The following is a 144,179-nucleotide window of genomic DNA, read 5'->3' as shown; positions in this document are numbered from 1 at the left end:
CTCCTGAGTAGCTGGGACTACAGGCGCCCGCCACCATGCCCGGCTAGTTTTTTGTATTTTTTTTTTTTTAGTAGAGACGGGGTTTCACTATATTAGCCAGGATGGTCTCGATCTCCTGATCTCGTGATCCGCCCATCTCGGCCTCCCAAAGTGCTGGGATTACAGGCTTGAGCCACCGCGCCCGGCCAATAAAAGGTTTTTAAAACAATAATCTTTCTAATATACTTGACAAAAGCTTTTTTCCTTGTGAGGTTAGGTTAAATTTTTTTTTAAATAATAAGTTAATTTTTAAAAACTTCTGGTCTACAGTTTGATCTTCACGCATTAAGAGAAAAACAGCAACAATAAAGAGAACAATAATAATAGAAAATAAGAACCTGTGAAAAGGGAAATAAGAGAAAAAGTGGATATGGATATGCATTAACATTGCACCTAAAAAAGTAAATCCAGAGGAAAGAAAATTTAAGAAAGTAGATTTAAGAAAGAAGGATAAAGAAAACTTTCTAATAATCTTTTTTATGATGGAACTAAATATTTTAACAGTGCTACAAAAACTACCCATCTGTCTTAGACAAGGAGGGTTCACCTGATTAAAAGAAAGAGCCATATATGACAAATCTGCACCTAATATCATACTGAATGGGCAAAAGCTGGATGCATTCCACTTTGGGAGGTCAAGGCAGGCAGATAACCTGAGGTCAGGAGTTCAAGACCAGCCTGGTCAACATGATGAAACCCCGTCTCCACTAAAAATACAAAAAAGTAGCCAGCCATGGTGGCATGGTAATCCCAGCTACTCGGGAAGCTGAAGCACAAGAATTGCTTGAATCTGGGAGGCGGAGGTTGCAGTGAGCCAAGATCATGCCACTGCACTCCAGCCTGGGCAACAGAGGGAGACTCCATCTCAAAAAAAAAAAAAAAAAAAAAAGAAGCTGGAAGAATTTCCCTTGAAAACCAGCACAAGACAAGGGTGCCCTCTCTCATCACTCCTATTCAACATAGTATTCGAAGTTCTGGCCAGGTCAATCAGGCAAAAGAAAGAAATAAAGGTATTCAAATAGGAAGTCAAATTGTCTGTTTGCAGATGACATGATCCTATATCTAGAAAACCCCATCTTCTCAGCCCAAAAGCTTCTTAAGCTGAAAAGCACCTTCAGCAGTCTCAGGATACAAAATCAATGTGCAAAAATCACCAGCATTCTTATACACTAACAGCAGGCAAGCAGAGAGCCAAATCATGAATGAACTCCTATTTGTAACTGCTACCAAAAGAATAAAACACCTAGGCATACAGCTAACAAGGGAAATGAAGGACCTCTTCATGGAGAATTACAAACCACTGCTCAGGAAAATCAAAAATGACAAAAACAAATGGAAAAGCATTCCATGCTCATGGACAGGAAGAATCGATATCATGAAAACGGCCATACTGTCCAAAGTAATGTATACATTCAATGCTATACCCATCAAACTACCATTGACATTCTTCACAGAACTAGAAAAAATAAATAAATTCATATGGAACCAAAAAAGAGCCCAAATAGCCAACACAATCCTAAGCAAAAAGAACAAAGCTGGGGGCACTATGGTACCCAACTGAAAACTATACTACAAGGCTACAGTAACCAAAACAGCATCTGGTACAAGAACAGACATTTAGACCAATGTAACAAAATAGAGAACTCAGAAATAAGACCACACACCTACAACCATCTTATCTTCAACAAACCTGACAAAAACAAGCAATGGGGGAAAGATTACCTATTTAATAAAAGGTGCTGGCAGAATGGCTAGCCACATACAGAAAATTTAAATCTTACACCTTATACAAAGGTAAACATAAGATGAATTAAAGACTTACAGGTAAAACCCAAAACTATAAAAACCCTAGAAGAAAATCTAAGGAATACCATTCGGGACATAGGCATGGGCAAAGATTTTACGACAAAAAAGCCAAACGCAATTGCAAAAAAAGCAACAATTGACAAATACGATCTGATTAAACTAAAGAGCTTCTGCAGAGCAAAAGCAACTATCAACAGAGTAAACAGACAACCTACAGAATGGGAGAAAATTTTTACAATCTATCCATCTGACAAAGATCTAATATCCAGAATCTACAAGGAACTTAAACAAATTTACAAAAAATAAAATGAAAAAGCAGGCAAAGGATATGAACAGACACTTCTCAAAAGAAGACATTCATGAGGCCAACAAACATATGAAAAAAAAGCTCACCATCACTGATCATTACAGAAACACAAATCAAAACCACAACCAGATGCTATTTCACATCAGTCAGAATAGCTATTAATAAAAAGTCAAAAGTCAATAGATGCTGGCGAGATTGTGGAGAAAAAAGGAATGCTTTTGCACTATTGGTGGAAGTGTAAATTAGTTTGACCATTGTGGAAGACAGTGTGGTGATTCCTCAAAGGCCTAGTGACAGAAATACCATTTGACCCAGCAATCCCATTACTGGGTATATACCCAAAGGAATATAAATCATTTTATTACAAAGACACCTACATGCATATGTTCATTGCAGCACTATTCACAATAGCAAAGACATGGAATCAACCTAAATGTTCATCAGTGATAGACTAGATGAAGAAAATGTGGTACACACACACCATGGAATACTATGTAGCCATAAAAAGGAACAACATCAGGTCTTTTGCAGGGACATTGATAGTGTTAGAATCCATCATTCTCAGCAAACTAATACAGGAACAGGAAACCAAACACTGCATGTTCAGTGTTAGCTGAATGATGAGATCACATGGACACATGGGGGGAACAATACATACTGGGGCATGTCAGAGGGTGGGAGCAGGGAGGAGGGAGAGCAATAGCTAATGGATACTGGGCTTAATAATACCTAGGTGATGGGATGATCTGTGCAGCCAACTATTATGGCGCATGTTTACCTATGTAACAAACCTGCACATCATGCACATGTACCTCTGAACTTAAAATAAAAATTGAAAATAATAATAATAATTAATAAATAAAGAGATTGCATTCCATCATGGCAGATGGGAAGCAAGACAAGATTGCAGCTCTGATGAAAAGAGCAGCTTGAGGAGTCCCACACGGAATTTTAACTCCAAAACGACCACAGGAATAAATCAAGAAACCCGAGAGGACCCACAGACTCTCTGAAGGAAGTGGATTGCTCATGCAGGGCCCAGGAGGCACCCCAAATACTGTGCCCAAACTGTGGACATGGGAAAGGGAAATCCTCCTTAACAAAACACACATCCCTACTGGAGAAACTTAAGGCCTAGTTTGCAGAAGATTCCAACCTTAACTGGAGCTGAGTGAATTTAGAGAGCCAAGTGAAATACAGGGGTAGAGGAGGCAGCAGCAAAGTCCCTGTGATCTCCCCAAGCAGGTCATTCCTGCCTGACACCACAGGGATCCTTCAGGAGGGCAGCCAGAGGCACAGGGAAAATGCCACAGGGAGAAGAAAATCTCCAGCTAAACTTAGTATCAATTTGAACTGGTTGAGAAGCCTCCTGGCCAGAACTAGAGAAGGGTGGGAATCCAGCATGCAGACTCCACAGGCAGGGGAGGACCTAAAGCCCTACTTTCTTTTGCAGCTGGGAGGTGGGTGGCCTAGGACAGATTCTCAGCCCTGCTTGCCTGCAGCTGGGAAACAGACTCATTGCTGTTAGGAGGGCACTGTGGGAGTGAGACCAGCCCTTTGGATTGCATGGGAGCTGGGTGAGGCCTGTGACTGCCAGCTTTCCCCCACTTCCTTGACAACCTGCATGACTTAGCAGAGGCAGCCATAATCCTCCCAGGTAAATAATTCCATTGACCTGGGGAACTCACACCATCCCCCACAGCAGCCACAGCAAGACCTCCCCAAGGAAAGTCTGAGCTCAGACAGCCTAGCCCTGCGACCACCTGATGGTCCTTCCGTATCCACCCTGGTAGCTGAAGACAAAGGGCATATACTCTTGGAGGTCCTAGGGCCCCGTCTACCACCGGTTTCTCTCCATACTACCACAGCTGATGCTCCCTGTAAAGCGCCACCTCCTGGCACGAGGCCAAACAGCACAAAAATAAAGCATTAAACCACCAAATCTAAGAACCCTCACAGAGTCCACTTCACCCCCCTGCCACTGGAACAAGTGCTGGTATCCACGGCTAAGAGACCCATAGATGGCTCACATCACCGGACTGTGTGCAGAAAACCCCCAGTACCAGCCCAGAGCCTGGGAGACATGCTGTGTGGCTAGACCCAGCAGAGAGATAATAATCACTACAACTCAGTTCCCAGGAAGGAACATCCACAGGAAAAGGGAGAAAGTACTACCTCAAGGAAACACTCCATGGGACACAAGAATCTGAACAACAGCCTTCAGCCTAAACCTTCCCTCTGACAGAGCCTACCCAAATGAGAAGGAACCAGAAAACCAACTCTGGTAATATGACAAAACAAGCTCTTTTACAACCCAAAAAAATCACACTAGCTCACCAGCAGTGAATCCCAACCAAGAAAAATTCCCTGTTGCCTGAAAAAGAATTCAGGAGGTTACGTATTAAGCTAATCAGGGGGGCACTAGAAAAAGGCAAAGCCCAATGCAAGGAAATCCAAAACATGATACAAGAAGTGAAGGGACAAAATTCAAGGAAATAGATAGCATAAAGAAAAAACAATCAAAACTTCAGGAAACATGAGACACACTTACAGAAATCCAAAATGCTCTGAAAAGTCTCAGCAATAAAATTGAACAAGTAGAAGAAATTCAGAGCTCAAAGACAGGTCCTCGAATAACCCAATCCAACAAAGACAAAGAAAAAAGAAAGAGAAAATATGAACAAAGCCTCCAAGAAGTATTGGATTATGTTATTAAACAACCAAACCTAAGAATAATCGGGGTTCTTGAGGAACAGAAACCTAAAAGTTTGAAAAATGTATTTGGGGGAAAAATTGAGGAAAACTTCCCTGGCCTTGCTAGAGACCTAGACATTCACATACAAGAAGCACACAGGAAGCTGGGAAATTCATCACAAAAAGATCATCACCTAGGCACGTTGTCACCAGGTTGTTTAAAGTTAAGATGAAGGGAAGAATCTTGAGAGCTGTGAGATATAAGCACCAGGTAACCTAGAAAGGGAAACCTATCAGATTAATAGCAGATTTCTCAGCAGAAACTCTAGAAGCTAGAAGGGATTAGGGCCCAATCTTCAGCCTCCTCAGACAAAACAATTATCAGCCAAGAATTTTGTAACCAGCAAAACTAAGCATCATATATGAAGGAAAGATATAGGCTTATACATATACTTTAAGTTCTACAGTACATGTGCACAATGTGCAGATTTGTTACATAGGTATACATGTGCCATGTTGGTTTGCTGCACCCATCAACTCATCATTTACATTAGGTATTTCTCCTAACGCTATCCCTCCCCCAACCCCCCACCCCAGAAGAGGGCCCCAGTGTGTGATGTTCCCCTCCCTGTGTCCATGTGTTCATGTGTTCTCATTGTTCAACTCCCACTTATGAGTGAGAGCATGTGATTTTTGGTTTTCTGTCCTTGTGATATTTTGCTGAGAATGATGGTTTCCAGCTTCATTCATGCCCCTGCAAAAGACATGAACTCATCTTTTTTATGGCTGCATAGTATTCCATGGTGTATATGTGCCACATATGGAAAGACACAGTCTTTTTCAGACAGACAAAAACTGAGAGAATTTGCCACTACCAAGCCACCACTACAATAACTGCTAAAAGGAGCTATAAATCTTGAAACAAATCCTGGAAATACATCAAGACAGAACCTCTCTAAAGTATAAATCCCACAGGACCTACAAACCAGAAATACAATTTAAAAAACGAAAACATAAAACAAAAGTACACAGGCAACAAATAGCACGATTAATGGAATGGTACCTCACATCTCAATACTAACATTGAATGCAAATGGCCTAAATGCTTCACTTAAAAGATACAGAACTGCAAAATGCATAAGAATTCACCAACCACCCATCTGCTGCCTTCAAGAGACTCACCTAACACATAAGGACTCACATAAACTTAAAGTAAAGGGTTGGAAAAAGGCATTCCATGTAAATGGACACCAAAAGTAAGCAGAAGTAGCTATTCTTATACCAAACAAAACAAATTTTAAAGCAACAGCAGTTAAAAGAGACAATGAGGGATATTATAGAATGGTAAAAGGCCTTGTCCAACAGGAAAATATCACAATCCTAAACATATATTGTACCTAACACTGGAGTACCTAAATTAATAAAACAGTTACTAATAGACGTAACAAATGAGATAGACAACCACACAATAACAGTGGTTGACATCAATACTCCACTGACAGCACTAGACAGGTAATCAAGACAGAAAGGCAACAAAAAAATGGATTTAAATTATACCTTGGAACAAATGGACTTAACAGATATATACAGAACATTCCATCCAACAACAGCAGAATTCACATTCTATTCAACATCACATGGAACTTTCTCCAATTAGACCATGTGATAGGCCACAAAATGATCCTCAATAAATTTAAGAAAATTGAAATTAAATCAAACACTCTCTCAGACCACAGTGGAATAAACTGGAAATCAACTCCAAAAGGAACCTTCCAACCCCTGCAAACACATGGAAATTAAATAACCTGCTCCTGAATGATCCAATGATCAGGAGCAAAAACAAAATCAAAATGGAAATTAAAAAGTATTCAAACTGAACAACAATAGTGACACAACCTATCAAAACCTGTGGGATACAGCAAAAACAGTGCTAAGAGAAAAGTTCACAGCCCTAAATGCCTACATCAAAAAGACTGAAAGAGCACAAACTGACAATCTAAGGTCACACCTCAAGGAACTAGAGAAATAAGAACAAAACAAACTCAAATCCAGCAGAAGAAAGGAAATACCCAAGATCAGAGCAGAACTAAATGAAATTGAAACAAAAAAAATAGAAAAGATAAATGAAACAAAAAGCTGGTTCTTTAACAAGATAAATAAAATTGATAGACCTTTAGCAAGACTAACCAAGAAAAGAAGAGAGAAAACCCAAATAAGCTCAGTAAGAAATGAAATGGGAGATATTACAACTGACACCACAGAAATACGAAAGGATCATTCAAGGCTACTATGAGCACATTTATTCGCATAAAGTAGAAACCTGGAAGAGATGGATTCATTCCTGGAAAAACCCTCCTAGCTTAAATCAGAAAGAATTAGATACCCTGAAACAACAAATAAAAAGCAGTGGAATTGAAACAGTAATTTTAAACTACCAACATAAAAAAGTTCAGGACCAGATGAATTCACAGCAGAATTCTGCCAGACATTCAAAGAAGAATTGGTACCAATCATATTGACACTATTCCAAGACAGAGAAAGAGGGACCCCTCCCTAATTCATTCTATGGAGCCAGCATCACCCTAATACCAAAACCAGAAAAGAACATAATCAAAAAAGAAAACTACAGACCAATATCCCTGATGAACATAGATGCTAAAATCCTTTAAAAAATACTAGCTAACTGCATCCAACAACATATCAGAAAGATAATCCACCATGATCAAGTGGGTTTAACACCAGGGATGCAGGGGTGGTTTAATATATGCAAGTCAATAAATGTGATACACCACATAAACAGAATTAAAAACAAAAATCACATGATCATCTCAATAGATATAGGAAAAGCATTTGACAAAATCCAGCATCCCTTTATGATTAAAACTCTCAGCAAAATTGACACACCAGGGACATACCTCAATGTAATAAAAGCCATCTGTGACAAACCTACAGCCAACACAATACTGAATGGGGAAAAATTGAAAGCATTCCCTCTGAGAACTAGAACAAGACAAGGATCCTCACTCTCACCACTCCTCTTCAATACAGTGCTGGAAGTCCTAGCAATCAGATAAGGGAAAGAAAGGGAATCCAAATCGGTAAAGAGGAAGTCAAGAATTCAACCCCTTTTACAATAGCTGCAAAAAAATAAAAATAAAATACTTAGAAATATACCTAATCAAGGAGGTGAAAGACCTCTACAAGGAAAACTATGAAACACTGCTGAAAGAAATCATAGATGACACAAACAAATGGAAACACAACCCATGCTCATGGATGGGTAGAATCAATATTGTAAAAATGACCATAGTGCTAAATGCAATCTATAAATTCAACGCAATTCTCATCAAAATATCACCATCATTCTTCACAGAATTAGAAAAAATTCTAAAATTCATAAAAAGAGCCCGCATAGCCAAAGCAAGACTAAGCAAAAAGAACAAATCTGGAGGCATCACATTACCTGATTTCATAGGCCATAGTCACCAAAACAGCATTGTGCCAGTATAAAAACAATCACATAGACCAATGAAACAGAATAGAGAACTCAGAAATAAACCCAAATACTTACAGCCAACTGATCTTTGACAAAGCAAACAAAGACAAAATGGGGAAAGGACACCCTTTTCAACAAATGGTGCTGGGATAAATGGCTAGCCACATGTAGGAGAATGAAGCTAGATCCTCATCTCTCACCTTATACAAAAATCTACTCAAAGTAGATTAAGCACTGAAATCTAAGACCTGAAACTATAACAATTCTATATATATAACATTGGCTTCAGCAAGGATTTTATGACCAAGAACCCAAAAGCAAATGCAAAAAAAAAAAAAAAAAAGGCTAAATAGCTGGGACCTAATTAACGAGCTTTTGCACAGCAAAAGGAACAGTCAGCAGAGTAAACAGACAACCCACAGAGTGGAAGAAAATCTTCACAATCTATACACTGGCAAAGGACTAATATCCAGAATCTACAATGAACTCAAACAAATCAGTAAGAAAAAAACAAACAATCCCATCAAAAAGTGGGCTAAGGACATGAATAGACAATTCTCAAAAGAAGATATACAAATGGCCAACAAACATGTGGGAAAAAAAATGCTCAGCATCACTAATGATCAGGGAAATGCAAATCAAAACCACAACGTGATGCCACCTGACTCCTGTAAGAATGGCCATGATAAAAAAAAAAAAAAAGTAGATGTTGGTATGAATGTGATGAATAGGGAGAACAGGGAACACTTCTACGCTGCTTGTGAGAATGTAAACTAGCACAGCCACTGTGGAAAACAGTGCAGAGGTTCCTTAAAGAACTAAAAGTAGAACTACCATTTGATCTAGCAATTCCACTACTGGGTATCTACACAGAGGAAAAGAAGTCATTATACAAAAAAGATACTTGCACACTTGCACTTGTATGTTTATAGTGGCACAATTCACAATTGCAAAATCATGGAACCAACCCAAATGCCCATCAAGCAACAATTGGATAAAGAAACTGTGAGATATATACATTCCACATATATATATTTATAGAAGACTATTCAGCCATAAAAAGGAATGAATTAATGGCATTTGAGTGACCTGGATGAGATTGGAGACTATTATTCTAAGTGAAGTAACTCAAGAATGGAAAACCACATGTCATACGTTCTCACTGATATGTGGGAGCCAAGCTATGAGGACCCAAAGGCATAGGAATGATACAATGGACTCTGGGGAATTGGGGGGAAGCTATGAGGACCCAAAGGCATAAGAATGATACAATGGACTTTGGGGACTTGGGGGGGAAGGGTAGGACGGGGGCAAGGGATAAAAGACTGCAAATAGAGTGCAGTGTATACTGCTCAGGTGATGGGTGCAGCAAAATCTCACAAAGCACCACTAAAAAACTTATGTAACCGAACACCACCTGTACCTCAATAACCTATGGAAATTTTTAAGAAAAAATAAAGAATTAAAAATAAATAAATAAATAAATAAAAGAGGTATTTTCAGCAGGTGGCCTCTTTTGGTTCCTCTGCTGTTCCACAAGGTGAACAGAGTCATGTAGGAAAAGAAAAGCATACTTGAATGCTATCATTTTTTGGTGATGGAACTTTAGCAAATCAAGTAATCTCCCTGAGCTTGTCTTTGTTTTCTCATTTGCCTCATTGGTTTGTCTCAGTGACAAAGGAATCCTGCTTTTTGAAAACTGCAAAATGCTAGAGAAATACTAGTTATTATTACTATCTGCTAGTTTAAAGTATTCAAAGAGACATACATGATTTCTATGAACAAACCAGAGATAACTTTAAGAACAGGAACAATGGGTTAATCATCTAAATGATGTAGTGGGATATGAGGGGGCTAGAACGCAACTCTCCCAAAAAAGAAATAAGCCCTTCCCTTACCCCTTGTATACCAAAATACTTGATATTAGATCATTGAAAATTCAATTTTCTCTAACAATTCAATTTCTCTAATAGTGTCAACACCTCAGGGCAAGCTTAGCGCCTATCACTGCATACCCATATTTCATAATGCCTAACACAGAGTAGGTGATCAAAAAGTACTGGATGACCATGGAAAAAGGGTTGTCTCTAGAAATTCCAAGTTTAAATTCCAAGAGGATTGCAAGGTATGTTGAGGTTTTGTGAATCATTGACTCTTTAAATGGTTACCTACTGTAGTGGATGCTACAATGCAATGCTCAGACCCCCACACTGGAGAATGGAAGCACGCATTCCCATGACTACAGGAGTGTTGAGTACTGGTGGTCCAGAGCTTTCAGCTAACTCCCTTCTTAGACTTGCCATCAGCTAAAAAGAACCACCTCACCCAAAATCATACCTTCCCCCTGACCCCACACAGGGGTAGAAAGGCCCAGCGTTCATGTCTTAATTTGGGCCCATTCTAAAGGGCAGTCCTACTCCAGAGCTCTCTGTGGGATCAGCTGAAGTTTCTGTTACAACTTCATCAACTTCTCCCTGTACCCAATCCTGTCTCCTTCACTCTCCAATAGGTGTTGATCCCTAGATCATTCCCAGTAAACTTTCAGCATATAAAATGTCCATCTCAGGGTCAGTTTCCTGGGAAAACTCACCTGTGTTACCTACTCCTCCCGTAAATACAGTTAACTCTAATACTTCAGTTTTCAAAGAGCTTGAGATGGTGCAAAGGACACATATCCATTTTGATGAGTGAGCTCAGGTAGGAAACCATATTGGGAAACCAGGCCTGCCTTTTGTGCCATTAGAAACCTAAGAACTATACCAGGAAGATGGTAATTATGGTCATGCTTTTACGAGAAAGCTTAGCTTTCATCAAACCTCTCAATATTTTCCTCTTATGCCATGTTAAGAAGACATCCAAGTTCTGAATTTTCTTGCTGTGTTTTATCAAGACAGCATGAAAATGTAATTGCTGATCAATAAGAACTAGGTTTGTGGTATCTTTTCACACTGTCTCTTTGAGTCACTGCAATGTAACTGTGAAGCTGCTGGTATATTTTCCAAGCTGAGTTATTTGGCGTATGTAACTTTACACATCGAGTAGGTGTTAAAATTGATGGGAGCAGAATCATTTTTATTGCGCTCTGAGAAAAACTATTAATTTAAAGGAATAGTTTACTAAATGTCATTTATTGCATTGATTTTCATCTATAGAAAGTTTATACATAAATTATACTTATTTAATTACACTAAAGAAGCATCAACACATACAACCTGTAAAATACTTGATGTCAAGGGCTACCGAACAGAGAACTTCACTGTTTGTGTCATTTAAAGGCAGCATGCCTGGCATTCACTAAATTTAGTTCATTCATTTAACAAACATTATTCAAGCCTACTTTGTGTATTAAAACTCCGTACCCTTCCAAGAATATGAACAAAGTGGAAATCATTTTTACTTTTACTTTGAAAACATTTTGCCTGACAGAGTTTGCTATTCCTGTCAATCTGCTCAACATCTTCAATCACGAAGTAATTCCAAACCAGAAGGAAAGATGAACACATTAAGCTTGGTGGGCTGTCCTTCTTTCATGACTTTTAAAAATTCTTAATGAGAACCAAATCATCACTGGCTCTGGAACTATATTCTCTCTCTAAAATCTTAAAGGTTGGTCACTTAGACCCTCCTTCAATCTCCTTAGAAGATTTTAAAAATCAGGTAGGAAAATACATTTTTAACTTCACAGTCCTGACTGAATATTTTTTAGCAGACTCAAGTCTGGGTTCCAGCAAGGTAATTTAATGGTCTCCATGGTAAAAGAAATGTAGAGTTCTTTTTTAACAGCATGGTACATTAAAAAATAAAAATCTTTCCTATGCTTGATGTAGTAGAAGATACAAACACTTTGATTACACTCAGTCATTACCTTTTTCATCTCTCTGCACAAATAAAATGTCAAGGAAATAAATATTTTATATATATACCATCATGAACAAAATGAAGATTTTATTTCCATAAACTATGAATAAACTTCAATTTAACTGGACAGTGTTGCTGAAACTTAGCCCAACATTTAAAACAGAAATATGATTAGATGAGTTAATATGGATGAAAATGCTTGGTAAACCCAAAGAATTAGCAAAAATGTATGATCGTTACTAATCAGCTATGTGACTAATTTGTCATACCAAATAAGAGACTAAATTTTGGCTAGCACTACAAAACCCATCCTGTAAAATCCTGCATACTTGAGTCTGAAAATGATTGATGCTGACAAATTATACGTTCTTTCTGAATATTCTTCCAAGAGTGACATATTTTCAAAACAAGTAGGAACCAGCCAGCTTGGAAGATGACAAAAACACATAATATGTGCTGTTAATTGCTGACATTTACATAGAGTTGACACCAGATATCGCTTATGATAGCAATTACTAATAGCAATTTGCATATCCAGAGCCCATAATGAAATTTTGCTAAATTCAATTTTTAAAAATTTATTTTCAACCTTCATGCTAATGTTCTTTTTATTAATATGAAATATAGAATAAGGCTTCCCAGCATTTTTTCTTATACACACAAAAGCTGATAATGTTTGTACCAGTTCCCTCCCGACCACCCTGAGGAATGAGAGAACTGACATTTAGGTACACCTAAAACCAAAGTGAGGTACTATCTTAACATGGTCAGTTTTGCAGAGATCATCTGTTCTATAGTTCTGTAATGCAGCAAACCATGCCAAGCAAAGAATTAAGGTAAAATCTTATTATAAAAATTATCTTACAACTTTCACATTTTTATTGAGTTAATTACAGTGAATTATATATAACACATGATTCATGGCCATGTCAGTTCTCCTTGTCTATAACACAATACTTCTATTTTGTTGTTTTGTTAGGAAACATAGGTGGCATCCTTGCCAGAAGAATCTGGAAGGCAGGAGTAAGTAACAAGTTGATTAACCACTTTGGCTATTGCAAATATGAAGATCTGTTACTTAATCTAAAAAGAAGCCACCCTTTTTCCCACAGTGGGTCCAAGAGCATGAGAGGATTTCCTGCAGATCAAATATGGACCATTCTGAAAAACAGTCTGAAGTTGTTTGAAATGTTACCCAAGAAAATCCTACCCTGAAAGGAAGAGCAAGAAAACACCAACAGAGGTCTTGAAGAAAGGGACCACGTGAGAAGTAGAGGCTGAAGGGATGGTCCCTTCCAGCATCCCAGGGCTAGAAGAGCCCCCAGTGGGAGGCTCAAATAGCCCACAAAAGTGTCCAGAAGGTAAGGGCAGCTATAAATGCCTGTCAGGCCCAAAGAGCACAACACCACCCTACGTCACTGCTGAATCAAATTAGAACATCTGGGACCTTCCCCTCCCCACCAACTCTACAGCTAGCACACGTAAGAGGCTGGGAGGTGGAAACAAAGCTTCTTACTCCCAGTCCTCAACAGCAGCCTTAGGTTCTTGATGGGGTGAAGGGGGATTCGAGATTAAGTCACATTAAGAATTGTGATCATTGTTGAACAGACATTCTGTTTTCTGAGTTGAGATTATCTGTAGCTTAAAGTGGTGTTAGGACTATTACCTAAAAATCACCAAAAAAAATCCTGAGACCTGCCTAGGTTTCATCCTGGAGAGGGAATTATAGTCACCCCCAGTGAGTATACATTAAAAGACCATGAGGGATAAAAAATTAACTCGTGCTTACTCATGTTATAGATTATACAGAAATTTGCTTAAAACAGGACATCTGTAAATGTACGGGCTTTTCATGTTTATCTTAAACTTTATGAACCTGCTCTGAGCTGCATACCAAAAATCTGGCCTTTTCAGGACATTTTATAAGAGGAATCCAAGTTTCAAAGTTGTCTGAGCATGTAATTGACCATCTGGAAGAACCAAAAATGAAATCAAAGTCTACATTAGATAAGAAAATCTTCAGGCAAACTCAGGACCTAAAGTCAATTTAAAAAAAAAGAAAGTATGGAATTTAAGTTGTCAAAGAACATGTAAACTAGAAAGCAAAGCTACATATGTCACGAAAAATCAGAAAATTACTTCAAGCTATCAAAATTATGACCTAAAAATATTGCAAATAGAAAAAGAGGTTGTTGGAGCAATGATACATCTAATTTTTTTTAACCTGCAAAATTTCTTTCTTTTGAAATTTCTTAAGTTCCCTGCTGTCAAGTAAAGACTAATTTAGTAATGATGCTAAAAGAATATGAAGCTTTCTATTCAGGTTTTCAAAAAGCTTTTTTATTTTGACTTTACATAAAATGAATTTTTGGAGAGAAATCTGGGATTTTATCGGAGTGACTGCTTCTTTGTACACAACAGTATTGACTGACCAATTGGCTTAAGAAAACATGGATGATAAGTTAGTATGGAAGAAAAAGAAAATCAAGGAGAGACAGATAATGTAGACTATTTTCAAAGCAACCTTGTTGCTTTTTTTAAAAATCACTTTTTAAAAAAAATCACTTATTTTTAATTATGATAAAATATAAATAACATAAATTTCACTATTTTAATCTTTTGTAAAAAATTTTTAGAGACACCATCTCTCTCTGTCACCCAGGCTGGAGTGCAGTGGCAGGATCATAGCTCACTGCAGCCTTGACTCCTGGGCTCAAGCAATCCTCCTGCATCAGCTTCCAAGTAGCTAGCACTACAGACAGAGGCCACCATACCCAGCTAATTTTTCCTAGTTTTTGTAGAGACTGAGCCCCTTTCTGTTGCCCAGATTGGTCTCAAACCCCTGGGCTTAAGTGACCCTCTCATCTCAGTCCCAAAGTGTTGGGATTACAGATCACAGGCGTGAGCCACTGCACCTGCCTTCTATTTTAACAGTTGTTTGTTTGTTGTTTGTTTGTTTGTTTGTTTTAAACGGAGTCTCACTATGTTGCCAGGCTAGAGTGCTGTGGTGCGATCTTGGCTCACTGCAACTTCTGCCTCAGGGGTTCAAGCCATTTTCCTACCTCCGCCTCCTGAATTGGTGGAACTACAGGGGCGCGCTACCATGCCCAGATAATTTTTGTATTTTTAGTAGAGACGGGGTTTCACCGTGTTGGCCAGGATGGTCTCAATCTCTTGACCTCGTGATCCGCCCACCTCAGCCTCCCAAAGTGTTGGGTTTACAGGTGTGAGCCACCGTGCCCAGCCTATTTTAACCATTTTAAGTGTACGTTTCAGTGGTATTAAGTACATTCACATTGTTGTACAACCAATATCATCATCCATCCACAAAACAATTTTCATCTTGCAAATCTCAAACTTTATACCCGTTATTAAACAATATCTCCCCCATTGCTCCCTCCACTTAACTCCTGACACCCACCATTCTACTCTCCATCTTTATGAATTTGACTACTCTAAGTACCTCATATGTGTGGAATCATACAGTATTTGTCCTTTTCTGTCTGACTTATTTTGTTTAGCATAATGTCCTCATGGTTTATTCATGTTATAGAATGTGTCAGAATTTTCATCCTTTTTAAGGCTGAATAATATTTCACTATATTTGTATACTACATTTCATTTATTCATTTCCATCACGTCATATCCATCACGGACACTTAAGTTGCTTCCACTTTTTGGACTACTGTGAATAATGCTACTAAGAACATGAGTTTACATATATCTATTCACAATCTGCTTTCAATTATTTGGGGTATATACCCAGAAGTGGAATTGCTAGATCATATGGTAATTCTATTTTTTATTTTTGAGGAACAGCCATATTGTTTTCCACAGCAGCTACACTACTTTACATGCCCACCAGCAGTGCACAAGGGTTGCAATTTCTCTACATCCTCAACAATACCTGTTTTCTGTTTCTTTTTCTTTAATAATAGCTATCCTGATGGGTGTGAAGTGATACTACATTATGGCTTTGATTCATACTTCCCTAATGATTTCCTAGTGATGTTAAGTATCCTTTCATGTGCCCATTGGCACTCGTACATCTTCTTTGGAGAAATGTCCATTCAAGTCCATAAAGCAACCTTGCACTTTATTCTTTGTTAACTCTGCAAATGATACCATATTGATGTTTTTTAAAACTGATGTTTTCAGCAATCACCACATCTAACTAGCAGCATAAAACAGTTCAAATTTCAGATCCTTTTTTTAATTTTTCATTTTTTACAGTACTAGTATGCAAGCCTCTTTACAAAGAAAAAAATACCAATCTAGCTACTTTGGGATCCTGTTTAGCTCTGTGCTTGTAGATCAACACAACCACACAGACAATTTAGTGCAGAAGGCACTCTATCATGTGAGATGATATAGAGCTACACTGTCCAATATAATAGCTATAAACCTCATACAATTACTGAGCCCTTAGACTATGGCTAATCCCAATTGAGATGTTTTATAAGTGTAAAATTTACATCAGATTTCAAAGATCTAGTGATATGGTTTGGCTATGTTCGCACCCAAATCTCATCTTGAACTATAATCCCCATAATCCCCACACGTTGTGGGAGGGACCTGATGGGAGGTAATTGAATCATGGGGTCAGTTTCCCCCATGCTGTTCTCATGATAGCACGTGAGTTCTCATGAGATCTAATAATTTTATAAGCATCTAGCATTTCCCCCTGGCACTCATCTTTCTCCTGCCACCCTAGGAAGAGATGCCTTCCACCATGATTGTAAGTTTCCTGAGGCCTTCCCAGCCATGTGGAACTGTGAGTCAATTAAACCTCTTTTCTTTATAAATTACCCAGTCTGGGATATTTCTTCATAACAGCATGAAAATGAACTAATACACTTAGTATTTTATAAGTAATATGAAATTCTCAATAGTTTATAAATTGATGTGTTAAAATAATATTTTAGATGTACTGAGTTCAATAAAACATATAATTAGATTTAATCTCACCTGTTTCTTTTTACCACTTTAATGTGGCTATTGGAAAATTTTAAATGACATATGTGATTCTGGTTTATGGCTCACATTCTATTTCTACTGGACTGTAGATATAAATAATCGTGACTAAGTAGACCACTTCTATGATAGTGGATATACAAGTAAACTCAGAACTAGAAAATTTTTCATGTAATTCAAATTGTTTTTCAAAAACAAATTCTTTTCATTAGTATATTATATTGTCCAGAATTATCTAGGTGAATGCCATTATTACATATTCACATTTTTTAGTATAAACACTGCCTGTTGCATTTAAGTTTACTCATGGGAATTTCTATGCCTTGTCAGAAATAAATTGTTGGAAACTCTTTTTAGTATAGTGGCAGAAGGGCAAAAAAGAGAAAAACTCTCTCCACCAAGCCCCTTTTTAAAATATCATTTCAACTTTTATTTTAGATTCAGGGAATACATGTGTAGGTTTGTTACATGGGTATATTGTGTGAGGTATGGGATACCAATGATCCCACCATCCAGGTAGTAAGCATAATACCCAACAGGTAATTTTTCAACCCTCGCCCTCCTCCCTTTCTCCCTTCTAGTAGTACCCACTGTCTACTGTTCTCATCTTTATGTCCATAAGTACCCAATGCTTAGCTCCCACCTATAAGTGAGGACATGCAGTATTTGATTTTTTGTTCCTGAATTAACTCACTTAGGACGATGGCCTCCAGTTGCATCTATGTTGCTGAAAATGTCATGATTTCTTTATTTTATGGCTGCATAGTATTCCGAGACATATATGTACTACATTTTCTTTATCCAGTCTACCACAGATGGGCATCTGGGTTGATTCCATGTCTTCACTATTGGTAGTGCTGCAATGAACATACTAGTACATGTGTCTTTTTGGTAGAAAAATCTATTTTCCTTTGGGTACATACCCAATAATGGAATCACTGGATCGAAAAGGAGTTCTGTTCTAAGTTCTTCGCAAAATCTTCAAATTGTTTTCCATAGTGGCTGAAATAATTTGTATTCCCACCAACAGTGTATAATCATTCCTCTTTCTCTGGAGCCTAACCAGCATCTTTTTTTTTTTTTAACTTTTTAGTAATAGCCACTCTGACTAGTATGAGATGGCATCTCATTGTGGTTTTGATTTGTATTTCTCTGATTAGCGATGGTGAGCAATTTTTCCTGTATTTGTTGTCTGCTTATCAAGCCCTTTTATAATGGCCTTAATTCTTTCATAAGGGTAGAGTCCTCATTACCAAAAGGCCTCCCAAAAAGCCCCACCTCCCAACACTATTGCACTGCAGATAAAGCTTCCAACACATGGGTTTTGGAGGACATATTCAGATTATACCAGTGAAGGACACAAAGGAGGGCTACGATTATTAATTTATTTAAAGATAATTTTTTAAAACTGAGGCAAATCAGTCATGGTGTTACATTTATGTGACAAAAAATATTTTGTCAGTATTGTTTGAAATATTTTCTAATTTTATTGATATAAAATCAAACTTATACTGGTAAATTCTCTTTCCCTTCTAACTTGTAAGAGCAAGTTATTGGTAAGAAATAGAAATAATTGGCCGGGCGCAGTGGCTCACGCCTGTAATCCCAGCACTCTGGGAGGCCAAGGTGGGCAGATCACGAGGTCAGGAGATCGAGACCATCCTGTCTTAACACAGTGAAACCCCATCTCTACTAAAAAAAATATAAAAAATTAGCCAGGCGAGGTGGCGGGCGCCTGTAGTCCTAGCTACTCGGGAGACTGAGGCAGGAGAAATGGCGTGAACCCGGGAGGCGGAGCTTGCAGTGAGCCGAGATAGTGCCACCGCACTCCAGCCTGGGCAACAGAGCGAGACTCCGTCTCAGGAAAAAAAAGAAATAGAAATAATTACAAGCTACACTTTTTCAGGCAGACTGGTAATACATTTTCTTTCAGCCTGTTATCTGAGAAATGTTATGAAATCTCCATACCCGGTATTAACTAAATTTGCCTTTAAGATATATTTTGCAAACAACGATCCATTTTTGATTCGGGGAAGTTTCTCTAAACTTTCTTCTTATTCAAAATATCTGCTTCTGTCACAGCCTTCTTTCTTTCACTGCTTTCTGCAATAATAAGATCATCCTATAAGCTCCGTGAGCTGAAAATAAATGTATTTCTGAGGTAATCCTCTCTGGTCCCAGGTTTCTAATTAAAACATGGTACTCTGGTGTGCCTCTGTTTATAATCAGAGAACTGAGAATATATTGACAAAGGCTCTCCATTCCCCTATGGCCCCAGCCCTCCACACACAATTAAAATAAATAAATAAATGAATGGTTTTAAAGCTACGGGAGGCAGGGTGTTTTGAAAGTGTTCAAAATAACTGTAAATATTCATACATGCCTGTACCAACACACTTTACACCACTTTGCTTCTTATTGCAACAGCACCTTTCACCAGGGAATCTGAAATTCTTTAGATATTTACACTTCACCTCACCAATGCACACCGATTTTGCTAGATCTCACATTTCCTACTCAATTGCTGCTCAACCTGTCTCTCCATTTCTCTCCCTTCACTTTCCCTTCCTCTTACCTACTTCAAATTCAGTGTGCCTGAGCCTGAGTCATAGCATAACAGAGAAGCATCTCTCCTCAGTTTGAACATCCTGAATCCAAGACAATGTTTATAAGTTCAGAATTGATTGAATTATGAATGTTTTCCATTATCTGCATTTTAAAAATCTATCCTATGTCAATTAAGTAAATAGATCAGTAAATAGTAACTAAATCAGCTGCTGATTTAATTATTTTGTTAGTTGTTAATTTGCATTGTGAAGCTCTTTCAAATCTTTCTGTAGTGGTTCCACCAAATCCTAATATCAAGTACCTATTTGAATTTACAAACAATTCTAAAAGAAAACTCATCACGAAATCCTTGTTGTTCCATACATTAAAAAAGAATAAACACATAGCCCTTTGTACACAAGGTTGACTTCCTAACCAACACTTACGGCAAGTAGGTGAATTACTTTAATTATCCAGAAAATTCCTTTTTAAAATGTGATTGCTATATTTGAAGGGAAAAAAAAATAACAATTTACACAGACCTTAATACTCTAAATACAATGTTTTGTGTAAACAGATAATTTTTCTGTTTGTGGATTCACCAGGCTGGTGTTTAAATTGTAGTCTACAGATCAGAAGCGATCAGTGAGAACCTCTCTTTCTGCATGTAGTGCTGCCGCTGGGAAGAAATCGGTCATCATGAATATTCATTGGACACCACCAAGTGCTACACCAGACTGAGATGGAGAAGGAGAAATGGTCCATCAAATTAGAAGAAAAACTCTTTTAATGATTTATGAAAAAGAGAACTATGAAACCTTATGCACTACAAGATTTTATGTTTTTATGTCAACTTATGAATAACTTTTCATCTGCAATATTCCAATTTTATTTTCCCTTTAATAATACAACTTTTAAGTACTAAGGATACATAAGATATTTTGTATTAATGATACTTAATCAGTCATGGATGCCTGACTTGTAAAGGAATATTTAAAATATTCAAATATTTATGGTAGTAAATCTACTTTAGACTACGAGGAAGAGTTGCTATCTGACTGCTTGTACAATGCTGTTCTGTCCACTACCTTCCTGTCTTTTTTTAAATTAGGTTGTATTGCCCAACTTGCCTGTTTTAAACATTTAGCCAATGTCCTTGAAAAGTTTTCATCATTATCAAGTGAAAATCTGAAAATGAGAAAAGTATTAGTATCTACAGCTCTCTATTTTTGTCTTTAACTTATCATGCACCTATTTTGTGCTATTATATGTATTCAGTATCTTACATATATCCTTATTTAAAGAGCATGGCATCATTGTAAAGCAGATACATTAAGGTCTCTGTTTTACAGATGAAAAAATCAAGGTTCAGCAAGGACTTGCTCAAAGTCACACAACTGGCATGTGACAGAGACTGGATATGAACTGAGTCAGACTCCAAATTTGGACTCGCAAAAGACACTATCTTTGTGCTCTATAAAGTGCATTCATTAGGGCCTTTATCATGCCAGTCTGTCAGCAATTGTGCTCCCCCTGGCTCAGAGCCTTTCCTCCACACTTCAATCAAATAGAAATCCCTCATTGCAGTTTAGACCGAAGTGGAGTTACTAGCCCAAAGTATTCAGGTTAGCTCTATGGATAGTTCCCAACTTGACAAAATCGTAACTGACCTGTTGAGAGACGCAGATGATTCAGCAGATAATTTTTTTCATACTGTACTGAGAGGTGAGTGGTAAAAAATACCATAGGATGAGGGAAACAAGGGGAAAATGAACATAAACTATATCCATTATAACAATATAAAAAGATAAACTGGCACACCAAACATCATTGTTATTATGAAGAACTATTTACTATCTGAATCTGACCACAGTTAGAAAACCTGCCACATCACAAGTGCCTTGGATAATAAAAACATCTATTTCAAATGTTTTCTTAAAAAGCATTTTAAGAACAAGAAATGAAGAATAAATAAGATCTCAAAACAGAAAAAAATCTAGCTGCATAAACTGAACAGAATGCTGAATGCTATCCTCACCCAAACTGTCTTTCCTCTATCTTACTTACCTATCACCTTCAATACACAATAAAAGTTCAGTCACAAAATCAGCTTAGAAAGGAGAATTACCTGGCCTAACTGCATACATTGATTTAATAGCAAGATACTTTCCTGCAAAGACATTTATGTGTTATCTGGAAGAACTTTTAGCGCTTCATTTTATATTTTACCAGCGATTGATTTATTATAGGAAAAAGATTCAATCTTTCCTCTTATTCTCAGCAAGAAGTGTCAGCAATGTGATGTTTTTAAGAAACAACAAACCGAGCATGAGGGTTCATGTCTGTAATCCCAGCACTTTGGGAGGCTGAAGTAGGTGAACCACTTGAGTCCAGGAGTTCGAGATCAACCTGGGCAATATGGTGAAACCCCATCTCTACAAAACAATTAGCTAGGGGTGGTGGCACATGCCTGTCATCCCAGCTACTTGGGAGGCTGAGGTGGGAGGATCACTTGAGCCCAGAAGATCAAGGCTGCAGTGAGCCATGATTGTGCCACTGCACTCCAGCCTGGGTGACAGAGTAAGAGCCTATCTAAAAAAAAAAAAAGAAAAGACAGGTTCAGTTGATCAAACAGGAAATCAGCGTCTGTGGTTTCAGCTGGATCTCCCAAGTTACAGTGTTCATCTTCTGAATATGCTGCTATTCTTCCTCTTTTTGACCTGTTTCTGCACTTCCTAAGGTCTCTAGCCCATAATCTTGCTCTGGAGACTACCATCTTTGAAATCTAACTCTCTCTTATACTCTTAGATACATTTTTGGTTTAGATGCTCATTACCTAACTCTCAAACTAGAACACCCATTCTTTTCAAGCAAGAAATCTTTTCTTTCCTATTTATTTTTGTTTTTCCAAAGGCTAGCACAAAATTAGCACTTAAAAATAACTTTTGGCTAGCTGACTATTTCAAGAGTTCCAAATGACTTGGATGGAGACATGATTTTAAGTCATCAAAGGTCCATGACAACATATAAACATTCGACTGTTTCAAGATGGAGGTTTGACTGGTGGTTTTTCTTCCCTTTTTTGGTGCAATAGAATTTATATATTTAAACGTTAGGTCAGTTACCTAGAATAAGTTAAACATGAGACCAGTTACTTAGAAAGAAAACTTGTTTTGAGGTTGCTAGTAATTTGGGTTCCAAGTTTAATGAGCCAACAAATCAAATATTAAAGAACAAGATAATTGAATTTGAGAAGACAGTAGAAATAAGGATGCACCCCTTGGAGAAACAAGGAGTTCCCCTAGATAAACAGAAGAAATGGACAAGGAGCAATAGCAATGGGGCAGTGAGTACAAGGCAACCTCCAAAGTCTGGAAGTAGTCCTTGAGGAGTCGTTCAAGGAAGGTAAAGGGTCACCGCCTCATAGGAGTCGAAAGAGTAACTGACAAAAGACCATTAAGCCCAGAATTGACTAGAACGTGAGTTGCTCAGGCAGAATACCCAGCCCTACTCAGCAAGAATGTCCCATTTCATGTGGCCAGCAATGACAACCAATTGTTCTTATTGACCTATATGCTCAGAACTTCACTTTGTTGTCATTCAGCACCTCAACCACTGATTACCCTGTGTGGACTATTTTCCTTAAACCCCATCAACTTGTGCTAACGTACCCCAAGAAAGGGAGGTGGGGCTGTGGACGTCTGGTGGGTAAGGAGAATTACCAGCATATCTGGCAGGTAGGGAGAATTATTGGTACATCTGTACTGTGTGGGATGAAATGAGCAAAGGGTGGTAAGATCCCTACTCTACTGGCATCAAAACAGTTGAACCATCTATTCTCAAGTGTGGAATCCTTGAGGCTTTCAATGTAACAATTTCTTTGCAACTTACTAGTGAGGCTACTCATAGTAGTTTAAATATACCTGCTTTACTCTATTTCATCCTGAAATATCACCAGAATAATAACAGAATAGTGGAGGGGATAGCAACAGATAAGAGATACTATAATTTCAGAAGACAGAAAGTAGATGGACCAGTGTTAACTAGCAAAGCAGAGGAAATGAAACCTAAGTGCGTGGAACTGGGAAGCCAATAACAGGTAAGCTAGTTGGTGCTCCAGAATCCCAGGAAGCATGAGGAATTTGAGAAATTGCTTACTACAGAGGATGAAGGGTGAAGAGTGGGACTAAAAACAAGAGTGTGGCTGAAAACCTATATAGAGGGCAGTTATTTCCCAGTCTTTCACCCACCCCATCTAGCCAGAAAACTTCCCATACACTATTTCATCAGGAAGGGAGAGGTTTATTCTAGATAATTAAACCATCAATCCCCTTCTCCCTATCAACTTGTAAAATACTGGAAGTCAGAAAATTGGGGAATTCTTTTCTGGAGAACTTGATCAGCTCAAGGAAAGAGAACTGATATTGAGAGCTGGGTGTCTTCTCCCACATAAACTACTAGATCTTTGCCCAATCAATAAGCCCAGCCAGATTTTAGTGTCTCAGTCAGATTCTTAGTGCCTCGTTCTTTAAATACAAACAGTAAGCCAAGCATGTTAGTCTTTTCAGGAAAGCTTCAACATGAAAGAGACCTAAACAAATAAGCAAATATTTTAACAAAAACAAAACTCAGAAAAGAAAAGCAATATGGAGAGAAGCAGCAGCCATTTGTAATAAATAACCTCACAGGAATTAAGAGAGCATTACAGTCATAAAACAAGGCCAGGATGCGATGTTTCAAAAAGAAAAGTCAGTGAACAATAAAGCACTCTTCAAATTTAAAAATAAAATAAAATTTTACATTTTAACAAAAGAACTGGAAGACAAAATTTTTTGTTTATTTCTTTTTTTTTTTTTTACTTTTTAATCTTTCATTTTTATTCAATCATTCTCATAACTATATTATTAAATCTCTTTTCAAATCAGTCCAATCATTTAATTCTCCTTGTATTCTACTGCTACTATTGATTTATTGAGCACTCACTTGGTATTTAGTACTTAATGTATATACTCCCATTTAACCTTCACACCCACACTTTAAAGTAGAAAGTATCATTGCCATTATATAGGTGAGAAATCCTACATTTTAAAATGTTGAACTTGTTCAAGTCACATAGCTAAGAAGCAATAAAGTCAAGGTTGAAACATAAAGTTGGCTAAGTTATAGTCTTTATACATATAGTTATTAGCAATGATAAACTATATCATGTAAAATCTCATCTATTTTTACTGAATTAATTCAAGGTTGTCTGGTTATGCCTCTGTGAAGCTATCTTACCCAGAACTTCTGGATAAAATTAATATTAATTTCTTTTTCTAGATCTGAGTAATGGCGGATTCTCATAAAAATATGAGTAAAAATGTCTTTTTTTTTCTTTTATTATTATTACACTTTAAGTTCTAGGGTACATGTGCATAACGTGCAGATTTGTTACATATGCATACTTGTGCTATGTTGGTGTGCTGCACCCATCAACTCATCAGCACCCATCAACTAGTCAGCACCCATCAACTCGTCATTTACATCAGGTATAACTCCCAGTGCAATCCCTCCCCCCTCCCCCCTCCCCATGATAGGCCCCCGATGTGTGATGTTCCCCTTCCCGAATCCAAGTGATCTCATTGTTCAGTTCCCACCTATGAGTGGGACATGCGGTGTTTGGTTTTCTGTTCCTGCGATAGTTTGCTGAGAATGATGGTTTCCAGCTGCATCCATGTCCCTACAAAGGACGCAAACTCATCCTTTTTTATGGCTGCATAGTATTCCATGGTGTATATGTGCCACATTTTCTTAATCCAGTCTGTCACTGATGGACATTTGGGTTGATTTCAAGTCTTTGCTATTGTGAATAGCGCCGCAATAAACATACATGTGCATGTGTCTTTATAGCAGCATGATTTATAATCCTTTGGGTATATACCCAGTAATGGGATGGCTGGGTCATACGGTACATCTAGTTCTAGATCCTTGAGGAATCGCCATACTGTTTTCCATAATGGTTGAACTAGTTTACAATCCCACCAACAGTGTTAAAGTGTTCCTATTTCTCCACATTCATTTGAGTATTTCTTATAATGTTTGAAAAATAAAGACATGAACAGTAGGAATACCACTAGGAATTACAGACAGAGAGAACAGGGGGAAAAAATGTATCAAAGAAATAAGGTAATTCCCAGAATTGAAGAATATGAGTTTTCAAACTAAAAGGTTACACTGGGGGCCAAGGAGTGTCCCTTTGTAGTAGCTTTCAGATTCCAACAGCTTTCAGATTAAAAAAATCATACACAAAAGTTCAGCATAATAATAGCATCAGACTTCTCAACAGCAATACTATACTAGAAGCTAGAAGACAATGGAGCAATGCTTTCAAATATGACAGGCAATTTAGAATTCTATACCCAGACAAACTATCAAGTGTGACAATGAATAAGACATTTTCAAATATGTAAGTTTTCAAAAAATAAATTACTTTCCATGCATCATTCTCAGAAAGCTATAGGAAATTGTAATCTGCTAAAACAAAGTGTTTATTAACTCTTGATATCCTTTTGACACATGAACTACCTAGAGTGATATCCCCTCTTTTATTCTTTTTTTTTTTTTTTTTTTTGAGACAAGAGTCTCACTCTGTCACCCAGGTTGGAGTGCAGTGGCGCAATCTCGGCTTACTGGAAGCTCCGACTCCCGGGTTCACGCCATTCTCCTGCCTCAGCCTCCCCAGTAGCTGGGACTACAGGCACCCACCACCACACCCAGCTAATTTTTTGTATTTTTAGTAGAGACGGGGTTTCATGGTGTTGGCCCAGATGGTCTCGATCTCCTGAGCTGGTGATCCACCCGCCTTGGCCTCCCAAAGTGCTGGGATTACAGGCGTGAGCCACCGCGCTCAGCCCCTCTTTTATTCTTAATATTAATTTCTGTTTTCTCTCTCCTTTGATTTTCTATTAATATTTCATAATTGTATATATTATATTTATATTACTTGATATGGTTGTCTAGCATATTAATCTTTCAAAGAATCCAATTCAACTTCATTAATTTTCTTTTTATTATTATTTTCTTTGTCTTACTTTAGGTTTCACTCTCCTTTTTCTGGCTGCATAAGGTAGAAACTTGCACCATTTATTTTAAACTGTTCTTTTTCTAATATGAGCATTTTAAGCTATAAATTTCCCTCTAGGTACTTTTTTAGCTGCTTCCCACAAGATTAGATATATTTTCATATTAACTTATTAAGAAATATTTTCTAACTCTCCTTATGACTTCCTCATAATAATTTATTGAAAAATATTTTCTAATTCTCCCCATGATTTCTTTTTTGACCTATGGGTTAATTAGTATTATTTAATTTCCAAATAATGGAGGATTTGTCAGATATATTACTGTCACTGATTTATAATTTAATTGGCTGTGGTCAGAGAATATACTGTATACAATTTCAATGTTTTGAAAATTCACTGAAATTAATTTTATGGTCTGGCATATGGTTTATCTTAGTGAATGCTCCATGTGCCTTTGAAAAAAATTGCATATTCTACCTTGTCAATTAGATCATGTTGATTAATAGTGTTTTCCAGATCTCTATTCTTATTTTTTTGTCTAGTTCGTCTATCAGTTTTTGGAAGAGAATTGTTAAAAAAATATTCAGCTATGATTTTCCTATGTTTCTGCCTGTATTTAGTTGCTCCCCTATGTCTTCAAATAGTTGTTTTTCATGTTTTGTTTAGAGTTTATTATTGTTAACTGCAGGATTAATCTGATACAAGCTGCTCTATCATTACCAGAGGCAGAAACCTAAGATTCCATTTTGAGAAAAATATTTGTATTCTAATGCTTGACTCAAATTTCTAAACATATTGTTGTATTTCCCATATCTGCTCCCCACCCTCAATCCTGCCATGATATCATGAAAGGTTCTGATACCAAAATATATAATTCCCTTAGTAGACTTTAGAATTACTTTCTTTCCATTTTGTTTCTGTGAACGAGCATTATATTGCCCTTTATTGAAATGCCTTTAAAGGTTTATTGAAAACAGATAAATATAAGACAAGAGGAAAATCTCATTCCACTAGCCTGCCCAATTTCCACCTCTTCTCTCGAAAGGGGAAAAGGAACAATTATGAGAAGACACAAAAGATACAGGAGACCCTGTCTATCTATGGAAAATATTTTCTAGAAATTTGAGAAAAGAGAAAATTCATAACCATGAGAGGGATTGGTCCTGACCAAACTACAAGGTAACAGAAGAGATTGATATCTGGCAATCAGAAGAATTGAAAAGGCCGTGCTGAGATTTAAAGGGGCAGTTTTGGAGAGAAATGAGAACTGCCTGCTGCTATTAAATACACGTATTCCTTCTGCACAGTACGAAAATCCAAAACCATGAATCTCAAAATCCCATATCATAAGTTATATCACCATTATAAAAAGCAATTTTGCCAAAGCATCTATTTTATGTGGCAGTATCCTAAAAGCTCATAAATATTTGAGCTGCAGACAGACATTTTTTTGAAAATTGAAACTAACTTCATAACTCTGAGTTACCTTTTGGAAGGTGTAGAAGTAAAACTTATCCAGCCTATAAGACAAAGTCATCTGTCCTATTCTTATCCCTGTGAAAGGTTTTTTTTTCTAGCTGAGCTTTTTTTCATGGGAGCACATGAGTCCTCTCAAGTTTTGGCACATTTAATTGCCCCACGTCCACTCTGCAATAGTCCAGATAGTAGATCAAAGAAGAGAAGAGAAGAACTAGTCTATCTTGAAAAAAATCACTCTAACTTCTTCAATTACCTTAATGAACAAGAGAAAAATAAAGAGGAAAAGAGAACATGTGGTTCAGTAAAGAACACAAGTAAATTCAGAATCCCAAAGTTCCAGTATTAACTCTGTTATTACCACAGTATGTGATCAAGCCATCAGTAATGTTTATATTGTTCATCTGTTAAGTAAGGGCACGTACAGAGAAGGAATGAAACATAGGTCATGAAAATGAATGCAAGTATTTTTTATCTTAAATGCCTAACATGTCCTGATACAACCATTCCTTTCTTTCCATAGGACTACTGAAAACCTTGAAAAAGCTGGTCTTTTATACTTTTCTCCACATCTAAGACTGGCAGACAGTCTCTTCAAAAAGACCTTCCTTAGCTACAACCACCGCTAACCTCTCATTCTCTGTTCCTTATTCTATATTGCTTTTCCTCACAGCATTTATCACTGTCTGAATATATATATACGTGTATGTGTGTGTATATATATATCTGAATATATATACAGATATATATATATAGATATATATTCCTCTCTTTTATTATTCAGACTATGATCTCTACTAGGAAAGAAAGGCACTTTGGTTCCCTGCTATATCCCCTACACTTGGAAGCCATACCTAGCCTAGCCATCGTAGAGACTAAACAAATGTTGATTGAATAAATGAATAAATATAATGCTGGCAGCCAAAAATAATACATAATGAAGCAGATTGAACTAATTCAGTATTTCTCATACTGAGATCTTGAATTATCTGGAAGTCAGCTACAAGTACAATCACACTGGCCGGGCACGGTGGCTCATGTTTGTAATCCCAGCACTTTGGGAGGCTGAGGCGGGCAGATCATGAGGTCAGGAGTTTGAGACCAGCCTGGCCAACACAGTGAAACCCTGTTTCTACTAAAAATACAAAAATTATCTGGGCATGGTGGCGGGCACCTGTAGGCCCAGCTACTCAGGAGGCTGAAGCAGGAGAATCGCTTGAACCCAGGAGGCAGAGGTTGCAGTAAACCAAGATCGTGCCACTGCACTCCAGCCTGGGTGATAGGTGAGGCTCTAAAAACATTTCATCCTAGGCTGTGACAATTCCATAATAGTTCGCTGCGTTCCTGGTACCTTATACTGCTGAATGACTTCTATGGGCTAAATTCAGTATTTTTGCAACTATTTCAGTTCTCTATAGTCTACTCACATAGCTTAACTTAACTAAGGATTTTCACACTGGGTACTTAAAATAAAAGCAGAAGGATATCCATATATTGGGCATGTGGACAAAGGAAGAAATAGAAACACAATGAATCGACCCATCCGACACATTGCACTCTGGGTCTCATAATAGGAGATCCTTATGACTGTAGACACATTTTCCTTCCTAGATTTTGGATTGGCTTCTTGGCTTTCCATCTTTTCCATTATCACTTAGAGACATAGGCTATCATACTAATGAATAGATATAATAGCAACAACAGCAATCTCATGCTACACACACACACACACACACACACACACATATACTCTGCTCCTTTAGAACAAAACTAGCTTCTCTCTACCTCAGAGTCCGTTTATCCCAAGGCCCAACAAAGAGCATAGGGTTTTTACTACCTTCAACTGATTCAACTGCTCTATCTGGCTGAAGGAAGTTCAATAAATCAGATTATTTCTGTGTGCAGCTCCTGTTTTTTTTTTTTTTTTTTTTTTTTTTTTTGAGACGGAGTCTTGCTCTGCCACCCAGGCTGGAGTGCAGTGGCCGGATCTCAGCTCACTGCAAGCTCTGCCTCCCGGGTTTACGCCATTCTCCTGCCTCAGCCTCCCGAGTAGCTGGGACTACAGGCGCCCGCCTCGTCGCCCGGCTAGTTTTTTGTATTTTTAAGTAGAGACAGGGTTTCACCGTATTAGCCAGGATGGTCTCGATCTCCTGATCTCGTGATCCGCCCGTCTCGGCCTCCCAAAGTGCTGGGATTACAGGCTTGAGCCACCGCGCCCGGCTGCAGCTCCTGTTGAACTACCATTTGATTCATCATTTTGAGCCGAAGTACCTTCACTGTCTAAACTCACAATATTATTATTGACTTTATTCCCTTATACTTTTTTCTTAAACAGGGAGGAAAAGTCTACCTATAAAGAAAAATGTTCACATGAAATAAGCCAGTCATAGAAAGACAAACATCATATATTCTCACTTTTTTGTGGAATCTAAAAATCAAAACAATTGAACTCATGGACATAGAGAATAGAAGGATGGTTACTAGAGGTTGGGAAGGGTAGTAGGGAGCTGGGGAGGATGGGGGATGGTTAATGGGTACAAAAAAAAAAAGAATAAATAAGACCTTCTACTGATAGCACAATAGGCTGACTATAGTCAATAACAACTTAATTGTATATTTTTAAATAACTTAAAGAATATCATTGGAATGCTTGTAATTCAAAGGAAAAGTGCTTGAGGGCATGGATATCCCATTGTTCATGATGTGCTTATTTCATATTGCAGGCCTGTATCAAAACATCTCATGTACCCCATAAATATATACACCTAGTGTGTACCCAAAAAAAAGTTTTAAATAATTTTTAAAAATTCTTTTAAATGTTTATTCATACACTGAAATCCATTACATCTTTTCTTAAACCCAACACCTAAGAATAGATTACCACACGACATGGTTTGGCTGTGTCCCCACCCAAATTTCTTCTTGAATTGTAACTCCCACAATTCCCATGTGTCATGGGAGGAACCCAGTGGGAGGTGATTGAATCATGGGGGCAGGTCTTTCCTGCACTGTTCTTGTGATAGTGAATGAATCTCATGAGATCTGATGGTTTTAAAAATGGGAGTTTCCCTGCACAGACTCTCTCTTCTCTTGTCTGCCACCATGTGAGACATGCCTTTCACCTTCTACCATGGTTGTGAGGCCTCCCCAGCCATGTGGAACTGTAAGTCCATTAAATCTCTTTCCTTTGTAAATAGCCCATTCTTGGGTATGTCCTTATCAGCAGCATGAAAATGGACTAATACAGTAAATTGGTGCCAGTAGAGTCAGGTGCTGCTGAAAAGATACGTGGAAATGTGGAAGTGACTTTGGAACTGGGTAACAGGCAGAGATTGGAATGGTTTGGAGGGCTCAGAAGAAAACAGGAAAATGTGGGAAAGTTTGGAACTTCCTACAGACTTGTTGAATGGCTTTACCCAAAATGCTGATAATGATATGGACAATGGAATCTAGGCTGAGGTGGACTCAGATGGAGATGAGAAACTTGTTGGGAACTGGGGCAAAAGTAAATATTATGTTTTAGCAAAGAGATTGGTGGCATTTTTCCCCTGCCCTAGAGATTTGCGGAACTTCGAACTTGAGAGAGATAATTTAAGATATCTGGTGGAATAAATTTCTAAGCAGCAAAGCATTCAAGAGGTGACTTGGGTGATGTTAAAGATGTTCAGTTTTAAAAGGGAAACAGAGCATAAAAGCTTGGAAAATTTGCTGCCTGAGAATGCGATAGAAAAGAGAGTCCCACTTTCTGAGGAGAAATTCAAGTTGGCTGCAGAAATTTGCATAAGCAATGAGAAGCCAAATGTTAATCATCAATACAATGGGGCAAAAGTTTCCAGGGCATGTCAGAGAACTTTGCAGCAGTGGGGAAAATATCTCCAGGGCATGTAATACACCTTTGCAGCAGCCCCTCCCATCACAGGCCTCAAAGTTTAGAAGGAAAAAATGGTTTCTCGGACCAGGCCTAGGGTTCCTCGGCTGTATGCACTCCAGGGACTTGGTGTCTGCATCTCAGCCACTTCAGCCATGACTAAAAAGGCCCAAGGTATAACTCTGGCTGTTGCTTCAGAGGATGGAAGTCCTAAGCCTTGGCAGCTTCCACATGGTGTTGAGCCTGTAGGTTCATAAAAGTCAAGAATTGAGAGTTGGGAACCTCCACCTAGATTTCACAGGATGTATGAAAACGTCTGGATACCCAGGCAGAAGTTTGCTGCAGGGGTGGGCCCCTCATGGAGAATCTCTGCTAAGGCAGTGCAGAAGGGAAATGTGGGATTGGAGCTCCCACCCAGAGTCCCTACTGGGTCACCACCTAGTGGAGTTGTGAGAAGAGAGCTACCATCCTCCAGACCCCAAAATGGTAGATCCAGCAACAGCTTGCACCATGGGCCTGGAAAAGCCACAGACACACAACACTAGCCTGTGAAAGCAGCCAGGAGGGAGGCTATATCCTCCAAAACCACAGGGGCGGAGCTGCCCAAGACCGTGGGAACCCATCTCTTGCATCAGCCTGACCTGCATGTGATACCTGGAATCAAGGAGATCATTTTGGGGTTTTAAGATTTTACCATCATGCTAGATTTTTGACTTGCATGGAGCCTGAAGCCCCTTTGTTTTGGCAAGTTTCTCCCATTTGGAATAACTGTATCTACCCAATGCATATACCCCCATTGTATGTAGGAAGTAAATAACTTCCTTTAGATTTTACAGGCTCATAGGCCAAAGGGAATGGCCTTGACTTAGATGAGACATTGGACTGTGGACTTTTTTAGTTAATGCTGAAATGAGTTAAGACATTGGGGGACTGTTGGGAAGGCATGATTGGTTTTGAAATGTGAAGACATAAGATTTGGGAGGGGCCAGGGGCAGAATGATATGATTTGGCTGTGTTTCCACCCAAATGTCATTTTGAATTGTAACTCCCACAATTCCTACGTGTGTGGGAGGAACCCAGTGGGGGGTGATTGAATTATGGGGGCAAGTCTTTCCTGCGCTGTTCTTGTGATAATGAATGCATCTCATGAGATCTGATGGTTTTAAAAACAGGAGTTTCCCTGCACAAGCTCCCTCTTCTCTTGTCTGCTGCCAGGTGAGACATCGCTTTCACCTTCCACCATGATTCTCTCCAGCCATGTGGAACTGTAAGTCCGATAAACCTCTTTCTTGTGTAACTTGCCCAGTCTCGAGTATGCTTTTATCAGCATTGTAAAAACGGACTAATACACCATAATAAAACGTTTCAAAAATATTGTCTATTGTCATTGTATAGTAAGCAGCAATGCATATATGCTGACATCAATAGAATATGTGCCTTAGAAGTCAATACTTATTTATTTTATGAGCAACAATTTAGTTTCAACAAAAGAACATCTTCTGTGGGTGCCGAGGGCTGTCAGGGACGTGGGCAGGGAGCATGGGGGTCCCGTGAAGAGGGCACCCTTTTCCCACCCCTGGCCCCAGCATCCTGGTAGGGCCGGGGCCCATCTGTGCTCTGCAGTGGGAGGTCCTCGTCACCCCTCATTTCCAGCAAGAGAATGGTAGCCCTTGGCCTCCCGGTGCAGAGTGTCAGTCCTGCGCTGGGAGCATGGAGAGTTGTGTGGGAAGCAAGCCATTCTTGAAGTGGCGCCAACAAAAGAGAAGTCAGCAGTTCCTCAGCCCTCACGCTTCCAAGGAACAGAGAAGATGCAGAAACCTGCAGGCAGAAAAAAGAAGATGCCCACCCCGAGGGAGAAAGCCAATGCGCAGAAGAGCATGCTCAGAGAGAAGGCGTAAGGGGACAGAAAGCCACCTGAGAGGCCCACTGTGCCCAAGAAGCCCCGCACTGAGCCCCGCCTGAGTCCTGAAGAATAAGAGCACATCTTTGATGCCTTCCACGCTTCATTTAAAAACGCCTTTGAGGGGGTTCCTGTGCTCATTCCTCTTCAGAGGAAGAAGCCCTAGGAGTGCCGTGAATGCCGGCAGATCTTTAAGCACAAGAAAGACCACATTTGCCACCAGAGGGTCCACACCAGAAAGAAACCCTTCAAGTGTGAGCAGTGTGGGAAGGCCTTTCGGCACAGCTCCAGCGTCACCAAACACCAGAGGACTCACACTGTTGGCCTTCATCAGACGTGTTGCCTGGAGGGTGTTCTGCTCTTGGGACCTCACTGGAGGGCCACCCCAGGTGCAAGTGGGCAGGCGAACCACCAGAGGGGAGCCGGGGCACTTATGGCCTCCTGACGGGCCTGCCACCACAGTCACTGCTGGAAGCATGGCCTTTGTGGCTTCTCAGTGGACCTTGGTCCCCATGAGGGGTACGTGGCATGTCCGTGGTGTCATATACCTGCCTCTGTGACGACTGCATCTCGCACTGCTGGGCGTGTGCTGGGGAGGCCAGTCTCCCTGTGGGGCTCCCCAGGGCTATGGTCAGCTCACTGCTGTCAGCATGAGGGTGAGGGAGCAAGCGGGAGTGGCCTCGGCCTCACCTGGATAGACTGTCCCTGGATGCCGCCGGCGGACAACGGCCAGCGATGCCCCCACAGGGCAGAACATCCTGGTGGGCCCCTCGCCCCGGATCTCCTCATGCATCCGTTCCCAGTGTGATCTGAGGCTGGACGGCCTCAGTCAGCTGTCACCAGGAGAGGAAGGCTCACACTCCCAAAAATGGACATCTCAGGAGGTGAAATTGTTCACAAGCAGGCATCAAAGCACATGTGATATGTGATCCTGGATCAGAAGAGTTGTGTGAAGGACCTTGCTGGGACGTTTGGCAGACCCAGAGTGTAGACCAGGCACGGTCGGCACCAGCTCAGCAGTGACAGGGCAGTCCTCACTGGCGTCCTCCTACTACAGATGCACACTGAGGCTCTCCGCAGCGGAGCATGACATCTGCAGTTCGCGCCAACAGTGTGTGCCTGTCACTGGAGAGTGACAGAGGAGACTGGCTAAATGTCAGTCACTGGGGAATCTAGAACACAAATGTCCATCTGATAGGATGGACCACCAGATGCAGAAAGATATCTCACCAAATGCCAGCCCTAGGTCATGCCCACAGAGACACCAGCAGCAGCGCATGACTGGCAGGACCATCTCGGTCTCTCAAGCAGCAGGCAGACTGGTAGAGCAGATCACCCCCAAAGAAGGAAGTTCCAGATGAAATATGAATAGCCCATTTTTCACTTCATGAAACATTGTTCCCTTTGTACCTGAAAGAAAATTGAAATACTGCTTCTCCCCATTATCTACACCTCCCTCAGAAAGCATCCTATAAGCCAAACAGCAAAACAGGCAGCTGACTCCTAGACAAAAGCACTGATTTTTAAGGCAGCAGAATGTTACTGAACTATCCACATACTCCTAACCCCACCCCACCTCCACCCTCAGACACCATATTCCTACATGCAGGGAGTTTGAACTCCCAGAAAACACCCAGACATAAAAAATGACTCACTGCTCTAAAGAAATTATGTTTCCATTAAAAAAAAAAGAAGAGAAAAAAATAACTTCTGCAAGCGAATGAGGCAGGAAGTGCCCTGCTAACTGTGCAAGGGAAAGGCTGCAGTCTTTGAATAACCTGTTTCCTCGAAGTGTCAGAGAAATACACACAGAGATAGGAAACGATCACAGTTATACACAACAGAGCTGCCCTAGATAAGCACCTGATAGACAGTGAGAACTGAGCTACGTACATCAACTTACCTTCATGCTATAAATATGAGGAAAGGCTTTGACTGACATCTAGATCCAAGGAGCACATCCAGTGGTAGAAACTAAAAGAAAAACAACATGCAATCTATTATTTTTAACTTCACACACACACACACACACACACACACACACAAAGTTATCTTAAAGATGAAAGGGAAGAACAGTCTTCTGAAAACAATTTGCTACAGAAACCAAAATAACATTCTAGAAAACTTTTGACAATAAGATACAGGACCTGAAAGTCACAAGGTCAGAATATGCTGAGACGAAGTGGAAAGCAAATGACATTAAAGAAAAAAAATGAAAAAACTAAAATGAAAATGGACATATAAGATAAGAAAGCTAACAAGGCAATAAGGGTTTACTGTACATCAGAGTAGAATTTACACTGGAGAAAAATGCATTCATAATTTGAAATACAAAGTTGAAAAATTATTTCATAAGTCAAAGGACAGGAATAAATAGTTGGAAACAATGCAGGCACACTAGATATAGAGGAGGAGGAATAAAATTCCAAACTAAGAACTATAGATAGACTTGAAAAGGAAATCAAAACAGCTGGCACAGGTGCAATAAATCAAGGAAAAATCTATTTAGCTGAAATGTATACATATCTAAAGATCTCATCATGCTCCAAATAAAGTTAATAAATAGACACATCCAGACAAATTTTTAACTTATAATAAAGAAAATGTCCAACAAGCATTTAGGCCATGACACTAGTTAACTACAAATAAATATACCATAATATATACAAATAAATAAATATGCACTGTTAGGTAATAGAGAAGTTGCCACAGCATGTTAAGAGAGGAAAAACCATTTTCTACTACTCAGTCAAGTTGTCATTCATGTGTGAGGAAAATAGAAAGACATTCTCAGAAATGCCAAGTCTCATATAATATAACACTTAGGGATCTAAAATTACTTAAAGGCACAGTCCAGTCTGAAAAAAGGTGGATTAAAATTAAAAGCACAAGAATGTAAACAGGGGGTTAAAAGAACTAGTACATGGTCTAATAAACTTCACATCTATAAGGGAAGTTAGTTCTTTCATGCAGCTTCTGGTATGACAAGCTCCCAGTAGATGGACCCTTTATTCCCAAACATAGATTTCATCTTAGACATTCATTGACATAATAATCTCCTGATAATAATGGTTCATGGTCTCTTATCCACAATACCAAAATCCAAGAAACTTTGAGAACAGAGAACTCTGAGATCAGAGAACTGACATGAGGCTAGTTATAGTTCTTTTTAATCTTCTGAATGCTAATATTTATCATTTTGCTGCATAAATATTAGCAAATTGGATTGCAGCTTATTGCCACATACTCTTCTGTGGCTATCATATAACATGCAATATTTTCCTTTCAAAAAAAAAAAAAAAAAGCTTGTAATTCTGGAGCACATTCAGGAGTTCCAAATAAGAGATCGTGGAACTCCAGTAGATGAACTCACCCAAATGGTCACTTTCTATATTATAGCAACCCTAGCCAGTTTATGCATCAATTATGTACACCACCTCTCACACCTCTCTGGACACTCAAAACAACTGATTTCTTTCTACGATGTGCAAGGGACTCTCAATTTTAGAAGACATGGAGGGAGGGGGACTCATCCCTGACTCTCTCCTGAATACCTATACTATCTGCCATGCTGAAAGCTGGAGGAATACTTCTTGGGCTCCTTGAAAAATGATGAAACATTCCATTCCCATGGCTCATCTCAAACTGTCTCCCTTCATGCACATGTATCCCATATTTAATCAATTTCTATTCAATCCAACCCACTGGAAGCCTGTCTTTGACCTTGGGCCTTAGCCATCTGATCCTAGCAAAACGTCAGGTCTAATATAAGAGGTTGTACATTCCTGACACAGCTGTGGGACACTCCAAGTATCTGAACAATCAGAGTGACATTTACTGGAGGATGACACCAAAATTTTGAACACTCTGCAGTACATTAATGCTTTCCTAAGCTTTGCTTCAAGGATGGGAAGGATCAGATTATGCTTCCCTCTGTTTCTCCAGCTCATTTACAGATGAGCCATTAAACATTCCCTACTTGCCCTCTTGGAGATCCTTTTAGTCTCTAACTCCAGATCTGTTGGCTCTGATTCACTTATTCTCTATCATGACTGTTCACTTCAGATTCCCCTTTGGTTATTTATCCAATCTTTTTTCTATATGCTTTGGATGTTTTAAAACTTCTCTTCACTCAGAATACAAAATTTTGTTTGCCTGTGCTCAGTGCTTTGCAGCCATAGCTGAGCCCTATTGTATTTGCTAGAATTAAAACATATAATCAAAAATAAAACAAAATAAAATTATGATTAAATAAAGTAACCATTGATCTGTTTCACCTAATGGAAGTCCAAAGATATCCCATCCAAGACTGAATGGCTCACCTGTGGTGAAGAGGAAACCAAGCATCTTTGATCTTTATGTTCTACTATCAGAACATATGGCTTCCGTGCTTAAACTCATCTCACAGACAAAGATGGCTGCTAGAACAATAGATTTCATTTACATCTCCCACGCAGCAGGAAAGAAAAGGAGCAGAAAGGCAAAGAAGACACACTCCTCAGCTGAAACTGCTTCTAAAGACCTTCCGAAAGTGTCACTCAAAGTTTAATGCTTAATGTCATTGTCCCAACTCAGGAATCTGTATTGACCTAGCCATAAGGAAGGTTAGCTTGAATTTGGCCAGCTGCCAAATACATACATACACAAATACACAGGGTTTTGTTTGTTGAAAAAAGCAGAAATTAGGCTAGGCAACTAGCAATCCACCAGCAGTTTCTGCCGTGGTCACCTACTGTGATGCCTTAGTCCCAGCATTAGATCAGATGTTAATCAGCAATAATAAAACATGCACTCTCAATTCATTGCTCATCCAGATTCATACAAAGTAGTGAGAATGTCAAGATTACTGAAGTCGCAATTTTCTATTAATAAATAAAAGGCAAGAGATGTGTTTCAATGGGTTGGAAAAAGCAGGCATTATCCTTTTTAAAATTTTAATGTGGAGTTTGTAGGTGAAAGCTCTATTGACAATGTCCAGGAAAGCTGAAAATGGTACTGGCCATACTCACTTCCAGTTTTCTCTCCATCTTCTCCATTATAGAAATTCTAGCCATGTCAGTGATACCACAGACTTATCCCTTCCTTTCAACTTGGCAGCATAGGCCAGGGTTACTGACATGTTTGCCTTTTTCAACACGGCTGGCATCCTTGTGTTTTCTACAGTGGGGCTCTCTGTGATGTCAGATGAGTTTTCCAGTCATGGTACCTCTTAAGTTTTAAGACATTTATAAACAAATAAAAAACACTCAAGAAACCTCACAGAACATAATCTCAGAATCCTCAAAATATTTTGTGGCAACTAGAAAAGAGGAGGATGAGGTCTGGGAAATCTCTTCACCCAATTCATGTGATCAGGTTTTCTAATTATCCAGAAGAACCAATACATATAGGCAAGCAACTTAAAAACATGTTATTCTGAAATGCTATGTCTATTTTTTAAGTGTTTTATTCCATCATGTTTTATTCCAAAACCATAAAGTAATTATACGCAGACAAAGAGGCAGACACAAAATCCACTATTAAAAATATTTCATTTATGTTATAAAAATAATTTAATCTATTTTCTGTCTCTACAGATTTGCCTACTCTGAACATTTCATATAAATGAAATCACATGCTAGATGGTCTTCTGTGACTGGATTCTTTATTTAGCATAATGTTTTCAATAATTGTATAGTATGTCAATTATATCTCAAAATGTTATTTCTAAAAATCAATGTTAAAAAGTAAAATAAAAATATAATGTAAATTGATTTAAAACACTCAAATATAACAAATTTAAGATGACTAGAAGTAAAATTTGAATAAAACTTTAGGGGAGGCCAGGCGCAGTGGCTCCCACCTGTAATCCCAGCACTTTGGGAGGCCAAGGCAGGCAGATCACTTGAGGTCAGGAGTTCCAGACCAGCCTGACCAACATGGCAAAACCCCCTCTCTACTAAAAATACAAAAATTAGCCAGGCATGGTGGCACACGTCTGTAATCCCAGCTACTCAGGAGTCTGAGGCAGGAGAATCACTTAAATCCAGGAGGCAGAGGTTACAGTGAGCAGAGATCATGCCACTGCACTCCAGCCTGGGTGACAGAGCAAGACTTTAGATGAAAACTAGCAAGAAATACAATAAAAATAATTATTAATTTCAGATAATATAAACTTATGCAAAAAGTATCAAATGTAATAAGAAAGATTTTATTAAAGGGACAACTATCAGGTTGGTGCAAAAGTAATTGTGGTTTTGCTATTACTTTTAATGGTAACTGCCATGATTACTTTTGCACAAGTCCAATACAATAATCACCACTCGCCATCAGAGAAATGCAAATCAAAACCACAATGAGATACCATCTCACACCAGTTAGAATGGCAATCATTAAAAAGTCAGGGAACAACAGGTGCTGGAGAGGATGCGGAGAAATAGGAACACTTTTACACTGTTGGTGGGACTGTAAACTAGTTCAACCATTGTGGAAAACAGTGCGGTGATTCCTCAAGAACCTAGAACTAGAAATACCATTTGACCCAGCCATCCCATTACTGGGTATATACCCAGAGGATTATAAGTCATGCTGCTATAAAGACACATGCACACGTATGTTTATTGCAGCACTATTCACAATAGCAAAGACTTGGAATCAACCCCAATGTCCATCAGTGACAGACTGGATTAAGAAAATGTGGCACATATACACCATGGAATACTATGCAGCCATAAAAAAGGATGAGTTTATGTCCTTTGTAGGGACACGGATGCAGCTGGAAACCATCATTCTCAGCAAAGTATCACAAGAACAGAAAACCAAACACCGCATGTTCTCACTCATAGGTGGGAATTGAACAATGAGATCGCTTGGACACAGGAAGGGGAACATCACACACCGGGGCCTATTGTGGGATGCGGGGAGGATAGCATTAGAAGATATACCTAATGTAAATGACGAGTTAATGGGTGCAGCACACCAACATGGTACATGTATACATATGTAACAAATCTGCACGTTGTGCACATGTACCCTAGAACTTAAAGTATAATAAGAAAAAAAAATAAAAAAATAAAAAAATTTAGAAAAAGAAATAAAAGACATAAATTGTTATAAGCACTAGAACTCAAAATAAACACAATGGTGAGAGATAATTATATAACTCTCCCAACCTCTAACAGAACAAGTTACAAAAAGATGTATTAAAATGCAATGAATAAGACTGATTTCATAGATAAATATCAAATTTTCAGTCCTTTTTAGAGGATATATTTGCTTTAAAAAGTGAAACAATTACAAAAATGATATTTTAAGTCAAAAAGACAAATTCAACAAATTCCAAAAAACAGAAACTGAACTAAATTCTCTGAACATAAAACAACAAGGCTATAAATTAATAGTAAAGTTTTAAACAACAATCATTTAGGAAAAAAATTTAACTTCTTCTGGATAAACATTGTAGTGAAAAGAATTCCAAACCACAATATTAGATTATTGAGAAAACAAAGACAATGAGAACACTATTTTATCAAACCTAAGGTATGTGACAAAACTTATACTAAGAAGCAAATGTAACCTTAAATGTTTTGATTTAATTATTAAAAAGGAAGGATAAAAATAAATAAATTAAGCATAAATAGAACTCAAAATAAATAAGAAAAGCAGAGAAAATGAAATAATAAAATAAACATAGAAATTTAAAAGAGAGCGAAATAAATTGGAAAACAGAAAATAGTGTTGATATACAAATATAAGATTTTGTATTTCAATATGGCTTCATAAAGTATATTTATCACTGGTAAATCCATTCAAGAAAAAAAAACAAATAAAACAAGTTATGAGACTAGAGAGCTAACCAATACAGAAAAAAAAAAAGACTAAAAAACCTAAGAGAATAGTATATAATACCATAAGATGTTTGGAATATATGATGAATTAATAAAAAAGAATATGAATTTCTCAACATAATATCTACCAAAAAAATCAACAATATGGTTAATGGTGTGAAATGCTAGAAGCAGTGCCATCACAATAATGAATAAAATAAGAAAGTATGCGTTCTCCTTTACTATCAAACACTGTTCTAAAATACAGGCCAGTGAAATAAAGCATGAAATAGAAATGAAGTAAAATTATTAAAAAGCAAGAAACTAAATTATCATTACTTGCAACTGATATTATCATATAGCTAAGGGGAAACGCAAGAGAATCAACTATAAATTTTATAAAATTAATGGAAGAGTTCAATAATGGCCAAATAAGTATTAATGGCCAGATAAAATACATATGCAAATATTAACAGCATTTCTACATAAACAGCTAGAATTAATAATGAGAAAAAAGTTTCCACTCAAAATAGCCAAAAAAATTTTTAATACCTGGAAATGACAATAATAGAGTCAGCCACTACAGATAACATTTACCAAACTTCAAAACAGACAGAGAAGTAATGGCCAAAGAAACAGAATTTGGGAAGGTTTGTTTTAGGAATTTTTTTTTTTCAAAAATCATGGGCAGGCACATACGCCAATGAAGAGGATCTCCTTGAAAATGAAATGTTAAGTACTTGGGAGAGAAAGGCAAGTTGTTCAAATTCATCTAATTAAACAAGTTTAATTTATGAATGCACCAGCTCAGTTCCCCATCCACATTAGATATTTTACTAACAATTGTTCCCAGTGTGCTATGGTAAACTGTGGTCATGGAATACTATTACTCTCTGTTTGTATGGTTGTGGGCAAATCAGAATAAAAGAAATAAATTTATTTGACCTAATCTCCATCAATAGAGTAATCAAGATAATTGGAACAAGTATCCAGATAATCATGATAATTTGTGTTTTTAAAGATAAAAGTAATCTACTGCACTGATTATGCAAATAATCTATTGCACTTATTATACAAATAATTACCTTTAATTACCTCAATTCTTCAATATATGCTGCTAGTTTAGATTTGGTAAAAAATAAAACTTATGTTATTATCATTTTATTTGCAAAATTATGCAGGGAGGAGAATGGATGGGAAGTTTTGTTTTGATATCTTTCCCTTTTCCACCTCTCTGGCATTGTTTCCACATAAGTGTTTTCTCTTGAATATCAAAGATAGTCATGGTGGATTGTGATTTATCCAGTTAACCCCACCAGACAACATCAGCTATGCAAACGTGAATATGGATCACATCAAATCACTTCTGTCTTGGCCTGGTACATATGTGTGGAATCAAGATTTTGTGGAGATAAAAAAAAATTATCAGCTCCTTTTCTCCCTTTTGTTCTTCTGTTTACTCTTTTAAGTAGTAACCTTTTTTATAATTTCTTGATGAGAAGGTCACACTTCAAGGTACCACACTACAAAACAAACAAACAAACAAAAAAAGTCTAAAGGTGGTATCTTTCTATAATGTATTAAATTAACAAGTATGAACTTCACATTATTTTAGAAGATGATGCTAATTTAGGCTCAGATCAAGCCCCATTTGGGAAATGTATTTGTTTCTTCCCATACATACCATGAAACTATTCAAACGTAGAAGATACCACAGGTCAAGTCCCCAGGAAGAACACTCCGAGGAGGAAGCTTGTGTGCAGGAGGTTTATTAAGATGTGCTCTTAGGATCAATGCTTGCAGGGGAATGAAGAAAGAAGGACTGAGCACAGGAGCGAAATGAATGAACATTGTATCAATATCAAGAAAGCACTCAGCTAATCCCATAAAATGCTGCTTCAGTGTTGTCCTGTGCTGGAGAGAAACAGGGACTCAGTCGAGTGCTGTCAGCTGCCAACATTCCCAGCAATTGGGGAAATGAGTACTTTAGTTCTAAAGTACTCATTTAGTCCTAAAGTACCAAACAGTATACTGCAGCATCTACTAATCCATTACATAAAGGTGTTAGAAAACAAAAGTAAATTTTAATCCAAATCTAACTAAGAGACATGTCATAGACCTAACTGGGTTGAGAATCAAAGGAACTATATACCATCTCGTCTCATTCACTAAAAAAAAAAAGAAAGAAAAAATGTGGCTTTTAGAAAGCACTTTTCTTCACTGTCTTCATCTATAATACTTTTCCTCTCTGTCTGTCTGTCTTCATCTATAATATCAGTCTTAAGAGAATCACCTATTGTCTCTTCTACTTTGACAATTCTAATTTTGGTGCCTTCATTTTTGACAAAACCAAGAGAAGGAAAAGATTGTAAATGTAGTCATGACTCTTAAAAAGTTTCATTTCACTAAGATTTAAAAGTCTTGGATCCTCTTATTTCCCAGTTAAATTAAATCCCAAAACTCCAAAGTTATTTTCACATCCCTTTGATAACATTAGTATGTGAAACTTTTAGCAAAATCTAAGAGTAATATTTAAACCCCAGAAGAGGAAGAATAAAGATGATTGATCATAGGCTCTACTGCTTAGACTAGAATCCCAGGATGTTGAATTCAAACTAGGAATTCAAAAGAACTTCTTTAATCCTAACTAACTCCATCATCACCAGTTTTTCCAAAGAAATAGAATTGGTAGTGAACCCAAAATGAATTTCATTATCCCTGCAAAACCAAGTGTGCTACATTTCTTCTACTGGAAAGAAGCAGAACAGCCACACTGCCTCCTTTATTGTCTTCCTCTGTCCTTCTTTGAAAAGGTCAGTGGCACATCTAGGGTCTCCATTACTCAGAACAGCCAACTAACAGACATAAAAAGATCATCTGCTCTTCCAAACGTATGAAAGTCAGTTGTCTTTAATATAATTGCCTGGGAGAGGTGCAAAAGAAAACTAAAATGACTAAATTGGATTTACTGTCTCACTCTATTAGGACTTGTGTAGCATCTTTGTTCCTTATAGGAACAAAATGGAGAGAGCTAAAAATAGAGGACATTGATCTTTTCCTGGCACTAAGCTTCATGAAGAATAGCTTTTTGCAAAAGAGCAGCTTTATTTCATCTATTTAAGTATTCCACATCATGCATGCGACATAGCATTTTCTTTAATGTGTTCCATTTCTAGCTCTGCCTTTTATTTTGTCAACAGCAACTTTAATATTAATGATTCATGCCAAAAAGAGGAGACTGGAAATACATAGTTAGAAATAAAATGACTTCTCCTTTTGTCATAAGCAGGAAGCTAGCTTCAACTGATGTTAAACTGTCACTGAACATGAAAAGAAAAAAATGTAAGCCATTGATTTTAACAGAACTTGTGCATTGTTTACATTTGTGAAAGTCCATTTTTAGTTATTTGCAACAATTTTGTATTGTAACACACTGACATGTTTCCTGCTATTTTCGTCAGGCATATGTTTTCATTTTCTACTGGAATGTTTCCATGTACTTATATGTAATTATACCTCAATTTCTACATAACTCTTCTAGAATATATAATGATAAGACTGTACTTTTATAGCAGGAAGGGAATGCTAAGTTATTCAATAATAGCCATACTACTTGGTATACCCCAACAAGTTTCCAAAACTATGAAAAGCCATCTAAATAGTCCTTGAAGACTGACAAACCAACAAAAAACAACAATAAATTATTTCTAATATCTAATTTCCACCAAACTGTGCAGTTAGTTTGTTTTTCTTTCAAGACATTAAGTCATGCCAAAAGCAAGGATACTGAAGGAGCCAGTTTCACGGATCGTCGATCCAAGGAGTCATTTGTGATATGCCACATACCCCCTGGCTCCCCTACTCAATATCCCCAAGTGCTACCTTGAGGTCTGCATACTGCCATCACGTCCAAAGAAATGATTTTGGAACAAAATGGGCAGTGAACACATAACACAGAAATGCAATATGTTGGTATGGGAGGAGGGGAACTGGCTGCTAATTGATTGGCAGGACAGAAATGAGGTTTTTGCATTTCAGCTGAGAGAGTTCTACCAAAGTACCTAGAGCTAGAGACTCCTTGGTGAGGAAGGTGGTTGAGGGATGCTGCAGACTAGCCATAATGCCAGCTGGCTCAGCTATGCAAAGACTTGGAGTGCGTCAAACTCTGCAACCTTGTGTATTAGAGAGGGGCTCAAAAAGTATGTTCTGTGGAAGCTAATAAACTTGAGAAATGCTACAAATGAGAAAAGAAAAAAGCCTGCAGCTGAACTGCATTTCCAAAGTCAACACTAAATCAGGAATGAGAATTAACATATGCCTACCATTGTGGGTTGAATTGTGCCACCTGAAGACATATGTTGAAGTCTTAACCTGGTACCTGCGAATGAGAACTTATTTGGAAATAGGACTTTGCAGATGTCATCACGCTTAGATAAGGTTATGCTGGATGGGAGTGGACCCTAGTCCAATGACTAGTGTCTTTATAAAAAAGGAGGAAAGATACACACAGAGACGGAGGGAAGATGATATGAAGACAGACAGACAGAATGCCAGGTGATCAGAGTAATGTGTCTACAAGCCAAGGAACACTAAAATCACCACCAATCACCAGAAGCTAGGAAGAGGCAAGGAAAGACAAGGAAGAGGCAGGGACTCCCTTGGAGCCCTCAGGGACAGAGAACATGGCCCTGCCAAAATTATGATTTTGGATTTCTGGCTTCCAAAACTGGAATAAAATAAATTTCTGTTGTTTTAAGTCACAAAGTTTGTGGTAACTTGTTATGGTAGCCCTAGTGAGCAAATAAACCTGCCATGAGAATAGGAACGGGGAGGAGATGACACTGCATTGAGGGAATTAGAGAAAGCATCATGAAGCAAGCAACATTGAATCTGTACTTTAACAAGTGAATAAGGTTCAATAAGTTGAGATGATGGAATAAGAGGGGAAGGACAACCCAGCAGACAAATACTGAACAAAGAAAGAGGAGCAGTGGGAAAAGACAAGCCATGCTTGGGAAACCCCAGGAAGTTCAATTTTACCATGTCATAAGGTGTACATGAAACAGAGGGAGGTAAGACTAGAAATTGAGGTGAGACCATGTTGTGCAGAGCCAGCCTAAGGAGCTCAGATTTAACCCATAGCTAATAAAAAAACTATTGAACTTTTCTGGCAGAAATGTAATTTGGTCACAGCAAAGTTCAAGAATATTAATTTACCAGCATATGTAGAATGACTTGATAGAAGGAGATAAAATTTTGAGTAAAGGAGAGAAAAAAAGTGAATACCAGTTAGGGAATTACTGTAGTAGTCCAAGCAATAATAATAATTAAATGCAATATAAAGTAGGCTAGAGGGAACAAGAAAGGAGCAAAAGAGACAGAAGCACAAACTTGGTAGAGATAGAATTGATAGTCCCTGGCATTTGATTTCATGTAGGGATATAAAGTGTAAGTGAAAAATAAAAACTTGGTGGTGACTAAGATGAGAAGCAACATTACCAGAGATAGTTAAGTCAGAAGAGAGGTGGACTGAAGGAAAATGAGTTTGAGAAGCTGGTTATGCCAGGTTAAACTGAATTCTTTTCTACTACACAAAGATACTGCATTCTTGTTTGAGAATGCTCAAAGCAAGTTTATATCTCAGCCTGAGCTGTATAGCACTGACCTGAGGGTTGGGTGAAAGCAAGGGAGAAAATGGGAAAAGGAAAATGGACCAGAAAAATGTTTGACAACATCTCAATAGGGCATATGTATGGATCGCAAGATGGTTGGAAAGCAGCCATGATGAAAGATTGAACAAGTCCTGGTCTTAATTATCCCACATGCTGACTCCTCCAAAGCACTGAGCATAGCTCATCTGCTGCTGGGTCAATCTTGGAAAGGGTAGAGATGCAAAGAATGGAAAACAGACCAAAGATCTACAGGGGTCCATAGGTTAGTGCTCTTTCTCGTACAAAAGGGAAAATAAAACTTGCAAAAATCCCCAAGTGCACATATTTTATTAAGCACTTGTTTACTATATAAGAAGAAGCACTCTAAATACAATAAATACTTTTTAAAAGGTAATTGTAAAATGTCTAGGTCAAAGTTAATTAATATGTATTAAGGGCACTAAGGCATCCAGTTAAAGTTGTTAAAAGTATGCACTGGAAAACTATATTAACCACATCTGAAAATTCTCCTTTTCAAAAAAAAAAAATTCTCATTTATTAAATTAATGTAGATGTAGAAGTTACTGGTCTTCAGAAGAATGTGTTACACATCATGTTACAGGAAAGGTGTGCCCCCCACCCCGCCCTCCTGCTTCATTTAGTAGCATCTACTGTCTGGCACTAGAGTAAGCAGGAAAAAAAAAAAAAAAGTGGCCCCTACCTGTATGAAAATTATAGACCAAAAAAATAAGGAAACCAACAAATAAATAGATGAAACAGACAAAAACAAGGATGCTATAACAGAAAATGGTAAGAGTGGACATCTACTTTAAGTAGAGTAGTCTCAAAAGCCCTCTCTGAGGAACTGCCGTATAAGCAGAGATCTTAGAATGAGAAAGAGCCTGCCTGCAGTAGAACTGGGCGGGGAGGGCTGGCGGAAGAGAGTGTTTTCTGCCAAACGAAAGGCAAGAAGGCTTTATTTAGGTGAGCCCTCAGCACGTTCAATGAACTGAAGAAAAAGGCCATTCCAGCTGGGGCGATGTGAGACGCATGAGATGAAGCTGAAAAAAACAGCAGGAGCAAGACTGAGCAGCGCCAGATAGGACATCGTAGAATTTGGGACTGTTCCAAATATTGTTTTCCCAACCTGCTCAGAAGCTGAAGAAGAAATTTAAATTGTGAACATGATCCGGCTTACTTGCTTAGAAGTATATCTTTTTGCTGTATAGAGCATCAGCAGTACAGAGCTTAGCAAACTCTAGATACTTGGTTACTGGCAAGAATAAAAGATAGGAGAATCCATAATCCAGGTTGGGGAGAAGAGATGGGAAGAAGTGGATGCAATCAAGAGATATTTGAAATGCAGCTGAGAGGAATTAGGGATTGGTTGGAAGAGAGAGGTGAGGGAGGAGAGATCAAGAATGCCTCTCCCTGTGGTTACCTGGACAACTGGCTAAATGATGTGCCCATTACCTGATGGAGAAGACAGGAGCAGGTTTGGGGAGGAAATCAAGAGTTCCTTTCTGAGCATGTCAAGTTTAAGCCTGCAAGACTGTCATTGAGACTCTCACGTATGTGAGGATAGAGGCTGGAAAAGAGATTTGGGCTGGGCATGTACATTTAGGAAGACAGGAGACCACTAAGAGGACATGTAGAAAGAGAAGAGAAATTCTTACACTTACAAGTGAGGTGAAGGAAGAAGAACCTGCCAAAAGTCATTATCATCATCAGCACACAGGTCACCACATGCCGTTTTTGAGCAAGGTCTGTTCCCACCCCCCCTAGAGTTAAGCATTGTCTTGACTGGTAGACTAATCATTTCCTTACTCTTCTTGATAGTTTTACCATCTGAAATTCTAACTTAAGGATATGTGCAGTTTGCCTGCTTCTGGCATCAAGGTCAGGCTATCCACATAACGTGCGCTGGAGAGCAAATGCTCCTTTTCTGTTCTCTGGAATAGTTTGTATAAGATTGGAATTGTTTCCTCCTTAAAAAGTTCGACTGACATCTCAGGGTAAAGTCTTAGGGGCCTGAAGATTTCGTAGCTGGACTGTTTTTAATTACTGATTCGGTTGCTTTAATAGTTATAGAGATATTCAGGTTGATTCTCAATTATAGATGCTGATATAGGTTGATTCTCAATTATAGATGCTGATATGGCTTGACTCTGTGTCTCCATGCAAATTTCATCTTGAATTGTACTCCCATAATTCCCATGTGTTGTGGGAGGGACCCGGCGGGAGAAAATTGAATCACAGTGGCAGTTTCCCCTATACTGTGCTCGTGATAGTAAATAAGTCTCACGAGATCTGATGGTTTATAAGGGGTTTCCACTTTTGCTTCCTCCTCATTCTCTCTTGTCACCACCATGTAAGAAGCGCTTTTCACCTTCTGCCATGATGGTGAGGACCCCCCAGCCAGGTGGAATTGTGAGACCATTAAGCCTATTTTTCTTCCCAGTCTCAGGTATGTCTTTATCAGCAGCATAAAAATGGACCAAAAAAAATGCTAAGGCAAAAAAAAAAAAAAAGTCAAGTACTGACCAGAGTGAATACAACTTTTATAAACTTGATACATTTTTTTTTATTTTGGAGGGAGTCGCGGGAAGAGTGAATTGGGTTAAGTTGCTATTATTATTAAATTTGCATTTTCAGAATACATTTTGAATTACTCAAAAAAGGCATTGGATCGTTGACCAAAAAAAAAAAAAAGATTAAATTTTTGCCACAGATAATAAACTGGACTGTTCAGTGTCTCCCTGGATTTGCTTGGCCAAGATTTTTGTTCAGTGTTACCAGTGACTCTGTTAAGATCATCTTGTATTGATTGCATTGTTTAAAGCTCCTAAGAGGAAGTTTTTCTTTTCAGTGAAAGAAGATTCATTGCTGCATTTGTTGTGGGGCTATCCTCTGTGGGACTCCACCTGCTTGGCTGGCTTGGCTGCAGGGGTTGCTGCCCCAGGTCCTACCTATTATTTGCAGATGTAACCTGAGAACACATCTCCTCTTGCCTACCGCCATCAGCTTCCCTGTTGCCTCTGAGGCATGAGACACTGGAGGCATGATCCCCTCAGGATTCTCTCTGACTCTGTCTCTCTCTTTCTCTCTCTCTCTCTCTCTCTCTCTCTCTCACACACACACACACACACACACACACACACTCACACACATGACCAGGCCCAAAAGTCTGCAGGCTCTGGGCTGACACATAATGCCCTGGCTGATGTTAATTTCAGGGGCTCAGTCCCTTCGGTTGTTGCTCATGCAGAAGATGCTGTCTCTGCTGGGCTATGATTACTATTTTTAATTGATACATCATGATTTACAAAGAAATGATAAATGTTCCAGGTGATTAATATGCTGATTTGACCATCACACATTGTAGAAAGGTATCAAAATCTCACAGTCTAGCCCAGCTGTTTTGAATCTGGATTCCCAAGTCAGCTCTGGAGGGGCCTCAGTGCACTATCCAGAGATGGAGGATAGATGGCATCCACAGGAAAAATTTTGACTATCAAACTACGAAAGCTGGTAAATTTTTTTTCTCTCTTCCTCTCTCTGATCTGAGACTGAGTTGAGGCACGGTCATTAATCCCATCATCTCTGCACAAATGTTTTGTAAAACCAGGTAGTCATCTGCACATGTCACAAAGCTCTGGCCAGCTCAGTAGCATGCTGGTTGTATTTTCTATCCCTCCTTGCCTGCCACCATCCTTTGTCCCTTGGCTCCTGAGCCTAGGATTGCCCTTGACAGTTAAGTGTTAACATGTTAACAGTACCACAGGCACTGCTTTCCAAGAAGTCCACGTTAAGGCAAATAATCAAGTATTATTATATACTTTAGGTTGAGATTATTTTTCTCATTCTCGCCATGTGCTGCTCTTACCTCGTCTGTTCATCATTATAATTACTGTCTTTCAAACACATTTAACTCCATTACTACTACCTTTTCTCACACTTGCCTGTCAAAACCCAACCATTTCCTTCAACTTTTTCTTCCTTCCCTCCTTCCTCCCTTTCTTCTTTCCTCTTTCTTTTTTAAAAATCCTTTTAAATTGTGAAAGGTAATATACATACATAAAATTGAATGGAGCATAAATGTATATTTTAGCAATAACAAACCACCCCAGTCAAGAAATAGAATATTGTCAGCACCCCAGAAGCCACAACATGCCCCATTCTGATAAAAGTTTCACTCCCATACCCTCTAGAGTTAAGCATTATCCTACTTTTGGCTGTCAATAGATACCAGTACATTATAAAACTAATAGATGGAATTAGAACTACCCTTCTTTGACATCTAGATGTAGAAGTTCTCTCTACCTTACACCTAACACCCGAGTAAGGCCCAAAGCTTTATTATGATTATGTGCACAATTTATGGCCAAAGGCTATACAAAACAATTCATCTCCTTAGTCCAAGAAACAGCAAAATCGTCAACCACCATAATAACAAGTAAGAGAATGTCAAATTGATGAGTTCAGTGACATCCTCAGAAACATACACTGCGATGAAGAGCAGAATTTGGATACAGAGGGTAACTCAGGCCAAAAGACAGACTGAAGATTGAGGATTTTATTCCTGGATCTGCAATTAGCTACTACTCTTAGAAAGTGCTTAGTTTTTCTCTTTATCAGAAAAATATGTTTTCCAGGTTATTTACTTTTTCTTCTCTCTCTCAGGAATGCCTACAATTTGTAGGTTTGGTTGCTTTACCCAATCCCATATTTGTCAAAGAGTTTGTTCATTTTTTTAATTATTTTTTTATTTCTGTCTTGCTGGGTTAGTTTGAAAGACTGGTCTTCAAGCTCTGAAATCCTTTCTTCTGCTTGGTCCAGTCTCTTGATAAAAGTTTCTATAGTATTTTGAAATTTCTTAAGTGAGATTTTCATTTCTAGAAGCTCTGATTGATTGATTTTTAAAATGTTTATCTTTCCCTTCATTTCCTGGATTGCATTAGAAGTTTATTTGTGTTGATTTTCAACCTTGTCTTGGATCTAACTGAGCTCCCCTACAATCCATGCTTTAAATTCTCTGTCATTTCTGAGTTTCCTTTTTGATTAGGGAACATTGCTAACGAGCTAGTGCAATTCTGATGGTTATTACTGAGTGTCAACTTGATTGAATTATAAGGATGCAAAAAGTATTGTTCCTGGGTGTGTCTGTGAGTATGTTGCCAAAGGAGATTAACATTTGAGTCAGTGGGCTGGGGAAGGCAGACTCACCCTCAATCTGGTGGGTACAATCTAATCAGCTTTCAGCGAATATAAAGCAGGCAGAAAAACGTGAAAAAGCGAGATTGGCCTAGCCTCCAAGGCGACATATTTCTCCCGTGCTGGATGCTTCCTGCCCCAAACACTGGACTCCACATTCTTCAGTTTTGAGACTCAGACTGACTCTCCTTGCTTCTCAAGCTTGCAGACAGCATAGTGTGGGACCCTGTGATTGTGTAAGTTAATACTTAATAAACTCCCCTTTATATATATAAATATATCTTATTAGTTCTGTCCCTCTAGGGAACCCTGACTAATACAGCAATTCTCTAGTGGTGTCACTGTATTCAGATTTTTCAGAGTGCCAGAATTCTTGTTCTAGTTTCTTCTTGTCTGGAAATGCTAGCAATTCTAATTTTTGTAATTATTTTCATGCAAGTAGGATTTTTTCTTTTTGTTTATTTCCCCATAATATTTTTTTCTCTTCGTTTCCCCTTTCCCCTGCTCCAGTGTGCAACTGCAGAGAGTGCTAGGTAGGGTCTTTTGGCTTTGCTTCTATAGCTCTATGCATTCTTTCAGTAGGTTTTATATTGGGCCGTGCAGTTCAACCTATATGCCAGTTGATGGTGCTTATAGGTAAGAACCAGCTATGGAAAACATGGTTGGGTATATACTTGATCCTTGTTTACTGGCAGAAGCTCTCTGTTGCCTCAGGCAATGGGCTGGTTCATGGAATGCACAGTGGTCTGGGCTCCCTTCTTAGTCATAGCATGGGTAGGGGCCACAAAGGGCAGGGCCAGGCCAGGCAGGTCCACTTACAAGTCCCCTGATGACAAACACAAATATCAGGCACCAAGGAAGAATCCAGGGGGCAGCCACTAAGCACCCAAACATGTGCCTAAGCATGGAGCTGGGACACTTCCTCAGCCCCAAGTTCCCTGCACAGGAATAAGGGGAGGTGGCCTAAATTCCTAATCCAAGAGAGTGGATACTCCAGATGCCTGGAGAGCTGCCCGAGTGTGGTACAGAGAAGGCCCCTACTGCACCAAGATCTCTGCAGAAGGGCTGGTGACCCAGGCTGCTGGACCATGCAAATAGGTGCTCTGAATGCCTGGGGATCTGCCTGAGTGTGTAGCAGAGAGAGCCCCTTTGTACCAGGGTCTCTGCACAGGATGGGTGGGGCAGCTCAGGCAGCTGATCCAGGTGAGCAGATTCTATAGACTCCTGAAGATCTACCTGGGCATGGTGCAGAGAGGGCCTCCATGGCACCACAACTGATGTCCCAGGAAGAGGGGGCCAACTCGGGCTATTGAACCAGATGAGCAGTTCCTCTCAATGCCTGGAGATCTGCCTGCACCAGGATCTCTGCACAGGAAGGGCAGGATGGATCAGGCTGTTGGTCCAGGTGAATGGGTATTCCAAATGCCTGGAGATATGCCTGGACATGAAGCAGAGAGTCCCACTGCACCCTTATCTATGTCCAGGAAGGGTGGGCATCTCAGGCTGCTGAACCAGGCAAGGGTGTGGAGCAGAGAGGACCCAGCTTGCATTGCAATCCATGTCCATGAAGGGTGAGGTGGCTTAGGCTGCTGGTCCAGGCAAGTGGGTGCTCAAAATGCCTAATTTTCTGCCTAGAGGTGGAGCAGAAAGGGTCCTGCTGCCCCATGCACTCAGGGGAGCAAGCGGGGCACCCAGCAATGGCACATGCAAATCAGTTCCAGGTCACCAAGTCAGTCCTGGCTGCAAGTCTCACCACCCAGGAGAAACTGCAGCTGTAGCAGCTCTCTTCCCGCCCCAGGCTTACAATGGGGGAAAGCACAATTCCAGCATCTACTTCTGAGGCACTTCTCACATTTCTGACTGTGGGAGCTCCTACCCTACTCTAAAGCAGGTTCTTTAATCACTGGCCCAAGACTGAAATACCTGCATGGTTGCATTGCCACGTCATCTAAGAATGGTTGCCTTTGTATGCTCGTGGAGTAAAAATGGCTTTCTGCTCTCAGTCCCAGGTCTGGGAAAATGTCTGCAGCTTTTCCTGATATCTTTCTCTCACAACATCTTCAAGCCTCTCCTCAGGTTAGCTACAGGGCTTGAGAGAAGCAAAGTGCTTTCCCTCAGCCTGGGTTGCTTATATCCCCAGTGGAAAGAAAGTCATAGAGGGAGGCTATCTGTATCTCTCATACTGGGGCTTCACTCACTTTTATCGGCTGGATGCCATCATGAGAGCTGCTTGCTCATGTTCTCCTACCCGAGATCTGGGGTGTCATTCATAATTCCAGTGTACTCTCATTTCCCTTCTTGAATTAAAGCTCATAGAGGCAATCTTTATTTACTACCTTGCTATCATGAAGTGGCTGAGAAATGCTAAGAGCCTCTAATCTGTTATCTTCTCATGGTCGCTTTAATTTGCATTTCCCTAACTTCTCATGAAGTTGAATGTCTTCTCTGTGGTGTTTATTCTGTATTTGTGCTTTTCATTTGTTTGTTTAGCCTTTCAGTTTTTTAACTTGAGTTTATTTTTGCTATCAATTTATGGGAGAACTTTGAGGACTATAACCTCTTATTTGGCATATTGCTAATATCCCTCAAAACTCTCCCACTAATTTCCATATGTGATGTCTACTTTCTTCTCAGTCCATGACTCTCATTTATTTTTGATGTCTTTTACCATATAGGTTATTTTTATTTTTATTTTTATGTAATTGTGGTGGAAACTACTAGTTGCCTGCTAAAACCCATTCTACTTGCTTCTTTGGCATGTGGCTGCACTGTACTTCTCTGCTCCCTTGCAGTTAGGTATAGCCCTAGGACAAATTTTTATCAGTGTAATACAAACAGGATAAATGTGTACCTCTTCCCACATGTAGGTCTTAAAAAGTACTCATGCACCCTCCATGTTCTCTCTCCTTCCACCAGATAGAACTTGGACATAACAGCAAATTTTGACCATAGAGGGGACCATATCCTAAGAGACAACAAAGCCACATGTATCAGTCAGGTTCCAGTCAGAAACTGGGTGGGAGTGGGGCTTAATATAAAGTATTGTTAAACTCTGATAAATGAGTGACTATAAGAGAAAACACCCTGTGGTACCCGATACAGTTTGGCTGTGTCCCCGCCCAAATATCAAACTGCAGCTCCCAGAATTCCCACATGTCCTAGGAGGGACCCAGTGGGAAATTACTGAATCATGGGGATGGGTCTTTCCCATGCTGTTCTCATAAGAGTGAATAAGTCTCACGAGATCGGCTGGTTTTATAAAAGGGAGTTCCCCTGCACATGCTCTCTCTCTTGCCTGCTGCCATGTAAGATGTGCCTTTGCTTCCCCTTTGCCTTCTGCCATGATTGTGAGGCCTTCCCAGCCCTTCCCAGCCATGTGGAACTGTGAGCTCATTAAACCTCTTTCCTTTATAAATTACCCAGTTTCGGGTATGTCTTTATTAGCAGCATTAGAACAGACTAATACAGGGGCTAAGGAAGAGCTCCTGAGGAAATCCAAACCTAGAGAGGACCCCCTTCCCCAAGGCTGGGGTTCAGCCCACTAGACAGCAGAGAGGTTTACTTGTTTGCCCAGGCCAGAGCTAACTGCAATCACTGGACAAGCAGGAAGCAATCTTCTGGAGTAGAGGCTGGGCACAGGCAGTCAGCAACTGGGGATCTGGTGGCCTGGGCATGCAGAGTGAGTGAGGCTCTTGGGCACAGGTCTGCAAAACAAACTGCACCTATAGGGGCAGGAGGCCTTCAGAAGCCATTTTTCAAGTGAGTTGGGCTGCAGAAAGGTCATCCCCAGGCCAGGCTTAGGCTGTAACATTGTTAAAGGACCACTCATTCTGAGTGCATGGTTAGGGCAGAACTCTACAAGATGGCCTCACATTGACACTGCTGACCCACTGTGTAGCTGCCAGAAACAGCAGAAGTCCCTTTCACTAGCAATGTCCCTCCAGCACCCTCTAATGAGAAAGTATAACACCTTACCCACTGTAAATGGAAGATGGCTGAAGGAATTCTGTCCACTGTTATCACAGAACATATGAAAGAATGAATGTGGAGCTTAAAAGCAATACATTGTTAACTAGCACACTGAGACTTGTCAACTTGAAAGAGCCTGCGTTCCTGAATGACCACAAGGTCCCCACCAGTGGTCAGCAACCACCGGGAATGCTCTCCTCTGAAATCTTTCATGAGAGAAAAACAAGCTTTTGTGTCCTTTGAGCCACATGGAGAGGGGAGGTTATTTGCAATAACAATTTGGTTTTATCCTAATTCACTATTCTTTCCTTTTAGAGTTTCTTGGTTTCCTGCCTTGTTTAGGAAGATCCTCTAGAGTGTATTTAAAAACATGTAGCAGGTGATTATCTGATTAGGAAAAAACTAGTCAAAAGAGAATATTGTCACTTTGATTATGGTTAGTTAACAGCTACTTCCTGATATAGACAAGTAAGCAATAAAATAAAAAGACAAAGGAATATTGTATAAGTAAAATACCATAAACATAAACCACTCTAGCTCCTTTGAGTAGCTTCTGTGAATACTTTCCAAAATGCAGACTTAAAGCAGCTACAGAGAGGATGTTAATGTAAAATAATCATAACAATTAGGTCTCCTAGTATATCCAGTGTCTTGACCACTCTATACAAACATTGGTTAATTAAGCAAGAGGCGTGAGCAGCTGGAAACACGGAAGGTATAGTTCAGTACAAAGTTCTACACTGTCTTATGCCAGAGAATTCCTCTCAGCATTTGGATTGCCCTGTCATGTGAAAAGTTAATTATAGCCTCTCCACATCGTCTCCTTCGTCCTCCTTTCCTCTAGCATCATTTCCTTCTTTGTGAGAAGTGAGTGTGGGCCTTATAGATAAAGTCAGTCAACATTTATGGCTGTGCCGTGTGTGCACATTATATTGCCTGGCACTGTGGGAAAAATACAAAGGAAAAACAGGCCCTCATCCAGATTCAAAAGCATTTATGGCCTATCAGGGAATCTGAACCAATACATCAGCAATACAGAATAGGCAGGCCAAAAGAACATATCACTAATGAAAGCACCAGCTGTAAGAAGTACCCACCCATTGTAAGAACAATGGAGAGATGCTGAATGAACACATTTTCATCTCCCCTTTCCTGTGAAATCAGCATATATGCATGTGTAAATACTGGCTGACTAATCAAGTCTACCAAAAGACAAGTCAGAATTTGGTGATTACCTGAAGGTGAGTGGGGATAAATATTTTCGATGCTGGTGCTTTTAGCATATAATGGATTTATTATATTTCAGCCACTTGTTCTAAACAATAGCATAAAATCTACTGGCAAATATCATCTTTCTCACTATTGTTTTGTTTTTTTCTGGGGCTCTGTTCTGGAAATCAAGGCTTACACAGTTTAGGGTAATAAAAAACAAAATCACCTACAGTGCTCAACATTTAAATAACACCTTTGCGCCTTTCTACCTTCCTCCCTGTAGGAATTCCCTGCCTCCCTGACCCCACCTGCCTAATGAATTCCTGCTATTCTTTAGACTCAGTTCATACAAAATTCCTCTGTGGGGCCTTTATCTGAGTTCCTCTAGACAGAGTTTATTCAGCTAGTGTGAGTGTTGTCATTGCATTTTGGAAACATTTATTATCTTCTGCTGACCTGTGGCAAGGATTTTTGTCTTCAATATTTATATTACTACGGTATGGCATTTGTAGGTGGCCAATATAAGTTTATTAAATGAATAAATTTTCACTTTTGCTATATAGTTTCCATAATCTAGTGTCAGAACTTCAAATTCTTAAAACATGTCATGAATAGACTAATAATATTCTAGTAACATCGTGTGTTGGTTTGTATTGAGAGCAGTGTTAAGTCTTTCCACCGATTGTTCCACAGCCCATGGCGGTGTTGAGTTGTGTCCTGGAAGTATACTGCCCTCTGCTGGCGTACTTTTCAACAAGCACATCAGTGCAAGGTGGGCTTTTGTTTAGATGGTGGTTCTAATCCCCCCACCATGCTGGGCAGCAGCTAACCACATGGCCATACCGATTTATAGAAGGACAGTAGTGTAGAATATTAATCTTCATTTTATAGTCTGTGAAACATAGGCCGAGTACCAAATAGGAATAAAGGCTGGTAAATTTCTTTATGTGTATTTTATATGGAGCCCTGAGTTGCTTAGAAAATTCATATCATTTTTATTGTCTCATAATTTGAAATGGCTTTATATCAGTCTTGCTAAGACCATGTAATTGTATCAAAGAAATATAAGACATTGGGGGGGCGGAGCAAGATGGCCGAATAGGAACAGCTCCAGTCTCCAACTCCCAGCGCGAGCGACACAGAAGACCGGTGATTTCTGCATTTTCAACTGAGGTACTGGGGTCATCTCTCTAGGGAGTGCCGGACAATCGGTGCGGGTCAGCTGCTGCAGCCTGACCAGCGTGAGCTGAAGCAGGGCGAGGCATCGCCTCACCTGGAAGCGCAAGGGGGAAGGAAATCCCTTTTCCTAGCCAGGGGAACTGAGACACACAACACCTGGAAAATCGGGTAACTCCCACCCCAATACTGTGCTTTAAGGAAACAGGCACACCAGGAGAATATATCCCACACCTGGCCGGGAGGGTCCCACGCCCACGGAGCCTCCCTCACTGCTAACACAGCCGTCTGCCGCGATCTATCCGCAAGGCAGCAGCGAGGCTGGGGGAGGGGGCACCCGCCATTGCTGAGGCTTAAGTAGGTAAACAAAGCCGCTGGGAAGCTCGAACTGGGTGGAGCTCACAGCAGCTCAAGGAAGCCTGCCTGTCTCTGTAGACTCTACCGCTGCGGACAGCGCACAGCTGCAGTCCATTAGGGGAAAGAGCGGGGCGCTGCAGACCCGAACGACTCTGTCTGACAGCTTTGGGGAGAGCCGTGGATCTCCTAACGCGGAGGTTGAGATCTGAGAACGGACAGACTGCCTCCTCAGGTGGGTCCCTGACCCCTGAGTAGCCTAGCTGGGAGACATCCCCCACTAGGGGCAGTCTGATACCCCACACCTCACAGGGTGGCGTCACCCCTGAGAGGAAACTTCCAAAGAAAGAATCAGACAGGTACACTCGCTGTTCAGCAATATTCTATCTTCGGCAACCTCTGCTGCTGATACCCAGGCAAACAGGGTCTGGAGTGGACCTCAAGCAATCTCTAACAGACCAACAGACAGTCCTTCTGACTGTCAGACGGAAAACTATCAAACAGGAAGGACACCTATACCAAAACCCCATCAGTACGTCACCATTATCAAAGTCCAGAGACAGATAAAACCACAAAGATGGGGAAGAAGCAGGGTAGAAAAGCTGGAAATTCAAAAAATAAGAGCGCATCTCCCCCTGCAAAGGAGCGCAGCCCATCGCCAGCAACGGATCAAAGCTGGTCAGAGAATGACTTTGACGAGATGAGAGAAGAAGGCTTCAGTCCATCAAACCTCTCAGAGCTAAAGGAGGAATTACGTACCCAGCGCAAAGAAACTAAAAATCTTGAAAAAAAAGTGGAAGAATTGACAGCTAGACTAATTAATGCAGAGAAGATCATAAACGAAATGACAGAGATGAAAACCATGACACGAGAAATACGTGACAAATGCACAAGCTTCGGTAACCGACTCGATCAACTGGAGGAAAGAGTATCAGCGATTGAGGATCAAATGAATGAAATGAAGCGAGAAGAGAAACCAAAAGAAAAAAGAAGAAAAAGAAATGAACAAAGCCTGCAAGAAGTATGGGATTATGTAAAAAGACCAATCTACGTCTGATTGGGGTGCCTGAAAGTGAGGGGGAAAATGGAACCAAGTTGGAAAACACTCTTCAGGATATCATCCAGGAGAACTTCCCCAACCTAGTAGGGCAGGCCAACATTCAAATTCAGGAAATACAGAGAACGCCACAAAGATACTCCTCCAGAAGAGCAACTCCAAGACACATAATTGCCAGATTCACCAAAGTTGAAATGAAGGAAAAAATCTTAAGGGCAGCCAGAGAGAAAGGTCGGGTTACCCACAAAGGGAAGCCCATCAGAATAACAGCAGACCTCTCGGCAGAAACTCTACAAGCCAGAAGAGAGTGGGGGCCAATATTCAACGTTCTTAAAGAAAAGAATTTTCAACCCAGAATTTCATATCCAGCCAAACTAAGCTTCATCAGTGAAGGAGAAATAAAATCCTTTACAGATAAGCAAATGCTTAGAGATTTTGTCACCACCAGGCCTGCCTTACAAGAGACCCTGAAGGAAGCCCTAAACATGGAAAGGAACAACCGGTACCAGCCATTGCAAAAACATGCCAAAATGTAAAGACCATCGAGGCTAGGAAGAAACTGCATCAACTAACGAGCAAAATAACCAGTTAATATCATAATGACAGGATCAAGTTCACACATAACAATATTAACCTTAAATGTCAATGGACTAAATGCTCCAATTAAAAGACACAGACTGGCAAACTGGATAAAGAGTCAAGACCCATCAGTCTGCTGTATTCAGGAGACCCATCTCACATGCAGAGACATACATAGGCTCAAAATAAAGGGATGGAGGAAGATCTACCAAGCAAATGGAGAACAAAAAAAAGCAGGGGTTGCAATCCTAGTCTCTGATAAAACAGACTTTAAACCATCAAAGATCAAAAGAGACAAAGAAGGCCATTACATAATGGTAAAGGGATCAATTCAACAGGAAGAGCTAACTCTCCTAAATATATATGCACCCAATACAGGAGCACCCAGATTCATAAAGCAAGTCCTTAGAGACCTACAAAGAGACTTAGACTCCCATACAATAATAATGGGAGACTTCAACACTCCACTGTCAACATTAGACAGATCAACGAGACAGAAAGTTAACAAGGATATCCAGGAATTGAACTCATCTCTGCACCAAGCGGACCTAATAGACATCTATAGAACTCTCCACCCCAAATCAACAGAATATACATTCTTCTCAGCACCACATCGCACTTATTCCAAAATTGACCACATAATTGGAAGTAAAGCACTCCTCAGCAAATGTACAAGAACTGAAATTATAACAAACTGTCTCTCAGACCACAGTGCAATCAAACTAGAACTCAGGACTAAGAAACTCAATCAAAACCGCTCAACTACATGGAAACGAACAACCTGCTCCTGAATGACTACTGGGTACATAACGAAATGAAAGCAGAAATAAAGATGTTCTTTGAAACCAATGAGAACAAAGATACAACATACCAGAATCTCTGGGACACATTTAAAGCAGTGTGTAGAGGGAATTTATAGCACTAAATGCCCACAAGAGAAAGCAGGAGAGATCTAAAATTGACACTCTAACATCACAATTAAAAGAACTAGAGAGGCAAGAGCAAACACATTCAAAAGCTAGCAGAAGGCAAGAAATAACTAAGATCAGAGCAGAACTGAAGGAGATAGAGACACAAAAAACCCTCCAAAAAATCAATGAATCCAGGAGTTGGTTTTTTGAAAAGATCAACAAAATTGACAGACCGCTAGCTAGACTAATAAAGAAGAAAAGAGAGAAGAATCAAATAGACGCAATAAAAAATGATAAAGGGGATATCACCACCGACCCCACAGAAATACAAACAACCATCAGAGAATACTATAAATGCCTCTACGCAAATCAACTAGAAAATCTAGAAGAAATGGATAATTTCCTGGACACTTACACTCTTCCAAGACTAAACCAGGAAGAAGTTGAATCCCTGAATAGACCAATAGCAGGCTCTGAAATTGAGGCAACAATTAATAGCCTACCCACCAAAAAAAGTCCAGGACCAGATGGATTCACAGCTGAATTCTACCAGAGGTACAAGGAGGAGCTGGTACCATTCCTTCTGAAACTATTCAATCAATAGAAAAAGAGGGAATCCTCCCTAACTCTTTTTATGAGGCCAACATCATCCTGATACCAAAGCCTGGCAGAGACACAACAAAAAAAGAGAATTTTAGACCAATATCCCTGATGAACATCGATGCAAAAATCCTCAATAAAATACTGGCAAACCGGATTCAGCAGCACATCAAAAAGCTTATCCACCATGATCAAGTGGGCTTCATCCCTGGGATGCAAGGCTGGTTCAACATTCGCAAATCAATAAACGTAATCCAGCATATAAACAGAACCAAAGACAAGAACCACATAATTATCTCAATAGATGCAGAAAAGGCTTTTGACAAAATTCAACAGCCCTTTATGCTAAAAACGCTCAATAAATTGGTATTGATGGAACGTACCTCAAAATAATAAGAGCTATTTATGACAAACCCACAGCTAATATCATACTGAATGGGCAAAAACTGGAAAAATTCCCTTTGAAAACTGGCACAAGACAGGGATGCCCTCTCTCACCACTCCTATTCAACATAGTGTTGGAAGTTCTGGCTAGGGCAATCAGGCAAGAGAAAGAAATCAAGGGTATCCAGTTAGGAAAAGAAGAAGTCAAATTGTCCCTGTTTGCAGATGACATGATTGTATATTTAGAAAACCCCATCGTCTCAGCCCAAAATCTCCTTAAGCTGATAAGCAACTTCAGCAAAGTCTCAGGATACAAAATTAATGTGCAAAAATCACAAGCATTCTTATACACCAGTAACAGACAAGCAGAGAGCCAAATCAGGAATGAACTTCCATTCACAATTGCTTCAAAGAGAATAAAATACCTAGGAATCCAGCTTACAAGGGATGTAAAGGACCTCTTCAAGGAGAACTACAAACCACTGCTCAGTGAAATCAAAGAGGACACAAACAAATGGAAGAACATACCATGCTCATGGATAGGAAGAATCAATATCGTGAAAATGGCCATACTGCCCAAGGTTATTTATAGATTAATGCCATCCCCATCAAGCTACCAATGACTTTCTTCACAGAATTGGAAAAAACTGCTTTAAAGTTCATATGGAACCAAAAAAGAGCCCGCATTGCCAAGACAATCCTAAGTCAAAAGGACAAAGCTGGAGGCGTCACGCTACCTGACTTCAAACTATACTACAAGGCTACAGTAACCAAAACAGCATGGTACTGGTACCACAACAGAGATATAGACCAATGGAACAGAACAGAGTCCTCAGAAATAATACCACACATCTACAGCCATCTGATCTTTGACAAACCTGAGAAAAACAAGAAATGGGGAAAGGATTCCCTATTTAATAAATGGTGCTGGGAAAATTGGCTAGCCATAAGTAGAAAGCTGAAACTGGATCCTTTCCTTACCCCTTATACGAAAATTAATTCAAGATGGATTAGAGACTTAAATGTTAGACCTAATACCATAAAAACCCTAGAAGAAAATCTAGGTAGTACCATTCAGGACATAGGCATGGGCAAGGACTTCATGTCTAAAACACCAAAAGCAACAGCAGCAAAAGCAAAAATTGACACATGGGATCTAATTAAACTAAAGAGCTTTTGCACAGCTAAAGAAACTACCATCAGAGTGAACAGGCAACCTACAGAATGGGAAAAAATTTTTGCAACCTACTCATCTGACAAAGGGCTAATATCCAGAATCTACAAAGAACTCAAACAAATATACAAGAAAAAAACAAACAACCCCATCAAAAAGTGGGGAAAGGATATGAACAGACATTTCTCAAAAGAAGACATCCATACAGCCAACAGACACATGAAAAAATGCTCATCATCACTCGCCATCAGAGAAATGCAAATCAAAACTACAATGAGATACCATCTCACACCAGTTAGAATGGCAATCATTAAGAAGTCAGGAAACAACAGGTGTTGGAGAGGATGTGGAGAAATAGGAACACTTTTACACTGTTGGTGGGATTGTAAACTAGTTCAACCATTATGGAAAACAGTATGGCGTTTCCTCAAGGATCTAGAACTAGATGTACCATATGACCCAGCCATCCCACTACTGGGTATATACCCAAAGGATTATAAATTACTCTACTACAAAGACACATGCACACGTATGTTTATTGCGGCACTATTCACAATAGCAAAGACTTGGAATCAACCAAATGTCCATCTGTGACAGACTGGATTAAGAAAATGTGGCACATATACACCATGGAATACTATGCAGCCATAAAAAAGGATGAGTTTGCATCCTTTGTAGGGACATGGATGCAGCTGGAAACCATCATTCTTAGCAAACTATCACAAGAAGAGAAACCAAACACCGCATGTTCTCACTCATAGGTGGGAACTGAACAATGAGATCACTTGGACTCGGGAAGGGGAACATCACACACTGGGGCCTATCATGGGGAGGGGGGAGGAGGGAGGGATTGCATGGGGGAGTTATACATGATATAAACGTCATGCACATGTACCCTAGAACTTAAAGTATAATAAAAAAAAAAAAAAAAAGAAATATAAGACATTAACACCACAGATTAATACACACACACACGTGGTGTGTTTCTAATTTTGTAAATACATGTTCTATATGCACATATCTGAAGGAGGAAAGTTCAGGAATAATGTATCAGGATGCTAGTAAATGACAAGATTTTTAGCTGCTTTTAATTTAATTTTTGTTATCTTCTGTATTTTCTAATTGTTCTGAAATAATCATAAACTACTTGGAAATAAAAAAATGAGGAGAGAAAAGTTTATAGATAACGTTGCCAGGGGAAACAGTAATAGATAAGGCCTAAAGGCAAAATTAAAACTATCCTGCCTAGTGCAAGTAAAAGAAGTACCTTCTGATGCTAACATCACTAAGAAAAATAAATCTACAGTTGTCAATTATAGGAAGAAATGTGCTTGTCCTCTCAGGGAGGCGCTGTTTAGCCGATCCCTCCAAGACAGGTCCTGTGAGGCTTGGTTCAGCCCCATTTACCTAGAAATTAATCATTAAGCCAGCCTGTTCTTCATTGAGAAGCCAGTGAAGTCGGTCTGCCATAGTCCCAGAAATATGGCTTGTGAAAGACTGCTTGAGTTATTCCAAAAAGAAACCAAATCATAGGCACTTGAATACCCTAAGAAAGCTCAAGAAAGGGGGGAAATGGCATGAACACTTGGCAAAGAAAGCTCAGCAATTTTCTTTTTAATTATTGAGATAAGAGAGTGAGTTTGGTTTCATTTAGCTGTTCAAATAGAAATCTATTTAAATATTTAAACAGAAAAGCCTCCTGATCTACCATCCTGCCCTCCTGTAACAGCTATGGCCTCTCCACAGAGATAAATTTTATAGTGGATTTGGTTTGGGAAACTTCTATTTTATGGGTTAGAAATTGATTTCAAGAGCCTTCAACAGAGTAAAATACACACAACTGTGTATTTGCTTTGGGGGTAAGTCCACACTCCCTTGCAGTACAAACTAAATCTCCTGCTGGTAAACACTAGAATGTTTGGCGTTTGAATTGCTTCTCTTTTAGAGATGTGGTCCTGATAATCTCTTTCACAAACTATTAAGGGCCCAAACCCTCCACGAATGCCTGGCCCTTACTTCCTGGGCATCATCCTGCACTGTTTTTCTTCATTCTTTTGGGCAAATAAAATTCAACAACATCAAAGCAACAAATATTTGTTATATGCCTATTTGTTGTCCCCAGTGAAAATTTACCCTCCCAGGTGGCTCCTGATAATCAGACAAATCTTGCTGCTTTCTTCCACAACCAAGCCCATTCCAGGATTTAAAGATTTCTTTAAATTATACACCCTTCAAGAAGCAATTCCACAAGATGGGGAAAGGCAGCCTGTCACAGCATTTAACCCATCAGACATTTTATGCTTCCAGTGTTTTACTCTGCCTAGAACGTCCAGCCCATTTTTTCCTCCAGCAAAATCCTTTAACCTTAAAGGTCTAGCTTGATTGTCAACACCTCAGCCTCCCCTGAAGCAGCACCTCTCTGAAGATGTAAGTTTCAATCCTTCCCTGATCATCGTTTCCAATTTCCTTGATCCTACTTCAGGCAGAGCTCTAACATTGTATTGCTATTTTCTGTTTACCATGTCTGTTTTTCGCCTTTAAATTGCGAGTTCCCAAGGAAACAGACTGCCTCACAAAATAAAATTCCCAGCACCTACTGTTCAATAAATAAATACTGAGTGAATGAATGAATGAATGTAACAGCCCCTAGAGAATCCAATTTGTCTGTACACTTTTATACGTACAATAAAAAGATTACCAGATCCAAAAAGTGTGAGAGCTTTATTTCAACTCTTCACAATATGTGATAAAATAGAATTGAACAAGTACTATTTTAATTAATACTTAACAGAATGGCATTTATTAATATTTCTGTAGAGAATAGTGTGCAAGCAGCAATTTTCACTTTGAGATTTCTCGTGGGGAAAAAAAATCAGCTTTTCAAGAAGAAAAGTAGATTTTACTAGCAGCTCAAATTTCCTTTCACCAAATTCTGTTAAACCAAAACAGCTAGCCAAAAGCTATTGCACATTTGTCACCCCAAAGAATGTGATTTTTTTTCTTGCTATGTTGGTGTGAGCTTTCCCACATTGCTTTATTTGGCTGTGTGTGTGCCATTGGTGGCTGAGAAAAGAAAATCTCAGATATCATTCCTTGATCCAACAATTATAAATTTTGTAAAAATTTGTAAAAATACAAATTGTAAACTTGTATGTTCCTGGTTAATTTAGCATTTTATTTTTTTAAATCACACTTCTCTTCCTTGGGAAGCTTATGTCTCCTTAATTATGAATTGTACTTTTCCCCTAAACTATCCCCTGTTATTATTCCTGAACATTCCACACATAAATTCATCCTCTGACCTTTTAGATTAATCCCTTTGTTGTTTAAGATCAATTTTGTCTACTTCCTGGTAGCCAGCAAGCCTGTTGGAAAAATATATTCATTCTTTCAAGTCCACAGTAGCACAAAATGCATTCCACAAGCTAGTAAAAAACCATCTACAAACCAGAGGCTCCCAGGCTGGTAATTCAGCAAAGATCCAAGCTGTCACTAATCCATCATGTAAATTGTTCACCTGTGAAACCACAGGTTCAGTATATGGAAATACAAAGTTAAGTCATTGTCCTCATAATTCAGGTTTTTTCAACCCTAACCTCATTACCTGAATATTTCAGATGAATGTGGGGATTAGGTCAGCCTGAACAGTACAAGTACAAATGGTAGGTTAATAATATCTTTGTAATAGCTAATGTCCATATTTCATAGGCAAATCAGTATACTTTGCCTAGATTGACATTTCTGTTTCCAACTTAAAGATTTGTTTAACTGATTCATCTCCAAAAGTCTATGACTAAATTCAACCCTTAAGCAGTTTGAACATTACAGTTTTGTTGAACTTAGCAAAATGACCATTTATGTTGTGCATACTCCAATTCTCAAGGCTGAGTTAATGTTAATATCACCTTGATGTGCTAAGATCTCCTAATGATGTGGTACCCAAAATCAATCTTCTTGCGTGCTGATTAGAGATTGATGTGAATTGAGTTGTGACTTTATTCATGATAGACATAAGACAAAGCTTTGGTGGTTTCAAAAAGGAAAAGACCAGCCTTGGCAACATGGTGAGTCCCTGCCTCTAAAAAAAATACAAAAATTAGCCAGGTGTGATGGTATGCACCTGTAGTCCCAGCTACTTGGGAGGCTGAGGTGGAAGGATCACCTGAGCCCAGGAAGTCGAGGCTGTGGTGAGCTGTGATCAAGCCACCGCACTCCAACCTGGGCAACAGAGTGAGACCTCATCTCAAAAAAACAAAAAGGAAAAGATTATAGAATATCAAATGTCTTTTATCTCCTAAGTTAGATGCATAGACTAGCTTTTACTTGCAAACAAGGATGAACACACTCCACCCGTGCATCTGTGGCAACCAGACACTATAGTTCCATGGTAGAATTATTATATAAAGTTGGATTTCTTTATTCCTAAGCTGCTTGAGGTTGTAAGTAGAACAAAAACCTATATTCTGAATTTAGAAACTGGAAAAGCAGGTGTCCTAAAATACAGACCATGATGGACAGCATAGCATTAATCTTGTTTTTGGATTTATTTCCCTCATGGAAAATTTCTTCACAAAGAGATTTACTGAGGGACAGTCCAGTCCCCATTGTGCTATGAAAAATTCAGGAGCTTAGATAGAGAGAGGCCATATAACAAAGTTAGAATATTTGGTTGTGATGCAGGGCAGGGGGTTTAGGAAATCTAAAAATCATATTAAAAATTTAAAACACTTTGATTTATCATAAATTTGACATATGATTTATCAAATTAGCAAAACATTTACTTTTAATAATGCTTGAAGCTAATACTGCAGCTACTGTAGTAATGAATAATTTAAATGTGAATTTACATGTTTAATCATTTCTGTCTTAAAAAAATAGCAAAATGCAATGTTAGGTTGACTGTTTCTCTGATTTCCATGTAAATTACCAGGGTTGGTAAATTTGCTTGTCACTTAACAGAGTCTAGAATTATTTAATTACTGAGTATTTCTTCCTATGTTTCTATATTTCTCTTATAAGGTCTTCTGGAAGAAAAACTTTGTAGTAATATAATACCTGGCTGCTTTGACATATTGGAGTAAATATTACATTTTCAAATCTAATAAAAAACAGATTATTTAAACAAAAATTAAACCTTGAATCCAACTATCTTATTTCAAATATTTGTTTTCTTTACTTTTATTGTTAATAACATCATCTTAGAAGTTTAATAAATTTTCCTTTGTGTTTTGCTCGGTGCATTTGACATATTTGTTTTAGGTAAGATCTCATTCAATTTAGTTGAGATTCCTGTTCTCTAAAGGAAATGGGCCAGGGAAAGGTGAGAAGGGAGTAATAGAGCTGTCTGAGGAATTGTAGAACTTGAGATAATAAAACAACAGGTGGTCAATGATTTTAATAAACCTATACCTGAGTACAGAGAAGAAAAGCTGTGCTCTAGAAGAAGACAAGCCCAGAGGTCATCAGCAAGTTGTGCTGTCTCAAGAGCTCTGTGTCAAGGGGGAAAATTTTCACAGATATCGAGAAGCTGACCCAAGCCAAAGACCACACTTAGACCAAACTTTTATTTATTTATTTTTATTTTTATTTTTTTTGAGATGGAGTCTTGCTCTGTCGCCCGGTCTGGAGTGCAGTGGCCAGATCTCAGCTCACTGCAAGCTCCGCCTCCCGGGTTCACGCCATTCTCCTGCCTCAGCCTCCCGAGTAGCTGGGACCACAGGCGCCTGCCACCTCGCCTGGCTAGTTTTTTGTATTTTTAGTAGAGACGGGGTTTCACCGTGTTAGCCAGGATGGTCTCGCTCTCCTGACCTCGTGATCCGCCCGTCTCGGCCTCCCAAAGTGCTGGGATTACAGGCTTGAGCCACTGCGCCCGGCCCCAAACTTTTATGACACATGAGCTTCATCCTATCACTATACTTTTCCCCTCACTTTTCCATGAGGTACCACCAACACGTCCTTTTATTCACTTATGTATTCATTTAGCACATGCCTGTTGAGCATGAAGTGTGTGCAAAGCACTGGACCATGCACTAACGCCATAGGCATGGCTAGCCCCATGCCTGCACCTTGAGCCCCTTATGGAAGTCAGCAACCTGCACATGTTCAGACCCCTACCCACACCACAAAAAAGCACACTGTCTCCAAGTGTCAACATCAAACAAAAAAATTCCACAGAAACCACTTAAAATCAGAAGACAAAGTTGAAGCCATATAGGTTGACGTTGTTATTAGACTTGCTGCCTGTTTCTCTTTAGACTAGCAATTTAACCTTTATTCTGGTAATCAACACTTTTTTATGTATTTCAATATCATGGTGCCCAGACCAGGGCTTATATTTTCCTAGCTAATTACACAAATATACACATATTTCCTTAAAGGTATATAAAATTATTATCTTGGCCTAGATAAGTTTAAAACCCTTTGTGCTTAAATTCCCCTATGGTTCATTGGAAGTGCTGCAGCCAGTGTCCTCATGGTAGTGAAGAACCATGATGGGCAAGAGTAGATGCAGGAGATAACATGTGCAATGATGAAAACGTCTTTGTTTCCTTACCCTGCGCCAGGCTTCGTGCCGAGGGCTAGGGCTATAAAGATAGATTTGACCACAGGATGAAAATAATCACAAGTTAAATTCCTGCCTCAAGTTTCTCATGCTTTCTCAAGGCACACAGACACGTAAACACTAACCATGCAATGGAATAGACATATAAAGACACATATGAACTGGATACTGCAAAATGGAAGCACTACAAAATTGATCTGAAAACAGGAGAGGAGTCAGAGTTTCACAAAGTAGGTGACAACTGACTCAAATCCTACCAGACAAGTGGGAGCTTTCTAGATAAAAAGAGTGGAAAGGCATTCAAAGCAGTGAAATAGCCTCTTGCATTTGGAGAATTGGGGAACAGTTTGATGTGGCTACAATAAAGATGTGGCTGAAAGATAAGCAGAGATAAGATCCCAACGAGCTTTGAATTCACTGCTAAGGATAAGCTTGAATTTGGGTTTGGAGCGTTATATGATTAATTTGGGTATGAAGCTAGAGGTATAAATTGGGAGTCTTTGATTTATGGGTTGAATTTAAAAGTGCAATACATTATATAGATAGAGCTTGTGAGTCAGAAGAGAGGCTGAGAATCTAACTCTTTGAGCACCATCATTTAAGAAGCAGGAAGAGAAATAAGAGTCCACAGAGGAGTTTTTAAATGAGCAGCCAGAAAAAAAAGAAGAAAATCATAAATGAGGAAGAAACCACAAAAAGGGAATTTTGAGAAGGAAGTCTCCAGCAGTGCAGTGAAGAGGTCAAGTAAGATGAAAAAATAAGATTCTAATAGACTCACCAAGCAGATGATCCCTGGTAGAATAGGAGGGAAGTCAGATTGCAGGAGGCTAAGACAGAAATAAGAGATGAGGGAGTGAAGACAATTCAGCCATGCCTCATAAAGAAACATAAGGCTAGAGATGAGCAGGGAGCCATGAGGTTTTGTTTTGAAGATAAATGAAACTTAAGCATTATACCAGAGGAGAGGAAGAGGTTCAAAATATGAGACTTAAAGAAGGTCACTGCAGAATTGGAAGTGTCAAAGGCAGTAAGAGCAGACAGGACTGCAATGTCAACAGAGGAACTAACCTTGGACTCTAAGAAAAAGAGAAGAAAAGAAAAACAGGTGTAGTTGAAGACTATTCTTAAAAAAATCAATGTTAAGTGAACAGTGTTTATTCCTCCTAGGTCTGGTGAGAAGAAAGGGCTAGGGTAAGAGACATGAGGAAAGTCATAAAAGTTGGAACAACTTGGCGTAGGAGGTAGGAAAGGAAGTTCAACAAAACCTTGGAGGATCACTGGGTGGTTTGAGGGTCTACTTAGGATTAGAGATCCTACCTTTTTCTAATGACATTCATCCACAATGCTCTGGGTTTCCAAGAATAAAAGGAGAGATGAATCGATCCGGGTTTGGGCATCGCATGGTAAATGAGCAAGAGAGTGGAAGGTGCTAGCAAGAGAAGCTTAAAAGATGCAGGTGGAAAAGGGAAGGAAATTAATCCAGCTGATGTATGTTACTAGGAAGGCAAAGGGAAATGTCAAGGAACTAGAAGTCTTCACAGATTCAAAGACCAAAGAGGGTAAAACTTAGAAAGTGAGACAACTGTTAAGGACAAAAAGCAGTAGTTCAGAAATAGATGAGTTCCTAGTTCCTAGTGGTGACCAGATCCAAGGTGTGACCGTGAAAGTGAGTTCTGGGAGCAGAGTGAAGGTATAGGTACTGGCATTGAGATAAATGAACTCCAAGCTACTGATTGTGCATACCAACTGTATGTTTTTCTGGACTTTATTTATTAGGTGCCAAGCATAATACCTCTAACAACCCTATGAGATAGAAACTATTATTTTCATCATCCTCATTTTACAAATGAAGAAACTGAGACACAGAAAGATGAAGCAACTTGCCTAAAGTCACACAGCTATACTAGAAGGACTAAGGATTTAAGCCCAGGCAGTCTGGCTCCAGAATTCTTGCTCCCAACACTACACTACACAACTTTCCCTAGAATGGCACAGCAGCATCTTGGAGCTATAAGCAGCATGGCTGAAATCAGGAGATATTTTTGTAGGAAGGCGGAAGATGAATGATCACCTAAAATGTAACGAAATGCCCTTCCTAACATCCGCAGCATAAGTACTGCATTTATTGAGCTTCCACTATGTGCCAGTTTGTGCTATTTTAAAACAATTGATCCTAGTATAGCAGCTATAGAGCTAGGATTTCATTTTGTCTGTATTCCTTCCCTGAAATTTGCACAAAAGATTTTTGTTATTTAAAAAAAAAAAAAAAAGATACCCTGATATTCAGCCTGCTGGGTAGCAGGATCTTAAGTTAAATAATTCTATAAAAATCCACTGCCTAGCAGCCAAATATACTCATCTGAGAAATAACTGAACAATTCACAGTAGACTCAAATGGTGCTGCATCCACCGGAATAACTAGCTGGTGACAGTTTACTTTACAGCCCACCTACAACAAAACTGAGAAGCTGCACCTGACACTAGTCGACCTGGCCCTCCTAGAACTATCTATCCTGCAATCTTACCACAACCTAAGGAAAATATTTAGAGATCACCCTCATTTTTTAACTCCGATTGTAAACACCCTAGAATACTGTGGCTATGTGAAAGAGCTCCTCCTCGCTCAAATATTCAACTACATCATGTTGCTTTTGTCTGTTTGCAACATTTTCTGAGAATTATACCAAGAATTGTAGCTTGACTGTCAGCATTGCATAAATTTTCTAGCACCTGAGTTATCGGTGGAAGTAGGATGCCAGTATAATGTCATAACATACTTTATTCCATATTTGTGATAATAAACTTCAGAATGAACTATGACATACCATAATTTTTCTGTGTTAATAAAGGATGGAGTTGTCTGTGTTTAAATTTTATAGCCTCCTTTTACCAACAGTTACAATTTCATTGATCTTCTTCCAAAAATTTTTGTAGGAAGTATCTTATCCCTTCCCACCCTCCATCAAAAAATACTAAAGTCAAAATGCAGCCATAGTAAGCTAAAAATTTAAAGTTAAGAATCATAATTCTCTGCAATGAGAATTATCAGGACTTACTAATCAGCCATAGGAAATGCAAACAGTGGCACTGAAATAGGAATTTTTGGAAGGCAGGATAGCTTAGAGGCTCCAGTTTGAATTTCTTCATTTGTCTGAGTATGTTTCCTTGTCCATAAAATAATGACTTCTTCCCACGATTGTTGTGAGAATCACATTTATTCAAGCATTTGCCACACTGCTTAATTTAGCACAAAACTAAATAATATCATTTCTCTTTCCATCCTTTTCATTTGACTTCTCAGCAGCTCTTGTCTCAGTGGCCCTCCTTCCTTCTTGATACACCCTCTTCTCTTGGGTTTTCTCATATTTTCTTTGTCTTCGAGTATCTTAAGGACTCCTTTGCTGGTTCTTCTTTATCCATGCTATCTCTAAATATCACATTCCTTCACAACTTAACACTAAGCCCTCTTCTATTTTTCTCTCTCAGCTCTCTCACCAGGCAAACTCATCCTCTCCCAGGCCTCAAAGAGTACCTACCTGCCAAATTAACAGCTCAGTTCTCTCCTCCTAGTTTCAAACTCATGTATCCTTTGTAACTACTTGATATCCCAACGTGGAGATCTTATAGACATCTCAAAGCCTCATGTTCAAAATCAAGTCAGAGCTGACCCCTGATGACCTTGCCTGCTCAGACTTGCCCTTTCTCATGCTCCATCTCCCTGGAAATGCTCCACCATCTACCCAGTAGCTCCAGGCAGCAATCTGAGCATTATCTGATTCTGTTCTTTCTCCACCGTCCATGCCAAGCCCTGTCTGTGCCCTATAAGATAATCCTCATGTTCCCTTTCAATTCTAAAGTCTCGGCTTCTTAGAGCTGGCATTCAAAAGAATTAGCACATTTCAAAATCCCCTACTAAAGTGTATCTTAAAGATTATTTATAAATGGTTTGATCACAACTATAAAAATATTAATAGTTTAAAGGCAAAGAATACTCCTTAGAACACTCAGCGTTACTACATTTTAAAAAAAAGATACATGATCAAATAAGTTTGGAAAATGCTAGATTAAATAGAACTATGCAAGTTTTCACTGTTGTCATTGCTGTTTTACTCCAGACTTCTCAGCATTTTTGAACAATCCTCATGAATCCATAAGAAGAACATGTCCCGTGTGTCATACATTCACCTCCCTCTGGTTTATTCTCTCAAAAGGGGCACAGCGCCAACTTCATTCTTATCTGGACTACCTCAGTTTCCCTAAGGACTGCCATTAACTTTATATCTTGTTTTCATCTGGAACTCCTGAACTCATTTTCCTTTTCACATGACATTCCTCTTCTTCTTGGCATCAGCTAAGGGGTAAATGTGAAGTTAACCACATATCCTTAACTGCCCTTTATTTCCCACAAGAGCACCAAACAAGTCTCCATAAAAATATCAGACTTTCCCAAGGGCTTGGAGAGGCAAGGAGCATTATGTCATAGCAATTCAAACACCTTAGAACCAAAGATTAGATATCTCCATTCTTAAAAGTCCTCTCCTCCTCTCCACCAGAAACCTCTAATTGGCCACCATTGTTCATTTATTCCAGAGTACTGACAGACTGCCTAATCTTTCTCCTTCTTCTTGCTCCCTTCCCTCTCTTCTCTACTCTTCTTGGCTTTTCTCCCCTCTCAAACTATACAGTATTTACTTTTAATGCATATCAGATTGACTATTTATTTGATCCCTTCTTCTTTTTCAATCCTGCCAATCTACTCCCAACTGCTTACCAAGTCATTTTTCTAAACAAAGCACTTCCTTCAATAGAAAAACTGCAAGATACAGCTTCAGCTACCAACTTAAAATAATTCAGCATCTTATAGTCAGCAATTGAGTTCTTTTGAAGGGAAGCGTCTTTGCTTAGAAAACTTTGATTGTGACATCGCTTTATCTCAGAACATATCCTAGAATTTCTGTTTCATAGAATTCTTCTTGAATCACAAATTTTAAAAAAAAGAAAGACAAGACAGAAACAAATTGACATCTCAGGGTAGGTGAAAGTTGGGAAGTGGATGTAAAGAAGAATCAACCTGCTACTTATATAATTGTCAAGTGACCCAGGACCTCATGCCACGCCCTTACCCATCCCTGTGGACACAGGACTTATCTCAACAATGATCAGACCAGCAGTTTGATAGCACAAAATACCCTACTGATTCTCCTCTTTTTTCCCACCCCATCCTCATGCACACACATGCATACAAATGCATACACCTTCCCAAGTTTTCCCCACGGGACTCTCTGGACGTCTGCTCAGCAGTGTCTTAAACCCCTGCATTAGAGCAGGTCCCAGAATCACTCAGGTCTGGATGGACCACAGTCCAGTGTGCTCATGCCACTGTGTTCCAGAATATGTTGCTGAGACATCACTCAAGCCACCACGAACTCCGCTGCACCTCTCCTATCCATTGGAGTTGCTGCTGGCCATGTTGTTACCCTCCCCAAATCACCCACTTTGACTCTGATTGAGCATCAGTCAGCACTACAGCTTCGGCCCCCTGCACTCCCTCCTCTCTCCCAGTGCTCAGTTCTCCTCAAGGTTCTCATATACCTCCCTGTTCTCAACATTGCCTGCTCTTAAAGGAGCTCCTAAGCAGACCTGCGTTTTTCAGCTACTATGGCCCTCTTGGGATTTTATGCTGAAAATTCTCTCTTCCCCAGAGGCATGTGTGCCATCAGGATGGCCAATCCCATGGTCATTTTCTCAGGGCTGCTATATAAAGCAGGGAAACAATTCATGGGCCAAATCTAGTCTGCCACTTGATTTTGTGAAGTTTTATTGAAGAATAGCCACACCAATTCACCTACACATTGTTTAGGGTTGCTTTCTACTATCATGGTGGAGGTGAATGGGGTGACAGATAAAGACCTTGTAGCCCACAAAGCCTAACATATTTACTTTGTGGTCCTTTTCAGTAAGTATGTTGATCCCTGCTATAGATGAAACAACAGAACTGTATTATTCTTTAATTTAGCCAGCATAATTTGAGGAGGACCCCCTTGGTGCACACAGACCAGTAATCTTATCTGGAAAACTAACAGGATAAATGAATCAAAGGATAAAACACTATTCTAACACATGCCTGGGACACTGTTGGCCATTCTGATCATGAAAACTAAATAAACAAATAAAACAAAAAAAATTTTTGAAAGGAAGTCTCACTCTTGTCGCCCAGGCTGGAGTGCAATGGTGCCATCTCGGCTCACTGCAACCCCCGCCTCCTGGGTTCAAGCAATTCTCCTGCCTCAGCCTCCTGAGTAATGGGATTACAGGTGCCCACCACCACACCCAGCTAATTTTTTGTATTTTTAGCAGAGACAGAGTTTCATCATGTTGGCCAGGCTTGTCTCGAACTCTTGACCTCAGGTGACCCACCCACCTCAGCCTCCCAAAGTGCTGGGATTACAGGTATGAGCCACCGCACCTGGCCAAAACAGGTAAAAATTTTAAACTGCGTGGGAATAATAACCCCAAGATAAAGATCCTGACTATCTGTGGGTAAAGGGAAAAGAACATGTTCAGGGATGGGTAGAGAGATTTCAACTGTATTTATAACACAGGTTTCTTAGATTGAATGGTAAGTACAAATGGATTCATTTATTTCCCTATGTTACATATCTTCCAGATTTACTCCCCCTTTCTCTGTCCTGCTCTGAGCCACAGGAAGCTGGCTATGTAGACCTCACCAAAGGGCTCTTTTGCCTCCTGTTTTCTGACTGGGTCCAGCAAATAGTCAACTGCAGCAGGACAGGGAAGAAAGACAGGGTATTTATTCCCCCAACTTCCTGCACGCTGAATGTGGCCCTTGAATGAAAGCCACAGCTCTTAGTAGGAGACCGTCACACAGCCATCTCTGACCCCAGTAACCGCTTACTGCTTCCTCCCCAACTCCTTGAATTAGCCACCTATTGCTACATAACAAGTGATCCCCAAGAACTGCAGCTTAAAACAACAATCACTTATTCTCTCAAAGTTCCTAGGGCTTCTTCCTAAAGATCTCTCGAAAAACCGTAATCAGGGTATTAACTGGAGCTGTGTTTTCCCCTGAAGGCTCAAATGAGGGAAGATCCACTTCCAGCTCACTCATATGGTGTTGACAGGATTCATTTCCTCACAGATTGTTGGACTGAAGCATCCCTCAGTTTCTTCTCATGAAGGACTTCCCATAAAGCAGCTCCAATCATGGCAGCTGGGTTCCCTCAGAGCAAGCAAGACAACCAGACAGAATCCACTGTCGTTTTGTAATCTAATCTCAGAAGTGACATCCTATTACTTTTAGTGTGTTCTGTTTATTAGAAGCATATGACTATGTTCAGGCTACATACACTCAAGAGGGGGGAAGTACCCAAGGGCATGAACACCACACTCACTGGGTGGTGGGAACCCTAGAGATGGTTTACCACACTCTTTTAGGCCTAGAGCAATAACCAGCTCTTACTAGTCCTAGGGTTACTGAAACATTTCGGATTTCCCTAAACTCTGGTAGACAGTCCCTCATTAAGCTCCCTGCAAATTATCTCAGCTTTCCAGGACCCTAATTTGAAAGTGTAATTAAAGTATACTCACACCAGGAAAGTGGCTGCAAACTAAGCTTAGAAATGAGGAAATCAAAGACTACTGTACAGACAGTTTGAAGGCCACAAGGGTAACATTTAACTCAGCTGATACTTCATTTTTCCGAACAGCTCAGTGTAAAAAATAACAGTAAAAATAGCCTGAGAAAGGTTTTAAACAAGCGGAAAGTAGAGATGCCCAAACAAAAGGAGGAAGAGAGAATGAAGTTCAAATAAAACTTTTTCATTGTAAGTAATTCCAATCCTTCCTTGGTCCTAATGTGAGAAATAGAATTCATTCTGATAGAACAGGGAAAGATAAGAAAAAAGCAAATGGGGAACTAGAAATACAGATAAGCTGAAAGCAATAATGAAAATTAATTGTAACATCTGGGAAAATTTAGTTGACCTTTCTGGGAGCAGAGACACAAATTTCACTAAGACTAATTACCTTATTTTCAACTTTGACTTTATATTAAGATGAATCTAGAGGGTAAAACAAATGTTTACCTTCAACGAAATGACTTTCAAGTAATAATACATTTATGTCTCTCAGACAGGTTGAAAACTTCTTCCACCTCTAACATTTTTGCTGATACATAAGATTTTTATCAATCACTGTCATACTTATTAACCTGAACTTCAGTACTAATGTTAAAATAATTTACATTCTTATTAAAATTCCTGGTTTCCTAGAAAATTATTTTTATCTCAATAGTATCTATCATGCCCTGAAAAAGAAATAGTAGGCAAGACTTTACATGTTAGCTCAATAGCTACAGATATTAATAGGATCCCTTGTAGTTCAGAAAGGAATATAGAATAGAGCTAGTGTTTCCACCCTTCCCTTCAACTCTTCTCCATCTAGGTATAATTCACCAGGCCAGAGTGGAGGCAATTCATTTATGGGATATCCATCCACTAGATAAGAGATGCAGACATAATAGCCAAGGAATAGGTCTAAAATGCATGGAAGTTTGTATCCTTAGTTATCGAATGAGTTATGTATTTTCTAATTTTCTGCCAAGCCTAGAGAAAAAAATGACCAATCACTTTGGAAACATATTGATGTTTAAGAAGTATAGAATCTGAATATCTCATATGCAAAGGAAAGACTATATTCAAACCAAGGAAAAAATCTTATAGTTAAACCAAGGAAAAAATGAGTATAATTTTATTACTAGGGACTAACTTTCATATATAATAATTGCTTACACATAAAAATGCATCTATGACATTAAATACCAATTATATAATTCAATTAACTTCATTTTTCCCTTATAATTATCTGAAAAATTTATTCTTTTACAGTGAACAAATTCTTCCCACTCTTCTGAGCAACCATCTCGAAATATAGTAAGTACTGGCCATTGAAATGAAATAAAATTCCGTAAGTAAGCTCATCATTGGTAGTGATGACTCACCACTCTGTTTATAAGTAGGCTATAGTTGAGTAAACACTGTCAACACAAATAAATCACCTCAGACCATTATGCTGAGAAGATCATGGTTGTATTAACTGATTTTCATGTATGCCTCATTACTTCTTCTTCTGGATTATTCATTGAGAGGGAGTATTATCTATTTAATTTTTTTTAATGTCATGAAAGAAAGTAAAAGATGTGTAATGGGCACAAAAACTCTCCTGGGAATGTTAATGTTAACTTTCACTTGATTGAAAAACTGCAGTATAATTTTTACCTGAAAAGAAACTGCCTTGAGTATAATACCTTCAAATTATGTAGAGCTTTTGTCCCTTAGAGTTCACAGCTCCTCAATACCTAGAGAGAGATAACTGAGCTACAGAATAATAAGCTGATATATTTGAAAGAAAACGCTGGTACATTTTATTTAATCAAAAGATTTTCAAAATGACATTATCTACTCTTTCAGACAAAAAAAAAATGACTTGTTTGAAATTGGACGTCAAACAAAAATTATATAGTGAAATTCCATTATAACTAGATAATTTTTTTAAATATCCACTCCTTCATGAACACACATTGGCTCACCAAATATGTATTGAGCTCAGCTATCATGTGCTAGGCACTGTGCCAGGTACTGAGAATATGTAGATCTAGGACATAGTCTCTAGCCTCATGATACTTAGAGTCTACAGAGAAAAATGTAACTAGATTACTAAAATATTGAGAAATAAGGACTCTAATAAAGGTGTACAGTCCATGATAGTCTCTCATTACTGTTGCAATAAAGTTGTATTGTAGTTTCTTTTTTGTTTTTTTTTTTGTTGTTGTTGTTGTTGTTTTTGTTTTTTTTTGAGACAGAGTCTCCCTCTGTGGTGCAGGCTGGAGAGCAGTGGCATGATCTCGGCTCGATGCAACTTCCGCCTCACGGGTTCAAGCAATTCTCTTTCTCAGCCTCCCGAGTAGCTGGGATTACAGGTGCCCACAACCATGCCCAGTTAATTTTTGTACCTTTAGTGGAGACGGGGTTTCACTATCTCGGCCAGGCTGGGTCTTGAACTACTGACCTCATGATCCACCTGCCTTGGCCTCTGTAGTCTCTTTTAACAAGAGCTAAGACATTTCTTTAAAACTCTTTTGGTAATGATCTCATCTTGGAGGTGAGGAAAGAAAAGGTATAAGTCTATATTTGAGGGATTTTCTTATATACCGTTAATATCTTTGTTTGAAAGAAATAAACAATATGTTGATGTCCTAAAAATCTGATGAGAAAACATTGAACTAATGAGTAAAACTTGACAAAAATAAAATTTTGATAACAAAACTCTACCTCCTCAAGCGATTAGAAAGAAATGAATCAATAGGAGATAATCCTACTCCGTTCTACCCTGCAACTCAGTGTTAACAACAGCCTTGAGGTTAGAAGACCATTGAGGAGTTTATGAGTGTGTGCATGGAGGAGGGGAATCAGGAGCTCTATGAAGTCTGAGTCTCAATTACAGAGACATTAAATCTCTCCCATTCAGAACACCTCTAATCTTTTCTCCTCTAACATCCCCTAAATTGGAGTTTTCAAGATGAGGGACAGAGATTACACAGCCAAGTCAGCCTCCTCTCAGCTGCTTTCATTCTGTGAGAGAAAATGCCCCAGCTGACCCTAAAAGTTTATGGTCCTGATCAGGATGGGCAAACAAGAGGTGGATCTGTCCACACCACCAAGTCAATCAGTTGTTTCATGCTTTTGTCAAAGAGCTGGTGGAGAGACTGCTCAAATTGGTCAAAATACATAAACATTTAGGTTGGTGCAGAAGTACTTGTGGTTTTTGCCGTTACTTTTAATAAATTACTAATAAATTAAGTAACTACCTTGAAAAAACTTGATCAGAAGTCATTCTACAATAAGCACTTACCATGTTGCAAATATGTTCCTGTTACAGGGTAGGGACTGTTAAAGACTGAAAGTTTGTGCCCCTTCCCCAAAAAATTCCTAACCCCCAAAGTGATGGTATTAGGAGGTGGGGTCTTTGGGGGATAAATAGGTCATGTAGGTGGAGCTCTCCTGAATGGGATTAACCTTATAAAACAAACCCTGTAGAGCTCTCCATGCTCTTTCTTCTACGTGAGAATGCAACAAAAAGACGGCAGTCTGCAACTTGGCAGAGGGCCTTCACCAGAAGGGGACCATCTTGGCACCCTGATCTCAGACTTCCAGCCCTCAGAACTGTGAAAATACATTTCTTGTTGTTTATAGGCCACCCTGTCTATGGTACTTTGTTATAGAAGCTCAAACTAATACAGGGGCCAAGTCTTTTCATCATTGTGTCCCCAATGTCTGGTACCAGTTTGTTTTCCACTGCATGAGATGCTTCAGAACTTGATTATGTTGAAATGAAAGGGATTTATACTAAAGTCAAATATTGACTTCTGGTTTCCTTATTTTATTTTTAGGCATGGGTGTATAAGACAGTGAAATAAAGACCAACTTCACTCTTTCAGCAGAAATGGGACAGGCTAGAATCCCTTCTGACCAACTAGCCATGCTACCCTGAAATGACCTCAGGTTTCCTGTACACTTCTCTAAGTGGTGAAACATGCTCAGCATCTACCAGGTCCCAGATCCCATGAATGACATTAATTGTTTCCATTAGGTTTATTAAAAAGGGGGAGTGGAAATTGGGATTCTTCTCTTTACTACTGGCATGTTATAATGAATATGAATTATATGAATAAGTGGCAAGGTATGGCTCTCAGCATACTCTAATGGTCTGCTACAAAATCAATAGGAATATGGCCAGAATGTGACAAAATGGAAAATAATAAACTTCTAATTGACTCAGTTTTTTCACCTTTGCCCTGAGAACCATGATGAACCATGAAATTCCAAAGTGCCCATGCATCACTGCAAATGCTACTGGACCAGGGTGTCTTATTCTTCCTTTTTTATTTCCTCCCCTGTCTTCTAACCTCAACTCCATCCTAGGACCTAGGACAGTTTCCAGAGCACAGTAAATTTCAAATGTTGTTCAGATGACTGGCATTTCTTCATAGCTAATATGTTATAAGGGGAAATAAATATCCCTAGAAATCCTCATACATTTGAAAATCTCAACAGGCCAAGAAGTGATAATTCAGATGAAGTCTACACTGAAAAACCACAAGAGAGAGAACCAAACATCTCATTATCTGAAAGTAACTGCTTAAGTCTGCTATAAATATATTTTTGTAGGGTTTCCTTAAAACTTTACTGCACGACATTTTAACATTGAAAATAAAGCTATTTTAAATCATTGAAATTCAGCCGCCCACTTGCTCAAAGAAGATATTTATATAGTTATTTGTTTCTCCAATAGGAATAACTGGCTCACTACATGCAGTATTGAATTCTTCTGATGATATTTCAGTTTCCAAGTATATCTAAAAAGTAGAATGATCTGGCATTTTATTGAATTCTTTGATTCTATATGGGCTTGTGTGAGTATCAACTTTTTTTCTATACTATAGATATCATTCCTATTCGCCAAGATAAGAAATTGGGTTAACCCTAGTTCACTTTTTTCTTCAAAAGTGATGTCTTTTAAATATTGGGACAAGAAATCTATATTTGAGTTTGTTATTCAGCATGGCTTATAGTTTCTATTCAGAATTCTGCTTTACAAATAAATCAATTCTAATTTTCTCAAAATCAAAATAACTCCAGAAAAAATTCAGCAATAGCAAACATTGATCCAGCATGAAAACTGAAATAATTTAAAATTTATTACTTGATCTGCTCTCTCATACATTCAGTATTAGAAATAAAATAATTCTTAATACCCTTCCCCAAATTCTATGCCAGTAAAATCGAGTTGCTTCATCATTTTTTATATCAAAGATTCCTTTTTTAAAACAGTTATGCAAGTCAGGAATTGCTTCTCAAAAACCACATTATGTTTTAAAATGATTTAATAACTATGTAATCAAAACTCTCCCAACTTTTAGTCAATATTATTTATTTGGTGAAACTCAATGAATTTTTTATGTTCAGTTAAACATAGTTTAAGCTTCTTTTATAGACGTTACTTTGAACCCATCAGTTATCATTAGATTGGGAGGGAGGAGATAGACTTTAAAATAGTTTAACTTCAGCATAATGATTAATTCTAAATGTTATTAAATCCTAATAACTTGCAGATATGTTATCTAATGTGTATGTTTATATAATATATTAAATATCTCTGACATACATAGGATGCATACATATCTCTGATATACATACATATTTTAACTCCATTTTCTTGATAGGGAAAGTGAAAGACTAATGGAGTTGTAAAAATTAGTTTGAAATAAAAGGAATAGGATCTGGGTTTTCCCCTCCTACTCAAGTGTATCTCTTCTGGTTATTAACTTTTAGAGATATAGATTTTTAAATGAATTACATTAATATATTTTTTAAACCAAAATTTGTCTCACTTATTGTAGCAACTTGAAGTACAAAGACGTTAGTAATTTTAATTTGTTCACATTGTTCAATTGCTGTAAAGATCAAGTTTAGAACACTGAATTCAATTCATTCGAAAGCACACACTGATGACACTGACCAATATTGAGAAAGAAGAAACTGCAGTTGTAGTGATGACTGCAAACGATGAGCGCAGATGGAGAAATGCTGAGTGCGGGACCTAAAGGGAACTATTCAGGCAGAGATGTTCATCAGGTAGCTCTATTTATGAACTCTTACTGTGCATCAGTTTATTACAAAGGCACTTGGGACACAAAAACAAATCCTAGTAAGGGAACAAAGGAGGGAATAGGTGTCAGTGTCTGTCAGGGTCCAGTTAGGGAATAGAGGTCACACTAATTACTTTTAATAGGAAAAACTTTAGTGTAGATAGTTATATTGAGTGGATGAAAAGGCAAAGAGAGAACTCTAAGGTATCACAGAGATATCACCTGCAGGAAGCCTCTTCTACCCCTACAATTGGGAAAACAAAGTGAAAGGTTGGGATTATTAAAATTTAGAAGGTTTAGAGGAGGTGACTCATCTGCCTGAGACCCAGACATCTAAGAAGGGGAACTGCTCACCTAATGTGTCTGATTCTGCCAGTGTTAGAGAATCTAAACTGCAAAGTACATTTGATTGCTGCTATTGGATTCAACTGCCACTGCCACTGCCAGGGTGAAGTGAGGCAAGGGTGACCCTGACAAAATTAGGAAGCACACATGAACTCAACAGAAAAGAGCAAGTGCCTTTTCCCACCACCAGCTGTGCAGTCTCCCTGGAACCCCTGCAAAGAGAGCCTAAGAGGAGAGAACTGGCCAGACAGAGATCTGGTTTACAGAGTGCCAGCCCCAGCACCACAGAGCAGGCTATACAAGGATATGGGTTTGGAGCTAAAAGAGATCATAGCTCAATAACTGAAGCAGAATGATTTGTTCCAACTGAGGGCAAGGGGTTCAAAAGGTTTTGATAAATAAAGTTGAGTTGAGTCATAGAAGCCACAATTTATTGAATAATTAGAATGTGTCAAGCATGGTATTAAGCACTTCAAGTTCATTAGTTCATTTAATTTAATCCTCACAGCAACCATTTGAAGCAGATATTATTATTCCAAATTTATAGATAAGAAAATTGAGGTTGAAGGAGGTTATGTGACTTGACCAAAGCTATATAGTTAGTTATTGGGGATCCAGGATTCAACCCCAGGTTCATCTGCCTCCAAAATACAAGCTCTCAAGCATTATAACATATACTCTCTTGAAAGACTGGTAGGTGTTTAATAAATAGAAACTGAACAAAGGACATTCCAAGCAGAGAGAAAGCACAACCAAAGTCAGAGAGGTAAGAAATAGCCTGGCAGAAGTAGGAAACCAAAAGAAATTCCACAGTTTAAATCTAATGTGAAAAGGAATACAGATGCCAGGCACAGTGGCTCACACCTGAAATTCCAGCAGTTTGGGAGGCCGAGGCAGGCAGATCACCTGAGTTCAGGAGTTTGACTCTACTAAAAAGAAATACAAAAAAATTAGTCAGGTGTGGTAGCATGCACTTGTATCCCAGCTAGTCAGGAGGCTGAGGCAGGAGAATCACTTGAACCCAGGAAGTGGAGGTTGCAGTGAGCCGAGACTGCACTCCAGTCTGGGCAACAGAGCGAGAATACATCTCAAATTAAAAAAAAAAAAAAAAAAGAATACTGAGTAAATGGTTCATTGGATAGTTCATTAGAAGCCAGTGCAAGGAAGACTCAATAGAGCGTGTTTTCATGGATCAGCTTTATCCTGAGGGCAGTGGAGAGCCATTGAAAGGTTAAACAGCAGAATAGCCTAATAAATTTTGTACTTTTTAAAAGTGTTCTTGCAAACATGTGGAAGGCTTACTGAACAGATGTCAGAATATAAACAAGAGAGCTAGTTAGGAGACGTTTCCCAGAATCCAGAGAACACATGAGAACGGCGTGAATAAAAGCAGTAGTGGTGGTGATGAACAGAAGAGAATCAAGAGGAGAGATGCTAAGAAGGTAGAACGTACGAACTGATGACACACTGTAAGGGATTTAAAGGACAAGAGAGAGAAAGCAATGCAGGACAACTCCTGATCTTCTAACTGGAGGACCAGGTGAATGATGGTGCCTTTGATCAAGTCGGGAAAAGGTTGGAAATAAGACATTTGGGAGAAGGAGATATTAAGTTTTATACATGTGGAATTTAAGATAGAAAATACATGTTAAGATATGCAATCAGCAGTATGATATAGATTGCTGGTGTTCAGAAAGGAAGTATAGGCTGGAGATCATGGTCATCATTTTTAGTGATTAATGTCTTTATCTGCCCTTTCTGGAAAATGCACAAGACCAAGGGGCTAAACATTAGTAAAATCTCTTTTAACCTTGAAAGTATTAAAGCTTGGATTTGCAGCAAGCTAAAAATCCAGGAAGATTACAAGAGAGTGTTTCAAATCTATTACATATAATTGGTACAAAAATTTCAACTAATTGAGAGAAAAAAATAGACACAAACGTCAACCAGAAGAAATATAGCATTCTCAGCATGCTCCTTGAATTTCACTTTTCAATAAATTTAGAATTGTTCCTATTGCATAAAAGGTCTCATCAATTATATTAACAGATATCCCAAACCTACTCCTAATGTACTAGATTGCTATATATTTCTATTTATATATATTAGAATGTGGGAGTATTTGTAATAAATCAGGTAACTCAAGCAAACTGTACCAGAATACATTATCCTTTTTTTTAAGACAAGGTGTAACTCTGTTGCCCAGGCTGGAGTGCAGTGGTGCAATCACAGTTCACTATAGTCTCAACCTCCCAGTCTCAAGCAATCCTCCCACCTCAGCCCCAACAAGTAGCAGGGACTGCAGGTGCACCACCAAGCCCGGCTAACTTCTTTTTTTTTTTCTTTTTTTTCCTTTTTTTTTTTTTTAGAGACAGGATCTTGCTATATTGCCCAGCCTAATCTCAAACTCCTAGGCTCAAGTAAACTTCCTGCCTTGGCCTTCCAAATTGCTGGGATTACTAGCGTGAACCACCACACCTGGCTCATTATCTTCTTTTTAATAATACTTAGCCCTGATTCTTCATAAATTGCTACATAGGATTATAATTATTGATAAAAATAAGAACAATCTTTTCAAGTAATAATTAACATAAATACTTATCCACTCAAAAAGACAATTTTGATAGCTGTAGTAATATTCAATCCCATTTCTCACTATTAACAGAATCCCTAATTTCCAATCATGTACTTAAGGATTGGTGTAAGCATATCAGCAAAATTACAAGCTCTGCCACAGCTCTGGATTCAGGGATGGTGAAGGAACCCAAGCCTAAACAAGACAGTGCAGTATCTAACACTCTCTTGCCATGCTATCTAAGTCAATCCAAGGAGAGTGATTCTCAGAACTTTTGTTTGCTGGTTAGAAGAGAAAAAACAGTATCACAGGAGGCAAATGAAGAGATAGGAAAAAGCTGGTACTTGGTGCTATCACTGGGTATTCGGACCAGCCCTAGATTAAACCAACATGAGATAAAAGCAACTACCTGGTTTTAGTTAAACCAACATTAGATAAAGCCAACTACCTAGAATTAGATAAATTCCAGCCTACCACTTGTTCAAGTCAGTTTGAGTTGGGTTCTCTGAAACATCACCAACTGTTTCATTTTCTGCAATGAATAGAATTGATATTACTTATCAGGGTGTTTTTCTTCTCTTAAGAAAGGTAATTAACAAATCTGCACTATGTAACTTCTTGAAATCTATGTGAAATGATCACAAAAAAAAGAGTTTAAGTAGTTAATATCCTAAAATTAAGAATTTTTTTTTAGGCCGGGCACAGTGGCTCATGCTTGTAATCCCAGCACTTTGGGAGGCTGAGGTGAGCAGATCACAAGGTCAGGAATTCAAGATCAACCTGACCAACACAGTGAAACCCCGTCTCTACTAAAAATACAAAAATTAGCTGGGCGTGGTGGCGGGCACCAGTAATCCCAGCTACTTGGGAGGCTGAGGCAGGAGAATCACTTGAACACAGGAGGCAGAGGTCACAGTGAGCCAAGATCACACCACTATACTCCAGCCTGGAAAACAGAGCTAGACTACATCTCCAAAAAAATTTTATTTTCATTAAAATTGCCTATGTTTATCAGTAAGTTAATACAGATTAGAATATTCCACAGGAAAAAAAATTAGTAGTGATTTAACTTTGTTTATACAGAGATTTTATTTCAAGGTTATTGTATTAAATGTTACTTACAAGTAATATCCATTGTTATTGAAAGGTAAAATTAAGGTTCTATACTTTGAAACCTTGAAAATTTTATTACAAGACCTCCAGTTCCAATCACTCACATTTATAGACTTATATAATCTTATTAGGTTACCTACCTCATACACTGTTTGCCTTTGGACAACATACCATCCAATTCTTCTGACATTAAACTCAGCACAACATCCTGTCTTGCTCTGAGGCGGGCAGAGGATTGTTTTTGCTAGCAACACCCAATAATAATAAAGGGAGACCTTACACCTCAAACACCATATTTCTTCTCTCTGTGGCTTCTCTCATGATACTGCCTCTTCTTCTGCCCATTGCACTCCAACCCAACCAATTTAAATAGGCAAATAAGCTTACCAACCTATTTGAAATTTCCAGATAAGAAATAGGAGAAAATGCATGTAGCTAAGGTAATTAACAAATATTGCCTCCCCTGACTTAGCATACTATAGATTTAAAATATTAATCAGTCCCTTCTGAGACTCATTTTAAAAAATTTGATTAAGAAAACACTACATAACAGAAAACAAGTAACAAAATGGCTATAGCAGATCCTTTCCTATAATTACTTTACATGTGAATGGACTGAACTCCCCAATCAAAAAAAAAAATAGAATGGTTGAACAGATTAAAATACAAGACCCAATTATATGCTGTCTACAAGAAACTCACTTTAGATTTAAGGACATACACTGAAAGTGAAGAGATGAAAAAAGATATTTCATGCAATGGTTACTAAAAGAGAGCAGGGGTGGCTACACTTATAACACACAAAATACACTTTAAGTCAAAAACTGTCACAAAAGACAAAAAAGGGCATTGTATAAAGATAAAAAGGTCAATCCACCAGGACAGTATAATAATTATAAATATATGTACTCAACATCATAGTACCCAAATACGTAAGGCAAACATTGACAAAACCGGAGGGAGAAATAGACAGCAATGTGATAATAATAGAATACTTCAATACCTCACTTTCAATAATGTTTGGAAACAGAACATTCAAATAGAAGATCAACAAGGAAACAAGAGAGCTTGAATTACATTATAGGCCAAATGTTCTTAAGAGATGTATACAGAATATTGTACCCAATGGCAGCAGAATACACATTCTTCTCACGTGGATCTTTCTCCAGAATAGATCTATTGTGACATAAGTCATGAAAAAAGTACTTGATGCAGCAAAACCAATACTAAGAGGGACATTTAGCACAATAAACACATTAAAAAAAAAAAGGATCTCAAATAAACGACCTAACAACACTGCAAGGAATTTTTAAAAGAGCAAGTTAAGTCCAAGTTAGGAGATTAAGAAAAATTTTTTAACTACAGCAGAAAACACAAGAAATTAAAAATAGACAAAACAAGAAACTGAGTTTTTTTAAAGATAATCAAAATTGATAAATTCTTAGCTAGACTAACTTTAAAAAGGAGAGAAGATCCAAATAGATAAAATCAGAAATGAAAGAAGAGGCTTTACAAGTGATGCTACAAAATAAAAAGGATTATATGAAAATACTGTGAATAATTATACACCAAAGAAATGGACAATCTGGAAAAATGGGTAAATTCCTAGAAACACAAGCTATCAAGACTAAATCATGAAGAACTGGAAAGCCTGAACAGACCTATACCTAACATGGAGACTGAATCAGTAATCAAAAACCTCCCAACAAAGAAAACCTTGAGACCAGATGGCTTCACTGGTGAATTCTAACAAACATTTAATGAAGAATTGACATCAATCCTTCTGGCCACTAAGGAAGGGGGAACATTTCTTTTTTTTTTTTTTTTTTTTTTTCCTTTTAAAACAAATTTATTAAAAGGCAACTATTTACCCAGCAGTTGTTTCTACATTTATCAATTTGTCAATTTCTAACATATCCTTGAAAATGCCTAAGATTTATCTAGGAATTAAAAATCACAATCCACTTTCACCTACTGCTCTGAAAATTTTCAGTAACACCTAAAGTTCAATGGATCAGCTGGAAGGAGGGAAAAGCTACGGAGGATAAAGAGAAAATTCTTCTCTCAACGTTGCTCAGGGCTCTGAAAGAGTCTGGTTTTGGAAAAAAAGGCCTAGTTCTAACAATCAGAATGGTTTTAGATAACCTGGAAGTACTGGAATTGGCCTGGTTTAAAGGTTTTTGGGATGTATCAGACCTGCAACACCAGCACTACCAGGTGGGCAAAGGTAGTCAGGAGAGAACAGGCATAAACATTTGCATTATTTTAGTACAGGTTGTGATAGCATCCAGCTTCATTACTTCTGACATCAGTATAGAGTTGGAGTCTAGTATGTCCTCTGCTAGACATGGACTTGATAACTCAGAGTATGTTGTGTGTTAACTATATGCCCAAGTTCCTATATCTAATTGCAAATTTGTTAGAGTTTTCCTTATGTAGTTATTTTCTTTCTTTCTTTCTCTTTCTTTCTTTCTTTCTTTCTTTCTTTCTTTCTTTCTTTTTTCCTCTTCCTCTTCCTCTTCCTCTTCCTCTTCCTCTTCCTCTTCCTCTTCCTCTTCCTCTTCCTCTTCCTCTTCTCTTCTTCTTCTTCTTCTTCTTCTTCTTCTTCTTCTTCTTCGACAGAGTTTTACTCTTGCTAGGCTGGAGTGCAATGGCGCCATCTCAGCTCATTACAGCCTCTGCCTCCCAGGTTCAAGTGATTCGGAAGGGGGAACATTTCTAAACTCATTTTATGAGTCCAACATTACCCTGATACCAAAGACCAGCAGACACTATGGGAAAAGAAAACTGTAAGCCAATATCCTTGATGAATTTAGATGCAAAAATCCTAAACAAAATGCTAGCAAACTGAATCCAACAGCACATTAAAAGTTTCATACACCATGACCAAGTGGAATTTATCCCTGGGATGCAAGGGTGATTCAACATATGAAAATCAATTAAGGTGATACATTGCATTAACAGAAGAAAGAATAAAAATCACATAATCATCTCAATCAATGTAGAAAAAAATTTGATGAAATTCGACACCCTTTCATGATAGAAACTCTCAACAAATTAAGACTACAAGAGAAGTACCTCAACATAATAAAGATCTTACATAAAAATCCCACAGTTAACATCATACTCAATGGTAAAAAACTAAAAGCTTTTTCTCTAAGCTCAGGAAAAATGCCCATTCTCACCACTTTTATTCAACATAGTACTAAAAGTTCTCACCGGAGCAGGTAGGCATGAGAAAAAAATAAAAGGCATCCAAACTAGAAAGGAAGAAGTAGAACTGTCCCTGTTTACAGATGATATGATCTTACATATCAAAAATTCTAGACTCAACTTAAAAACTGTTAGAATAAAAAATTCAGTAAAGTTGCAGGATAGAAATAAACATATAAAAATCAGTTGCATTTCTATACACTAAAAGCAAACTATCCTAAAACAGAAATTGAGAAAACAATCCTATTTAAAATAGCAACAATAAAATAAAATGCTTAAGAATAAATTTAACTAATGGGGGGAACGACTTGTATAATGAAAACTACAACACACTGATAAAAGAAATTAAACACGACATAAACAAATGGAAAGACGTTTGATGTTAATAGATTTAAAGACTTCATATTGTTAAAATGTTTGTACTGTTTAAAGTGATCTACAGATTCAATGCAATCCCTATCAAAATCCCTTGGCATTTTGTAGAGAAACAGAAAAAGCAATTCTAAAGTTTATATTGGAACCACGAAAGACCACAAATAGTCAAATTAATCTTGAGAAAAAAGAACAAAGTTGGAGGCATCATACTTCCTGAGTTCAGAAAAATATCACAAAGGTATAGTAATCGAAACATCATGGTACTGGCAAAAAGACAGACATATTGACCAATATAACAGAATAGAGAGCCCAGAAATAAATCCACACATGTAAGGTCAACTGATCTTTGGCAAAAGTGCCAAGAATGTACAATGGGAAAAAGGACAACCTCTTCAACAAACAGTTTTGGGAAAACTGGATATCCACATTCAAAAGAATAAAAGTGAGGCTGGGCACGGTGGCTCAGGCCTGTAATTCCGGCCCTTTTGGAGGCCAAGCCAGGCGGATCACTTGATGCCAGGAGTTCGAGACCATCCTGGCCAATATGATGAAACCCCGTCTCTACTAAAAATACAAAAATTAGCCCAATATGATGGTGCCTGCCTGTAATCCCAGCTACTCCAGAGGCAGAGGCAGGAGAATCGCTTGAACCCAGGAGGCAGAGGTTGCAATGAGCTGAGATTGCACTCCAGCCTAAGCAACAGAGTGAGACTACATCTAAATAAATAAATAAATAAATGTGGACTCTTATCTTATACCATACAAAAAAATCAACTCAAAATAGATTAAAAATTTAAAATTAAAACCTGACAATGTACAACTTCTAGCAGAAAACATAGAAGTAAAGCTTCACGACATTGATCTTAGTAATGATTTCGTGGATATGACACCAAAAGCACTGGTGACAAAAACCAATATAAATAAGTGAGACTACATCAAACTAAAAGTTTTTGCACAACAAAGGAAGCAATGAACAGTGTGAAAAGACAAACTACAGAATATGAGAAAATATTTGCAAACCATATATCCAATGAGAGTATACAATCCAAAATGTACAAGAAACTTCTACAACTCAACAGAAAAAATAAAAACCTAATAATCCAATTTAAACAGGGGCTAGGGAATTGAATAGACATTTCTCCAAAGAAGATATACAAATGGCCAATAGCTGGGTGTATGAAATAAAATGCTTGACATCACTAGTCATCACGGAAATGCATATCAAAACCACAAAGAGATATTACACCTGTTAGGATGACTGCTATCAAAAAAATAAAAGACAACAAATATGGCAAGGATGTGGAGAAATTGGAACATTTAACTCACTGTTAGTGAGAGTGCAAAGTGCTGCAGCCACAACGGAAAACAGTATAGTGTTTCCTCAAAAAATTAAAAATAGAATTATAATATTATCCAGCAATTCTACTGCTGGGCATTTATTCAAAAGAATTTAAATCAGAATCCCAAAGAGATATTGGCACTATCACATTTATTGCAGCACTACTCATAATAGCCAGGAGATGAAAATAGCTTAAATGTTCATGAACAGATGAATGAGTTGATAAAGAAATGTGATACGTAGATATAATGGAATACCTTTTGGCCTTTAAAAAGCAGGAAACTCTGCAATATGTGACAACATGAATGAACCTTGAGGACATTATGTGAAGTGAAATAAACCAGTCACAGAAAGACAAACACTGCATGAATCCACTTATGAAATAGTGGATAGAATCAAAAAGGAGAATGGTGGTTGCCAGGGGCTGGAAGAGGGAACAATGTGGAATTACTAATCAACAAGTATAAAGTTTCCATCGAGCAACACAAATAAGCTCTAGGAATCTGCAGAACATCATTGTACCTATAGTCAACAATACAGTATTGTACACAGAAATTTATTGACAGTAGATCTCGTGTTAAGTGTTCTAGCCACAATAAAATAAAATATTTTTAAAAGAAATCATTCATGGCATAAGTAGAATGTGCAAGATTTTGTGCTAAAGGCTGGGTGGACAAAAGATGTATTAGATGTTGCAAGGCTGGGCTATTAAATACCAAGTACTGTAAGACACTATTTCTAAAATTTGTATGGCTGCTACCAATGATTCACATGTGCCTAATTTAAATAAATCATCAGGATTTCCTTAGATGTAGATAATATCAGATGAACTTATCCAGATATTCTACATTGTTTCCCATTCTAATAATCAGACACTTTGATTAACATTCAACGTTCATTCAAAAGCAGAATTTCAATACTAGGGAAAATTTAAAAGAAAAGCCAACACCAACATACAAGTATATTTATCACTAAGCTAATATGGCTCTCTCAGTCTAAGCATTTGTTTTCCTTTATAACTCGAAATAGTGGTTTTCAACCTGTGATCTGTGGAACCCTCATGCTTCATGAGGTTACTTGAGGGGTCATAGTAGGAATGACAATCACATGAGGCTTGGACCCCATACCTGCTTCAAATTGCAGCAGCTCTATTTTTATGTATTTCATAAATGAAAGGAGTGCAGAGGACATGTGAGGAGTCATGTAAAATTTTACTTAGAAGAAAGGAATTTACTGCTGACAAGGTTTGAAAATTTCTCCCTTAAAAGAATAATATCGGCTGTGTGTGGTGGCTCATGCCTGTAATCCCAACACTTTGGGAGGCTGAGGCAGGCAGATCACGAGGTCAAGAGATTGAGACCATCCTGGCCAACATGGTGAAACCCTGTCTCTACTAAAAATACAAAAATTAGCTGGGCATGGTGGCGCACACCTGTAGTCCCAGCTACTCAGGAGGCTGAGGTAGGAGAATCGCTTGAACCCAGGAGGCAGAGGTTGCAGTGAGCTGAGATTGCACCACTGCACTCTAGCCTGACAACAGAGTGAGACTCCGTCAAAAAAAAAAAAAAAAAAAAAGAATAATATCTTTGTTTTACCCTATAGAGTTGCTCCTGAACAATTCCTGACTTCTTGGTTAACCATCTCTTGTCACCTATTCTAGTTTGCCTCTCAGATTAAAGGCAGGAATCGCTTCTTACATATCCTACTGGTACTATTTAACTACTTCCTTTCCTAAATTGATGGCTCCTACTAAAGAAAGATGCTTTTAATGTATCCCAGAGTAGGATAGATTCCACAGGGCTCTTGGCCCTCTGCATTGTATCTCCCCATCTCCAGACTGAAGCTCAAAGGGAGCCTTCTCTCCCAGCCAGCTCCAAATTCACCTGCTCATTACCCCTCCCAGTCAATGTTTGGCTTCTCCATTTTATAATCCAATCTCCTGCTAAGTTTCTGTAGCTTCTTAAAGGAGAAAAACTATTTTCTCTTCCAGAGAGTCTAAAATCATAATATATATATATAACAATTTTAAAAGAAAGCCCCAAAAAGAAGTCTACTGACATCCTGTTCAGTCTTATATTTCTACAAGTCAGAAAAGTCAGACTGCAGAACAAAGAGAGTTAAGCACATGGGAGAGTGTGCCTTGATTTCACTTTGAAGAACTTTGTGCTAAGTCAAATCCATGCATTAAATAAAGGGTTACCAAGGAGTAGTTGTCCTTGACCTAAAATTTGTAAGTCTTTTCAATTATAAAAATTAATATTTTTCCACTGAGTCTAATATTTTAGTCATTATGTGAAAGCTATATATAATTATCCTTTGTGAATAAGGTGGGGTAAAAAAATTTTTAAATTTGGATCATACTTATAATTGGTTATTAATATGCACATAAGGAAAATCTTTATGCATGTGAAGCTTTGTCAAAGACTTTCTGCAAGTATACTGAAGAGCCACAATATGACATTGGGTAAAGATGCAAATTAATTTTCAGGCATGTGGAGCCATTAAGAATGAGAATGAACATACCATGAAGAATTAAAGGATATTAAAACACTTATGACTTTTTAATCTGTACAAAGCAAACTATAACATTTTATCATCATAAAGCAACTAGTCTTCATAATATTTAAATGCTCACATACGAATTAGAGAGAATGAAACTCCTGAGAGTAACTATGCGTCACTTTGCCATTTACAAAACACTTTTCTGATCAATCACTTTAGCTAGAGAATAATCCTTTGCCCAAGAAAGCTATCTCTATTATCAATTTACAATACCCAGAGACATTTAGTGATATGCCCAAGATCACACAGAAAGGTAAAGAGAGAGAATGACAAGCTCGTCTTCTGACTTCTGCTACATCACACACAGTATCCTGCAAGGCAGTGGACACGGCAGTGTGCTTGTACCTGCACACTAGTATAAACACATGCTAATGCATGCATACATGGGCTCTCCTTATACCTTACTCCTAAAATAACCAAGAAAAATGAAAATCCTATTCTTTAAAATAGCATTTGGCTGCTACATGTTCTCACCTATAAGTGGGAGCTAAGCATTGGATACACATGGACATAAAGATGGCAACAATAGAAACTGGGGACTCCTAGAGGCCAGAGGGAAGGGAAAGGGCAAGAACGGAAAAACTAACTATTGGTTAGTGCCCCAAACCTCAGCATAGTGCAATGTATCCATGCAACAAACCTGTACATGTAACCCTGAATCTAAAATAAAAGTTGAAATGATTTTTTAAATAAAGAAAAATTATAGGAAAGCACAAAGAAAAAACAGCTTTTGGAGAGGCTTTATTATATAAAACTATAAACTCACATAGCTAAACTTAATTTTATTATATATACATTTATAAGAGCCTGTCTGGTATTGCTGTATTTTTATACATCTCAATTTCATTACTAGACCACATATTATTTTATATTAAAACATACTTTTTGTACTCAGAGCATGTAGCAAAATGCCAGGTATACAGTATATATACAATATGCGGGGTGAATTCAGGCATACTATGCCACAAATTTTAGGAATAAAACAAATTTAACTGTTTTTTGCAAAGAAGTCAACTGAAGCAAAGCCATTGTGTGAATCAACCAAGATAAGTTAGTGGCAGAGTCAGATCTAAACTCTAAAATCTAAACAATTAACTTTTGAGACTCAGAAGCCATTTTGTAGGCTATTTTACCCATCACCTTTGTTTGAGATAGATTTTGTTGGCCAGGCACGGTGCTCACACCTGTAATGGCAGCATCTGAGAGGCCAGGTGGGCAGATCACTCGAGGCCAATAGTTCAAGACCAGCCTGACCAACATGGTGAAACCCCATCTCTACCAAAAAAATACAAAAATTGGCCAGGCGTGGTGGCACGAGCCCATAGTCACAGCTACTCAGGAGACTGAGGTGGGAGAATCGCTCGAACCTGGGAGGCAGAGGTTGCAGTGAGCTAAGATCACACCGCTGCACTCCAGTCTGGGCAACAGAATGAGACCCTGTCTCAAAAAAAAATTTAAAGACCGCTTTTGTTTCGATTATCATGTCAAAGTCCTAAATCAATGTACATTACATACACACACACACACACACACACACACACAATACTTATATTGAGCCACTGCTAGCTTCTTAATAAAAATGTTATCTGTGAAGGAGTGGAAGGATGCCATCAGCAAGTAGCCCAGTGACACCAGAAAGGTGCTGATTTGTGTGGTTCAGGCCTCAGGCATTGACACCAAATGAGATTATCAATTGCTCCTCCAGCTCCTTCGAGTCCCCCTACTGATAGGAAAAGCAGGCAAGTCACGTGACAGACCACTAACATCCACATCACACACCAGAAAGAACCATAATAACTTGCCACCCTTGAGACAAGAATACATTGAGGTCTGACTTTTCCAGTAAGTCCCATCAGCTTCACTCACAGCTACTATGGAGGAGAAACACTCCCTTACACTAAAAACCTCATTATAATTCCACTTCTTTGTTTTCCCAGAATGAGACCGGTAGTCATATGGACTCAGATTCTGAGCCAGGCCAAAGAGTGAATGAATCAATGAGTATTCTATCCAGCAATAAAGCAATTGTATCCCTAGACTTTATATTTAAATCCTGTTTATATTATATTCCGCAATTACATACAAACCCAATCGTTAACAGGTTTTCAATAGTTTGAAATTTCATTTAAAGACAATGAGTAGCTTGACTTTATTTCTGAGCACACAGCCATAACAGCCATTTCTATATTTTAAATTCTCTATTGGAAGTTTCTAAAAAGTTCTTTGAGATTATTTTCAATGCTATATTGGATCATGATTGTTTTCTATTTTTATTTTATCCTGTCCTTCCATTTTTTAACCTATTACTGAAGAATCACTATAGCCTAAGTGCTTTACATGAAACCATACTCAGTATTTCTCACAAGCTCTCCTGACAAAACGTTTGGCTGTCTCCATTTAAGTAATAAACTAGCAAAGAGGTGAAGGAACTAACAGTATTAGTAAATTAATCCTTCTCAAAAGCAAATGTGAGCAAATGCCACTTCACTGCATACATTATCTCCTTAGTAAAATTATGTTTTAAAGACCATCCAAGATCTTTTCACAGAGTTCAGTTCAAGTAATTTGAACTGTAGTGTATAATTCCACAGCCTTTGTACTGTATGGCAATCGTGTACACTTTGTCTCATGGGCCTCACATAAGAAGATGTTTTGGAAGAACCACATTTTTCAGATATTTCCTACCAAGCTCACTACATTGAAATAGACTGAATATGAGAAAGAATTAAACTAACTTAAAATTTTGGGAGAGAACTGCACATAAGCAATATAATTTAAGAGCTCTACTGAACATTTACAGACCTAACCTCAACGCTGAGTTTGTCTCTATTATACCTAAAAATTAATTTATTAACAAAGATATATCCCACTTTATTCCACAAAGTCCACAAAGAATTTTTTCTCCAAAAGGAAACTTCGAAACACAGGAAAGGAAAGTGTGACTATTCACTAATATGACAAATGGCAGAGTGACATTCCAAACAAGCATAGCTATGATTAATGTACGTGCAAACATCCATTCAACAGAAAAATCTCTACAGTACCAAATAGAAATTCTGACCAAATCAGAGCTGTTGTGACAAGCCCTCATTATTTTTACAACCCAGGAAACTTATCCAGTTGGAATCTCAGTGGTTCGGCCATGTCTACTGGTGGTAAAATAACGACAAACAATCCCTGAACAAAATATTTATACTATAATGAGCACCTTCTCTAAAAATGACTTCTCTGAGTTCTCACAGCTTTATCTATATAACATAACCATGCAAATCACAGTTAGTTGGACTAAGGATGAATGCTTAATCCAATTAGTATAAACATACTTCTTCAACTAAAAATTTGGTGTTGGAATCAAGTAGCCTGTCAGCAATATGCAAATGTGGGGACTGCGGAGCACCTCAGAAAATGAGTCAGTGAGAGGATGGGGGAGCAAGAAAGAAGAGAAGGGAGGTAGTGGCTTTGCAGTTTTTCCAGCTCATTTTCTGAGGCCCTGATGCACTTCTGATCTTGAGATATGTTTCTGTCTCCTTATAATAAATTCCTCTGTGTTGCTAACTTCTTGAGTTGACTTGTTATTTAAAACGCAGAACCCTAAGTAATGATACATGTATACATTAAGTTACTCTTATATTTTACTTACGTTTTCATAGGTCTACGGCTTATCTCTTCATTCAAAGTATAAGCTCCCTGAGAGCAAAAACTATTCTCTATACTTGTTTGCACTCGTATATGACATACACAATACCTTGAATAGAATAAGCAGACTTCAAATATTTGCTCACTCATTGTGGCTCTATGTTGATATCTCTTTTTCCTTTTTATTCAGAAATATTGTTGTTAATTGCATTATCCTAAAAGTTTATAATTATGATCCATCGCATGACCTACATACAAGGACACATGTTGTTTTGGTGGTGTTTTCTCAGTATTTGCAAACACGAGGAATTAACCTCCTGGCTCTGTTTTCTAACTTTTGGATGACAGATTGTGTTATGTGCTGTTCCTTGTATTACTTCTGCAACTTGTCCATGTTAAAAATGCAAACTAAGAAAACTGAAGAGCAACCCATTAGATACACAGTTAAAACAAGTTTCTCTGGGGAAGCAGTCAGAGCCACTCACCCTGAGAAAACAGTTTATGTAACCAAGTCAGAAAAAGTTCAACTAAGATACATGATTTGTTGAAGAGCAGATGGTGGGGAAAAAAGGGGCTAGCTTTAGTAATCGTCCACCTTTCTTTCTTTAAAGGTCTTTCCAGCCTATAACCATCAACCCCTCCTTTCAGAATTGCCTCTCTGAGCCATTTGGGGTGGACCCCTGACAGCCTTATGTGTACTATTTAACCCCAAAGTGACCAGGAGCAGATTTCTTTGCTTCTTCAGTTGAGGTCCTCATATTCATACCTTCCTATTCCCAGTAACTAGAGTCAATGCTCTCATGGTTTCACCCGTGGATCACAGCAGCAGTGTGCCAGCAGTACTCTTTAAATTCATCCCATTTCTTTTCAATTCATTCTCCATGATACTACCAGTTCTAAAGCCATCTGTTTCTACATCACTCCTTTATTCAAGAATCAACATGTCTTTCAGAGGCCAACACTGATCCCTTTACCTGTTTGTCCTACTTTCCCACTACTGCTCATTATCTATTCGATCATGTGTATCAAAGACCTGATAGGGGCAAGCCTTGTGCTAAGCACTAGGAACACTATGGGAAACACAGACAAGTAAACAGGTTGTAATGCTGTGATGATATGTAATATAATAGAGATAATCATACAGTACTAAGATGCCACACAAAAGGCACACCAAATCCTGTCTGAACAGCAAGAAAAGGTTTCCCTGGCAAAATGAAATCCAAAAGGCAAGTAGTTATTAGGAACATGGTGATGAGCAAGAAGAAATACGCATGTATGTGCATGGGCCAAGATGCAAGTGGCAGCAGGGGAGATGATGGATGATGAAAAGTAGATGAAGATAGGTGGAATCAAGAAGACTTGGTAACAGATTGAATATGGGAGATGAAGGGATATGAGTGGTAAAGGGAGAGGGAGTTACCAAAAATGACTACCAGATATCTAGCATGAGTAGTCACATGGACAGGACTGTCTTATAATGAAATGGAGAAAAGTGTTTGATAAGAAGATCATAAAGTCTAAAAAAAATTGTGTTTAATATGGCTTCTTGGATATGGGTAAGAACATTTTCAAAGTTGAGTTCTTGTGGACAGATCAATATATTTATAGAAAGAATATACACCAAATAGTTAACAGTTGCTAGTTCAGTATGGTGGCCTTTTTACTTATCTATATTTTCTAAATGTTTGGTGTGAACACATAACACTTTATAATATAGTGATATTTTAAAGTATTACAAAGACTCTTAAAACATATGTATAAGCCATGATAAATGAAATAAGAGCATGAGACAAGATTGCAGCAAAATGTTACAATTTTTCTATGTTTCTGGGACAAATATGATCCCAATTTCTTCTTTAAAAAATAAAAGAATTGTATATTTGTAAAAATACAAATGAGGTAGCACCATCTGGTATTGAGAATGAACTCATCTGGTGAAGTGTGGCAAAGCAATATTTCAAGGCTCACAACCTCTACTCGCATGTTCCCTACAGTGTTAACTTTCTCCAAACTGGAGAAAGCAGTAGACAAGACTGAGGTTCCTGGCCCTCAACACAACTCATCAATGGTGCTGAGAAATTAAAGAAAAATTATTTCTCGTAAATATTATAAACTTAATTATTTGAATTTACTTACTTCTGCCCTAGGTCTTCTGACTCATATAAGTTATTTTACCATTAGAATTACGCAGGGGTTTTTTAATTTATTCATTATTTTTTACCTTTACCTCAAAGAGCTTGAGATGACTATAGACCTTTAGTTCCCCTTTAAAACTGAGGAAAATGCCTTACACTTCCCTTATAATATTCAGCATTTGAAAAACTAAGTAATGCTGTTAAAAAGTCATTATCAGATAATACGGATGGGGAAGAGATAACAACCATCTGCTGATGAACCAGTTTGGCATCCATGGCAAAAACTGCTCACCTGCGCACCAAACAGGCTTCACATTCTTCCTGGCTGTAGGACTATCCTGCGTGTAGTTATATGGCTATTTGGATGAAAATGGTGGTATTGAAGATGGAGAGAAAATTGATGGACTTGTTAGACAAAATCATTGAGGGTCTGTGGCAGATTGAGTATGAGGAGCCAGGAGAGAGGGAAGTATCAAAAACGACTGCAAGATGTCTAGCATGAGCTGCATGGACAGGGTGTCATAAGGACATAGAGAAAAGTACTAGACTGATAAGGGAATCATAACATCTAAAGAAAAATTTGGGTCAATATGACATCTTGTGATGGGTGAAAACAATGGAATGTGAATAGAAATTGTGTTTGTCATTTACTTCCCTGCTTCATAAAAATCTCCCATGTGCCATCCCTCATTCTCTTTCTCCACTCACTGGCTAAAATAAATGCAGCTGATTAGAACGCCTTGTATCAGAGTCATAAAGTGAAAAAAGACTGACTTCCTGAATGACTACATGCAAGGTGGACTACTTTCCTATCACTGCTGTAACAAATGATCACAAACCCAATGGTTTCAAACAAGGTAATTTATTATCTTACAGTTCTGGGGATCAGAAGTCCTAAAATCATGTTGGCAAGGCTGTTTCTTCTGGAGCCTTAAAGGGACAATCTGTTTCCTTGCCTTTTCTAGCTTCTAGAGGCCAGCGGCATTCCTTAGCTCATGGCCCCATCCTCCATCTTCAAAACCAGCAGTGCCACATCTTCCAGTCTCTCTTTCCGTCCCTTTATTTCTGTCATGGCCTGCCTCTGTGTCTCTCTTGCCTCCCTCTTTGTCTTTTCAGAATCCTTATGATTAGATTGGGCCCACCCAGATAATTCAGAATAATCTTCCCATCTTGATATCCTTAACTTAATAACATCTGCAAAGTCTCTTTTGCAATGTAAGGTAACCTATTCACAGGTTCTAGGAATTAGGATGTCTTTGTGGGGAAGGTCATTATTCTGCCTACCACAGAAGGTATTTTGGACTTCATATGAGTGAGAAAAACTTCTGACTGTGTTCATTCATTAACTTCATGGGGCTTGTCCCTTACTAGTTGATATGACTAAGCAATAGTATCTAAAATACAGTAAACCATAAAACAGTAAACATCTGTCTCCAGCTGAACTGTAGTTTAGACAGCAATCACCTCTTACTCCACTTTGCTACTAACAAACTGTCCTCCACATAATAACATGTAATGATAGTCCAACGATGTTTACTAATGATAAGGGCATCATGTTATCATAGCTAGAAATAGCCTAGGGGTCATTTAAAATCTTATTTAGCAAACAGCTTCAACCTTTTCCAATATTAAAATTTTAATTAGAACTTTCAATACCTAAGGAAAAATTAGCTCATTTATTAATATATCTTACTTTTTTTGCCTAAATTATTTAAGGTAAAGGTGCTGCCAAGAAATGAAGTGCTACAAAAAGAAGCAAAGACATAAGAAGATACTGGTGAGACCAACAACTCATTGAGAAAGTCTAAGTAATCATATATTTAAAGTTCATTTTTCTCCATTTCATGAAATGTGGGGCTATGGAATTATTACCCAAAGGTCAAGTTGACCTCAATGTCCAGGGATTTCACTTTCTGTAAACTTTCTATTGCAATTATGATTAGGTTATCTCCAAATGTTGTTTTTATCAGAAGAAAACTAAAAGATGAAGATGATTAATGTTCCCCCTAGATATTCATCACCAACAATCTCCTTATTACTCTAATGACTCTTCACTAGAAAAATATTTTAATGCACTTTCTTGTTTTCCAATTTAGAAAAAGAATCAGACTTTAATGTGAATGCATTTTTAACATTTTTCCATGCTTTAGGGAAGCTGCTTTTAGGAGGAAGATGTAATGAATGTTTTTAATCATACTAAAGTGGTTTGCCCAGAATCTGTGGTTTAATTCAACTTTTCAGTGACAACAAAATAAAAAAGACTAAACGCATATATCAGTTAGAACTCCTCCCTTCTCAACATGGCCACCCATTGTTTAAATATATTTGAAAGATAAAATTCATTTAGGGAGATAGGAACAAAAATACGCTTGCCAGGTTAATTTTCACAATATTTTTCCCACACAGATCTATACAGATCATTGCCATTCTTCTGAGAACTCCTGACTCCATCCCTCCAAGATGGCTCTCATCCTCAAAACACACTTCACCATATCCCACAGATACATCCCCTTCCCCTTTCTCTAGTTTGTTCTCATGTGTCCTTCAGGTTTTCAATGTATTCTTTTTTTTTTTTTTTTTTTTTGAGACGGAGTCTTGCTCTGTCGCCCAGGCTGGAGTGCAGTGGCCGGATCTCAGCTCACGGCAAGCTCCGCCTCCCGGGTTCACGCCATTCTCCTGCCTCAGCCTCCCGAGCAGCTGGGACTACAGGCGCCCGCCACCTCGCCCGACTAGTTTTTTGTATTTTTTAGTAGAGACGGGGTTTCACCGTGTTAGCCAGGATGGTCTCCATCTCCTGACCTCGTGATCCGCCCGTCTCGGCCTCCCAAAGTGCTGGGATTACAGGCTTGAGCCACCGTGCCCGGCCTCAATGTATTCTTAATATCATCAGTGAAAATGTCACTACTGAAGAGATTTAAGTGCCATATGTCTATGCAGGCCTTTAACATCAATGTAAACAATCTGCTTTCCATAAGTTTCTCTTCAGATTCAAACTGAACAGAAATCAAAGAATTATTTTTGTCCAATTTTTCTTTTCCTTGATTTAACGCATAGTCTCAGAGAGGATGCTCCAACTGCCTCACCATCTCCACATCACCTCACTACCTACTAAAGCGTGGTAACCAAACCTCAGTAATATTCTAATAATGTTGTTCTCTGTCCCAGTCTAGAAGATAGCAGATAACAAGGGCAGGCAGATTTGAAGACTGGAATAAGGCATGTGATAAAGGCTTCTGCACAGAATAAAGAATTGATCTACAGATGTTGACTGGTTCTTAAGAAAGAAAGAGCTGATGCAGAAAATAAATCATCTGAGGGAAGGGTTTTCTCCCCCTAACCAAGATATTGTATAATGTCTCAACTGATATCCATAATCTTAATGAAGTTACCAGGAAATGAAATATTTAATCAAGTTCGTATATTCTACCATTAAACATGCTTCAGGACACACATGAGCAATTACATAATATTACACTTCCAAGTTTTCCACTTTAAAAAAAACTCATAGACAATTAAAAACTACTCTTCAGATGACCTATTTTGTCAATGCATCTGTTAACTTCCCTCTCTCAAGAACTACTCCCAAGGATGTAGGACAATAGACTTTATTCTAAGGACTTCAGAATTCTTCACTATAAGGTGTGATTAAGGACTAAAACTGTTACTATCCAAACTAATTAGAGGGAGTTATGGTCTAATTTAGTTCTATGATGTGAAGCTATTCTGAGTTGATTTTATTGGAAACACAAATTCTATTATATTCTAAATTCAATTGCACAATTCCACAGCAAAGAATGGGTAATCCGTATAGCTCTTCAATTTTCTTGTGAAGATTCAAAGTTTTGCTTATTTTGAGTTATGAAATGTGAATTATTTCAGTGAATCAACCCCTAATTTCAAGGAGATTTGAGGAACAACTCTTTAATTAATCTTTATCATGCTTGCTTAAACTTTGCCAGCCATCTCTCTCCTGAAAGTAAATTAAAGTGAGAGGAGAAAGAATCTGAATGACCTGCCATAACACAGCTGGCTACTTGACAGATAAGTCTTTATAAGACCCATCATCCTGAAGAATGACATAATTTTAGTTTCAAGCACTATGCGTGCTCAGAAAAAGTTATAAGGCAGTGCAGTAAGAAGTCAGAGTAATAATTTGTGTGTGTGTGAATAGACTGCCTAGGTAAATATTTACATCTGATAAGTAATGAATACTCATTATTGTTCTTATTTAATAGTTTTCAAGCCTTAAAAATATTTCTTTACCCAATCAGATATTCAGCTTCTCTGTACTTTTTAACTATTACCAACACAGAGCATATTAACTTTTACTACCGGCATATATTTTTTCATTATTATTATGTTTTCAGCTACAATTCACAAAACAACCACCTAAAAACCAAGTCTTACAAGTTCCAGTAAATGTCAGTTTAAAAACTAAAAAAAAAAAAAAAGATTCAAAGTTTTGCTTATTTTGAGTTATGAAATGTGAATTATTTCAGTAAATCAACTTCTAATTTCAAGGAAATTTGAGGAACAACTCTTTAATTAGTCTTTATCATGCTTGCTTTTTCTTTTCTTTTAGCCACCAAAAAACATTGGGAACAGAAAAAGACACAAAGTAAATAGATTGGCAAATATTTCCATTCTCTGACTCACAGAAGTAGCTGCCATCGTGTATTCCCAGATACAGCACAAATTACTTTACATGTCTTATCTGATTTAATTCTTTTAAAAACTATCTAAAGATGTTCTGTGTTATCTCTTTTGATCAATGAGGAAGCTGAGGCTTAGAAAGGAAAAGGAACTTGTCCAAGCCTCACAGCTAGAGACTGACCTATAGCTTAAGTCCTGATTTGTCAGGACAAAATGCTCAATTCCTATTACATGTTGCCTGTATATGCAGACATAGGACCCACTGCAAATTGGCATGTGATACCTGCTAATCTGCTATGGCGGAAATACTAAGATGCCTAACTACGATTTGTGACCCCCTCCCATAGCATAATATTGATGTAGATAAATGTCCACCCATCGTCAATCCCCTTTATGTATAGGTGTGGCTATGATATAGATAGGTTGTTACCAAGAAAATGTGCCCAAAACTAATTTGCCACTTTCAGGCCTGTACTATAAAAACTTTCCAAAAACTCTTCCATGTTCACCAGTCATCTCATTTGATATCAACTGGGGTTCCCAGATAAAATGCAGAGCACATATTTAAATTTGAATTTCAAAAAACTAAATTACGTTTTAGTGTAAATACATTCCATGCAATATTTGAGACATATATTTACCAGGGGCACTGACATTCAAGTTGCCAGATTAGCATATAAAAAGCATCAAAAATGTCCCAAATATTTCATGGGATATACTTGTACTAAAAAGTTATCTGTTGTTTATGTGAAATTCAAATTTAGCTGTGTGTCTAGTGCTTATATTTGCTAAACTGGCTGCTCAAATAGCAACACCTCTAGTTACACTGGCAGCAGCCACATGCTAAAGGCAGTAAAGCGACCATCAACACAGATCTGATGACTATAACCAAGGGTACCCCACCTTTGAGCTTTACATTAGGGAGAAATAAAGTTCTACTGTGGTAAGTCTCTTAGGTGTGTGTGCTGACTAACACAACACAAACAATACTAGTGTGACGATATTAATCAAAGTGCCAAGAGCTTAGCATTCAAGTCTTAAAGGGAAGCAGCATGAAGAGTAGAAATCATTTAAGTCTGGAGTCACGCCAGCATGTCCTGGGTTCCAATTTCTGCTGTATCACCTCCTAGCTTTGTGGCTCTAATTTCTCTAGCTTTGATTTCTTTACCTATAAAATAATGAAGTCAATGCTTTCTGGAAAAGATATCTTTAAAAAATAAATAACAAATGCAAAAGAAACCTAGAATATTTAGCATATAAATGCATAATATATTAATACTATTACTGATTTTTATCATTAAAATGAATAGGCTAATTTCCCATTTTTTATGTTTATTGAGCTGCAGAGTGATGAATTTATGCCTTTTTAATGAGAGTTCATTTTATTGTTTATAATTAAGTCCATATGGCTCACTTTTATAATTAGCTATTTTTTAATCTCACTGTCTTTGAACTCAGTAATTGACTTTGCCAGCAGATTTTTTAGGCTGAGATCAGTCTTTTCCCTGAGTTTTCCAATTGGGCTAGCACTGCTGTTTTGACTCATGGACTTCAGTGCAAGCTCAGTGGGCACTCTGGATGGTCTGAAATCTGCCTTTCCTCTTCATTGTTGAGCACATCTCAAATTGATCAACTCAACAGGTAGAATTCAAAAGTGTCTTTTATTTGAAATTAGACAACCATCAAATCACCCCATTACAATTAAAACTCAGAATGCTCAACACCGTAAAGCCCAAGACTGAGGCACAGTTCTCAAATATGCACATTCCCATGCGTTCAGAACCTAACCGTTTCCAAGCACAAAATGTTGGCCCTTTCTGGCTTAGACAACTTGCTTTATAGGAAGAAAATCGAAGCCTAACTTGAAATACTTTTTTTTAATGGTATTTGTTGAAATATTTCAATCAAATTTTTTAAGTCTTCAGGTGCTCAAAATTAAGCTATGTTTTCAGTGTCAACCCGTTCTCATAAATCTCTTCTCAAAGAGAAAACCAAAAACGAAAGTGAATCTCTGATCTCTTACTGATTTGGAATAATTCACTTCGTGTCACTTTCTAACCTTGGCTACAAACCACAAAAATAGACCATTTAAGAAAGGGACTCTTGACCTGAGATATGCAAACTTCCTTAAGTTGTAGACAAAACTCTGCATTTGTGCACAAATATGCTTTTCTCAGATTCCAAAAGGGATTCAGAGGCCTATACAGGTGTTCCACAGGGTTTCTGTCATTAAAAGAAACAATGGGAAGCGTTTTTGGGGAAAAAAGTCAATAAATACCCAACATTTTCCCCTTTAAAATAACATCTTGAGAGCCCCCAGTTACTAATAAAGTAACTTTAACTACTAGTAGTGCAGATTCGAAGAGCATACCTGTAACCCAGGGTGCCACATGGCTGAGCATGCTAGCTGCCAGAGGGCATGTGGTCACAAAACAGTTATACAGTACTTTTTTTTAGCCATTTGCTGCTTAATTTACACCCATAATGGACTATTGGTTAAACTCAGGATGTTTAAAGAGCATTACATTAATACCCAATTTAAAGAGGCACAGAAAGTGATAGTAATTCTTAAACATCACCTCAAGATCTTCTTTTCCAGAATTCTAAAATGTATCCATCTGATAAAAATTCTTATATAGCATCTCAAGACATATTCAATACTTTAAAAATAAAGAAGATGAAATTGTCTGGAAATTATGTTAAATTTGTCTTCCAATTTATTGAAAATAATACTTAACCACACCTGTAAGATGTTACAGAAAAGTGCTTACCAAATAGCAAGAAGAAATTTTTTTGTATCTCATCACAAGGAACCAAAACACAAAAAGATACAAAATAAAGCAGCTCCTTTTTATTTAAAGTGTAAAATGCAAGAATTGCAAACATCAATTTTTTAAAAATGTTCTTCTACTTTTGATGTCACCAAACAATTAAAACGTAATCTCCTTCCTTCCTACTATCCAAAGGCCATGTGAGGAGGATTCTGAGACAGGCATCAAGTCAGGGGAGGTGGTGGCTGAGTAATGGTGGTGTCAGAGCCTGAATGAGCTCCCACTGAAGTCTATGACAATTTGAACACCAAACTAAACGATAGTAAGGGGAAGTGGCTAAGATGGCCAACTAGATGCAGCTTAGGTGTATGGCTCTCAAGGAGAAGAACAAATGGGATAACTATAGCACCTTCAACAGAAACATCCAGGCACTCACATTGGTACTAGTCAAGGAAACAACTTAAACCATGGAGAAGACCTCCAGCCACCTTCACTAGCGTTCTCTGGCAGATAGATTTGAAAGCTCCCTAGGGCAGAGCTCCCAGAGGAAGAGGCAGGCTTCCATCTTTGCTGTTTGGATGACTTAGCAGTTCTAGCCTTTGGGCTCCTGGAGAGCCCAAGCCAACTGGGACAGGAGCAGTACGCCAGCACAACACAGCTGCTCTAAGAAAGCATGGCCAGACTGCATCTTTAAGTGAGTCCCTGATCCTGTTTCTCCTCACTGGACAGAACGTCCCGACTGGAGCCTCCAGCCACCTCTACCAGCGTCCTCTGGCCTACAGAAATTAGAAAACTACCTGAGACAGAGTTCCAAGGAGCAGCGGCAGGCCACCATCTTTGTGGTTTGGGCAACTTAGCAGTTCCAGCTTTCAGGCTTTGGAGAGCCCAAGCTGACCAGAGGTGGAAGCAGTACTCCAGCACAGCAGCCCAAACAAAAATGTGGCCAGACTGCTTTTTAAGTGGCTGCCTGACCCCATTCCTCATCACTGGGTGGAGCCTCCCAACCAGGGTCTCCAGCTATATCCACCAGTGTTCTCTGGCTGACAGAGGCTTCAGGCATCCCTGGGATGGAGCTCTCAGGAGGATAAGCAGGCAGTTGTTCAGGCAACTTAGCCACGTAGGAAATTTAGCTGTTTAGGCAACTTAGCCGTTCCAGCATTTGGACTTCAGAGTGCTTGAGGTGACCGGGGCTAAAGTGGATTCCCAGTACAGCAAAGCTTCTCTACAAAAACATGACCAGACCACTTTTTTAAGAGGGTCCTTGATCCTGTTCCTTCTGACTGAATGAGACCTCTCATTCAGGGTCTCCAACCACCTCCTACAGGTGTGTTTGAGTCAGCAGGAGGTCCGTACATCCTTTGGATGGAGCTCCCAGAGGAAAGGGTAGGCTGCTATCTTTGCTGTTTTGCAGCCTTCACTGGTGATACCTCCAGGTACTGGAAAATCCAAGGCAAGTAGGGATTGGAGCAGACCCCCAGCATTCCACTGCAGCTCTATGGAAAATTGGCCAAGTTGTTAAAAGAAGAAAAGAAATCCAAAGATCAGCAAACTCAAAGACTGAAAATAGATAAGCCCACAAAGATGAGAAAGAATCAGCACAAGAACACTGAAAACTCAAAAAGCCAGAGTGCCCTCTTTTTCCAAATGACTGCATCACCTCTCCAGCAAGGGTTCAGAACTGGAATGAAGCTGAGATGGCTGAAACAATAGAAGTAGAATTCAGAATATGGGTAGGAACGAAGTTTACTAAGCTAAAGGAGTACATTGTAACCCAATGCAAGGAAGCCAAAAATCATGATAAAACATTGCAGGAGCTGACAGACAAAATGGCCAGTACAGAGAAGAATGTAACCAACCTGATAGAGCTGAAAAACACAATACAACAATTTCATAATGCAATCACAAGGATTAATAGCAGAATAGACCAAGTGGAGGAAAGAATTTCAGAGCTCGAAGACTGCATTTCTGAAATAAGAGAGGCAGAAAAGAATAGAGAAAAAAGAATGAAATAGAATGAAAAAAACCTCCAAGAAATACGGGATTTTGTAAAGAGGCCAAATCTACAACTGATCAGTGAACCTGAAAGAGATGGAGAGAATGGAACCAATTTGGAAAACATAATTCAGGATATTATCCATGAGAATTCCCCCAACCTAGCTAGAGAGGCCCACATTCAAATTCAGAAAATGCATAGAACCCCAGTAAGATATTCTACGAGAAGCTCATCACCAAGACACATAATCATCAGATTCTCCAAGGTTGAAATGAAGGAGAAAATGTTAAAGGCAACTAGAGAGAAAGGCCAGATAACCTACAAAGGGAAGCCCATCAGACTAACAGACCTCTCAGCTGAAGAGGTCCTACAAGACAGAAGAGATTGGGGGTTAATCTTCAACATTTTAAAAGAAACGAAATTCCAAACTGGAATTTTATATCAAGCCAAACTAAGCATCATAAGCAAAGGAGAAATAAGATCCTTTTCAGACAAGCAAATGATGAGGGAACTTTTTTACCACCAGACTGGCCTTACAAGAGCTCCTGAAGAAAGCACTAAATAAAGAAAGGAAAGATTATTACCAGCCACTACAAAAACATGCTGAAATACACAGACCAGTGACATTATGAAGTAACCATATAAGTCTTCAAAATGACCAGTTAACATAATGACAGGATCAAATCCACACATATCAATAGTAACCTTAAATGTAAATAGGCTAAGTGCTCCAATTAAAAGACACAGAGTGGCAAGCTGGATAAAGACCCATAGATATGCTGTCTTCAAGAGACCCATCTTACATGCAATGAGACAACAGAAGCTCAAAATAAAGGGATGGAGAAAAATCTACCAAGCAAAGGGAAAACAAAAAAAAAGGAGGGGTTGCAATCCTAGTTTCTGGCAAAACAGACTTTAAATCAGCAAAGATCATAAAAGACAAGGAAGGACATTACATAATGGTAAAGGGTTCAATTCAACCAAAAGAGACAACTATCCTAAATATATATACACCCAACACAGGAGCACCCAGATCTATAAAGCAAGTGATTAGAGACTTTCAAAGACACTTAGACTCCCACAAAAATAATAGTGGGGGACTTTAACACCCCACTGACAATATTAGACAGATTATCGGACAGAAAATTAACAAAGATATTCAAGACCTGAACTCAGCACTAGATCAAATGGACCTGAGAGTTGTACACAGAACTCTCACCAAAACAGAATATACATTCTTCTTGGTGCCACATGGCATTTACTCTAAAATTGATCACATAATCAGAAGTAAAACACTCCTCAACAAATAAATGCAAAAGAACTGGAATTCATAATAAACAGTTTCTCAGACCACAACACAATCAAATTAGAACTCAAGATTAAGAAATTCACGGCCGGGCACAGTGGCTCACGCCTGTAATTCCGGCACTTTTGGAGGCCAAGGTGGGCAGGTCACCTGAGGTCAGGAGTTCAAGATCAGCCTGGCCAACATGGCGAAACCCCATCTCTACTAAAAATACAAAAATAGCCAGGTGTAGTGGTGGGTGTCTGTAATCCCAGCTGCTTGGGAGGCTGAGGCAGAGAGAATTGCTTGAACCCAGGAGGAGGATGTTGCTGTGAGCCAAGATCAGGCCATTGTACTTTAGCCTGCATGATAGAGCAAGACTCCATCTCAAAAAAAAAGAAAAAAGAAAAAAAGAAAAGAAAGGAAGAAAGAAATTCACTCAAAACCACACAGCTACAGGGAAATGGAACAACCTGCTCCTGAAGGACTTTTGGGTAAACAATGAAATTAAGGCAGAAATCAAGAAGTTCTTTGAAACTAATAAGAACAAAGATACAATGTACCAGAATCTCTGGGACACAGCTAAGGCAGTGTTAAGAGGGAAATTTATAGCACTAAATGCCCACATCAAAAAGTTAGAAAGATCTGAAGTTAACAACCTAACATCACCTCTAAAAGAACTAGAGAACCAAGGGCAAGCAAATCCCAAAGCCAGCAGAAGATAAGAAGTAACCAAAATCAGAGCTGAATTGAAGGAGATAGAGACATGAAAAAACATTCAAAATATCAATGAATCCAGGAGCTAGTTTCTGGAAAAAAATAATAATATAGATAGACCACTAGTTAAACTAATAAAGAAGAAAAGAGAGAAGATTCAAATAAACACAGTCAGAAATGACAAAGGGGATATTACCACTGAACTCAGAGAAATACAAACAACCATCAGAGAATATTATGAACACCTCTATGCATATAGAAAATATAGAAAGGGATAAATTCCTGGGCACACACACCCTCCCTAGAAGAAATGGATAAATTCCTGGACACACAAACCCTCCCAAGACTGAGTCAGGAAGAAATTGAATCCCTGAATAGACCAATAACAAGTTCTGAAATTGAGGCGTTAGTAAATAGCCTACCAATCACAAAAAGCCCAGGTCCAGACAAATTCACAGCTGAATTCTAGCAGATGTACAAAGAAGAGCTGATACAAAGGCTAGACACAGTGGCCCACACCTGTAATCCCAGCATTTTGGGAAACCAAAGTGGACAGATCACTTGAGCTCAGGAGTTTGTGACCAGACTGGGCAGCATGGCAAAACTCCATCTCTACAAATAATACAAAAAACTAGTCAAGCACGGTTGTGTATGCCTATAGTCTCAACTACTTGGGGGAGCCAGGCAGGAGTTTGTGACCAGCCTGGCTGACAAAGTGAGACACTGTAAAAAAGAAAAGAAAAGAAAAGAAAAGAAAAGAAAAGAAAGAAAGAAAGAGAAAGAAAGAGAAGAGCTGGTACCACTTCCATACATCTTCTGAAATCTAGGCAGGGGTTCTCAAACCTCAATTATTGACTTCTGTTCACCCACAGGCTCAAGACCACATGGAAGCTGCCAAGGCTTGGGGCTTCCACCCTTTGAAGCAACAGCCCAAGCTGTACCATGGCCTCTGTTAGTCAGAGCTGGAGTGGCTGGGACACAGGGCACCAAGTCCCTAGACTGCACACAGCATGAGGACCATAGGGCTGGCCCATGAGACCATTTTATCCTAGGCCTCTGGGCCCATAATGGGAGGGGCTGCCATGAAAACCTCTGACATGCCCTGGAGACATTTTTCCCATTGTCTTGGGGATTAACATTTGGCTCCTAATTACTTATGCAAATTTCTACCAGCTTCAATTTCTCCTCAGGAAATGGGTTTTCCTTTTCTATCAAATTGTCGGGCTACAAATTTCCCGAATTTTTATGCTTGCTTCCCTTATAAAACTGAATGCCTTTAACAGCACTCAAGTCACCTCTTAAATGCTTTGCTGCTTAGAAATTTCTTCAGTCAGATACCCTAAATCATCTCTCTCAAGTTCAAAGTTCCACACATCTCTTGGGCAGGGGCAAAATACCACCAGTCTCTGCTAAAACATAACAAGAGTCACCTTTGTTCCAGTTCCCAACAAGTTCCTCATCTCTATCTGAGACAACCTCAGCCTGTACCTTATTGTCCATATTGCTATCAGGCTTTTGGTCAAAGCCATTCAACAAGTCTCTAAGAAGTTCCAAACTTTCCCACATTTTCCTGTCTTTTTCTGAGCCCTCCAAACCATTCCAACCTCTGCCTGTTACCCAGTTCCAAAGTCACTTCTACATTTTCAGGTATCTTTTCAGCAGCACACCACTCTACTGCTACCAATTTACTGTATTCGTTCATTTTCTTGCTGCTGATAAAGACATACCCAAGACTGGATAATTTACAAAAGAAAGAGGTTTATTGGACTTATAGTTCCACATAGCTAGGGAGGCTTCACAATTATGGTGGAAGGCAAGGAGTAGCAATTCACATCTTACATGGATGGCAGCAGGCCAAAAAAAAAAAAAAAAATGACGCTGTACAGGAAAATTCCAGTTTTTAAAACCATCAGATCTCTTGAGACCCATCACTATCATGAAAACAGCACAGGAAAGACTCCCCCATGATTTGATTATCTCCCACTGGGTCCCTCCCACAACATGTGGGAATTATGGGAGCTACAAGATGAGATTTGGGTGGAGACACAGAGACAAACCATATCACGCTGGTGGACGTTTAGGAATAAACCTAAATGTCCACCAACAGTAGACTGGATGAAGAAAATGTGATCAATATATACCATGGAATACTATGCAGCAATAAAAAAGAAAGAGGTATGTCCTTTGCAGGAACACAGATAGAACTGGAGGCCATTATCCTTAGTAAACTAACACAGGAACAGAAAATCAAATATTGCATGTTCTCATTTATAAGTGGGAGCTAAATGATGAGAACACATGGACACACAGAGGGGAACAACACATACCGGGCCCTTTTAGAGGCTAGAGGGTAGAAGAAGGGAGACAATCAGGAAAAATAACTAATAACTAAATAACTAATGAGTACTAGGCTTAAGATCTGGGTGACAAAATCTATACAACAAACCCCCATGACACAAGTTTACCCATGTAACAAACCTGCATTTATACCCCTGGACTTAAAATAAAACTTTTAAAAAATAAATGATAATAGCAGATTATAGCCCATTTCATAAACTAGAAATTCATGAGTTCAAGTTACTTAAACAAACAAATAATTATTCCTTACATAAGAATGCTAACTACTGTATGCAGAAGGAAAGGTAGAACTGGAAGGTCATTATTTGGCAACTATTATAGTAGTAGTTGATTGAAGAAGAAAGCATCAAAAGATACTGAAACTGGGTGAAGCTTTGATGACAACCAGGATGTTTACATGGTCTCAAATTATCTCCCCACAAAGTGTTGCTAACTGCAAAGGGGAGATGAGTTACTTTGCAGTCAGAAATCTTGTATCACTGGGCACAGTGGCTTATGCTTGTAATCCTAGCACTTGGGAAGCTGAGGTAGGGTATTTTCTTTTAGTAATTTCATGGCCTGTGGTCTTAGATTTAAGTCTTTAATCAATTTTAATCTGATTTTTGTATATGGCAAGAGATAGGGGTCTAGTTTCATTCTTCTGCCTATGGATATCCAGATTTCCAAGCCCCACTTATTGAAGAGACTGCTTTTTCTCCAATATATATTCTTGGCACCTTTGTTGAAAACGAGTTTACTGTAGATGTATGAATTTGTTTCTGGGTTCTCTATTCTGTTTTGTTAGTCTATGTGTCTGTTTTTATGCCAGTACCTTGCTGTTTTGGTTACTGTAGCTCTGTAGTATAATGTAAATGACAAGTTAAAGGGTAGAGCACACCAACATGGCACATGTATACATATGTAACAAACCTGCATGTTGTGCACATGTACCCCAGAACTTAAAGTATAACAAAAAAAAAAAAAAGAGAGGAAAAAGAGGAAGGAAGGAAGGAAGGAAGGAAGGACGGAAGGACGGAAGGAAGGATTAAAATGAGAAAATTGATTAGTTCACAAATTATGCATTAAAAGGCCCACAGTTTACTAGATCTATAAATTTCTCAGAACCCCTAAATACACTGGCTTTTTAGAATAAGTATTAAATACACACACACACACACACACACACACACACCCCGCAATACAACTGATGTGGCCTTGTGGAAGGAATACGTCAAGCTATTTGCATTATAGTGCTAACTTAGCTTTTCTTTACATTAAACCTTAATAACCAGAATCTGCTGCTTTGTAACTTCTCTCCATTTATCCAGTTTCCACCCAAGGAGACAGAGCAAGTCTCATTGCTCAGCTATTCTAAATCTGCCACCATGACCCTGTAAATCTTTTCCAGGCTGAACACTCCAGATTTCTTCTACTCTTCCTTAACTGATAGGACTTGGCTGCTTTTCTCTGAAGTATCCCATTTTGTCTGAGACAGTACTGTGACAGTACTATGATACCTCTGAGACAATACTATGATACCAGAGTGCCTGAGCAGAATGGACTGGCACTCACAAAACCAGATATTGTGTTTTCAGTAGTGCACCCAAGGGTGATACTATTATTTGTTTCTTTTATGGAATTTCCAGCTGGAGATGCAGTCTGGCATGTGCTATGAAAACAATCACCAATTTCTGCACTTGATTAGTCTGCCAGTCGCTATGCCTCAGCCATTGTCAGCCATGTCCCATTATTCGAAAATGCACTGCAATGTATTTAGAATTATGAAGTCCTAGAGTTTGTACTTCACTCTGTAAATAAATTATTATTATTGCTATTACAACTTTTTAAAAGCAAATTCTCCTCACCTGGTCTTCTTTGCCCAAATTAATGAGCTTTCCTGAAGATGTTGAATCTCAGAAGTTCATCCTACAGTATGCAAGAGTAGTCACTGCAAGGTAATGTTACATTTCACATCTGAGGTCAGAATTATATTATTTGGAGCTGTCGCAAAATTTAGAAGATCAACTAGATTTAGTATGAGTTTTTAAGATGAGAACCAAACAGAAAAATCTTTGCTTCGGACTGAATAAGAAACAATATACAAACTATCAATATGACAACATCAAACCAATGTTATCACTGTATCATTTTAATTATGTAAGAAATAAAACAGCTAATGTTTGTTTACTGTTTCATATGTGCCAGGGATAACTCTAAATGCATTATGTCTATCATCTCATTTAATCCTCAGAATAACCCTATAAAACTGGTATTGCTATGGATGAGGAAATGAAAGCCCAGAAAACTTGCTGTATCACACAGCTAGTGGGTAACAAAATCAAGATTTAAAACCAAGCTGTCAGTGTTAAACCCATACCACCTCCTGGTTCTCATTAGCTGCAGTCAAAGGCACTCTAGCTGGAAAATCCAGTGTCAGTGAGGACGTGGAGTGTATGGCAGCAGGCTTCCTGTGCTACTGGCAGGACTGTCAGCTAGTACAAGCTTTCCAAGGGGAATCTGGCATTCTGTATCAAAAGCCTTACCATTTATTCTGCAGAAATTGAACAAGTGTTAAAATACATCTTCTGTAAGGTCAATTGAGGAAATGTAAACAACAACAAAAAAATTAAAATGACCTACTGTTCAACACTGGTGATCTGGTAAATAAACAGTGATACATCATAGAATGAGGTTATTGTTCAGCCATTAAAATTATGATTTAGGTATGTAAAGACAAAAAAGGTATAGACACAGCTCAGTGAAAATTCCTGTATAAAACACAATCTAAAATGTGATATTGTTTATAAAAATGTACACGTAACATTTATATATATATGTACTCATTTTTAAAAGCTCAAACGTATGTAGACTAAAATGAAGTCAAAAACGTATTTCTGCATGGTTATATTAACAGTTGTTTTTCCATTGTACTTACCTGTATTTTTTCACTTGTCTGCATTAAGCATGTATTATTTTAGAGAAAAATACAAGTTTAATTCCCATTTTTAATGATAGATTAAAAAATAATGACTAATAAGATACATACTATCTCTTAAATAAGGAAAGAAGAATTCAAACCAGAATAATGTGATCTCATCTTTGTAAAATCTCTACAGTTTATATTAATAGTATATCATAAAAGTACACATTTTATATTTAAGTATATTACATCATAAAAATGCTGGTAAGTTCAGCATTATATCCGAATAGTAGAATTAAGGATGGATTTTATTTTACTTCATTTTGCTTATCTATATTTTTTATTGCTTGCTGCTTTTATAATTAAAATGCGTTATTTTTTAAATAATCTATTATTAGTGATGAATATTAATGAGTTGTATAAAAAAGAGAGTTCAAAAATTACATAACCACAGAAAAAAAAAGTACTAGCATTCAAAATGGCTTAAAGAAATATAAGTTGTTAATTCTCACCTAGCACTCAGAAACTTGTCCACCATGGTAGCCAGGGAAGATTAAAATTAAAGCACTTAACATAACTTGAAAATATGAGGATCCAAGCAAGCAACCCTGAAATGCCCTTAGTATAGCAGACACAAGGAAAGCCATCAATGTGTTTGTTTCTGGAAGGTTTTTTTAAGTGACAAATGGAAACATTATAACTTACATTGTAGCTTTCTTATGTGAAAGTGATTAGTTCAATAGTAGCCTTAGTACTTATTAAATATACCCTGAAATTTCGCCATAATATAAAAGTTAACTTTTCAATCAAATGTGTAAAAATTGCATATTGTACATTTGTGTAATAATAATTCCATGTTGCACATGCAAGAAAATAGTCAAAATGGGGAGGCACAACATGTCAAAATATTCTAATTTAATGCCAGTATAGCTCAATATTTTCTTTCTAGTAGCTCTACACTAAACTGATTAACAGAAGGCTAAATGAAGAAAAAGAAGAGCTAAATGCATGCTGAACAAAGCTTACAAACGGAAAACAATTTGCTGTTAAAGAGCAAGAAAGGATGTGTTATTTAAGGTTACATCTCAGACAAGGATCACTAATAAAGAACCAATCATTTTGACAACCTTAGGGCAATTACATTATTTTAAAAAGATAACCATATGAGGTAATCAAAAAATATTTAACAATGATAATTAGAAATATATAATTACTTGAGTCTCATTTTATTCTAATAAAATATATGGCAAATCTGTCTACCCTTAGGGATGAGAAATAGAATGGCAAACAATGAAAGTATTTAAAATGGAGAGAGGAGAGACAATCCTAAGAGGAAGACCCACAAAAACCATGGTGACTCAATTTTATACAGGCTAGATGTGATCAATACTCTTTCCAATCATTTGATTAAGTGATTAAAGGGCTAAATATGCCCAATACTAAAAGCTTTACTTGCCATATTCGTCTGCTTTCGCACTGCTATAAAGAACTGCTCGAGACTGAGTAATTTATAAAGGAAAAATAATTGACTCACAGTTCCACATGGCTGGGGAGGCCTCAAAAAACTTACAATCATGGCAGATGGCAAAGGGAGAAAGCGAGGCCCTTATTCACATGGTGGCAGGAGAGAAGAGCTAGCAAGAGCAGGGAAAACTGGCTTATAAAACCATCAGATCTCACGAGAACTCACTATCACAAGAACAGCGTGGGGGAAACTGCACTTCCCACCAGGTCTCTCCCTAAACAACTGGGGATTACAATTCTATATGAGATTTGGGTGCGGACACAACACCTAACCATATCACGTGCCGAAGATTAATGTGCACTCTTACCAGAAAACAGACCATTTCCAAAGTAATGAGTAAGTGGGACCAACAGAGGCTAGATTGGGCAACGTTTGGTTGCCTCATAAGCAAAGAAGAGAAATATTTTAGGACAAGCCTTTCGTGTTATGTGGTTTCAAGGCAGACCCTACCATTTCACCCAAGAAAAGCAAGGCTATGGTACTGCACAAGCCCAGAAGCACAAGTCACATAGAGCACAGTGATGCCTGGAGCAAAATGGTGACTTCATACCCTGGGATGCAAGGGAAGAGCTGACAAGACAGATCTAATAGAAAATAAATGCAATAAAAGGTAACAATTTTAATGTCTTTACCTACAAAGGAATGTACTTTCTACTGACCAGGTTTCATATCTCAATTAATATCATTGTTTAAATACACAAGAAAGACTCTTGTGTGTGAAAAGTGTATTGTATTTTTTTCATATAACTTTTCAGCTGACGCCCTGTTTCATTAGCTAACTTCACCATAGAAATGTAACTATTAAAAGGCAATCACAGGGTGGATACAGACACAGGGTTGGTTCTGTCCTTGGACAGCCAGCCACAGGATGAAGATTGAAGGACAACAACAAATCAACCCCAAGATCCCTCTTTAATATGTCCACCATTAGAATCCATGGAATTAAATTATGTTACCGCTTAGAGGCCCCTGTTAAATGCAACTAGGAGACACCTGAGCAATTGCTCAGTTGAGATCGCACTCAGCTGCAAGTAACAGATGCCTTACTCACCTGAGAGGAATTTACTTATTTCATGCCAGGAGTCTTGCAGGAATAGCTACAGAGTTGGTATGTCACTGAGGACCCAGATTCTTCTGTATTTTTGCTCTGCCTTTCTTGGTGTCTGACTTTCTCCCTTACGGCCCCAGAATGCCACTGCAAGTTCTATCTGCTATTACAAAGCTGAATAACAACAACAAAAAGTAGCCTAGCAATTCCAGACACCTGACTATCTTTTAAAGGCCCCCTCTCGGCTGGGCGCGGTGGCTCAAGCCTGTAATCCCAGCACTTTGGGAGGCCAAGACGGGCGGATCACCAGGTCAGGAGATCGAGACCATCCTGGCTAACATGGTGAAACCCCGTCTCTACTAAAAAATACAAAAAACTGGCCAGGCAAGGTGGCGGACGCCTGTAGTCCCAGCTACTCGGGAGGCTGAGGCAGGAGAATGGCGTAAACCCGGGAGGCGGAGCTTGCAGTGAGCTGAGATCCGGCCACTGCACTCCAGCCCGGGTGACAGAGCGAGACTCTGTCTCAAAAAAAAAAAAAAAAGGCCCCCTCTCAAGCTGAGGCAGTGGCTTACTCCTGTAATCCCAATATTTTGAAAGTCCAAGGAGGGAGGATCTCTTTTGGCTAGGAGTTTGTGACCAGCCTGGGCAACATAGCAAGATCCTCATCTCAAATTAAACACAAAATTTTAAGCTCTCCTCTCCCATTCTTCCCAGGCAAGCGTAAGACTAACTTTTGATACATGTGATTACCGACACTATTAATTTTAATTGTAGTCTAAGCATCTATTGTTCCTCTATGGTAGCAATGACAAATTGCCAAAAATCCAGGAAGTGACAAAGCTGGATTTAAAGCCAGACTGTCTGAGTCAAGCAGGAGGTTGAGACTCAAATGTTCATAGTGCCTTTCTCAGATGGGCTGTGGCAATAGGCCACAGCTTTAGCAAAACATCTATTTCTCTCCCAAAAGCTGAGAATACTTTCAACTAAACTGAAAGAAAAGGGGCAATAATGCAAATTCAAAACAGACCCTTTGGTTATAGAAACCATTTTCTAGATCCAGGGATCCTGAGCCACAGGGCTTTAAAAGATTTTTGTAAGTGTTAGTTGCTAAAAGCTTTTGTATGAACTATTATATTTTCCCATAGATTAAACATGAGCAAATATAAAACACCATCATCAACTTAGCTTAAAATACTGCATTCTCTTCACAATGTATCCACTGCTATAGGAAAGGACCCTGTTTGATCACCACCCCAAGAGCATAAACACCATTCCTGCTAAACTGCATTTTTCATATTAAGTAAATACATGCTCGTAACGTGACAGAAGCAATAGCAAAACAAAGAATACAAATAATGAGAGTTATTAGTGACCATTTCACCATAAACTAAATTGAAAAACATAGTACTATAATCAAGTCTTCCTCACAAAGATAAAAAATATCCTTTAATAAGTTCAAATAACATATTAACACAGAAAAACTACACAGCCATGGTGACACAGAGCAGGATTGTTGACATTCCCTTAAGTCAGTAAAAACCTGCCATCACAAAGTCTCACAGGTGGCAAGGTAAGTCATGCCCTTCTGAAAAGTAATAAACAAGCCTAATAATTTTTAAAGGTTAAAGAATAATAAGTTTGTCCTCTGTGTTTCAGGGATTTTTTGCTTTGTTTTTTAAAGCAATGGTCAATCGCTTCTTGACCTCTTGATTAAGATCAAGTGTAAAGTAAATGGCCTGTTATTTTATGAGGCCGCAGCTTGGGAAAGTTAAGACTTGGAAGCTGTGTTTTTGCTTTTGTTTTTATTTTGCCTTTTCTAAATCGAAGGGAAATTCACATAACGTAAAAGGAACCATTTTAAAGTGAACAATTCAGTGACATTTAATATGTTCACAATGTGTGCAACCGCTGCCTCTATCCAGTTTCAGAACATTTTTGTCACTCCAAAATAAAACCCTGTACCCATTTAGCAGTTATTCCGTTACCCCTACCCAGGCCCTGGCAACCCCTAATCTGCTTTGTGTTTCAATAAAGAACTTATGACATATATATTTTCATAACTTTACCTAGAAGTTTTAAATATTTTAAGTCTTTACTGTAAAATGGACAGACTTACTAAATAAAATGGACAGACTAAATCAGGGAAATAGTACAATTTAGACAGCATTTCCAATGGAATGCTTCCTCCTTTGTTTCTTCTTTTAGTATTCTTATCTACAAAACACACACTGCCATAGACTGTGAATGTAAACAACTGGTCATTTCACAGTAGTGCAAGGTGCGAAAGCCCCCGGGGTCATAAAAGCACAAAGATTCTCTGTCCTTCCGTGTCTGTGCCAGTTGTCTATTATTTTATTTGGCAGATTCTGACGAGGCCACAATATAGACTTTTAAGTGATATTCCTGGAATTACTTAGCTTTACAAATGTCAAACCACTCCCCAAAACAACCGTGAGCTAAATTGTTATCCATAATATTCTGCTCCAGAAAATAGTCCAAATACAAGCTGCTACTCTATGGCTCAATTCTCCCCCAAAGTGTATGGGAAATGCTGGTTACGATATAAAAATTTCCTTTGTTGCAGTCCCCACCTACAGATCATATTGTCATATTAGATATAAGTCCATGTGAAGGGAACGAAAAGGAATATGCATAAAAGATGTTCAATCATTTAATAGACATTTATGATGTGCCAGATAGGAACACAACAAAAAGGCACTTGGAAGGATATCAGAAAATAATCACAAATACTTAAATGGTGCTTACTCTGCTCTGTGCACTGTTCTATGTGTATGTATGTGTATTTATACATATTATATACAAATATATATAAAGAGTGTGTGTTAAATTAATTAATTCATTCATTAAATGAGAAGATATATATGCTCATTTAATTTTTATAACAATCATGCAAGACAGCTTCTATTTTTATCATCCCCACTTCACAGAAAATAAAACTGAGACAGCATGGTCAAATGACTTGTCAGAAAGTCTAATATCCAGAATCTATAAGGAACTTAAATAAATCAACAAGCAAAGAACAAATAACTCCATTAAAAACTTGGCAAATGATCATGGCAGACAGGAGGCAGGACCAGATTCCAGCTCCGACTCAGGTAGACAGAGCAGCGTGTGGAGTCTCGCATTGTGAATTTTATCTCCAGAATGACTACAGGAATAAATCAGGAATCCTGAGAGGACCCACAGACCCCTGAAGGAAGCGGACTGATCCTGCAGGACCCGGGAGACACTCCAAATACTGCGAGTGCCCAAACTGTGGAAGTGGGAATGGGAGATCCTCTGCCCCTGACCACACACCCCCATTGGGGAAACGGAAGGTCTAGTTTGCAGGAGAAGATTCCAACCTTACCTGAAGCTGAGTCCATTTAGAGAGCTGAGTGAAACACAGGAGTAGAGGAAGTGGCAGGAAAGGCCCTGGGAACTTGCTGGGTCCCCAAGCAGGCCATTCCTGCCTGCAACCACAGGCATCCTTCAGGATGGTGACCAGAGGTGCAGGGAAAATGCCACAGGGAGAAGAAAGTCTCCAGCTGAACTTTGTAACAATTTGAACCAATCAAAAAGCCCCCGACCAGAACTCCGGGGAGGATGCAAATCCTGTGGGCAGACTCCACAGACGGAGGAAGAACTAAAGCCCTTTTCTTTTGAGGCTGGTAGGCAGGTATCCTGGGGCAAATTCTCAGCCCTGCTTGCCCACTGCCTGCAAACAGACTTGGCACTGTTAGGGGGACACGGTGGAAGTAAGACCAGCCTTTTGGATCACATGGGAGCTGGCTGAGGCCTGTAACTGCTGGCTTTTCCCTACTTCCCTGACAACCTGCATGACTCAGCAGAGGCAGCCAGAATACTCCTAGGTATACAACTCCGGTGACCTGGGAACCTCACCCCATCCCCCACAGCAGCCACAGCAAGACCTGCTGAAGGAGAGTCTGAGCTCAGACATGCCTAGCCCTGCCCCCATCTGATGGGCCTTCCTTACCCACCCTGGTAGCTGAAGACAAAAGGCATATAATCTTGGGAGTTCTAGACCCCTGCTCACTACTAGTTCCTCTCCATACTACCACAGCTGATGCTACTGGAAAGAGCCACCTCCCGGCAGGAGGCCAACCAGCACAAAAATAGAGCGTTAAACCACCAAAGCTAAGAACACTCACAGAATCCATTTCATGCCCCTGCCACCTCCACCGGAACAGGTGCTGGTATCCACGGCTGAGAGACCCATAAACAGTTCACATCACAGGACTCTGTGCAGACAACCCCCAGTACCAGCCCAGAGCCTGGTAGACTTGCTGGGTGGCTAGACCCAGAAGAGAAATAACAATCACTACAGCTTGGCTGTCAGGAAGCCAACTCCATAAGAAAAGAGGAAGAGTACTACATCAAGGGAACACCCATGGGACAAAATAATCTGGACAACACCCTTCAGCCCTAGGCCTTTCCTCTGACAGAGCCTATCCACTCAAATGAGAAGGAACCAGAAAACCAATTCTGGTAATACAACAAAACAAGGCTCTTTAACACCCCCAAAAAATCACACTAGCTCATCAGCAATGGATCCAAACCAAGAAGAAATCCCTGGTTTACCTGAAAAATAATACAAGAAGTGAAGGGAGAAATATTCAAGGAAATAGATAGCATAAAGAAAAAGCAATCAAACCTTTAGGAAACATTGGACACACTTACAGAACTGCAAAATGCTCTGGAAAGTCTCAGCAATAGAATTGAACAAGTAGAAGAAAGAAATTCAGAGCTCGAAGACAAGGTCTTCGAATTAACCTGATCGAACAAAGACAAAGGAAAAAGAGTAAGAAAGTATAAACAAAGCCTCCAAGATGTCTTGGATTATGTTAAACTACCAAACCTAAGAATAATCGATGTTCTTGAGAAAGAAGAGAAATCTAAGAGCTGGAAAAACATATTTGGGGGAATAATTGAGAAGAACCTCCCCAGCCTACTAGAGGCCCACACATTCAAATACAAGAGGTACAAAGAACACCTGGGAAATTATCACAAAAAGATCATCAACTAGGCTCATTGTCATCAGATTATCTAAACTTAAGATGAAGGAAAAAATCTTAAGAGCTATGAGACAAAAGCAACCAGATAACCTATAAAGCAAAACCTACCAGATTAGCAGCAGATTTCTCAGCAGAAACCCTACAAGCTAAAAGGGATTAGGGCCTGATCTTTAGCCTCCTCAAACAAAACAATTATCAGCCAAGAATTTTGTATCCAGCGAAACTAAGCATCACATACGATGGAAAGTATAGTCTTTTTCAGACAAACAAATGATGAGAGAATTCGCCACTACCAAGCCACCACTATAAGAGCTGCTAAAAGGACCTCTTAATAATTGAAACAAATCCTGGAAACATGTCAAAACAGAACCTCTTTAAAGCATAAATCTCACAGGACCTATAAAACAAAAATACAATTTACAAAGTAAAAACAGGCCAGGCACAGTGGTTCACACCTGTAATCCCAGCACTTTGGGAGGCAGAAGTGGGCAGATCACTTAACGTCAGGAGTTCAAGACCATCCTGTCCAACATGGCGAAACCCTGTCTCTACCAAAAAATACAAAAATTAGCCAGGTGCAGTGGTGGGTGCCTGTAATCTCAACTACTCAGGAGGGTGAGGCAGGAGAATCACTTGAGCCCAGGAGGTGGAGGTTGCAGTGAGCCAAGACTCTGCCACTGCACTCCAGCCTGGGCAACAGAGCAAGACTCTTATCTCCAAAAATAACAAAGTAAAAGCAAAAAATGAAACACCAAGGTACACAGGCAACAAATAGCATGATAAATGCAACGGCACCTCACATCTCAATACTATCATTGAATGCAAATGGCCTAAATTCTCCACTTAAAAGATACAGAACTACAGAATGGATAAGAATTCACCAACCAACTATCTGCTGCTTTCAAGAGACTCACCTAACACATAAGGACTCACATAAACTTAAAGTGAAGGGGTAGAAAAAGGCATTTCATGCAAATGGACACCAAAAGTGAGTGGGAGTAGCTATTCTTACATCAGACAAAACAAACTTCAAAGCAGCAGCAGTTTAAAAAGACATTTTCTTAAAAAGCAGTTAAAAGGAGGGACATTATATAATGGTAAAGGAAGGACAAGTTTCCTTGTCCAACAGGAAAATATCACAATCCTAAACATATATGCACCTAACCTACACTGGAGCTCCCAAATTAATAAAATAATTACAATAGGTCTAAGAAATGAGATAGACAGCAACACAATAATAGTGGGAGACTTTCATATGCCACTAAGAGCACTAGACAGGTAATCAAGAAAGAAAGTCAAACTAGAAACAATGGATTTAAACTATACCTTGGAATAAATGGACTTAACAGATTTATACAGAACATTCCATCCTACAACTACAAAATACACATTCTATTCAACAGCTCATGGAACTTTCTCCAAGATAGACCATATGATAGGCCACAAAATGAGCCTCAATAAATTTCAGAAAAAATCAAGCACCATCTCAGACCACAGTGGAATAAAACTGGAAATCCTCCAAAAGGAATCTTCAAAACCATGCCAACACAGGGAAATTGAATAACCTGCTCCTTAATGATCATTGGGTCAAAAACAAAATCAAGTTGGGAATTAAAAAATTATTCAAACTGAATGACAATAGTGATACAACCTATCAAAATTTCTGGGATAAGGCAAAGGCATTGCTAAGAGGAAAGTTCATAGCCGTAAACACCTACATCAAAAAGATTGAAAAAGCACAAACTGACATTCTAAGCTCACACCTCAAGGAACTAGAGAAACAACAACAAAACAAACCCAAACCCAGCAGAAGAAAGGAAATAACCAGGATCAGAGCAGAATTAAATGAAATTGAAACAAAAAAAAAAAAAATACAAAAGATAAATGGAAAAAAAAGGCTAGTTCTTTCAAAAGATAAATAAAATTGATAGACCATTAGCAAGATTAACCAAGAAGAGAGAAAATCCAAACAAGTTCGATAAGAAATGAAACGGGAGTTATTACAACTGACACCACAGAAATACAAAAGATCATTCAAGGCTACTATGAACACCTTTATGCACATAAACTAGAAACCTAGAAAAGATGGATAAATTCCTGGAAAAACACAACCCACCTAGCTTAAATCAGGAAGAATTAGATACCCTGAACAGACCAATAACAAGCAGCAAGACTGAAATGGTAATTTTAAAATTACCAACCAAAAATAAAGTCCAGGACCAGACGAATTCACAGCAGAATACTACCAGACATTCAAAGAAGAATTGGTACCAATCCTATTGACACTATTCCACAAGATTGAGAAAGAGAAAAGTCTGGAGCATTTAGGATTCCAGCATGTATGAACCATTCTAAATCATGCTATGTAACCAGTATCACCCCAATACCAAAATCAGGAAGGGACATAACCAAAAAAGAAAACTTTAGACTGAAATCCCTGATGGACATAGATGCTAAAATCCCTGACAAAATAGTAGCTAACTAAATCCAACAACATATCAAAAAGATAATCCACCATGATCAAGTGGGTTTCATACCAGGGATATAAGGATGGTTTAACACATGCAAGCCAGTAAATGTGATACACCACATAAACAGAATTAAAAACAAAAATTACATGATCATCTCAATACATGCAAAAAAGCATTCGACAAAGTCCAGCATCTCTTTATGATTAAAACTCTCAGCAAAATCAGCACACGAGGGACATAACTCAAAGTAATAAAAACCATCTATGGCAAACCCACAGTCAACATAATACTGAATGAGAAAAAGTTAAAAGCATTCCCTCTGAGAACTGGAACAAAACAAAGATGCCCATTCTCACCCCTCCTCTTCAACATAGCACTGGAAGTTCTAGCCAGAGCAATCGGACAAGAGAAAGAAATTAAGGACATTCAAATTAGTAAAGAAGAAGTCAAACTGTTGCTGTTTGATGACAATATGATTGTTTACCTCAAAAACTCTAAAGACTCCTCCAGAAAGCTCCTAGAACTGACAAAAGAATTCAGCACAGTTTCTGGATACAAGATTAATGTACACAAATTGGTAGCTCTTCACCAACAGTGACCAAACTGAGAATCAAATCAAGAACTCAACCTCTCTTACAATAGCTGCAAAAAAAATAAAATACTGAGGAATATACCTAACAAAGCAAGCAAGATACCTCTACAAGGAAAACTACAAAACACTGCTGAAAGAAATCATAGACAACTCAAACAACTGAAAACACATCCCATGCTCATGGATGGGTAGAATCAGTATTGTGAAAATGACCATACTGCAAAAAGCAATCTACAAATTCAACACAATCCTAAAAAAAAAAGAAAGAAACAAACAAAAAAACAAAAAAAACACCATCATTCTTTACAGAATTAGAGAAAAACAATTCTAAAATTCATATGGAACCAAAAAAGAGCCTGCATAGCCAAAGCAAGGCTAAGCAAAAGAACAAATCTGGAGGCATCACATTACCTGATTTCAATCTATACTATAAGGCCATAGTCACCAAAACAGCATGGTACTGGTGTAACAATAGGCACATCGTCCAATGGCATAGACTAGAGAACTCAAAAATAAGCCCAAATACTTACAGCCAATTGATCTTCAACAAAACAAGCAAAAACATAAAGTGGGGAAAGGACACCCTTTTCAACAAATTGTGCTGAGATAATTGGCTAGCCACATGTAGGAGAATAAAACTGGATCCTCATCTCTCACCTTATGCAAAAATCTACTCAAGATTGATTAAGGACTTAAATCCAAGACCTGAAACTATAAAAATCCTAGAGGATAACATTGGAAAAACCCTTCTAGACATTGGCTTACGCAAGGATTTCATAACCAAGAACCCAAAAGTAAATGCAATAAAAACAAAGATAAATAGCTGGGACTTAATTAAACTAAAGAGCTTTTGCATGGCAAAAGGAACAGTCAGCAGAGTAAACAAACAACCAACAGAGTGTGGGAAAATCTTCACAATCTATATATCTGACAAAGGACTAATAACCAGATTCTACAAAGACCTCAAACAAATCAGTAAGAAAAAAAAAACTCATCAAAAAGTGGACTAAGGACATGAATAAACAATTCTCAAAAGAAGATATACAAATGGCCCAAAAATATGAAAAAATGCTCAACATCATTAATGATCAGGGAAATTCAAATCAAAACCACAATGTGATACCACCTGACTCCTGCAAGAATGGCCATAATCAAAAAATAAAAAGACAGAAAATGTTGGCATGGATGTGGTGATCAGGGAACACTTCTACACTGCTGGTGGGAAGGTAAACTAGTACAACCACTGTGGAAAACAGTGTGAAGGTTCCTTAAACAACTAAAAGTAGAACTATCATTTGATCCAACAATCCCACTACTGGGTATCTACCCAGAGGAAAAGAAGTCACTAATAGAAAAAGATACTTGCACATGCATGTTTATAGCAGCACAATTTGCAACTGCAAAATCAAGGAACCAACCCAAATGCCCATCAAAAAATGAGTGGATAAAGAAACTGTGATATATACATATATATATGTTTATATATATACATATATACGTTTATATATACATATATGTGTATATATATATAAACATATATATGTGTATCTATATTTCTGATGGAATACTTCTCAGTCATGAAAAGGAATGAATTAATGGTATTTGCAGAAACCTGGATAAGATTGGAGACTATTATTCTAAGTAACTCAGGAATGGAAAACCAAACATCATATGTTCTCACTGATATGTGGGAGCTAAGCTATGAGGACACAAAGGCATAAGAATGATACAATGGACTTTGGGGACTTTGGCGGAAGGGTGGGAGGGGGCGAGGGATAAAAGACTACAAATAGGATGCAGTGTGTACTGCTTGCGTAATGGGTGCACCAAAATCTCACAAATCACCACTAAAGAACTTACTCATATAACAAAACACCATCTGTATCCCAATAACTTATGGAAAAATAAAAAATAAAAAAAGTGGGCAAAGGGCATGAACAGACACTTCTCAAAAGAAGACATACAAGCAGCCAATAGATATGAAAAATTCTCAGAATTACTAACAATCAGAGAAATGCAACTCAAAACCACAATGGGATGCCATCTCACACCAGTCAGAATGGCTTTTGTTAAAAGTCAAAAAATAGGCCGGGCATGGTGGCTCACACCTGTAATCCCAGCACTTTGGGAGGCCAAGGTGGGCGGATCATAAGGTCAGGAGATCAAGACCATCCTGGCTAATACGGTGAAACCCTGTCTCCACTAAAAATACAAAAAATTAGCCGGGCATGGTGGTAAGCGCCTGTAGTCGCAGCTACTCGGGAGGCTGAGGCAGGAGAATGGCGTGAACCCAGGAGGCAGAGCTTGCAGTGAGCCAAGATGGCGCCACTGCACTCCAGCCTGGACGACAGAGTGAGACTCCATCTCAAAAAATAAATAAATAAATAAGTCAAAAAATAACATATGTTGGTGAGCTATGGAGAAAATGGGACATTTATACATTGTTGGTGGGGATGTAAATTTGTCCAGCCACTGTGGAGAGCAATTTGGAGATTTCTCAGAGAACTAAGAGTTGAGCTATCATTTGACCCAGCAATCCCATTACTGGGTATACACCCAAAGGAAAATAAATTGTTCTACCAAAAGAATACAGGCACTCGTATGTTCATTGCAGCACTATTCACAATAGCAAAGACAAGGAATCAACCCAGGTGTTCATTAACAGTGAACTGGATAAAGAAAATTTGGTATATGTACAATGGAATACTATGCATCATAAAAAAGAACAAAATCATGTCCTTTGCAGCAACATGGATACAGCTGAAGGCCATTATCCTAAGCGAACTATCACAGACACAGAAAACCAAATATCTCGTGTTCTCACTTACAAGAGGAAGCTAAACACTGGGTACGCATGGACATAAAGAGGGGAATAATAAACAGTGAAGACTACTAGCAGGAGGAGAGAGGGACAGGGGCAAAGGCTGAAAAACTGCCTATTGAGTACTACACTCTCTACCTGGGTGACGGGATCATTAGTACTCCAAACCTCAGCATCACACAATATGCCTCTGTAACAATCCTGCACATATACCCCCGACTCTAAAATAAAAGTTGAAAAAGAAAAAAAAAAAAAAAGGGCCGGGCGCGGTGGCTCAAGCCTGTAATCCCAGCACTTTGGGAGGCTGAGACGGGCGGATCACGAGGTCAGGAGATCGAGGCCATCCTGGCTAACACGGTGAAACCCTGTCTCTACTAAAAAATACAAAAAACGAGCCGGGCGAGGTGTCGGGTGCCTGTAGTCCCAGCTACTTCAGAGGCTGAGGCCGGAGAATGGTGTAAAACCCGGGGGGCGGAGCTTGCAGTGAGCTGAGATCCGGCCACTGCACTCCAGCCTGGGCCACAGAGCGAGACTCCGTCTCAAAAAAAAAAAAAAAAAAAAAGCAATTTTTCAGAAGTCACACAGCTCTTAGAATTTGGATTCTAGGATTTGGATTCAAATCCAGGGTTCGGCACTGGCCACTTAGCTCCAGAGTCCATGCTCTTAAGCCCCAGGCCACACAGCCCAAGTTGAGAGTTTTAGAGAAGTCTGCTATTTCATTGCTGAACTACATAGCATAATTGATGACAGGTATATACTGGCTACAAAAAATAAAGAAGAGAGAGATTCCTTTGTTGTATTATAGTGACTTACAGTGTTTCTTTTTTTTTTTTTTTTTTTGAGGCGGAGTCTCCCTCTGTCACCAGGCTGGAGCGCAGTGGCACGATATGATCTCAGTTCGCTGCAACCTCTGCCTCCCGGGTTCAAGAGATTCTCCTGCCTCAGTCTCCTAAGTAGCTGGGACCACAGGCATGTGCCACCACGCCCAGCTAATTTTTGTATTTTTAATAGAGACAGGGTTTCACCATATTGGCCAGGATTGTCTCGATCTCTTGACCTCGTGATCCACCCATCATAGGCTGCCAAAATGCTGGGATTACAAGTGTCAGTCACCATGCCTGGCCTTACGAGTGTTTCTTAGCTCCCCCAGTAGAGTACCTGGAGTCCAGACTCCTTTAAGGCTAATTGCATATCTGATTCCAATCTTATATCCCACTTAGAATAGTACTTTGTGCATTAGAGGATTTAGCAAATGTACCAAGTCCACTATGTTATATAATACCACAAAGATCCCCCAGAGAGTGATGTCATGTGCTTCAGACTTGTCATATGGCAGCTGCTATGGAACAGTAAACTTCTAATTGTGTCAATAAGTAGCATGGATGAGATATGCCAAGAACCATTCCAACCAACACAAGCAGTGGTCTGGGAGCAGTGCTGCAAAGATGGCAGGGTCCTGTGTCCAAAGATCTCACAGAGTCAAACATAGGTAATTAGACACATTTTTTTCTTTTTTTGTTTTGTTTTGTTTTGTTTTTTGAGATGGAGTTTCACTCTTGCTGCCCAGGCTGGAGTGCAATGGCTTGATCTCGGCTCATCACAACCTCCACCTTCGGGGTTCAAGCGATTCTCCTGCCGCAGTCTCCTGAGTAACTGGGTTTACAGGCATGCACCACCACACCCAGCTAATTTTGTATTTTTAGTAGAGACAGGGCTTCTCCATGTTGGTCAGGCTGGTCTCGAACTCCCGACCTCAGGTGATCTGCCCACTTTGGCCTCCCAAAGTGCTGTGATTACAGGCGTGAGCCACCATGCCTGACCTGCACACATTTTTGTGCAAAGGAAATTACCTCTACTTCTTCCCAAAAGCCTGAAATACAAAAGTGAAGGAATGAACATTAATAAACCCAAAATCATAAGAAGCTCAGTAAAGGAAATGATGTTAAATGTTAATTAATTGTGGAAGATGATAAGTAGATGGGCAAGGAATTTGGGGGAATAAGAGACAAAGTCTACCTCACAGGTAGGGTGTGGCACAGGGCTAAGAATAGAAGACTTTTTCGGATTCTTCATCAATAGTAGTAGAGTCCCAGGTCCTCTCCTCCCAACAAACACAAGATAGGCAGAAGACAAGTTTACTTCTGGAGAGGCTGAATTGGAGGTGCCCTGTGCTTCAGGCACAGTCAAGGGCAGCACTGAGGTAAAATTAAAACCGAGGAACAAAGTAAAAGTCTACATACTGAATAAACAAGACCCCATCCCCTTTCTCTCATTCAGCTCTGAGAATATAGGCTTATATTCCTCAAAAGGAAGATCAGTGAATTCCTCTCCAGAGAAAGTCATCAGCCTCTGAGAAATAATTGTGTGACTAACTTTTTAAAACTATTTTAAAAGTTTTTTTGCCATTTTACACACCCACACATAAATACATACCACAAAATTCTAAGCTCCTTAAAATCTAAATTTGTATCCTATTCACATTTCCAGCCCATAAGGCAGAGCTTTGCATGTAGTAAGTGCCAGTAAATATTCATTGAACATAAATTTCAGCTGGAAAACTTTAAGAATACAGTATTTACTGCTATGCATCCAGACATGGAGTTTTATTCTTAACAGATAAAAACTGTTCCTCCAAAACTTCCTAATTCCAACCAAAAACCAAAATCAAGGTGGCCAAGAGTATTTGTTGTGCTCAGGGTGAATATATAACACAATCTCTTCTCTCTGCTCCCTCCAGTGTGGTGTTCAGAAGCCCACTGTGTGTACTTAGATGAGAGTATAGAGTTGATCTTCATAATCAAAGATGGTGGTTTGCTGGTTGGTGCCCACACAATCTAAATAAATATATTGTATTTTCTATGGCCTATTTAGTAACATTATGATCACCTCATAAATGAAGTTTTAAGTTTGAAAACTGGTTAAAGTTGAGATTTTTTGATATGTTTTCTTTTCCTCAGAGTGCAACTCATTGCATTAGATTTTACTTATTTATTTATTTATTTATTTATTTATTTAAGACAGTCGTGCTCTGTCGCTCAGACTGGAGTGCAGTGGTGCGATCTCTGCTTCCTACAATCCCCACCTCCTGGATTCAAGTGATTCTCCTGCCTCAGCCTCCCAAGTAGCTGGGATTACAGGCACCCACCACCCTGCCCAGCTTATTTTTGTATTTTTAGTACAGACGGGGTTTCACCATGTTGGCCAGGTTGATCTCAAAGTCCTGACCTCAAGTGATCCACCCACCTCGGCCTCCCAAAGTGCTGGGATTACAGACTTGAGCCAGATAGTATTTTTTGTAAAAGAGGAAGGAATGGTAATTAAGCACCTAAAAATATAGAAAGTTTTATTACAAGATAAAAGTTGGAAAAGATGATACTTTACTTCTATAATTTTTTAACATTCCCTAGCCCAGGCTACATTGATTTTATTCTGTCCGTTCTGGGAAGACAGCTGTGGTTTTCGTCATTATCCATTAATATTAGCTGTTGATAAGCGTCACTAAGTGATTTTGAGGTTTTAAAAAACCATTAGTACCTTGGGAGTTTTCAGCAAGGCTGTGCATATACCAACAGTTGGCAACAGTTCAGGAATGGGGTGGCCAAGTCGCTGACCTTTTCTTTAAGCAAACAGGTATAGAAGAAGGAGAATGGCAATAAGGGGAAAAGGCAGAAGCCAAGAATCATTTTTTTCTTTTTTGATGGATGAGATCAGCTTCACTTAGAGAATAAACTTTTACATTATGATGCAAGGTTGAAAAACAACAATTTTGAAACAAAGGGTGCGTTCAAGGAGGATGATTGTACTTGATCCTCACAACAGCCTTGCAGGGTAAGTATTTTCACCTCCACCGTAGAGATGACAAAAACAAATATCCAGAGAGTGTGTCTCTGGTGGCAGACAGACCACCAGCGACCATCCTTAACACTTTCTTCCTCCATCCTGGCAGTGGGTGCGTCGTGGCCTTGTTGAGACATCCTTCCCTTTGAGCAGTCAAGCAGAAACAGCTTCTCTGAGCTCTGCCTCCTTCTCCTTGCTCTCCACCGAGGATTTCACTTCTCTAGCAACCCTTGAGTAAACACTGCTCATCACTCCATATCCCTGAGTCAAGAATGGTGTAGGGGAGTTCTTACTCTATAATGCTTCTTCTCCTTTACATAAAGGTCACTCCCCTGGGGGACATGTCACTTTGTATATCACCTCTTGCTTTCCATAATGCTGTCATCTATCCACCTCCATGTCAGACCCATCAAAGAAGCCTTTGATATGAGGATCACTCTATTATTCCATTCCAACTGCTGGAATAATGATGCTAAAAAGAAAGTGGACGCGAACCAAAGTTCGTTTCTACGTTGCCATTTTGCCTGTGGCTATAGCCCAAGTATCACCCTGGATACCATTGAGAACCACCTGCAACTTGGAGAGCTACCAGCTTTGGCACATGTATCCATTTGCTAATGACTGAGCTGTACAATACTGAAGGATCCGGATTTAATTATCTATCATTAATAGAAATTACATATATTCAAGTTTCTAGTATCCAGCAATATTTGGAAAAGCTAGAAGTATTTTTTCAACATTACCAGTAATCTTAGCATAATAAAAATATGACTAGATTCAGACCATGACCCACTGCCTGAAATGTTACCATTTCAAGGCCCAGGGAGGTGATTGAGCAGGGATTATAACGATCAGCTGAAAGTAGCTAGGCAGCAGAAAGAGACAGTGGGGAGACTTCAAAGACTGTCCCCCAATGGTAGCATCACCTCCCCACCCCTCCAAAGAGTCTGTATTCGGGACTCTGCCCCTGTGATATAATTGACTGCTGATAACCTAAAATATTATCCTTCTCTGGCCAATGTTTATAGTTAGGTTCTACAAAAATGTCTCTTTCTGCTTTTCATAAACATCCTAGTGACCATACTCCTTATAAATCTGCAAATTATAATCTTCAGTTCTTAGCTCAAAAACTTAAAAATGACTCCCTTCTTTAAAATATTCAAACTCATGTACACTGTGGTCTTATAGTGGAGCTGGAGAATAACATTCATGTTATCTATTCACACGCAGACATTTCTGCTTTCCTCACAATCCATTATATATTAATATCTTCCCACACAAGTCATGTGGCTCAGTGGAAATTGACTCCATTCCAGCACCAGAGATGGATTCTGATCAGTCTAAGTTGATCATGGTAATCCAATCCCCTTTACCAGTGACTAGTTTAGGAATCCAGGCTTTAAAAAATCAACACGTAGCAATGTTCCACAGCTGTAATCAATCCAGAGGTGAACACAACATTTAAGTTGCTACAGTCAAATTATTCCATGATTGAGTATTTTCTCCCTCTGCAACTGGTTGTGAACAAAGAAACAAGTGACCCGCATGCTGTTGAGATCCATCTGGCCACCATGCAGGAAGCCGGCTGAAGACCAGCCAACATATATAGGAAGGCAGAGTTGGGGGAAAAAAAATCACAGAGAAGCTGAGCCAGAGTCTTGATCATATTGTGCCTGGAGACAGCCCACCTTCAGACTTCCTGCTCCTAGGATAGTAAATGTCCTCATGAATTAAACTAGTTTGAACGAAGGTTTCTCTCACTTGTAGCTGAAAGCCTCCTAATTGGCACTACATATATGTTACAGATGTTTTTGAATAAAGATAGTTATATATTTAAAGAAAACATATGGGTCGGGCACAGTGGCTCATACCTGTAATCCCACACTTTGGGAGGCCGAGGTAGGCGGATCACCTGAGGTTGGGAGTGCGAAACCAGCCTGACCAACAGGGAGAAACTCCGTCTCTACTAAAAATACAAAAAAATTATCCAGGCGTGGTGGCACATGCCTGTAATCCCAGCTACTCCGGAGGCTGAGGCAGAAGAATCACTTGAACCCGAGAGGCAGAGGTTGCGGTGAGCTGAGATCACGCCATTGCACTCCAGCCTAGGCAACAACCACAAAACTCCATCTCAAAAAAAAAAAAAAAAAAAATCTGATGGCTACCTACCAAACTGAGCATTTAACCGCTAGTGAATGGCACTGGGATTTTGTGATGTGGGAGCCAATATTGACATGAGGGAAGTTTTATGCTTCATATTGTATGTTGCTACTCTTGTACTCTCACAATAAGTACACACAACTTTTTAGTAATAATGCTTTTAAGGAAGCTGGATGAAGAGATTGACTAGTAAATCTTTCAAGAATACCTCCCTACCTTAATATTCTGACTTTCTTCTTTATTATTATTCTAAGAGGCTTGAAACCACCAATTATTTAAGAAAAACCATAATAGACAAGGTTTATGGTATCTACCTGGCCCAAGCATCTGTTTACTGAGAAATAGCCTACTTTTACTACCTTTCTCTCCCCACACCTCTGTCTCTCTCTCCTCTTCCCCACACCCCACCACATAAACACAAACACAGACAGGCCCCACAAGCTATATTTCTACTGTAGACCCTACTGTCCTGGCCACAGCCTCTTAGCCTGGTAGTAGACACCTGACCAAAATATGCTTCCTGCCCTTGACTGAAAAGTTTGTCTTTCTGCTAATAGACAGAAAGAGAACTGTTTGGATCTCAGCAGCAGGGATTTAGGTTAGATATAAAGAAAAATATGCTAATTGCTATGAGATACTTAATAATCTTTTATGAGATAATAAATAATAATTTTATAATCACAGTATATAATTCACTTCTAAGCTTTTTGTGTATTATGTGTTTCTCTTTAGTTATTTGGGTTGTTTGTTTGTTTGTTCGTGACAGGGCTCGCTCTGTCATCCAGGCTGGAATGTGGTGGCACAATCACAGCTCACTGCAGCCGCTACCTCCCAGGCTCAAGCGATCCTCCCACACCAGCCTCCCAAGTAGCTAGGACTACCAGCACGTGCCACCACACCAACCTAATTTTTCTGGTTTTGTAAAGACAGAATCTCACTACATTGCTTAAGCAGGTCTCAAACTCCTTGGCTTCCCAAAGTGCTGGAATAACAGGCATGAGCTACCACCTTCAGCCTCTTTAATTTCTAAAAGCACATGCCACCCTAACTTTGAATCCTTCTAATAAACTCCCTTCTTGCTTAAGGAACTAGAGATGTATTTCCAATAATTGCAATCAAGAGTCTTAAACTGCGACAACTACAGAATTGAAGTTTACCTGTTTACTTATTACTTACTTACACAGGCAATATTCAGATTTTTTTAAATTTCCAGAGAGAGGCATATCCACTGGAAGGCCTAAGTAGAAGCATCTGTTTGACTTGCCCAGGACAGTTGGCTTGCAAACCTTAGGCTACATATAGCTCTTCAATGCCAGAGTGACGAAGAAATGGCCATCTCAAATGATACAATATTGGGGCTAAAATAAAGATAACACCATATATTTCATAAATTACTAAAAAGGAAAACCATATTTTACTTTAGGTATGTTCTATACCCTCCTTTGTTTCAAGAAAGACTTGAAGGAGGGTTATAAAAATGCATAATGGCTGGGTGCAGTGGTTCAGGCCTGTAATCCCAGCACTTTGGGAGGCCGAGGCAGGTGGATCACTTGAGGTCAGGAGTTCGAGACCAGCCTGACAAATATGGCAAAACCCCATCTCTACAAATACAAAAATTAGCAGAGGATGGTGGTACATTCTGTAATCCCAGCTACTTGGGAGGCTGAGGCAGGAGAATCGCTTGAACCCGGAAGGCGGAGGCTGTAGTGAGGTGAGATCATGCCACTGCACTGGGTGACAGAGTGAGACCATGTTCCAAAAAAAAAAATGCATAACATACTATGATGATTAATTTTATGTATCAACTGAACCGGACCACTGTATCCAGTTATATTTGGTCAAACATTATTTTAAATATTTTTGTGAAGGTGTTTTTCACAAGATTAATATTTTAATTAGGAGACTTTGAGTAAAGCAGATTATTCTCCATATTATCTGGGGGCCTCATCCAGTTAGAAGTTTTAATATGAAAGACTGACTACCACCAAAAAAGAGGGAATTCTGCCAGCAGAGAGCCTTCTCACTCAAACTGCAACACCAACACTTTCCTGGCTCTCCAGCCTGCTGGCCTACCCTGCAGATTTTGGACTTGTAAGGCTCAACAATTGTATGAGCAAATTCTTTAGAATAAATAGATGACAGATTAGATAGGTAGATAGATGGATAGATAGATAGATAGATAGATAGATAGATAGATAGACAGATAGATAGATAGATATAAACATCTATTCGAGTTCTCTGGAAAACGCTGATAAAAATAGCAAAGAATTTATGATAAAATCATAAAATGAGGATGGGGAAAATATAATGCAGGGATAAAGTTTTCATCCAAGATGCATGCATAGATCTTGCACCCTTTATTAGATATGGGCCACAATTTTGACTCTGAGCTTCCTAGCAACCAACTCAAAGAAGTAAACCTAATTACACATGTAATTTAAGAGTATTCATTAAAAAATATATAGTTGACTGTTGAACAATGTGGGGGTGAGGGGTGCTGGCCATGAATGTAGTCAAAAGTCCACTTAACTACTAATAGCTACTGTTGACTGGAAGCCTTACCTATAACATAAACAGTCAACTAACATATTTTGTATGTTGCATGTACTTATATACGCTATTCTTACAAGATAATCTAGAGAAAAGAAAATGTTAAGAAAATTGTAAGTAAAAAATATACTTACTATTCATCAAGTGGAAGTAGATCATCATAAAGGTCTTCACCCTCATCATCTTCACAGTGAGTAGGCTGAAGAGGAAGAGAAGGGGTTGTTGGTCTTGCTGTCTCAGGGGTGGCAAAGGCAGAAGCAAATTCATGTATACTAATCACCCGAGACTGCAATCAAAACCACAATGAGATACCATCTCATACCAGCCAGAATGGCTATTATTAAAAAGTCAAAAAATAACAGATCTTGGCAAGGCTGCAGAGAAAAGAGAACAATTATACATTGTTGATGGGAATGCAAATTAGTTCAGCCACTGTGGAGAGCAGTTTGGAGATTTAGCAAAGAACTTAAAACAAAACTTACTATTTGACCCAGCAATCCCATTACCAGTTATACACCCCAAAGAAAATAAATGCCACATGTTCTCACTTATAAGTGGGAACTAAACATTGGGAACACATGGACATAAAGAAAGGAACAGTAGAACTGGGGGCCGGGCACAGTGGCTTACACCTCTAATCTCAGCACTTTGGGAGGCCGAGGTGGGTTGATCACCTGAGGTCAGGAGTTAGAGAATAGCCTAACCAATATGATGAACCCCATCTCTACTAAAATATAAAAAATTAACCAGCGCGTGCCTATAGTCCCAGCTACTCGGAGGGCTGAAGCACCGGAGGTTGCAGTGAGCCGAGATGGCAATACTGCACTCCAGCCTGGGTGACACAGAAAGACTCTGTCTCAAAACAATAAAAAATAATAATAAAAATTCAAATAGACACTGGGGACTACTAGAGGGAGGAGAGAGGGAATGGTGCAAGAGCTGAAAAACTACCTATTGGATACTATGACCACTACCCGGGGGACAGGGTCATTCATAGACCAAACCTCAGCATCATGCAATAAACTCATGTAATAAACCTGCATATGTAGCCTCTGATTCTAAAATAAAAGTTAAAATTTTTTTTTTAAAAACCTCCAAAAAATAAAATTTATGTATAAGTAGACCCACGCAGTTTAAACACAGGCCATTCAAGAGCCAACTATATCTGTCTTTTGCTCAAGACATATACAACTGATATTTTCTACCTTAAGTCCCATAAAGAAGGGTTATGAGATCTGGTGAATCATGTCATCATATAAAGATAGACAAGTTCCTCAGAAACAAGAAATACTTATGTGTGCTTATAACACATGTCTATAGGAGGTACCCAGCACATGGTAGTTACCAGTAAATGATGATTGAAAGAATAATCAACCAGTTATCAAAATTTTGAATAACCAGTTGAATTAGCTATTTACATTTTTGGAGGACAAAATTTATTTCAGCCTTCACTAATAAGATTAAGAAAGTCAAGATTTCCACTGAAGTTTTTATATGAGAGATGTTTTCACCACCAGGCTACCTTGAAGCAGCAAAGGGACAGGAGCAACAAGCAATGCAATTTAGATCTTCCTTTGTCATTTGTAAAGTTTTTCAAATGTTTCTAAAATGTGAAAAAAATAATAATAATAACTGACTATAAAGTTTCTACCTCCGCTAACAAGAGAAACAGGAAAATATTTAAACCAGAGCAATATAACCTCAGCTTAGACATTGAGAGGAACTTGCTGGGGGCAGTTATGAGGTCTAGAAGCCATCCAAACTTCAGAATCCTATACTTGATCAGTTGGGAGATAAGTTTCCTTCTCTGAGTTTCTTTTTAGCTCATAAAAACATTAGCTCCCATAATTCTCCCACCCAAACAATGACAATGAAAATCGCATTTTCCCTTGAAGTTGAACTAAATGTTATCCCAGAAGCAGCATATAACATGATAGCAAATTATCAAAATAGGAACTGTTATTCAGATACTAGAAACATCCAGACCATTCAAAACAAATGGATGTTTGATTTGTTAGCTGTACTATATGAATGTTTTCCTGGAATGTTTTTCATTCAGTTATTTAATATGGTATAGATATAGTCCAAACTTTTATATTAGCTCTAGACCTGTCTATTGCACAGGGACAGTCTTTCACACTAACATGAATTATAGCACTATAAAAAGATTAAAATTTTATTACACCTCAATGTAGTTTGCATGTTTGTCCCTGCCCATATCTCATGTTGAATTGTAATCCCCAGTGTTAAAGGTAGGGCCTGGTGGGAGGTGTTTGGATCATGGGGTGGATCCCTCATGAATGACTTGGGCCATTTCCTTGGTGATAAGTGAGATCTTGCTATGAGTTTACACAAGATCTGGTCATTTAAAGGTGTATGGCGCCCTCCCCCTATGCTCTCCCTCTCTCTTTGTCTCTCTCTCTCTCGCTCTCTCTCTCTCTCTCTCATTCTCGCTCTCGCTCTCACTCCTCTTTTCACCATGTGGAGCATATGCTCCCGCTTCATCTTCCATCATGAGTAAAAGTTCCCTCAGGCCAACCCAGAAGCCAAGCAGATGGCAGCACCACACTTCCTTTACACCCTGCAGAACTGTGAGCCAATTAACCTCTTTTCTTTCTAAATTACCCAGTCTTAGGGATTTCTTTATTGCAGGGCAAGAACAGCCTGTATTATCAAAGAAAGTCAGATAAGTATTGCAAACTAAAAGAACTTCTTAGCCAAGTAAAAGAACAGCCTGAAGTATCAAAGAAGGTTAGGTAAGTATTGCAAACTAAAAAGATTTCTTCAGAAATTTATTATTAATTCCAGCATAAACTTTTCCATTCCAACAAACTATTATTTTATAAATTCCAAAATTATATTTAAGCTATATTTAAGAATTTCCCCCACTCAAGTTTATCATCACTTTTTACTAATTGCATTGTTTACTTGAATTACTTATTCAAAACAACATTTGATTGTTACAAATAATGTTGCTCCATTTTAATTGAATCCTCGAGCAAGCCAGCATGCAGCTTCTCAGCTTGCATAGTAATTCATCAATATATTCATTATGCATTACTCACGGATAGGACATGGATTAAAATGAAAGATTTGGCTGAAGGTACATCTGCTTTTCTTTTGGCAGAATAAAAGAGAATAAATAAAATACATGCATAAAGCTACTTTTTCCTAACAGTTCAAATGCTTTATATTGTATCAATTATTTTTAATTTTATGAGTCATCTTTAGGGAATTAAAAACATTTTTCTGTCTGTAACCCAGAGGGTGACTTTTTTTTAATCTACAGCCAAGGAGTGAATAACTTGAAGCCTACAACAGTTAACTCGTTAGTTTAAAGCTACAGAGACTCTTCCAGAGTCCAAAAGGCCAAACTTCCTCACTTAGTGCACTTTCTGTGACTTATAATAGGTATTTTTACATTTATAACAAGTAATTGGAAGGACCACAATTCATTTTCATAGAATTTGTATGCTATCAGCAGCTACAAACTGACAGCTGGAGCAGAATCCTGCTCTACATTTAGAAGTCTCTTTTAGGCCAGCACAGTGTTTCTGATTTTTTGTTAATAGATTTGAATACCTTTAGGCCAGGATACACCGCCCAGCCCACCAGAATCCTCACCACTGCCTAACATCTTACACTGGTGACTTCACCCTTTCAGAGGGCCTACTAAAGCCAAAGGCCTTTGAGTTTATCCTTGACCTATGTAGACTGTGTACTCTATTTCCAACTTAAAACTTAATTGTCCTTCATCTTTAAAGCCGTTT

This window comes from Trachypithecus francoisi, unplaced genomic scaffold (assembly GCF_009764315.1).
Source record: "Trachypithecus francoisi isolate TF-2019V2 unplaced genomic scaffold, Tfra_2.0 Lachesis_group3, whole genome shotgun sequence".
NCBI lineage: Eukaryota > Metazoa > Chordata > Mammalia > Primates > Cercopithecidae > Trachypithecus > Trachypithecus francoisi.
This window is presented reverse-complemented; position numbering follows the sequence as displayed.